This window comes from Polyodon spathula, chromosome 22 (genome assembly GCF_017654505.1).
Source record: "Polyodon spathula isolate WHYD16114869_AA chromosome 22, ASM1765450v1, whole genome shotgun sequence".
NCBI lineage: Eukaryota > Metazoa > Chordata > Actinopteri > Acipenseriformes > Polyodontidae > Polyodon > Polyodon spathula.
In genome coordinates this window covers 4,832,540-4,940,803 of record NC_054555.1, presented here as the reverse complement: position 1 = coordinate 4,940,803, position 108,264 = coordinate 4,832,540, and the positions used below count along the sequence as shown (strand labels likewise).

The following is a 108,264-nucleotide window of genomic DNA, read 5'->3' as shown; positions in this document are numbered from 1 at the left end:
GTTTGTATCTTTTCCAGCGGTTACAGAATGCGAAGTAAGACTGGCCTATAATGATCAATAAGGAAGCAATAGTAGAAGGCATACATTATACGACATTTAAACAGGTAAAAAGTGAATATAAGAAAAATGTACAGAGTATAATGATCCCATTAACTTTTTAAAAAACATCTTGATTAGCTTTGCTAAATGAAGCTGGTCACATTATTGATTGATTTATCAGCATAGTGGGGTATTTTGTAAAGATCTACGGTTTGTCTAATTGCATATGGACTACACATTTATCTTCATGGGCTGACAGCCCACATGTCAAGCACTACTTATAAAATGGGTTTTGTGAAGGCAGATGTAAAAACAGAAGGGCTCCATTACACAATGTTCAGTTTTTATTTGCAAAATACGATTATTGTGACGTGTCAGAAACCAAACTTTGTTGTTTGCCAATCTTATTTAGATTCCCTAAATTCAGGGTCAGGCTCCCACAGCAGCTACTGCATGCAGCTGCAGGCTACTCTTGTCAGGGAAGCAATACAAAAATGTCAATAAACGAAACCTCCTTTCGTTATACCCTACCAATTACTTGTACAGGAAATACCAATACATCTGACGTGTTCGCGGTGGGTTCATGAGAATCAAAGTGGTGAGCTAATATTCCGGATTATTCCAGCAACAGCCTGCAAAATCATTATTGTTCACGCGAAATGTGTTTTGAGGGTGTCATTGCCGTCCGTAGTAATACAGTAATATTGTTCGCAATAAATCTTTGTAATATTGGCTTGACTAAAAAGGCCACGGTTAATTTCCCTTCTTAAAATAAAGCCGGTAAATATTTAAACAGAGTATTTCTATAACTCCTGTTTCTTGCTCTGGGTCCAGGTTGGCACATTGTCTTGCTGATCATTGTTTCACGATCCTGTTCATGACCCCGATATGGAAGAGTTGCATTTGGGAGTTCCTTATTCCAATACCTAGTTTAGCTTGTTATGCTCACTTTTATATGTACTTTCTATAGTTAAGCTCTTGGAGCAGGGTAAGCAGTTAAACTGTTCATTCTAACCTGATTGTAATCACGAAATTACCCTTGGCATGCACACTCCATTATTCCTCGTTTATGTTTGAAGGGTTATGTATTTTTTTTTTTTTTGGTGAATTGTGTCGTTTATTAAATAAAGATTTTCAGTTCAATGCCCAGTCACTACACTCTGAATAAATACTCACTGAAAATGATACACCACAGGAAATAGGGAGCTATGGAACAAGAACGAGCGCTTACATTGCGTATGAAGGGCAAACCTTAAAGTGGTGTAATGTGAAAGCCACACCTTCACACAGAGCAAGGTGCGTTGCACGTTCTTGTTGTGCATGCATCATAATAAACCCCCCCAGGGCTCTCTCCTGTCAAGTCTTGTTCTTCTGTGTCCAGGCTGCAGCTTGGCTCATTTGTCTCTTTGCCAATCCCATGTCTGCGCTCTAGGGCCCATTCTTGAAACTTAATGTGCACAATTAACCCTGATTTAAAAGCCAGGGACTCAGAATGATACCCAGTCCTGCGTAGGTGTACATGAATGAAGCCTACTTCAGTCAAGTATTTATTTGCTGTTTATAAAGCATCATATTGTCATGGGATTTACTTTTGTTTTTAGTAGCATTTGAGGTTCTAGGTGTATATTGGACATTCCCCCCCTCCCCAATAGTCCTGTCACTTTATATATCATCATAACTCCGGGGGCCTGGGCCGAGCCCAGCTGCTGAATGAATGTGAATGCATTATTGTGTCTTTTCATGAAGGAGCCTGGCAACACCACGTGAGATACAGGAACGTGTTTAGTGCTACTCCTGATGTACAATATCATATTCAATATTCATCAGCGGTGCTTTTGTTTTTTAATGAGTACAATATTTATAAACAATTTCAGTTTCAGTAATGTCCACCTAAGCTCAGGTAATGTATTTTACATCTTCTGAAAACATTTACGGTTTTGAACAAACCCAAACAAATGTCCCCTTTAGCTCTGATTTAGTAGAGGGAATGCTGGGTACAGCCAGGAACACCCTGCCACTTTTCTAGGATTTGCATGTCCACGAGACAGTTCCCCCATAATTACCGTTTTATGAGGGTCTCAAGAGTAATTGCCTCTCGCATGAGAAAACAAAGCCAGCATTCAAAGAAAAGCCCAATGAGCAGAGACCAAATGTGAAGCCTCCTTTATAACACTCCACCAATGATTAAACGCCCAGCGACTGCATTTACTGGTTCAGTATCTCAGTTAGGATACTCCAGCACTATTGTTTTTCTTCTCTTTATGGACTTTTCTGTTGTGCTTTTTTTTAAACATTTATTTTGGATAGTTTGACCAAGGGTCTAATATAATTAACATGTCATTTCCATTTTTCTTTTAAATCTCCATGGTGCTCTGCTTATTGCTTTAATTTGTAATTTCCTCCAAATATTTCCCTCTCTACAAAGTTTATTGAATTGGGCCCTTAGTGCTTGTCTTTAGTCCCCAAGCATTTTTTTGTTCTGTTTGAAATAGTGGAGTTGAACAGATGGCCAGTGTATCTTGGGAGAGTTTATTGTGCACTTTCTCAGGCTCACTTTTACTGGTCAAACTGTATGAAGGTTCACTTATTCTCAATTGCATATATTTATTTATGATCTAAAACAACAGGTCATGAATACTCAATCTATTCACAAAGCTAATTCCACTGGTGTCTTGTTTAACTTGACCATGTTTTTTAAAGGAATCATGACTTGTTTAGTAAAATACACACACATACGCACATATGCTTAACTGTTAAGCAATCTGAACTCTAGGACTTTATTTATAGGTATACAAAAACAGTTACATCCGTATATTACAGAGATTCACAAACCCAGCATAACGAGGGTTCAGACAAATAGCAGCTGAATGATCAGAACACAGCTGAAGTGCATTTAGTAAGATGAATACAAATACACTTTCACAATGTTTCCAAAATCTGTTTCTTCTCTTTAAATATGCATGCAAATCTTCAAAAGAGGAAAGCAAGCAGGTCTGCCTGGCTTGGAAAAATCAAGTTTAATATATCCATATTACCAAAGAACCTTCTTACATGCACAGTATACAGTTATGTTTGTGCACAGAAGTATCTCAAGTGCTTTACAAGGCAAGTGTGACTGCAGCTGGCCAACTCGGTGGCAGTGGTGTGTTGTGTCAGATCCAGGCTGAACCCATAAACACTCAGTGAATATAGTTCTCTGGCAAGCCTCAAGATTGGACCCAGGTCTCAGAGGCTGTGACTGTAAAGGTCTACATACGTGCAACAGTGCTTGTCTTCTTCCTTTACTGTATGGTCCTTCAGAGAACATGTACTTCCACCAAACAAGAATGGTAATAGAAAATATGCACAACTCATAAGAACACAGCAGTTCAAAGCCACAAAAAAAAACTAAACCAACCATGCAACAGGTTTAAAAAAAATATATATATATCGTATATACAACATTGCATACTTTTTTTTTTTTTTTTTTTTTACAAAATACATACGCAACAGTAAACTAGGAAATAACAAAATGTCTGCTTTCTTATGCTCCCCATGTTGAGTTGGTCGTTTGTGTTTTGGATTTAGACGATAAACTGATGCATATGATTACAGAGCTTAAAAGCATTGGAATTAGTGAATATAATGATTACGATTCCATAATTTCATACCGCAGGATTAAACAGTTAATTATTCAGATCGTAGTTTATAAAAGTGATCTTCATTTTCTGCAGCACCACTTGGATAAACTGTGTTTTATTCCAAAACAGTGCAAGCTCATTTTAAGGTCATATATATATATATATATATATATATATATATATATATATATATATATATATATATATATACATACACACACACACACACATTGCACTTGCTCTGTGAGGTGGTAATTGAAACAAGTAAAAAAAAAAAAAAAAAAAAAAAAACACCACAAGATTAATGTGTGCTGATGTGTTTTGAGTTATGTAGAAAAACCCAATTTTGTATAAATAATTCCCACAGACATTATTGTGCAGAATATCTGAATGGATTGCTTGCATGCATGACAGCGCTTGCATTAAGCTGTGGTCCAAGGCATTACTGAACGAGACTTTCATGTGGTTTAAACAGTAAATGCACTTTTTTCGCAGTGTATGTATTTTGAAAACAGCATGCCCTTGTGCCATCTTTCCCAAACTTGGACGGTTTCCTCAAAGCTTTCGGGATCTGTGATCACTAGTAGACAAAAACATAAAAAGGGCCAACAAAACTAACCAATCAAACACTCATATTTCTACACCCAAAACCAAGCACCCAATGTTAGCTTTCTTATTCTATAAGAGGTAGAGCATGAACAAGTGAACCAGCTCAATATTATGTTGCAATGGCACCCACACAGGTTGCTCATTTAGGGGGGGATACTGTTCTGAAGACTCTCAAGCTGTTCTTCACTGACCCGAACCCTCTCGTCAAGGTCTCTCTGCTCAATTAATAAGGATGCCTTTACTTTGACAAAGTGCTTATAGTCCTGGAGCTGCTGCTGGTTCAGATACTTCAAGAGGATCTCCGAAACAACGCGCTCCCTTCGAAGCAGGTTTTCCTTCAAGTCCTTTGCGTCTTCATGCTGCCTGCACAGCAGCCTGTGCCTTTCAATCAGCGATTTCTAATAAACAAAAAGAAGAAACAAAAGGGATAAAAACACATTTATTAGATGAATACCAAAATTAGAATGCAACCATTTCTAGATGTATACCAAAAGTCCACTAGCAAATGATATGATTTTGTTTCAAAGGATGTCATTGGAAATTATGAAACGCACACCAACTATGTATTACATTTTTTTTTTTTTTTTTTTTAAGCAACAAAATAATCATTAAAAAAGTTACTTCGGCGCTATTGAAACACTCAAAATCACAATTTACATGACAGTTCTGCAGCGTTTGTTCGCAGTACCCAAGAAAACAAAATTTGTGCCAAACTACATTTAAGCAATTTAAACATGATCAGCTGTCATCGGGACCTGCTTTCTGGTAAAGGTCACAAATGGCAAAACTATAAGAGAGTATAGTGACTATACACCAAGTGTAAAATTGAACGTGAATACGGAATGCTGTGCCTTTATATATAAACACAGGCATTTGTTATTTGGAACCTTCAAAGTACCTCTGTCAGAGAAGCCTGGAGAAATTTGGGTGAGAAAGGATCCCCTAGGAAGATGCTGTCCTAGTTTTCTCCTCGCCAATTATACATTCTATTTTCAAAGTCACCATAAAGGCACCGCATTTAAAATAACAGTGCCTAAAAGGTTTGAAGTAGGGTACTTTCAAAGGGGCAAATAAATTGTGGACTACAATTTGTTTCTAAATCAGTACATACAAACGACTTTAGAGGGGAAAGGATTACTGTACGATATTCATGCGTGTGTGTTGTGTTCAATTAATTTAAGATATAGAGCAGCACATTTCCTTAATGCTATTCACAATATTATTTTTTTAATTTTTTTAATAAAGGAAAAAATAACAGCAAAACGTTTATCAGTGAACACAAACAAAATGTAATTTCTGCGTGATCTCCTCTGCTGTTATCAGGTGTAATTTAGAAGCCCTCTTGTGTTGAAACTAAGGGACTGCAAGTCACTGAATAGCTCTCTTGTTAATTTTCCTGTAAACTAACTAAACTGGACCTAGAGTGTGTATTCTAAATCTTTCCAACGGCCTTTGAAATACTTGCAGTGGTAAATGAATACAACTAGGTGTCTAGTATTGAAGTATTCAGAGCACTGGCCCACATGCACTAAACCGGCAATGAAAGCCCACCTTGTCGTCGGGGTCTGTGGCTTGGTTCACTTTGCTCAGAGCGTTCTCCACCCTGGCCAGCCGGGAGGAGAGACAGAGCAGCAGGCTGACCACCTTCTCCAGGTCCCCAATGAACAGCGTGTACCTCTCGTACTCATTGGGTTTGCAGCTGCTTCTGACCACTGTCTCCACAGAGACCCCCAGCACACTGTTCCTCTGGAGATCAGCCCCAAGCTCCTCTTTCTGCTCCTCCAGGCCCTGCAGCTTCCACTTGATATTCTCAATCAGCTCCTTCTGAGAAGAACAATGATTTTTAAAACATGAGATCGGCTACAGCATTAGGTTGCGTAGTACCAGACAAGCTTCTGAATGGTTTGCAAACAGAGATTTGTGGTAAAGTCATCATGTATTGCATATGAAAACATACGTTTCTTTTCCAATTGTTAGTTACACTCACTAAGTTACAGGAAGTCTCTGGTTCAGTTAATTTAACCCTTCCATAGGTCACACTTAAGGTAGTAGACATCTATTCTATAAACGTGTAATTAAAAGTTTGGAGGATTATTGACAAGGATTATCTGTTAATTGCATTTTAAATACACACAACTGTACACAAGTGTAAATCTCCATATCATATTACAAAAAGAGACAGCTACAATGGTGTTCTTGCTGCAACTCCTTCCATTTTTTATCCTAGCCAGGTGGCACTGCGATCTACACTAAATCTCATTATCAAAAAAAAAAAAAAAAAAAAGTACTACAATCAGTTTTTAGCCACCAGGTGGCACTTGGTCATAATATTGGATTTTCTATTATCTAATCCACGGGTTTCGAATCCTGGTCCTGGAGAGCCCATATCCAGAAATCTTTACATCATCAGTGGCTAAAGATCTGGAACACCTGTTAATCTGGACTAATTAAGCCAATAATTGGTTAAATTAAGTAACAGAGATTGGTTGAAACAAAAACCAGCAGCCACAGTAGCTCTCCAGGACCAGGGTTGGACAGCCCTGATCTAATCTGTCGTTCTCAACCAATAAATCACCATATACTGGTTTGTTCTTGCTTCTCTGTGTTACTAAAAGACTATTAATAAAGTCACCCCAGGGCAATGTAACTAGTCCCTTCTCTAAATCATGATGTTACACAGTATGTGATTTGCTGGCAAACGGGAGCTTTTACTTTACTTGACAACACTGAGGTTAATTTGAAGCTGGAGCTAACTTACTTTCTTCTCTATTACATCACTGGGATCTCCTTGGGTGTCCTGAGTTGTTTTCTGTTCTTCGCTTGTATTGACCAGTAGTTCTGTCCCAGGGGTGTCAAGGGAGATTGAATCACACTTCTCAGGGTTTTCATCACTTCAAGAAAAATATATAAATGTTACAGGACTGGACTGTATTTGAAGAATATCCACTATGGTTCCATCAGGAAAGGCAAGCAGATGATATGTACATACTGCAGAGATGAGCATTATGCTTCTTTAACATTCCTTGTATTTGTCAACTCTTCTCCACAACGAAGGAATTGCTTAAAATAGAGCTGGATATGACCAAACAAACTTTTCCATTTAAGTCACGATGAAACTGGCCTCGTACCCGGGTCACTTCAGTTAAATCAGATTCTGTTTGCTAGAGAGTAGCAATCTTTCTTTGAACTCTTAAAGTAAATAAATGAATTACCTTTCCTTCGACTGTCTCCTTGCTTCCTTCCTCTTGTAATATTCCTCCGTCAGCAGCGTGTTGTCTGACAAAAGCTGTTCCATCAGCTTCAAAGTTGTTTTCCTGTTGGATTCCGGGACCAGGACATCAGCCAGTGACAGATCCTTGGCGATTATTGCTGTAGCCAGCTCCTCCCATCTCTGCTCCACTGCCGATTTGGAGGAGGGTTTGGTGGGGGAGGGATTGAGTGGCCCTGTCTGATCTTCCATCTCATTTTCTGGTTTTGCTTTGTTTGTAATGCTGTTATCTTGAACAGGGGCCCCCGCTTGGGCTGTTGTGGGGACAACCGATGGCACGACCCCAGTCGGGGGCACTGGCAGTTGGGTGGTAGATTCCTTTGCATTGGTACTACTGTCTAATGGTGGCTTTTCTCCTTCGCTGTGACCCTCAGGTACTCTGCTCTCTGCATGCTTTGCAGGGGAGGATGTGCTCGATTCAGTCCTGACTCCACTGCCGCTGGCAGGAGAGAATGCCTCAGTGGATTCCCAATACAAACTGCCATGGTGGTGATCCCCCACACTGCCTGATTCCAAGCACTGCACTGGCTGAGTTGTCTTCATCCTAGAGAAGCAACAACAATAGCAGATATATTGATGAAAAAGAAAGTGCAATTAAGAAAGAACATTCTATTGCTTACCCTATATCAAGAGCAGTACCATCTGCCAACAATAAACAGATAGTTATGTGTTCAGCTTGTGCACAATGGGAATGAATGTGTTGTGATCTTTAACTTGAGATTTCATCATTTCTGTATGTACTGAGCTGATCATGAAACAGAATGGAAGTCTTTTTATAATCTTTTTTTTTTTTTAATTTTACCATTATGCCTTGAAGAGACGGATTTCCAAAGTTTTGGTGCAAGATTAGCTGTACTACTACATGCCTGGCACAGACTCTTCAGCTAAAATTCCAACATTCTTAATGGAATATAGGGGCTTACATAATTCTAATATATGTCAATGTCAATGCTTACTTTCCTGACAGCCCCCAATGAGATCCACAGCAGCGTCTCAATAGAACTTTGTATAATCCCCTAACACAGAAGGCAGTAGACTCCACTCCTATGCATGATCACAGTTACTGTACCTGCCCCTTGGTTTACTCTCATCGGGTCCCTTCTCAGACCTTGTGTTCAGTTCAGTCGATGATGGTCCTGTGTTCGCCAAGCCAGGTTCAATCTCAGGAAGCCCCATGCAATCAAGTGACTGTGGTGAGGGATGATCGTTGAAGAACAAGCCGTCTTCCATAGGGGTTTTGCATGAAGGACCAGAACGGGGTGATCCAGATACAGGAGGCCCCAAGGGAGAACTCCCCTGCGGCAGGGAGGGGGTCTTGCATGGTACATCCTGAAAGCTGAGGGTCTTCAAGACGTTTGGTTGTCTTTCAAAATCACTGGATGCTTTAACCGGGCCCGGCTCCTCTTTGCTCCTCGGTTCAACAAAGTCTTTTTTAAAAGGAGGCATTTCACTTTCGGATTTCCTGGTCATTTCCGTTACCTTTGCCCTGCTGCTTTGGTTACTCTGTTCCCATCCCCAACTCTTCCGAGGTTGTCTGGGCATCCCTCCGCTCCGTATTTGGTCAAGCTGTTCAGAGCTTTTGCTCAGTACTGCAGGCCCTGAGGTTCCGGAGATGCCAAGCTCTTCCATAGACTTTCCCCTTCTTTCCCTCACAGTTCGGACTTCTTCATGGCTGGTGTCCACAGGTTTTTTCACAATGTCGCCTCCGTTCTTCTGTTGGCAGCTGAAATGAATTACTGTATTTGTTAAACCCAACTCATTTCACAGATGCATTAGATAATATGTTGTATTGACTTACAAATTTTATCTCCACTTGCGGTTGTCAGAAACAGCTGGTTACCAATATGGGAAGATGACAGCTACAGAGGATTGTGACATCTGAAAAGCTTCAATTAATACACACGATCTTACGCACACTGATTGAAAAGAGCGAGTAAGCTTAATCAATCAGATCTGTGCCCAGTTTCACACCTTGTACTGAGGGTGTGGCTGGATAGAGAGACACTATGTAAATATCTATACAAATGGATATGTAGATAATCCAAAAAAGGTGTTTTTGCTTTCACGGTTCAAGAGTTTAAAGCAGGAAACCATATTTTCAAAGCCAGTTATTATTTTAATATATTTCTATTGGATCATTCCTGCTCAGGAAGACCAATGGGGGTTGCTCAAACACTTTTGTTTGTTTCTTTGTTTGAAAGCCTATGTAACAAGCTTTAAAATGACACAAAGATTACTTCTCAAAAGATGTTTGAGAACCTCTGGATTAGGTCACCCCTCACATGTACACAAAGGTGATCAGAATGGTCATTTCTCAGACCCCCTGGGCATGTGATAAGCAGCTCTTCCATTGCATGCACACAACAACTGCAGGACCCTGGAACCCCTTTTCTCCATCACATGTGGACTAAACGCCTCCCCAGAACTGAGTCCACAGTGGAACGACCCTATTACTTCAAAGCCTTTTGCTCCTGTGGATGTCTCTGAAGTAGAGACTCTCTGCTGGTTGACTTATTTGACTAACAAATGCTATTCCATTTTAACCTTGCACTGCACAGGGTATGCCATACTCACTTGTAGCTGGTTCTGTCCAGGAGAGATGAAGTATCAGGTGTGTTCTTGTCAATCTAGAAGTAAAGATATAAAGAATCTAATACAGTATTTTCCAGTACTACGTAGCAGTCTAGAATATGAATCTGGTCTATTTATTAAGTGTGTTTTAATTCTATCACCTAGTTAAGCAGTAATCTTGGACTACATTACTAGTAAGGTATCATTAGGTATTCCATTATTAGAGCTAATCTTGTCTCTGTCACTTATCACTTAGCTTATTCTTCTTATTAAAAGTATATTCATTTCAGTTGTACCCACAAACCTGAACTGGCGAAGACGAAGACTTTGACCGTGCCCTCCATCTGATTCGCTCCGGTTGGTCAAGCAGGCTTTCCGCGGAGGCTGACTTTCCAGGAGCTTGCATGGCAGACTGACTTCTATTGGGCTGTTTGTGGGATTCGATGGACTGGAAGCCTGGTGAGCGTGCATATCGAATGGAGCTCGAGGACGAATCCAGCACTCTTCCTGCAGAAAGAGGTCGAGGCCGCTTCTGTTTGTGGGTGCCGCTCACTGTAGAGGAAGTCACCCCACTGTCTGCGAGTCTCCCAGGTGTTGAGAGCCTCTGAGGGTTTTGAGAAGGCACTTGTTGGAGACCATTGGGTTTCTGCCCGCTCTTGCGTTCCATGTACTCAACAAGCGCATTATGCTGGATCTGCTTCAGCTCGTTCTTTGAGATGCTTGATACCGAAAGGGATTGTCCTCTTTCTTCAAACACCTTTCTCCTGGAAGCCAATGTGTCCTGCTCGTTAAAATCTTCCTGGGAAGGACTGTGCTCTGACTGGCCGAGTAAATCCTCCAGCTGATTGAGCCTCTCGGGTTCAGAGTAGCACAGTTTCTTTTGCTCCGGTTTAAGTCGCTTTCTCGCTCCAATACGCACTGGCTGGGGTTGTGAATCTTGGAACTTTTTTGTTTCCTTCTTACCCTTGGCTTCTGGTCCTGCGTGCTCTGGGTTGTCATTTCCAATGTCCAAGGCACTGGATAGAGAGCTTGCCCTACAGTTTATCACAGAGGGTCTCACTGATGGTTTTTGCTTGATCCTGTGGGGCCAACTAAGCTGAAGATCTTTCCTCTTGAAAGAGGTCTCCCGTAGGACCTTTGTCTGGGCATCTTTTATTTGTTCTTTGTAATATTTGTTGTAGGAGTCATCCACCGAGGAGCCTGAGCTACAGAGAGTGTCCCCCTGGTCTCGGTTTTCACCCTGTGCTCCTTCAGACAGACTGAAGGTCCTGGAAATGGGATGGGCTGGCTCAACCACTGATGCTTCTTTGTGCTTTGAGAAGGGGCCACTGCTCCACCTTGCCAATTTCCACTTTCCCAGTTCGTTTTCATTTCTGGTTTTGTAAGTGAAGGCACCACCACTCTCCCCGGTTAAATGGTAAAGCATAGGAGTTGTTTCTTTGTTGATTTTGTCATTGGCTACATCACCCAAAGGCTGCCGTTTCCCCCTGTCTCCATTGTTACTAATGAGCTCCACACACCGAACAGAGCACCCATCCTTGCTGGTTACGGGCTCCTTCTGTTTGGGAAGATCTGACAACTGGTCACCCTCCTCGGGTCCGCAGTAAAAAATATGATGACTGCTGCTGTGGTGCCGGCGAAACCCATAGCCGATCTCTCGACTCTGAGCCTTCAGGTTTGGCTCTGGGACTTCTGAGCTATGAGACCGAGGCACCTTTGATATTCTCGGGGGTGAAGTTTGTGATGAGATATGCGCACTTTCATTGCAATAGCCTTGATCTCTGTTCCAAGCCTGCGTACTCTGGCTTTCATTGTAAACCTTCAGGCCACGTACACCTGGGATCTCATAACTGCTCTGCCGTTTATGTCGCGATTGACTTGGAAGATCGTTCCTGAAATGAAATGACACCTCTTTGTTTTTCAAATGTCCATGATCCTCTTTTGAATGGCCCTTACTTGCCCTTTCATTAACACCTGAAAGACTACCCTTAAGACTGGGTTCTGAAGGTTTACATACACCAGTAACAAAATAATATTGCCCTTTGTGTTGGATGTTTCCATTAACCATGTTCTGGGTTGCTTGAGTCAAGTTCCTTGATTGCAAACTGATCTGTTCAAACTCATGGGCAGAGAGAGGACTCCGCTGTTGCTTCTCAGAACTGCTGGCCGCACTCCCACTGTAATTCTTTGAGCATTCCTGCAGGCTAAATGCCGGAGGTGATCTGCTTAAAACATTTGTGAACTTTTTCATTTCCAGTTTTTTGAAGGAGGCCTGATCTGAACCCTCGCAGAGGATATAGTCCTTGATAGGCAAGTTCTGGTTTGCTTGGGATACCCTCCGAGTAGAGCCAGAGTCAGGTTTACAATAGACAATATCAGGACTAGAAACGGTCTGAGTCCTCTGCTGCAGCTGTCCCTCAGGACCCTGACAGAGCTTGGTATTTTCCTGGTTTCTTATTGTTGTAAAACTATCAATGCGTGCTAGTGGTTGCGGAGGTTCCTTGTAACCCTGACTGGTGGCAGACTGGGTATTAAAGTCCTGATGACATCGCATGTTGCACGTTTCCATCGATTTGTAAAGATGATCCATGCCTTTGGGGTCAGAGTTTAAAACATTAGGGTTAAAGACTGCTCTCACGTACTTATGGTCAACATACTGCAAACTGTGAGAGTGCGTTTCCTCAGGCAGACATGGAGAGGAGTAGTCTGGAGCATTGGAGCCCCCTGAGAAAGAGCTGTAGGCGGAATCTCCTTTGCCATGATGGTGGGTAATCTGGTCAGTGCTGCTGGTGGACCTTGCAGGAGAAATCCTGCTACTAGTCTGGCACTTCAGGGGGTTCGGATCCAGATTGTTCATGCTTCCAAATGAAAAGTCATGATCGAAGGGATTCATTGATTTTCAGCGAAAGGAAAAGGTTGCTGTTTGTTCCAGAATGGATAGCAGTGGTGTCTTCTTGCAGAACTGAAGTCCCCTCTTCTCCTAGCATTGTCATGTTCTCCCCTTATGTTCACCACATAGCATCACACATTTTAAACACACACCTCTTCCTTTCTTCTGCCTGTATAAAAAAGACAGAAAAAATAATTGTTACTTTAGAAAAATCTCATTGTGGATGTCCTTTTATTCTGCATTAAGAATACCAAGGTTCGATTTCAGTGCCAAATTCCAAATAGCATCTCAGAGCAGGAACACCTGCTTTAAAAAGCCTTCAAGTTAAGGTTGAAGGCTTTCTAAAGAATTCTGGAATTCTGTGTTGGTCAGGGGAATCAATCTTTTTGGATTAGACAGATTAGAAGAGCTCAAGTTCCAGCAGGGGCTTATCAGTTCTGTGGCCGAAACTGGTTCAGGTTTGTGATCTTGGTGTCACCCTCCTCTCCCCCCCCCCCCCCCCCCCCCCCCCCCTAATGAACTGCTGGATATGTTAAAAAAAATGCATTCCTGGGTAATGAACAGTCATCAGTCAAGAAACATATATACAGTTTGATTAATGAGCTGTAGTCTAGTGCAAGGTAGCTGGATTTATAAATGTTTAAGCTCATCATAAGTAAAGTTCATAATGGTGTCTGAAAAAAACATGGTTTCCATTACACCCCCATCAATGTCATAAATGATGTTTATGCAAGAAAGAGTAGGTGGTTTTAGGAAGATTAAAAAAACAGCTCATATTCATTAGATTTGTATCTTCATGGTATCAACCTGATCACCCAGCATTTTCTGCCTAGATGTGCGTTTCACTGTGCCACACATTTGAACACATGTGCAAGGAGAAAGCAACCTCTCTCTGCTTGTCAGATACAAGGTGTATGCAGTGGAGTGGAAACTGCAACAGAAGAAATCTGCACAGCGCAGGTGACCCCAACACAGGAGGAAAGTTAATCTGCTGGCTGCTGACAGACACAGCTCAGAAGAGACTAAGCTTCCAATTTAAAAAAGAAAGAAATTACATTTGTGAATACTTAAGCTTTGCACAAATATCATTATGTCATTTTCCATGAACAAGAAACTAAATGTATAAAACCTATACTCTTCCACAACTTGGAAAAACATTTCTTCAAATGGTTTGAACTGTCAAAAAATTAAAGAATTTATGGTGGTGTCTGTGCAACTATCTACTTAATAAGAAAAATATTCACAGGTATCTACAAGTAGTCTACAAATGTTAAAAAGGATAAAGCACAAACAATTAGTTGACTTGGTTATGTAAAGACAAGCACAGCTGTTGTTTCTAAATCAGGGGGGAAAAACGTATTTTCTGATCCCTTCAAAGTTACAAAACTAACCAACTTTCAGGATGCACACTGGAGTAAAAACAAAGCTTTGACAAATAGGGTCCTTACAGATTTTAAAACTTTTCTTGCGCCCAATTTAATAAAATGAATCCACCCTTGGACACACTAAAAAAAGTTCTATTAAGATTTACTAAATTATATTAAAGCTGCTTTTACAGTACTGTTTTTTTTTATTTTTGATACAAAGAGTGAGAACTCACCGGCAAGCCTTGCGAGAGATAAGTGGAAACTACAATAGCAAGCCTGTGCCGTCCACCCTCGCATGTACAAAGAAAGCTGCACAAGGCATATTTCACTGCTGATGCTGTTTTCTGAACAAAAAAGTCCTGCATTCCTGACCTGCTTCAAAGAAAGACAGGCCTGGTCCTATTCATTGAAGGCCAGGGTATAGATGGAGACCAGCCAAGCAGCAGGGACACAAGCCCCAGCCTTGAGATTTACAAAGAGATGCAGTTAAAGACACAGGGGCCTCTTTCAGTCGCTGGGTCACTAATGGAAACACCACCACTGCCGTTTCCTCACGTAATGGCAAACATACCGTCTGAATTCCAGATCAGTCTAAAGAAAAAATACCAGTAAGAAATAGTTTAAAATCCTCGGTGGTTCTGCCCCTATCAGATAAATATTTCTGCTGTTTGGGAAAATGCTAATCCATTTGCACTTTGTATAAAACCATCTTGCCATCTGGCCCAAGCCCTGCTACACAGTATGTGAAACAGATGACCATGTTGACAATGAACTATAAATTGTAGTAAACTCTCATGAAGTTGTTTTCAGCTTGCAACAATTCAATAAATGTGGTCATCAAAAGTTTTACAGTAATACCCTGCCTTCATAATGTTTTTTGCAAAACTTTACAGTTTCTCTTGGCCCTTTTAGAAAACGCTAGATTGCAACTGTTTCAGTCTGGAGGTGTTCAAGTTCAAAAGAGGCCTGATCACCAGGCTCATCAGGAATTCAGGAATGTGTTTCAACATTTTACATTTACCCCGCACAGCCCTGATGTGTTTCAGAGCAGGAGAAAACTAGCCTGGGACTTTCTCTCAGTATATTCACAATGGAATGAAAATAAACAAATCCAATTCTGCATTCACCATCACATGATAATACAGGCCTGCCCTTGAAAACAGTACATGTTATTCCCACTATCCCAGGTGAAATTTAAAACCACATTATTCAATTTTAAGGGATCAAATGTATATAAAAATAGGATCACTCAAAGAGTTTTTCACCTGAGACTCACACATGTGAGAGATGTTGGCTTTCATAACCTTGGTACACGTGGTCATCCCATATAAGGATCGAAACAAAGGCTGTTAAACATCTTTAATGACAGTGGGAACATGTAGAGAATGCAGAGAATGTAGCTAATGCTATTAAGATCATGGTTTTAAAGCACTGGCTATAACTCATTGAATCGTTGATTAAGTAAATTGGGAAAATCTGTCTCTAGTCATACGGTTACAGTCTGGGATCACATTCCTGGGAATTTGAGTGCAGTAGAACTAATTTAAAACAGAGCTTCACTGTCACCTGGTTTGACTGTTTATTTTGGCATTGCTATTATCAATTAAAACTGCAATAGCCTGTGCTATGTGACCTTTGCCCAGGTTTGCACACCCTTAGACAATAATGAAAGGTGCCAATAATATTATTCACAAAATATAGAAACCTTTTCTTTTTAAAGCACTCTGCTGTATAGGATTCTTATGATTGTAACACAAACAGCAAGGCGGCTAAAGACCTGCTGCCACTGTTGGCCTTACAGTCTGTTAGGAATTTTAATTCTTCAAAAATGTGCTCTTTTTGTTACTGGAAAAATCAGCAACATTTGAGCCAAAAAAAGCTAAGGATACATGTTGGTTCACCTGACAGCCGATCCATGTAAAACGATGCCTTTGTACTCCTAAGCTGCTGGGTGTGTCAAGCAGCCATATGGAGGTCTTGGCTTTCTTACAGTACACAGCTCTGAGACAAGCCATGCATTCCAGCCAGGAAGGTGCTGTTGTCATTGCAATGGTTTTTGTTGTTTGAAAAGAAAAAAAAGACACATTTGAAATCAGGATAAAACAAAAAGAGATTTAGCATTACGTTCTTCCTTTAACTAAACGCATCAAAACAAGCTACTTGTATTTGTCCGATCCTTCCAAAAATGTTAAATCGCAGCAAGAAACAAATCAACTGAAGAATCATAAAAGCAGGAGATAAGTGTAATGAAGTCACAGGACATGTTTCTACTCACATAAACTTGCACTTCATGCAAGAAAATGATTACAAATTCTTATCTAGCATATAACTACACTGTAAAACAGCTTAGATTAAGCATTCAGTCACCCTGGCAAAGCAAGCCCAAGTAAAACATTAACAGAGCTAGCCAGAGCCCAAGTATCTGTCTATTTAGCACAAATCATATCAGCTTTCCAGCTTTTACAGGCTATTACTTTGAACATCTGGCACAGAGTTACCGGCACTGAATGGGCAGCTCAACTAAACACAGTGCCCTCCAGGACCCTTTGTGTGCATTACTGATGGTCTAGAATAAAAGGAGTTTCTCCACAGATCTATGACCAAAAAAACAGCTGGTGATTCACCAGAGGAATGCACCATAAACCCCTCTAGTTCTTGTACTTTGTAATACGGTTCAAGTTGGTGTTGTGCTGAAACAAGGGTCCTTGTTAACAAAGATTAGTCCTGTTTTTTGTCAGTTTTGTTTAAACCGTTTTAATATGTTAAGAGATTTTAATCCATTTAAGCTTTTCCAGGTTTCTTTTGTGACACTATTTTTTTTTTTTTTTTGACAGCTTGTTCACAAGCTTTTGGGACTACGCTTAATGAATGGAAATACTGTATGTAGTTCTGAAAACTTGTGCGCATTGTTCCAATGAAAATGTCTCTTATTTTGTGGATTTATTTGTTTATTTAACCAGGAAATGTACCCATTAAGACCAGGGCCTCGTTTACATGGGGGTCCTGGAAAACAATAAAAAGACAATTACCAGCAACACAATATAAACATGTGCGCTTCAAACTTCATCAACAGCACACATCAAAGAACACAATAAAAAGGACAGGTATCTGTTTGGTAACATGGATTGAAGGAGAAGCATTGGCAGGAGGTTCCAAGCAATACCCAAACATGATCTTTATAACCAGGGAAAGAAAAATGATCAATTTCCATCTTCATACTATGATGGAAACTATGTATTCAAAATATATATAAATAAATACATACATAAATAAATACAATGTTCTGGTTACCTTGCATACTGATGAGTGATGTGGTTTCTAAATCACCCTGTACATTACATACATTTTAATGTACAGTGTTTCAATCTGCCAGATCTACGGCATTCGTTTTAGTACTAATTACAAACTGCCCCCTCGGTAAACCTCAGACGTTAAAGCAACATTGCCAGTGGGAATGGAAATCTGGTTTGAATACAAAGGCAGTAAAAAAAGGTCGTTCAATGTCAACTGAGTGCAAGAAAAGCAAAGTTTTACAAAGTCCTCCTCCACTTCCTGCATTTCAAATAAAAAGAGGCTGCTCTCATGAAAATTAGCCTTTGGTATCGACTTGTATAAAAAGATACTGTAAAATGAACTTGCTGGCACTGTACTAAAAGGAGATTTTTTGTTATCAAGTGCTTTGTACAGTACTTTAGCCTTTTAATTTAATAGCATAAACTGCAAGTAGCAATTTGTTTAATACGTAATTAAAAAGTTTGGATTACTTTTTAATCCTGCCTAACACTAGGTAAAATTATTCCATGCAAAGCAAAGCATTTTGCAGCACATGGCCTCAGACAAAGTTAAAAACAAGATGTTTATATCTAGTATTTCTAACGAGGTCTCTGGTTAACCAGTCCCGGTTTTATTATGGCCCTATAGAATTATAAGACACTTAAACTAATAAGAAAAGTAGTTACAGTACGGTAGTCTTTTTGCAAAGTATATTGTATTAATACATTTTCAGCTACAAAACTGTCATTTGCATTTTGAATAAGTAAAAAACAAAAAAATCAACAAATGAATACTGATGTCAGGTATTGTCCCTTTCTCCCCCCACACACTTTAGCCCATACAATATATTTATTACACTTCTCACTAAAATAAAAGCCCAACACATCATGGTCTTGCTTATGTCCTGCATATCTTGTCCAGAAATCTCACGGCCCAGCATGATCACTGCCAGCAGTGAGCTTCATCCTCATAAACTAAGACAGCAGCAAAGGACTTGCTCGAAACTACAAGACATGCACTTCACGTGTTTCCAGCTGACAGAAAGCAAGGCAGTTTTCATAATACACTTACAAGAGGAGGAAAACTGCCTGACAGCCATCGAGGTGACACGCCCATCAGCTAATAAATGTGACGATTATTAAGACTCACAACCCCATCCCTGCACACATACCAAGACCTCAACTCACACAACGTTCAGTCACAGAAACCTTTGCCTTATTACTACACCTAACACTCACCCAGTGAAGCACACGCCCAATGAAACCCTGTGCCACGAATCAAAACCCGTAAACAGCCATTAGAACCTTAATCATTAGGCAAGATGTCAGTCTGGGGCTGATGTTCTGCCCTGGTGAAAAACTAAAGTGCTTCCTTTTACGTCATCAAACCCATGCTTTATTTGAATACAGGGATTGTAACTCACTGGCAACTACATCTACCCCATGCAACCGTTGAGTTGCAAGCAACAGCTGAGAGAGAGAGAGAGGCCAGTGTTTGTAAATGACACATACCACTCTCAAGTCAGTGCCACACTGGAAGTGCGTCTGCTAATAAACTATGCCAACCTCAATTTATATCGTGTAGCACCTGACAGAGAAATATTGCAATTAAGCAATAGAGATAACATGTAGAACCGCTTACACCAGCATGCTCTTAAGTGCACCAAAGTTTGCTCCAATCGTTCTAAACTTCTAACAGGTGTGTTAAGGGTAACACTCAGACCAATAATTCACTCAGTTCCAGTCTTTGACACAGCACTGAAAATTAGGACAAATTATGCTTCCTCCTTGCAAGGATATCACAGTAAATTTAAAGAATGAGTAGCTTATCCCTTGTTATTTTTTCAGTCTGGTGATAATCTAGGACCCTGCTTATTAAAGCTTCATGGGCATAATGCAGAGTGGAGAGGAATTTGTGAGCTTCTCACGTGAGTATCAGAAGCAGCACTTGACCTTTAAGTCTATAGTCTGCAGCAGCACCCAGATCACTAACTCAGCACTATTTTGCAAAAGTCAAAGTGCAGGCCATTATGCAGGAATGCTAAAGATTAGCCAATCTAAAGCAAACAATACCAGTACATACTATATGATGTCATGCACATGTGCAAGACAGGAGAGCTACTTATCAGAGTTTGGGGACCAAGCAAATATTTATCTGAATTCTAAACATTCCAGTTGAGCTCCACTGGACCTGGGTACAAGGACCTGGGTTTTCAAACTGAACAAACCACTCTACTTAGACTAAAAATGGTCAAGTACTGTAAATAAAGATTAGCACAGGAATGTGGTGTATGGTAAAAGCAGATTTAACATCAGTTTAACGTTTGGTATCATACGTAAACCTGTAACATGCTGCACTAGTTGGTATATTTCCATTGTTCCTATTCTTATTAAAAAAGAATGTTGTTGTTGTTATTTTTAATTACTTACAAAGAATGAGAGACAATGGGATGGACTGTTTTTGTTAAATGGAAATCAAACCAGCAACGTAACCAAACTGCTCATTTTAAGGATCCAAGTTCAGTTTTGTAGCATTACACGGACCAGTGTTGGACAGCCTAGAACTTAAGTGGTCTATCTATATACAGTACAGTGACTTACTGTATATGCCTTATCAGGCATTTGTTATACCTCTGAGAACTGCATTTGTCTAGCTGAGGTATTTTCACTGTAGATAATTACCTTCTGTTTGGATCGTGTACTAAAACTTTGTGGTGTTGTTGCACAAAATAAATAATCTGACTAAGCACAACACACACAGCTTTAAACTGAACCCACCAGTTTGTGTACACAGCAGTCTCGAGCCAACAAAGATGCACACTGCCCTGTATCCCAGTGAACTTTTTCATCTTTTCTCTCAGTTTTCTTTTTCTTTTTTAATCTGCAGTACATTACGATACATTGTAATCTGCATTACCTTAAGAACTGGGGGGGAAAAAAAACTCTTAACTGTTAATGAACAGCTCTAAAAGTTTTCCAGTATTCAAGTTTCAAGCTTTACATTAGCTGCATCACACGGTTACAAATCAATATCACCTACTTGGTATACTTACAGGAGCAATCTACACATTCTCAAATTTCATGTTACCTTTCATCAATACTCCCTCAATCAGACACTTCTGCCCAGCGTCTCTTAGCAAGCATGCAGCAGCCAACCCTGTGCTCAGCAGAAACTGCCATTCTTTCCTTGGTCATGTTAATAGATGACCAGGGAGATAATAAAATATTTGTTGCTGTTTGCTTTCAGCTTTCCACCAGAGGGTATTGTGAAGCCTGTGCTGCAGATAACAGATCAATGTTATCAGCCCGTAAGCACATCTTAACCCTTTTCACAGGGAATGTGCATTTGATTTTATGTTTTTAATAAATAAGATCGATATACATTTTCTACAGCATTACAGCACGATTTTGTTAATAGGATTTTTGTATTACAGTAGTACCTAGAGGATTTTGTCCTTCGCCAGACAGGCCAACAAAGTCTCTAAAAGTTTGACGACATCAATGTTGCTTTTTAGGCATTTACAGTCCCTGCATTTGTACCAACCTAATCCTATTGCATCTGAGTTTTCCAGTTCCACACCAAAGGACACATCACTCACATTTTCCATGTTCTATGTCCATTATTCTAGGCATTATGAAGTGGATTGGTCTACTGTTGCCAGCACAGATACTTTTGGTAACAGGAGGTCAACATTTTTGTCAGGAAACAGAGTTCATTCAGACACAGTGGATGTGCAGGTCTGTCTTAGTTTAGTAGTCATTTCTTCATTAAAAGAATCAGAACTTGTTTGGCAGCTGTATTGGTGGTATGTGACTCCATCTTACTGTACACAGTGCCAATGCCTCTATAACCCAACCTGATGAGAGCTCACACTTACTAGCAAAGCCACACTATGTCTACTGGTGAGCCTACAACTGGACTGTTCCTTTCATACCTTCCCTCCCTTGGCAATGGGAAAAGCGTTAACCCTGGAAACTTTTCCATTCCTCAGGCATGAGCTCATCTCTTAAATAAGGTTCTCCTCTGCCATTGAAACATTTCACTGTCAAACACTGCATATTTTCACAGCTAGGAGACCCGTTAAATAGCTGTGTCTCCATCCAAGCCAGAGCATCAGGGCTCCCCACCAAACGCTTGCTGATTCTTTTATTGGTTTAAACAAGTTGGAAGCACTCATCCCTAGATTCTGTAGACAAAGCTGTGGACATACAATGGCACAGCTGTGTAAGGCAGTGGACGGGATAGGAATCCGCTTTTAAAGCTTTTGCTCCAAAGATAATTTGACAGCCTTTATATTAACCCTAGACAGTGGACCACACTTACAGAACAAGGTTCTCCTAGTAAAACATGTACTGCACTGTGTTTACTTTTCTTTCTACACAGCTTATGTCCAATATATCTTAAAATAAGATAAGATTTCATTTAAACCTTTTTGTGTACATGCAAAAAAAAAAATATATATATATACACACACACACACACACACACACACACGCACGTGTGTATTTTCAAACATCTACTAAAAGCCAAGCTGAGAACACCAAAACTAAAATGGTGTAGTCCTGTTGTATAAATCTGAACCATTTAAATATAGAATGCTACTGTCCTAATGCTGTATAGAACATAGCATACTGGGCATTTGATCAGACAGTAATACTCAGCCTACTTCAAATGTAGGTACTGGTACACCCTGCACACTGTAGCCCTGTGTAAACTTGAAAGAGCTTAGAAACAGCTGTCCTCCTGCCTCACAGGATCTCAGAGTAAAGCAGTAGTGTTCTGCACACTGGAGCATGCCTGGAATTGCAAGCACAAGGTCCCCTGTGCTGCCTAAATTCAAAATCCAGAATTTCATCCAGTCTTCGTGAGCCTAACCCACACACTACCTGCTGTCTAGCACTTTAATGATCTGGTTTGTAATCTTCACTTAATTACCTGAACTGCAGGTAATTAACTGAACCTACACCTAGCATTTCAATCCCAATGCACTAAAACCACCTTGCACAATCTACTTCAGTGCTGTAGCTTATGTTGGCCCCTTAAACACAGCTAACGCAGAATGCTGCATTACAAAAAGTCTGCTTTAAATGCCAGCTACTGTATACATTTACAGAATGACAGGGAAGACATTCCAGGCTTGACCATGAGCTTAATCAGTAACATCTGTCTGATATGGCCACATTGACTATGTCCTGAATGGCTGTTTTAAATGTTTAAACTTATTTTTTTCTTGGGTATTTAGTCTCATTCTATAATTCCTATTTATTAGTTTAATTTTGATTATCTAAACAGCGGTGAAATCTCAATACCATCTCCAGGTTTGAGAGGTTCCCAGGGTTCGCCCTGAAGACGGATTTTAAATTACAATCGAAGGTTGTAACAAAGCCAGGTGTTTTGTGGTTGCATTCAGAGGACAATGCATAAGGTTTCAACCTTGGACAGCAAGCAAAGCGGAGGCACGGTAGTGTTTCTGCTCCTGTCGTGACGTAATCGAGAGTCGCTCCGCCGCAGGGCAGAGAGGCAGTGTTTGTGCTGCAGCTAGTGAGCGATACAGTTTCAGGGTCAGGACAAAAACTCAGTGTACGGTTTCCTCCGAGACTAGCCAGAACAATAGTGTCGCCTTTTTTTTTTTAACTACCACTTTAAATTAAACATACAAAAGTAATTAGTCTAAAAATGAATCTGAATTATTTAGCATGCTCTGCATTCTTTTATAATTGGTCTCTATACTCAGATCCATGTTTCCCAGGTAACATCTTTTGGATTCAAGATCTGTAGAATTCATATATGAAGTTAATTAAACATGCTTTGAGAGCCATCCCTATGACATAAAAAGACACGCTTCTTTGTGTATGTTTGTTACACTGGAGACAAGTCTGACTCGCATTAGAATTTAAGGATTGGGAATTCTAAATTCTTATTGTAGTTGATGCTGTTTTTAATGCTGTGAAAAAATGCATTCACAAGTACACTATTCATAGCCATAGAGGTTGTGGCAATTTATAATATTTTGAAACAGGCATTTTACAGTTAAGGGTTTGAGCTCAGAACTGATCATAGCAGCGATGATATCTTAACTTGGAAATAGCCCCCAATCAATACACATGCTGTCACTTTGTTTCAAATGTAACAGTTTTATTTATGTTTTTATATTGGTAAATGTACGGTACAAAGAAATAATTTGTCATTAGTTAAATCTTAATTTTATGAATATGTTGGTGCGTTCTTTGTGTATCGGTTGTGCTAATTCATAAAAGACAGTTAACTAATTTATAACAAAAAACATTCTCTGTATAACTGTGAATTGTATAAAAGCAAAATGTTACCATGAAAAAGCAATAGCAACCTACCCCTATACTAATATACAATAAGATAACCGTAGAAGTTCAACCAGCAGTGACAATTAATTTAACCCCGAAACACTCAGTTATGTCAAGAACAAACTAGCAACACAAAAACCCCTGACCAATAATTCCGTAAACATACCTGTGGTCTCTACAAACATGTTGCTCCGGTTCCTTATTCTGTTCACATAAAATCTCTAATAGGGTTTAATAAATCGTATTTATTATTAATTTAGCTTGCAGAAGATTCTTTAAAAACTACACAACGAAAAAAAAAAAAAAAACTTGCCTTTTACTTCTTGTTTCTCAGATCAGCTTTCACCACACCTCTCTCAGTACTGAAACTCACGAAGGTACGAGTTACGAAAAGGCCAATGAGCGTTGAGATGGGCGGGTATTGCTGCAGTCTGCGCGCTGGTGGTGTCTGCCAAAAAACTAATTCTTCCATTTCCTTTAATCCAGGTTTCCTTATGCAAAAATGTGAGCAGCACACCGCAACATGGAGAAAATATTCATTGGAACGGCAGGGAGAACCCGTTTGAAGATTTGAAACTACAACATTTAAAATGGTCAAAGGTTGAACTTTCTAGGGGATATATATATATATATATATATAATATATATATATATCTATATATATATATTATATATATATATATATATCTATATATTAACTATATCTGAGAGAGCATATGAATAGTGCATATACAGTAATTAATAATTCCCTGTCGGACTGCCCGTTGTCACCACGAAATTTTAAGTGGTAATTTAAACAACAGTTGTGGTTTCCTCGTGTTTTCATAACGGCTCTCTGTCGGGTGCGGTGCGGGTGTTCACAGTTTCAGCCTACCTTCAGTCTCCCACTCTCACTTTACCGCTAAACATTGCGGAACCGATTTCACGATAACAAAGCCAAAGGTATAAAAATAGCCATTCTTACAAATTCCTCAGAACGCCTTCAAGGCCTTTGAACTACAGAGAAGCAAATAAAAAACCTTGACTCAAAGTCTTATCCCCTATATAAAACCATTTCATGGATTACATTTTTGGGGGCTGACAGATAGGCCTGTCACAGAGGACTCTCTACCCAGCTCACCGTTCTGACACTGTCATACACAGCAGGAATGGAAATCTGGTTCCAGCTCACCAGAAACTGATCCAGAAGGGCTGCTGGGTTCAGGTAAGTCACTCAGTTTAAATGAATAATGAACTTCTATTTTAAACTGCTGACAGTTTCTGACTTGACGGATATCAATATCTTTGCAGCTGGAAATGGTGTTAAAAAAAGGGTGCCCTTATCAAATATAATTATCTCTAGCATAATGGGAGGGAAAAACGATGGGACAAGTATATCAAGGTCTTTACACCAAAATGCATTTTGCACACAATAGTCTTTCTAAAGAAACCCAGTTATAACATCCAGCTAGCAAGTGGCATATGTTCTAAGCAATAATTTAAGGAGCCACCATTACAAGAAAATGACATTATCATTGCAAGACTGAATATTGCACCTGATCTTTGTTTTATGCAGATACATCAACCAATACATCAAACAGTATACTAAATATTTAAATATATTCAGGTATTTGTTTTTCAGACAAAGAAAGATAAATGAAGCACTGTAGTGGTAGTTTCATGTAAATACTGATTACACACACACACACACACACTGAATGGCAAGGGGTGTCCAGTCAGGATTGAGCAATATGCAAACCTAGGTGTTCTGAATAATATTTATTACACACCCTTCTACCAGTAAGCCCATGTTAAATTATAATACCACAGCACAAACCTTGTATATATACGGTTTGAGGTCTTGTTGGGCAGAAAGTGAATGGAGCACTAGCTAAAGCTGGAGGATCTTTTATAAGGCAGGATTTTCTGGGGTTTCAGCTTTGGAAATGTCAAGTGTTAGCAAGGTAAAGTTCATCTCAGTCTTAGGTAGGCCATCTAGATAATGCAACTTTATTTCAGTCTACAGGCACTCTGCCAAAGCCTAAGTGCTATTGAGCTTTTAATTAACTTTGTTATGAGAGAAAATACTTTGGCTTGACATTTTCAAATTTAATTAACTTCTTTTTTATCATGGAGTGATCTTGAAGGATACTGGGATGGTACATAATTATAGGAATTTTTGCAGGAGTGGCAACAGTGTACAAAGGGGATATACATAGTACAGAGAGAAAGTAACTGAATTTCATAAAAGTATAATATTGCATCAATACACATCTACAAATATGGTACATTCACAGTGAATTAAAGTTACTTTTTGATGCAACTTAGTAAACATCCTTTATAAAGCCAGGTACCATAAACTTCGAAGGGGTGTTGTCACAGCTTATAACCTTTGTGTTTGTTTTATATACCAGCTAGGTAATTAGAAACAACATCTGCAAATTCTGTTATAATTCAGGATAGAAAACAGAGGTAAATGTTCACATTGTTGCATTGCTTCTTGAGATGAAAGAGAGCTTGGATATGTTGTTTATAGCCTTCAGCTGCTGCATGTAGTAACAGGTGCAGGGCTACTTAGCTCAAAGAGTAACTTACTGGCAGGCAGGTTTTAAGAGAGGACGAGCAGAGTGAAGGGAATGTAAACAACCCGAACTGTCAAAAGGGCCTGATAAAGTATTACCATTTTTCATCACATTTTGAGTTACAAACCAACTTTACCAAGGTCCTTTGGGTGATTTCACACTGCTGGAAAATCAGGCCTTGGAACCAAGAAAAAAAAAAGGGTAAAATAATCTGTTTCAGTTACACATTGAACCCCACACTCTCTAAGCCATCTTTGAAAAACATGAAAATAAACAATAAAAAATGTATATTATTTCTGTGCTGGAATAGAACAGAACAATCCCATTGCCACTGTTCCCTTGTGTGAGAACAGGCCTTCAAGTGAACATTCCACAGATATCTGAAAGTCAACAAAGGTACAGATATTAGGAGATAGGGTTCTGCATTTCTGGTTACAGTTTGAACTTTTTACAATAATAACTTTAAAGTCTGTTTCAAAGCTGTTTTTAAAATGTCTGCTCTAGTGCACGGTTAGTGTAAGGATTATTGTCAAGCAATTAACACAGCGATTACGATCCATAATGTGCTAGGGAACCGAAAAGCCAGAGCACTTGTTATGTTTTTTATTTATTTATTTATTTTATCGCTCTTCCTGCAGTGATTTAGAGGACACGTCTCAAACCCCAGGGTAGTACAGCGGCCCTTTTGAAAAGAGCTTTCAAACAAGTTGTTAACAATGAAAAGAAAAATGAGAGGTACGTTATTGAAACAGTTTTAGCAACACTTGGGTATGTGAAACGCTGTATGTGTCGGAACCCCGCTATTAACTCTTTAATACCTTAAAATGTTTCAATTGATGCTTCGGTCCCTTGAAGCTCTTGGATATTTACAACACAGTGTAAAATCATTACTAGTTTAAACAGAGTTAAGGTTTTCCTTTACCCCAGTAAGAAATTGGCTGCAGCCCAAAGAACGTCATTCTGTAGCGAAACTTGTGGTTTAAGGGAGATGCAACGTGTGCTGCTACGCTATTGGGGAAACAAAATACAAAAAGCTCGTCGTCGAATAATTTTAAACTTTTATGTGGAAGAAACCAGCAACTCAAAATTAATTCCAAAATAACTAAATACATTCCTGAAAACATACACTGCTTTGGAATTTCAAACTTCAAAAAATAAATAAATGTGACCCAGGACAGCGAAATCAGTCACTTGGTCAAAAATTTCAAAAACGGTTTTATTGTGGCAATGGATTGGACATACAATAAGCTTTAAAATAATACCAAACTTATTGATATATCTCAAACGGGGCCCGAGATATGACATTTTTAAATCAGCAAAGTCAGAAGACGCCATTTTGAGAAAATTAAGTTGAAATATGGGACACCTGCTTTCCAGCTATTCCCTTAGCAACCATTATGTTAGAATTCTGACACATACACCAACTGTTCACCAATAACTCCTCGTACCTTTCTACAAAATATGACAAAGAAATTATATGATACAAATATTTATTTTTCATTTATTGAAACATAGAAAAACTTTTTTTTTTTTTTTTTACAATTCATAGCTTTTTTTTTTAAACAAATGTAAATGCTTTTAAATTAAAAGTGCTGAACTATTTACATTTACTATTTACATTTCACTTGGTATTTGCATATTCTGAAATACATATCTTGGACTACCTTACCTCAGTTAACAAGTATATATTCGTCAGAAAATACCATAACACAGGGTTTCCCGTCATTCAGTTTGCAGCTGTAATTAGACGACTTATTTACACAGCTGTAATTACGTATTTTTTGCAACTTGGTTCTAGTACTGTTATCAATGACAATGTCAGCGACATGATTCTCCATCATGATGCGCTTGTGAGTGATTGATTGATTGATTGATTGATTGCCGGGGTTTAATATCACAAGTTCTCTGCGTTCACAACCACAGCAATGCCGCTGTCCCAGAAGTCAAAGCGCCTGGAGGCATTCAGCCAATCGGTTTATACTACAAGAAGCCAAATGACGTCACGCATAGCAACAAGCAGAACTGTTTACACTGCAACCTCTTCTTAAAACTGTTTTCATTGGCTAAATAAGATGTCAGTCTATTAATAACCTACATAGCGGGAAAGAGGGAAACTACAGCTTTCAAAAGATACCCGGTTGATGTGTATGCGTGGAAGGACGATGTTGCTGTGATACCGTGAATTGTACTTATTTTAAGTCTTTGTTTCAGCTAATTTTGACAATCTACAGGTCGCTGTTGTTATCAAACTGTGTATTTACAGTATAACAGAGACATTATTTCACAAAATAAACTTGATAAAACGATAGTTTGGACTGTTAAGTACACAAAAACGTGTAAAACTCAAAATCGATAATTCATGACTTCACTCGGTAATCTGGCAGCTGTGTAAAATCTACATATGCTACTTCCGACTGATTTTGCTGTCCCGGGTCACAAATAAGCAAATAAATAACTATAAAGGCGCACATGTGTAACACTGTGAAAGAACACTGTATTAGTATTCCTGTTTTCATCTTGCAACATAACATCACCGTGTGCGTGACGCATAAAACACTGATGCTTCCTTTACTTATGATTAGTTAAGCTCTGATTGATGACACCTGAAACTTTAAAGCGGCGCATGCACAGAGGCAAAGCCTCCTTAGGATAGGCTTAGATTTCTCTGTGAAGCTGCATTCACCGCTAACTTGCAATGGGGACTGTAATAAAAATGTGCTTTTGCTTGTGTTACTCTGCATGGCTCGTCTTACCTAATGTATGTGACAGTCTTTGTAGAGCAAAACGAAATTCCGCGGCAGGCCCTGATGACGGGCCACCGAATTTTGAAGACCGTCATCGTGGCACCATACTGCTGTCTTCTTTGCTAAAAGCACTCTCTGACAAAGACGGCTGGGAAGACCCTACCCCGCGGTTCAGACCCGATTCAAAGTATCTCCGGTACATGAAAAGATTATACAGAATGTCTGCCACTAACGAAGGAGTGCCAAAGCTGAATAAAAGTCTTCTGTATAACACAGTAAGATTGTTTACCCCGCAAGCCGAGTGCCTCCACAAAATCAAAGGTGAGGTGACGTTACATTACATAGGTCAGTTCGATTATATTGTGATGCTTGCTTTATTCCAGTTGCAATTTTGTTAGATTTGTTGTCTTTTAAATATAGTGCCCCAACGGTTTCAGATTGTTTATACATATTTATTTTTTTATTTTAGAAATGTAGGAATTTGCATTATGAAGCCATGGTGAAAGTTATAAATGGTGTAGGTTTTAGAAAATGGTGTGTGCTTCATTTGTTTAAATGCATTTCGTACTCCTTCGGCAGCATCTTTCTGCTGCACCATGCCTGTTTAACCCTGTATTATATTGTCAATTGACATTTAAACTTGCAAAGACATTTAAATTGCACGTTTATATATGTAAATGTTGTGTTATAGATATTCAATTGTAATCATGTTGGGATGGAAATGTGTCATATTGCATTTAACCCAGTGCCAGCTTGATTCGCCACAGTGTATGTCTTATTAAACCAGGAATGGATTATTCTGCTATGCAGTGGGAGCCTTATTGCCATCCCTGAAGAGCATGTCCTATAAAGCATGCACTACATCTTTTGATTAAAGTAGGATGCAACTAAAGCCATCACCATTATTTGTGTGGCCCACAATGTTCAGTTTAATACATAAATACACACGTGCTTGCCAGCATGTTAATGTTTTAATAATACATGTTCAAGCAAATAACATTTCGGCCTGAAAATAATGTTCTAAATATATATTCTAAATTTATTTTTCTGTTTCTTGCAGAGGTTTTCACACAAGATCTGTCTTACAGCTTGGATCGCGTGACTGCCCAGGAGCACCTTCTGAAGTCTGTTCTCCTCTACTCGTTTGAGAGAGCACCCATGGCTCCTGTTGCGTCTGTCTGCCGTGTGCATCTCAGTGAGCAAGTGGGTCCTGATGAGCAAGTCTGCTCGAGCACCCAGGACTCCTTCCGCTTCTACGTCCGAATGGAGAGGAGGACCAGGCGCAAATGGGTAGAGGTTGATGTCACATCTTTTCTAAAGCCTCTACTGGGCTCTTATAGAAAGAATATCCACATCCTTGTCAATTTCACCTGTGTGGAAGACAGAAGACAAAAGAGCAGTGCCCAGGAGCAAGATGATCAGCTGAACCACACCCTCAAGGCTCCTTCCCTTGTGCTGTACCTGAATGATACCAGTGAACAAGCCTATCGGAGGGGGGCACCACGAGTAAGGATGCTGAGCTTGGGAAATCCAAGACCAGCATCAGATCCTGCTCATTTCCAAAGTCCAGTGATGGTGGAGAAAACATCCTTGCGAAATAGAAGAAATGCAGCGGACAAAGAGCTAGATAAACAAATATCAACACCTGAGACTTTTAGTCTGGACGAACACTATAAACATTTTGAGTTCCCCACAGATGAATGTGAGCTACATGATTTCAGGGTGAGTTTCAGTCAGCTTAGGTGGGACCACTGGATAATTGCACCCCACAACTACAACCCTCGCTATTGCAAAGGGATTTGTCCAAGGGCTATTGGTTCTCGATATGGGTCTCCAGTTCACACCATGGTTCAGAATATCATCTATGAAAAGCTGGACTCCCCTGTGCCAAGGCCGTCATGTGTCCCATCCCAATATGATCCCCTAAGTGTTTTAACAATCGAAAATGATGGGTCCATTGTGTACAAGGAATATGAAGACATGATAGCTACTAAGTGTACCTGTCGCTGAACCATTGAGCAGAACGACACAGATGGAAAATGTGTACTAGTGGATGTGCCATTTTTCGATTGCATTATGAGGGACTTTTTGTAGAACTATCCAAATAGTTTTACTATATCTTGCATTAAGGTTCAAATGTATGATGGGACATCAAGATTTTGTAATTGGTAACATCTAGAACCAGACCATAAAATATAAAGCCATTATCACTGTTGATAATTACAAAAGTGAAAAAAAAGATAAATGCTTTTTTTTTTTTTTTTCTTTCTTTCAAAGTCTGTGCCTTTCCCATTAAGTAAATGTTGTTGGCATGTGAAAGGCTAAATTATGTTTTTTTTGTTTTTGTTTTTGTGCGTTTTTTTTGTTTTTTTTTTTTTAATTTGTTTCTTTTTGATAGGCTGGAGTTGACACATTTTTAAACAGGAGAATGTTCTGGACACCAAAGTGAAATTTTTAGTCCTCTTAACTATTACAAAATATTTTACTGTGTTTTTTATATCTGAGGATATAAGCAGTTGTCTCATGGACAACTGTTTTCTATTCATTATGTCCAGACAGAAAGTTGTCCTAAAATATGGACGACAAGATATGTCAATCTGCATTTAATATTCTCAGCTATGAAATTACTGTAAATATGGTTAAAGTATTTAATGGGGGTAAACGCAAAAGCATTTTTGTAAAGTGAATAATATATGTGTAATGTATGGCTTGTAACAACTGATTTTGGCTGACTTTGTTTTGGATTTTGAAAATGTTTCAAAGATGGTTCTATTCTGATCAAAAAATATATATATATATTGCAAGCAGCTTTCCCAGACCTTTTTTTTATACTTTTTTGTTCTTATAAACAAAAGCTAATTTGTGAAGCAAATTCAAATTTGTAATAGTCAATTCAACAGGCTTGGAGCAAATAGATCTTTGCTGTAAAATGGGTATAAAGTTTAAACTCCACTCCCAACTGTACCAGCAGCCAGGACATCAAAAATCACTGTGTCATATATATGGCCAATACCATTCAAGGTTTAAAAGGTGAACTTAGATCATTATTACTGTAACTACTTCAGGGGCTGGGTGGCAGTTTAATTGGTTTGATTAAACTATCTAGAACAGGGTTGGAATAAAAACCAGGACTGGAATATAAACTTTGGCCCCAATCCTATGTCTAGTAGAGGTTTATCAACTCGCACCCCAATGCATTCTGGTAAATGTAGTCCTGCTCTGAAAGATACCTGAGACAGGTGAAACATACCAGAATGCATTGCGATTTGAGTTGAAAAGCTGGAACTGTCCTTATGTACATTGAGTAATATGGTAACTCTAAATGACACACAATATCCAAATCAGATATTAAATCTGTTTTAGGAGACTAAACTTACTCTTATGAACTGTGTTATAACATGCAATACGTTGTGTGACGCTCTCTAAAAATAATTTGTATTTGATTTTGCAGTTATATTAATTATTCTTACAAATCATTTGACCACAGCTTCTTATCAGTTTCATTACAAACAGTTGTCCTAGTTTGCCTATTATCTGCTGAAATATATTTTTGTAAACACAAAAAGCGACCCGTGTGTCTTGCTAAATACGATTGTTAGTTCACCTTTTGCTCTTAATATGGGTTGTATACATAAACAGTTCGGTTACAAAGGGCAGCAACAACCGCACTAGTTAATCCTTTTCAGAGCAAGTTCGAGTGCAATTAACAACTCTGTTTGGTTAGTTAATGCGCTCAAACTCTCTCTCTCTCTCCCTATGTGTTTGTTTCAGGCGCACTAACACAACCACAGTTGGTGCTCATGGATTTCTGCGCAACTAATGATGTCATTGCTTATCAGATATTTGCGTGCAATAAACTTGGCTCTCTGTATACACACACACACACACACACACACACACACATCGCCCAAATGTTTCGATCTACCGTCACGCATAGGCGTAATTAACGCGGGGGACATGTCCCTCTCACTTTTTCAATGATGGGGAAATGTCCCCTTCACATTGCAGGAGTACTAAAACTTTTATTTAACGACAATCTATTGGTATAATCATTAGTCAGTATAGAAGTTAATGGGAAGAACAATGGGATTGGAGCGCTATGTTGCTGTATCCAAAACACAAATGGTTTAAATCTGTAATTGACCATAGCTCGTGTTATAATGTTATCACACTGAGGTTTCTGTCTACTTTCAATTTAAAATGAGAAGTTAAATTGTAACAGTAATAAAACAATAAAATCACCTCTGTGCCTTGTGCAAATAAACATATACATTAATAAAAACTAAATACATTACCAATAACCTTTTACACAATTGTGATACCAAACTTATCACGACGTGTTACTGACTCTAAAATATTGTGCGTGTTTAAATACATCGCACAGACTCTCGCATTTATCCATGTTCCAATAACTCACCCTTGGTCACATTAAAGTATACATTTTTAAACTAATAAATAAACAATTACCATTACGAACATTCTCGTATTCATCATAGTAAAGTTGAGTTCTTACCTGTAAAAAAAAAAATATATATATATATATATATATATATATATATATATATATATATATATATATATATATATATATATATATATATATATATATAAACCCGCAAGGACCTCGAACCTCAATGTTATATTGAATAGTAGCTAATAACTTATCATCGATTCACTGCGGTTTGAGATTCAAGCTACATCTGCATTTTAAGTGGATGGAAGCTGAAAATACTTTTTTTTTTTTTTTAAACACCCTCTTTCTGATACCAATCCAGTACGAGCACCATTTTAATAGCACAATTGTATTTATTGTATTTAATAAGTATTTCAATTGTGGGGGAAAAACGTTTATAGAAACACATGTCAAGGAAAATCCTCACCCCGTCGTTATATGGCTCCGTGTTTGAAACAGTTCAGGCTTTCCAATTCACAATCAAAGGCATTCTGGCAAGTTTTACCTGTCTCAGGTACTATAATTCTTAAGCAGGGCTAAGCTTGCCAGAATGCTGTCCCAGTGAATACGGAGCCCCTGTCAGCCACATTAAATATGCATTATGCCACACTCGGTGTTTGACTCTTTTCATTAGATGCAATGCTTTGTTATACTTGTTTGTAACATATTTTATTATTTAAGATATAATCTTCTTGCATGCCCCTTCTACAGATCGCCACCACTGTCTTGACGGTTGTCCTGACAACTGCAATGTGTGTGTAGCGAGCCTGTTAAGAGTCTTGCGTATGCGGGGATGCGACTTCACTTATCACTACAAATGTTTTTGTTTGTTTTGCCAGTGTAAAAAATGAAGGTAGTGAAAACAAAACCCGTTATATGAAAAAATACAAAGAGGAAATGTTACAAATAAAGTCAACCAATGATTTTTTTAAATTTTTTTATTTTCAAATGACCTTGATAGGATATGACGTTTAGACCCTTGTGCCGGCAGAGTTCCTGTTTGTGATGAAAGTGAGGCTGTGTCCATTCGTCCGCCATTTCACAGAGTCACTTATTCGCTGGTAAGTAGTGTTGTAGCTGCTTTGTGTGTTTTAATATCTGTCTTTGATTTCTGTAAAATATGTTGCCGTATAATTTGACGTGAATGATAACTTGTGGAAAACTATAAGCGTTATGTGAAACGTCAGCCATGTATCGTTGTAATAGTAAGATATTTTGCATGTCTATGGTGAAAGTCAAAGCATATTAGCCAAGGTCTTTTTGATATCGCTACTTCTTTCTTGCCACCTTTCAGATGTCTTTAGATTGATGCCTTTTATTTAAGATTGTTGTTTTTAAGTTACACTAGTTGTCATTTTGTTGAGTTAATTATTCAGCAGTAAAGTCTGGATATATTAGTCTGAAAATAATTGCAGGTGCTTTTCAGTGGTGTCGGTAAAAGCTTACATTTTCTTATTATTATTATTATTATTATTATTATTATTATTATTATTATTATATATATATATATATATGCATGCATGCATGCATGCCCCGTGCTGTGTGTTTGTTCTTGCAAGTTAGTTAAGGATTTATTGCAGTAAAATTTGATACCTAAGAGCTGTACAGCACCTAAAGCTGAGTTCCAAGCCACAAAGTATATTTGACTTCTCCACCAGATTCTTCTTTTGTATTTTGCTTAACATGGTAATACTGAACACTAAACAGATCATTGGATTGAAATTAAATATTATTGTAACCCTCCTGTTTTTTTAAATCTACAGCTCATTCCCCCCCAAAAAATGGGCCGTCACTTTGGAGACTTGGCCAGGATCAGGCACATCGTCACCTACAGCCTGTCCCCCTTTGAGCAGAAGGCGTTCGCAAACTACTTCTCGAAAGGCATCCCCAATGTGTGGAGACGGTTCAGTTCTCAAGTCTTTAAAGTGGCACCTCGTAAGTATCTCATGCTCTACAAGTCAATTTTCCATGGTGTGGACACTAATAACTAGGCAACATAAGTCTTTAGTAGTAGAATAACGTTGGATTATTAATAATCAGTATTCATCAAACTGTACAAAGGCCTGGAACAGTCCTCATTCACTCAGGAATATAACTTGAGGTGCCAGTTGCCCAGTAACTCAAATACAGTATTCCACAATATAGAACATTGGGATGGATCATTGTTGTGCAGAATTGTAACTGAGTTTTGAATTGCAATTGCAAATTTTGATTAAATATTTCTTGTTTTTAAAGCGTTTATTGTGACGTATGTAACCTACACCTGGGGAAACCATGTGCACCAGCAAGGCAAGAGGAAGGTTGCAGCAGATTATGAAAATGACGTGTAAAAACTATTGTCTTCACACACTTGAGCTTGATTGTACTGTTTGTTGTTTTTGAACTGTGCCTCATGCAAATAAAAGACAATATTTATTCACTATTTGACAAGTATTTTGCAGTTTTTGTCTGGCAAACTGTCACGTTAACTAATGGAATTCATCAATGAATCTGTTAAACGTAATAAAAGCTTGATCAAATTGTCCTGTGATTTTGTGGCGGTCTTTTCTTGAGTTAACATATCTAGATACAGTGGCACACATTGACACAATATTTATTGTACAAATTTACACAAGGCTTTCTTATCTTATGGGATGCACCAACGCTTTGTCCCCAGTTTGAAATCGGTCTAAAGCAGTTATTTCTTACTGCCATTAGAGGCCAGCCAAGTATCTGTTTAAAGAAGAAAAAGGATTTAACTGATAAGGGCTTAAGCCAGTGGAAACACCTGCAGATCTTAATTAGTAACACATAAAGGTTTTATTTAATAAATTCACATGTATTCAGTAAGTTGTAGTTTGTACAACATATTTAAGACATATGCATGTCTAATAATAATAATTAGGCTTTGTAAGACATATCATGGAGTTGTTTGTATTAAAAATGCATGTAAATGAAAAACGTCTGCAATCGCAGATTGATTAATCAGATATGTTCAGAAATAATAATGCACGTGCAAAACCCAATACTGGGTTTGGATATTATATTGAAAGTAGAATACACCCATAATTTCATAATGCTCAATCAGAAATAATATAAATCCTGTGTACGATGAAGGCACATGCTCAAATGTTTGTTGACTTGACTCACCCTATCAATGTGTTAAAAAATTACCACAGAAGTGCTCTTGTATGCATGTCTGTTTTTTTTTTATCAGAATTACATCTTTAGGCTTGTATTATTGTACAGCTTTACTGTCATGCCAACAGTACAGACTCAAACAGGATCCTAGCTGGCAGCGAGGAGTTATTTATATTGGCATGGATTTGTTTTTTAAACACAAGCTAAATATTTTATGGCATAGTCAGTAACTGGCTTCAAAGTGCTCTCGATTTGAGTATTAACAGTTACTTTATCTACAGATTGAAAATAACTTTTCCTTGTTTATAACAATTGTATAAGTATTTCTATTTATCAAATTTGCATAAGGGGTTCGCCGATGTCTGTAAACAGTGTAACTAGTATATTTTGCATCAAATGGAACACACAAGAATAAGGATAACCTAAGAATTATAAAGTTTATTAATACAGAAAATCTACTTCAGTTATTGAACTTACATGATGTTACAGTTCTGCATTATACAAAGCATTTTGTATGGCAATTATTATAAAGCTGGATTTTTTACATATACAATGTGATAACTTTTACCAAATACTTGTGCTATTTTATTTTTATTAAAAATACACAAACAAAAAAATGTGTGTGTGTGTGTGTGTGTGTGTGTGTGTGTGTGTGTGTGTGTATATATATATATATATATATATATATATATATATATATATATATATCTAATGTTACTACTATAATTTCAATACAAGAAAAATATAAAGAATATACAGGACAGACAATTATAATACTCATTTCACAATAAAACAACTTTTTTTAATTACAAATTTTCAATATAGATTTATTGAATATGAACCTTTGACAAATCCTATTGCATCTATGTTTTTATCTTTAAACAATCTAGTTTTAGAAAACTGATGCTTTTGGTGGCTCAAGATAATTGAGCTAACCATTATGAAAGAAGATTATAAAACTGTACCTTTGATGTTTGTATTTATTTATATCACAAATTTAACACGAGACCTGAAATCATGGTAGTTGGATATGAAATGTCCATCACATTTTGCCAACTTTTCTGATCACGTGCCGTTGTTTTTATCAAAGCATCCATTAAATGCAGTTTCAAACATGTAAATACAACTCAAAAATAAGAATTATATGCACTTTTCCACTTTCCTTCAATGCAGACATGGCAGAACAGGGATACAAGGTCAGAAAAAAAATAACTAGTTACAAAAGTTGTTAAATGCTGATGCATTTTGTACATGACTCAACAAAACTCATGGATTATAAAAAAGTATTTTGATTTACAATGTATTATTCTCAACAGATATGATGAGGTGAAAGTACTGAACATACATTTATAAAACTAATAAGTTAAACAGCCAAGGAAAGTTGGAAAAAATATGTTTACCCTGGCTTTTAAATTAGCACGTAAACAAAACTAAATCTGTGACAACTACTTTATAAATGTGCATGACACAATAAGGTCATCTAAAACTAATGCTTCATAAATAACAAAGGATGGAGTGATAAAAAATACTTTAATCAGCAGTCTAATCATAATTGTACCATAAAATAAAAAGGATCAAATGTTTAATAAACCATTTATACTCTGGGGGACTTCAAACTACACAATACAAACAAACTTGTAATTAAAAAATAAGGTACATGATAGAGCCAATGGATGCAATTTTTTGGAGAATTGTAAAATGCAAGCAAGTACTTCTTAACTGCAGCTGTTATGTAAATATTTAAGGATGTACATAAATACCCCACAAAATGTTGGATCAAATTTATACATTTGTTGTAAGAATTACAGTTTAGCCAATTATTAATACTTAACATTAAAAAGGATGCACAATTATACAATAATAAATCAGTAAGTTAAGATGTGCAATTAATGCTTGCCACCTGAAAGGTAGATGGCATAATGACTACTCTGGAGTCATACCAATCTAGGTTATACTGCAGATTAAATCAAAGAATAAAAATGTCAAGAATTGACTTGGGTGCATAATCGTTCAGCTTTAATTTCAATAGAAGTCTCAGACTAAAAAAATAATCAAAAGGCAAACTGCATAATGGAAAAACAAAGGCAAAAGTTTAGAAATGTCTTTAGTAAAATCTCTTTGACCACTCTCAGCATCTGACTGCAAAAAAGTAACAGATAAACATTGGGCAATTTACTTATTTAATTAGAAAAACTAGTTTTCTTGTTTTGATCGAAGCATTTCATGGGAATGCAATTTTGTATAGCATTACATACATATATCCCTAAAGACATTTCCAATACTGGTATAGGACAGTATACTATATTTGGAAGAAATATAAAAATCACATTATACGAAACTTTCTTGAAACCAAATTTTCATATGACTAAGGCAGTGTTGTTATACCAGTGCATGTGTTATACCAGGGAAAGTGGCAAAAAGGTGCATGTTTTGGAAGAAAGCAAGAATCTCCTTGATTCTGTCACACATTTGCTACCTTGCACTGTTGGCATATCCAAAATATTTTGGAATACTAAACCAGTACAGCAGTGTTAATTCTATGTAGAAAAATCCATTAAACCTGGGTAAAATCCAATTCTGGTGCTTGATAGTCAGATTAATTAAAGCAATATAAATGTAAAATAAATATGAATAAGGCCTGACCTGAGCTGGAATGGCACAGACTGCAACTGGAACTATGCTTCAGTTCATTATTATGATGTAATAAGAATACATACATAGTTAGACCTTTCAAAGAGTTCTGTTATGCTAGAATTTAATGGTCAGTAAAAGAGACATTTATCAATATTAGTTATTTTTGGGCAAGCTAAACCTTTTGACATTATTTTGTCTTTTTAAAACGAAGCAATAACATGTCTCATGCCAAGACTATACAAGCAAGAACACAGAAATTTGAAAAAGGATCTTCCAGGAAAAACAAAAGCAAATTAAAACTTAAATGCACAATGCCATCAACTCTGCAACAAACCGCATTTTATTATTTACTTAGGTGCCTTGCAAAAAATGTCTGTGGTGTTACAAAACTATACTTTGTTATTTGTTTTAATGCTAGTGAAAGAGGGAGGTACTATGACATGGCTACTAATTGGCACAGTGCATGTTGGGCTTCCACCAATCCACCTCAATCCTGACCTAAAAAGGTTCAAATGTAGAGCATTGGCCCATTGTACCAACAAGCAACCCCTTTTACTGCCTTTCAACAGCACAGGTTAAGGAAGTGAAACACATTGAATAATAACAAAGCCTATCCATGCATTTTTAGTTTTAATAAACAAAACAAAATCCCCTTTCCAAATTCAAATGTTAATATTCAAACAATTTTATGAATGTGTGTATTATGCTGGTTAGTTATATACACATGCTGTATAAATGCCAGATCAAAACAAAGCAAGACACTTTTACCTTACTGTATATTAAATACAAAGCACACAATTTAATATAAAAGCAAGGACAAATCTTTATTTAAAAGCACCTTTGGTTAACAAAAAATAGGTACTTGTTAAAATAAAATGAAAAGCAGCTCTTTAAAATCTTTAATGCATATGAATTAAGTGTAATTAACAAAAAAAAAAAAAAAAAAAAAAAGGACTTTGTTAAATCTATACTGTGCTCCACTGCTACAGTTCTTATAACTTTTTGCCTTTAAAAAAACAATATAAATAAAGTACCCTGTATGGTCATATAGTGTGAAGAAATATTAATTATTCTTTTTAAATTATAGTGCCTTTTTATTTTTGCACATACATGACTCATACCATTTCAAAACTTTAAACAGCACTTGCCAGTATTTTACTCTTACATAAGCTCTTCATTTCAAAGCCTGTATGTGCCCCTTTATGAAATATATTTCAGGTGTGTTTTTTTTTTTTTTTAATTATTATTTTTTTTTTTTGTGAATTGATAACCAAATTTTTGTAACATTAAATAAACCAAAAACACTTGTTCCACCCTGGTGTTCGAAAACTTTCAGGTGATTTGTGACTTGACATTACTATCTTAAATCCAACAAGATACATGGAAAATGACTACTTAAAATTAGAGACCACAAAACACAAAATAAATAATTGGGTCTATACAATAAAATCTCACAGGGTAAATACAATCTATATATATCTCATGTTAAACAAAGTAATGAGCTACCTAAAGACAGCCTGCCCTTTAATACAAATGGCTTTTAAAAGCAGCACAGAAAATGCATCTGCTCACACACAATTTGTGGAAGAAATGGCTTCAGGCCTCAATACAAACGTCTTTCCTAAACCACACATTTTGTAAAGTTAAGATTACCCCATTTCAATTCTTGGGGATTTTTTTGGCAAGATCTGATATAAAAATGAACACAGTGTTGAAGAGAAATCTGAGGCAGTTAAGATTATATTTAAAATATGAGTCTTGTTTCCAGCCTCTACGGTAACAACTTCGCGTCAAGTCGAAGCCAATGTAATCCCTGTCGCGTGTAGCGCACCAACTCCGTCATAGTGCTGGTATTGAAGATCAAAGGGGGCATAACTTTATCCAGCTCTGTGAAAAAATCTGAGAGAGGGGATAATTGTGTTAACAAAAATTATGACTTGATTACCTAAAAAAAAGTCAATTACAAATCTATTTAGTTTCATGTTTGAAGGATTGCAGGTGTAATCATCTTATAAAAAGCATACCTTTTTGTTCTTTAGATAGTTGTTCAGCTTGGTCCCATACTTCTGTGGCATAAAGGAAGTTGGAGGTAACCTGGACATAGCTGGCTGCCATTTGGTGGATTCTCTGTGGGATAGTGACTAAAGAACTGCCTCCTGGAGAGTTCGAACTCCCAGAAGAGTAGCTCCCAGCATTGCCTGGGGATAGCTTGGGCGATACTGGGGAAGGCATTCCTGCTTTGCTGTGAAACACAAGAAAAGATCTGATATACACTTGAGAGCTAAGGTAATAATAATAATAATAATAATATTGAAGTATTTGTACCTCATTCCAGGTGAAGGAGCTTGAGAATTACTGTAGGAATTCTAACAAACAAAAACATAATGAGTTAACATTTAAAAACACTAAGCTTGTTGAAATTATTACTGTTAACCAAAGCAGTGAACTCTATACTAAAAGCAGAATAACGTGAAATCAGAACATTGCAGAAAGCTGAGGAAATGCAGACAACAATACATGCCCAACTAAAACTTGCAGCTTGTACATTACCAGCTTACCTTCAAGTGTTCAGTTAGCGTTTTGGAATATTTCAGTGCGCTTTCTTTCCTCAGTTTAAACAGCCTCAGGTAGAGAAGTGACTGGCATCTGAGACTAGAGAAACAGAAAATAAGCACTGAATATTCAAAAATAAGCTGGCAGCAGTAACTTAGCAGTGTTGTCATATGTAAATGAGCAAATACTTTGAATACTTTACTCAAGCCAATAACTTGGCCTTTTTAATGTTTATTCCTTCACTAAACAAATTACCAGTAGTCACAACCTAAACAATGGGGAGGGAAAAGTCAAGCAAAATCACACACACACATACCATAGTATTGCAAGCCTCTTGTCAGCTGATGTAGCATCAGGAGCCATGTAGCTCTTTAACTTCATAGTGTATCTAAAAGGCAGATCAAAAGACATTAAGAGCACTATTGAATTATTTATTGTATGGCTAGCAATGATGCTAGGTTTGCAGGCATCCCTCAGATGATGGATGCATTTATTGGTCTTTAAATGAAAAAGCACATAAGAGATAAAATGTTAACAGCAGAGCTTCGGAAAACAAATAAGCCAGCATCATGCATGTCTCATCATTGCTGTAAATACAAAATGATCATGACCTCACCATATGCACATGTGATACTGATAAGTTTGTCAGGGCACCTCCATATACCACTACAATATATGACACTTTCAATAACTTGTAGAAAATAATGCCGTTAGTAAGTTACATCACAATTGGATGAGGTTCTAGATACAAAAGAAAACAAAATAAAAAGCACTTACTTGATCAGTTCCACAGTTTCTGCATACATAGGAAATGGAGACTTTGCTTCCTGAGCACTTTTCTCCAAAGCATTTCCACATTCAATGAAAGATACAACAGCATCCAGGTAATACACAGCCTTTTCAAACCTATCCATCTTTGGAGAAATTGAAATCATTGTTAAAACACCAGAATGAATAAGTACATGTATGCATATGCATGCACACAACTGAAATTTCAAAACATAATGCTAATAAAAGAGCCTTTGGTAAGTTCTCAAAAATAACATAAAAAGACTAGATAGGACTGTAGCAAAGTAGCAGTACATACACCAAAATAAAAATAAATAAATAAATAGATAAATAAAAGCAGCACAACATTGTACAGCATGCTTCAGCCTGCCTTACCAGTGCATCTGCATTGTGCTTCAGCTTCTTGGCATCTTGCAAATAATGATCCGCAGAATGTATTCTGCAAAAGATTTTCATATTTAGTGAAAGGCAACAAGGCAGTTGTTGAAATTCACAATGCTGTCTTCAAATTAAAAGATCTTATAGGATTTTGTCAATTGTCTCTTTGTATTTGTTCTTATTTGAAATCATTCTCATCCATTTATTATACTTACTGTGTGTTCTTACTGGACTTCACTCCTATTAGCAATTTGCTACAAGTTTTAGCTGCTCTTATAATTGACTATGCTTTATTTTGCTCTTACTTGAATTTGATCTTATTGTACTTTATCTGCTTTTTTCTGTATTATGACACTAATTTTATATTGGGATAACTTTTGCGATATTTTGTAACAATTTTAAAAGGTCGCCCTGGATAATCTAAGAAATAAATAATAAGATAGAATAAATACTAGATTTACAATTTTATCCGTCTAATGTAGTAAAACAAAGATGAGTCATATTTGATGCTTGTAAATGAGGCTCAGAACTTCTGAGCTATCTACACACTCCTATTAAATCAATCTAGTAATACCTAAAAGCCTAGATTTTGTACCAGGAAAACATGACCTGTTTATGCGCAGGAAATTATTCACTGTGATGTTCACATCTTATAATCCTTACCGGTCTTCAAATGTGAGTTTTGATTTTCTAGACTTAGAGTTTTCGAATGATGACGCAGGATGATGAGGATTGTTTTCACAGCTTTTCTGAGCTTTGTCCTATAAAAGGAATTCATTTTGTTAACTTCAAGAGATAAAATAAACTAACCAAAACCAATGTACAGAGACTGGACAAGCAACAAGCAACTGGCATCCCAGATGTGAATTCTGTTTCAGTCACAACAGGCAAGACAACAGATCTGACATGCATGTTGAACTGCTGTGTGGTTTGTGTCTTATTTTTTATTTAGTTAAATTTACTTTTAAACACTTGTTTGAAATCGTAAAAGAGCAACTACTAATTCAGTGTTCAGTACACAATTCAATCTTTGAATACTTAGTATTTAAGCAGGTCAGACTATACATTTTCATCCAGGAAAGTACCTTGTTCTCCTTGGCACTCCCTGCCTGTTTCTCTTCCATCTTCCTGTGCTTGGAGGATGAGGAGCTGCTCTTGCTGCTGCTCCTGCCACTCTCCTTGTTACTGCTGGTGCTGCTGGAGATGGAGGTGGATGACTGGCTGACTGTCCTCTTACGACTCTGGTGGTCTGCTTTTGCGGTTTTCAGTGGCATAGTCACAGGCGGAGAGGGAGCATGTCCTTTGTCCTTTTCAGAAACCCTTTTGGATGACCTGGGAAGGCAGAACTGATTAGTTGGAAAAGTTTCAAAACAAAAAGAATGAGGCCATATAAAATAGCTGACTTATTATTTTATGTTTTTAAGATAATCCTAAATCTCCAAAGAAAGGAGTTATAACAGATACATTTTTGTGAGCAAAAACAAATACATAGAGAATAATATCTGTGATAGACATAAAAAGGGGCATGTGATGGATATAGAGAAATTGAAGATTCTCTCAATCATTACTCTCAGCCAATTGTTCTTTTTATTGGGAACACACTCAGATGTGTTACTTTTAGCATTGTTTAAAAAAAAAAAAAATTAAAACAGTATTTATATGGAATGTCATTCTTACTCTTTAGTGCTAGATTTGTGGTTCAAAGTGTTTTTGTCTTCCAGTTTAGGTTTCTTGCTTTCACTTTTGATGCCATCATCCTCGGTCTACAAGAAATACAATACAAATATTTATTAAAACTAGCATTTATTAATTTATTTTTTTAATAAATTTGGCATATATTTCACTTCATGATAAAATGTTTTAAAAAGGTAAAAGTACATGTCACTCAAGTCATTAAACCACCAACAATTTATGATCAAAAATATGAATACGTAATTATAGGGACTGAATATTTTTACAAAAAAACAACCAAAAAAAACAAAACTTACCCTTACCTTGTGTTTTCTTTTACCTTTACTCTTCTCATTGGGTTGCTTCTGAAATTCTTTATTATTTTCCCTCTCTACCATGCTATCAATTTCTATCTTGGGCTGCTGAATTTCATTATAAGGTCTCCCAGGGATTCTGGTCAGCAGACTTAAGTCTATTTTAACAATCAAAGACTGTATAACAGGGTACCGGTCATCTGGATCGCTCAGGGGCGAAAGCAGTTCCTTCCCTTCCATAGGAGAGAAGATTCGCTGTCTAAAAAAGCTGTCTTCCTCCTCAATGCAAGGTTTACTAGCAGGAGTCCTGACGCTCTCAGAGTACTTCGGAGTCTGTGAGGAGGAAGGAATGCTCTCGTTCTCCTCTGAATCAGAAGATGAAGAGTCAGTTTCTATAAATTCCCTGGATTTCTGTGAAGGCTTGTTAGGAGTCTTGCTTTTCCGCTTTTCCATTGCGGGCCGGGGTGATGATGATTTGGCCTCTTTTTTAATGTTGGGCTTTCGCGAGCCTTTTGTTGGAGCTTTGGGCCGGTTTATTTCAGGAGGGGTTTCGCTTTCGACTTTCAGTCCTCCCTTGGGCTCCTCAACCACAGGCGTCTTCTCAGATTTTTTAGGCTGTTTCTTACCCACAGTCCGTCGTGGGGTGTTGCTGCTCTCGCTCTGAGCTGGGGATTTCTGCCGGCTGCGGCCACTTTCCGACCCTTTCTGGGAAGTCCGTGAGTCTCTGCTGGGAGCAGAAGAGCTAGAATCTTTGGATCCACCCTGGCCTGCATATCCCCTGCCTGAGCTCTGCTCCCGGTTCTCGTTCTTGTAATTCATTGGGACGTTACTATCCACAGAAGAGGCTGGCGAGACCTTATTTTGTTTCAGCCAGTTGTCAAGTTGCCACTTGTTTGTAGGTGGTGGTTCAGGCTAAGAAAAAAATAAAATAAAAATTACAACAGTTTTAGAAATGTAAACTCAAAACCAATCCAATACACTAATGTACTGTATGCAGGTCCCTAGCAGTATTAGCTATATCGGTTTCATTACCCAGACAATATTATTTATCCCCCTCCTCTCAGCATGCTAAAGATCTGAAGTGTTCATATATCTGTACTAAAGTGTCAAAGATCAGAAAAATTACCTATATGCAGAAGTACATTACAAAATATCCAACACGACAATCCTATTGCAAGTAAACTTCAAGTATTACAGCATTTTCCCAATGCAACACATACTCAATAGTACTTGGTCAATGTAATTACTTTCTTTGAGGGTAATTGAAAAAACTACCTTCTAATGTTATGTTAATACACATGATATAGTTCAAAGGTTTAAACTCTCTTAACTTTAAACCCCACCTCAGGGGATGGGATCCGTGCTGGCTCATTGGCTTCACTGTCACTGGAGCTACTCTCGCTTTCAGAATCGGACCCAGAGCTGCTCTCTGAGCCACTGTGGCTGCTCGAATCATCTCGCGAATGCTCTGCTCCTTCACTGTTGTGTTGTGAAGGCTCTGAAGTACTAAGTAACAAAATTAAAAGTAGTTAAACAGGTTATCGTTGCAAACAATTTGTATTAAACTGGTCTGAGCTTGATTGGAGATACTACCGCCTACCTTGCTGAAGGATTTCTAGGTGCAGTCTTTGCAGACTCCTAGAGACAAGAAGGGTGTGGATTACTGACAAATCAATACAACTACATATTTAAAAATGGATACCAATTCATTATAAAAATCAGTATCTTACCTGTTCCCCATCACTATCTTCACTGCTGCTGAGTTTAAGGTCATCTTCCAGCATACTTTAAATAAATTAGGAAAATAAGACGTAGACATTATTGCCCTGACTTTTTTTTTCACATACCTTCACGTAAAAGTAACATATTTTACAATGCTCCGTCACAAAAATGCACACTTAATAGAAATAGCCACTTCGGTTACCAAACACTTTACACTTCCCTATGCATGGTTATATAAATGTATTCATGTATGTTCAATTTGGTCCTAAAAATAAATTAAAACAAAAACTCATACTAAATATTAAAAACAGTTTGATTGAAGTAAAATAAAACTTCTTTTGCACAACTTACTTTGCTTGATCACCATCAGGTCTAAATAGAGCAAAAAAAAAAAAAAGTTATGTTTTGCAAATTTAGTGCTAATGGTCTAGTTTAAATTTCCCGAGAACCAGGAGATCAGATTGGCAAACATCACATTCTGCTGAAGGACACGTTATTACTGGGTGTTTCACCGAGTGTTGCTTTGGTATCAGTTTGACTAAAAATGTTCAGTTAAATTGATAAGTATTGTGAATCGAAAAACACTTAGGAATATCAAATAAGTAATTGGAAGAAAATGACAGTAAACATTTCTCATTTTTGTCTACCAGACAAAGACATTTCTTTTGTTTACTATGGAGTAGCAAATCTTGTCCAAAACCCACATGTCCCAGGTCATCTGACCCTGTGGGAGCCAAGTGCTTATGTATAGGTTAATTCTATAACTACAGCAAACAATCTCCTTAATTAGTTTTATTTTACAAGACAATAAGTATTTTGTAATATTCATATAAAAACACTTACACTTTTGACTGATGGCCACTTGAAGTTATTTTTGATGTGACATATCTCTCTGTAGATACAATTAAAGATGAATTAAATAAATACATACACATACATAATACACACACACACACACACACACACATATATATATATATATAAAAATGAAAATGAAAACACGTTACAATATACAAAACAAAACAGAATTGTCTCTGAATCTTGGATTCCAAAATAGCCACCCTTTGCCTTAACAACAGCCTCACAAACACAAAGCATTCGGTTAACAAGTTTCAGCAGGAAATCACCAGACATGTCTTCCCAGCTCTTCTGCAGCAATTCCCAGAAATGTAGGGCACTTGTGGGTAGCTTTGCTTTGACTCTTCTGTCCAGTTCATCCCATAGAAGTTCTATCGGATTGAGGTTTGGAGACTGGGCAGGCCAGGTCATTAAAATGAGTTGTCCTTCACTTTCCTCCTTCACCAGATAGTTCTTGCACAACTTTGAGGCGTGTTTCAGGTCATTATCTTGCTGAAGAACGAAGGACTGCCCAACTAGCCATAATCCTGATGGAATGGCATGCCTCTGAAGTATGCTATGATAGCCATGTTGGTTGAGCTTGCCATGGACTTGGTAAGGATCACCAACTCTCTCACCAGCAAAGCAACCCCAGACCATGACACTGCCTCCTCCATGCTTGACAGTGGTAACCACACATGAAGAGCTCATGCGCTCACCCTCTCTGTGTCTTACAAATACTCGTCGGTTGGACCCCAATATTTTAAATTTTGACTCATCGGTCCATAAGACCGACTTCCACTCTTGGCCCAGGCAAGTCTTTTCCTCTTATTCTGCACTCTTAACAATGGTTTATTTGCAGCAATTCTTCCAGTTAGGCCAGCTTCATGCAATCGCCTCTGAACAGTTGATGTTGAAACATCTGTACTTCTAGTAGCATTTAGCTGAGCTTGTATTTCAGGGGCAGTTAATCGCCGGTTTCGCAGACTTGTGACTGACCTGCCTGACCTTGTTCGGTCCTCATGAGTGCCAGTTTCTTCAAATCGTTTGATGGCCATGGCCACAGCGGTTACAGGCACTTGCAAAGTTCTTGCAATTTGTCTTAAAGATTGACCATCATTTCTTAACGTAATTAGACTTTTTTGCTTAACTGAGCGTATTTGGCCATTTTCTGCTCCCTTACATTCAGGAATGACAAACTTGTACCTATGCTACCTACATTCATAGTAATCATGGACCCTCACAATAATTGGTGACAAAAGGTTAATTAGGTAACATGCTAGTTAACTCAGAGACCATCTAGAGACCATCTAACAAAGACACTTTTATACTTAGGCCAGTGTTCTAACACCGTGTTATACACATTTCAGACTTTTAACTGACTTGGGCTTCAGAGTGAAATCCCCTTGCTTTTGGTGACCATTTCATTGAAATTGACAAGATTTATATTTTCATTTAAAAATTAAATTTTTGAATGCAATTCACTTATGATTATCAGCTTATATAAGTACACGAATCGTATAATGAAATATTACGTGTTTATAGACAAGTTTATACAGTTAAAAGCATAGATAATCATGAAAAACCTGGTTTCATGCAGGTGTACTCAAACTTGACTGGTACTGTAGATACACACACACATACATAATATATATATATATATATATATATATATATATATATATATATATATATATATATATATATATATATACACACACACACTATATATATGTGTGTGTGTGTATATATATATATATATATATATATATATATATATATATATATATATATATATATATATATACACACATACATACACACACACACACTTTATAATAAAAACAATGAAGCTCCAGTATCTTATGTTGATACTTACTCTGACCACCACTGCCAAAACTAGCTTGCTGATTATCCTGGAAGTTAAAAGATAAATGTGATTAAAAAGGGATAGTTTGAGAATGTTTTAAGCCAGATACTTAACATTCTTATTATGTTCAGAGATGTGGCTCATATTTGTGTAAACAATGAATCCAAGGAAATACCAAGCCTATATGGCAGAATGATAACTTTCTGTGTACAAGCCATACAAAGAAGGTTGCGGTTTACAAGTTCTACATAAGCTGCAAGAATGCTAAAACAAAATAGCGTTCGTGCAAGCAACCTATCTGCACTAGACAGACTCCCTGGACAATGTGTAACTGATTATGCGATGAGAGGGAGTTACAGTTTAAAATGTATCACAGACATGAATTGCATTTCTCAAATGTATGAATGTAGTCAACGTTTCACCTTGGTTGGGAATGGAAACTTTGAAGGCTCTGTTTTACATGGCGTATGAATTGCTGTCAAAGGAGGCGGCCATGACTGAGTCATTTCCTAAAGAAAGGAGAAAGACGGTAAAAAATAATCAATGTTCTGAAACACTGTATCAAAGACCGAATTACAGGTTATAATGGGAGTTTAGTTTTTGTGATTGAGTTCAAATGTAAGGCTCACATTCCTTTATGTTGTCATATCCCTTGAAGAATTTTTACCTTTAAAATTTCATCCACGCAGCTGGCATCGCCCGACATTGATGCCTGCAAGAGAGAATACTATTTATCAAAAAAAAAATAAATAGGAAAATATTTTTTTTTTGAGAAAATATAAGTCAATATCTTCAGATCTATGTAATAACATTCTTAGTAGAACACTCAAAAGAAAGCTTTTGACAGTACACAGTATGTGTTGTCTTTGATAGATTGCTGCTGACAATTCTTTCTTCTTGCCTTATTAACCCACTGGAGTAACAGTAATACTAGACAGCACAAAGCTAGTTGTTTGGAGGAAGGCCCTGTCTGTTGTCTACTGCTGAATAAAATTAAGTGGTCAAAGTCATCCCAGCTTACCTCCAATGGTCGGGAAGGGATCTTGAGTTTAGCAAGAGAAGCTTTGCTACTGGACTTCATCTCTCCCATACTGCTCCTGTGTGACTGGCTGCTGTAATGTTCTGATGATGTCTTGGGTTCAAGTGACTCCTGGCCATCCATTGGGCGGACATAGGCAGTAGGCTTTTGCAGCATGGAGCTGGGCTTGGACATCAGCGATGGAGGAAAAGCCTGGCTCGAGTGCTGCCCACTGGATGAAAATGTGTGAACACGAGAAGGAGAGTCGTGGTCACGTGGGGACTTGGACCTATGGCGCTCTTTACCGTGGTGGTCACTCCCGTGTGATCTGGAATGGCTAGAACTTAAAGATCCCTTGGCAGGGCTGGATGTACGAGATTTAGAGTGGTCTGATCCATGTTTGCTTTTCTTTTGGCTACTACCACTATAGTCCCGTTCGTGTCTTTGGCTACTGCTGCTGGTAGTCCGCTGGCCACTACTGTGGCTACTCTGTAAATTGGATCGTTTCTGTGACTGGGAAGATGAGGTGCTTGGTGCAGGTCCTACTGGAGTCCATTTGCTGCTCTGACTCGAGCGTTGTTCCCCAAAAGATTTCTCCTCTGGGTTAGAGGGTACAGTAGATTTGGGGATTCCAACAAGCTTTTGAAGAGATTTGTCTCCGATCAGGTCCTTCATTTCGTCGTAATTACCGAGCATACTCTGGATGCGGCTGGATAGTTTATCTTCTTTGCTAGACTAAAGAAACAACAATTATTATTATTATATTTTTTTAAGTTTTTTTTTTTTTTTTAAATGCTGACAGACAGGTCAGTTGTCTAATTTCAGAGTAACTTGAAATCAGCAACAAAAAGTAATGAGCCTAAAAGATAAAATGGGCTAATCTAAGACAAAAGAAAAACCTCTCTTTACTGGGCTTTCTCATCTAAAGCTTTTCAGGCGATTAACCCTTTGATTGGGGTTCTAAAAAGGTTAAGCGCTGATCCTAAAACAACTGTTAAAAACAAATGTAAAATAGGTAAACTGCATACAAACCATCGTCAGCTTTTTGGGGAATCAAAGTGTTAAATTATTAACTTAAAGAGTAGCGATCATCCGATAAGCACATAAGAAAAAGGTATACTAGTTAGGGGAACAAGAAACAGAATATGGTGACACCCAATTAAATATTTGATTGAATCTAGCTGATCTTCAGCATCTTCACAGTAATAATTTACTTTCCTTCCTACCAAAAAAAAAAAAAAGTTAAATACTAATTGTTTGCAAAATATCTTGACATACAATAAAAGAACACACCAACACTCTAGCGGTGCAAACAATACACACACAAATAACTGGGGGACCAATGCTACTGATAATAGCTTACCTACAACGCAGTAAACTGTACATCACTACTTCTCCCATCAGACCTACATATGTACTGTTTCTGCATCTCTCCCATCAGTACAGCCAAAAATGTTTTAACATAAACTATAAAGTATTTAAAGCTGCTTTACATTACAAAAGAGAAATGCAGCACACTTAAGTAATACGTGATTTCCTGCCTAGAAAAACAACACTTGTATTTTGTTTCTCACATTTTAAAAGGCAATGGTAACAAATAGTTTGGACTTGGTTAATAATTCTATATTAAATATGGTTATACCTTTCAGAGGGTAGTTACAATATGCCTCTGAAAACAAAACACACCATAAAAAACACCTACTTTAGATAAGAGCTACAGTATACTAATCATAATTAATCTTAGTAACAAAAAAAACAGACAAACAAAAAAAAAAAACACTAGATAAGGAACAGACTTTGTTTAAACCAAGCTGCAAAAGAATACAGTTCTATATGGAAAACACTAAAACTAAATCATAAACTATCTCACCAAAGCAAGAAGCCATAGCCTTCAATTACACCAAGACTTTTTGCTTATCTAAGTCTGCAGTTTACTGATAATAATTACTACAATGAAGGTCTAGTAACATGTTCAGTTAACTATTACTTGATATTAGTTCCTCAGACTTGATTACAAGCCAGAACTTTGAAAATGGCAAATAAAAGATGGTGTGACTGAAAAATCCAATCCATTTTGGGTGAACCGCAATAAGGATATATGGTAGTGTGAATAGGAAAGTAAGTTTTGCAGGACACTACATTTTTCTAAGTACACTAGCTCTCAATTTTGCCAAAGTAACATAACTTAGGGCTTCTGTATTTCGGTTTTTATTTCATTTTTTGGTGCTTATATTTACCCATTTGAGTTTTATTTAAATAGGTTTTTTGGGGGGTCTTTCACTTTTTACATATACCTACTGTGTGAAATTGTTTTCGGTTACTTTACAAAATGCTTGGGTGCTTTTTTCTACTCGACAGTACTTGCACACTTTAGGACGTACCTTCTTTCCTTTGCTGTCTTCCATAACAAAATCCTTATGGTCACATGCACATTCTTTTTGTGTGTCTAGGCATTGTTTTACATTGCCACAATTTAAATTCTCTAATATAGCAATAAATCCCACAAACAAGCCTTCCAATTGTAATCTTGTTTTAAATCTCGCAAGCGGAGTCTCCAATTGAAATGTAGGAATTTGTTGCCACTCAGTAGTTGGGGTGGGTTTAAAGTATTCACATTGAATCAATGCGAGATACAAGTCAAGGAGGAGGGACACTGCACAACTGCACTGAGAAAGGTAGTTTGTTTCTGTTTTTTTGTAGTAGGCTTTTTTTTTTTAATGGGAAAGGGATGATGTCAACGTGAACCGAGTAGCCATTTCCGGTGTTTATTGGCTATATACCGATTTCATTGCTTTTGTATTGGGAGTGTTAAAACTGAAAATCAGAAGCCCTACATATAACCTCTTGTAAAATATTTTGAAATGTTATGCTCCCACAACCCTTACCCAACAAAAAGTATATTTTACATACCACTGAGACAATACTTTTGCTATAAATAGTTTGCTATAAATATTCTGACAGTTCTTAGGAATATCAAAGAGCTCACAATTTCCCAGTGAATCCACTAGTGAATGGAGGGTGGCTCACCTTCTCCCTGGTGCCCAGTGCCTACCTGCCAATGCCCATTCTTGATCACCATGTGGTTGGCAGTGCAGGGCCCAATGTTTTTGTTTTTGCCTTGCTATCCCTGAAAGCACCACTCACCTCATCTTAGGCTCAGTTGGCAGCAGACTTTACACTGGGCCTGAAGGTCTCAGATTCAAATCCCTTTACTGCAGAACCAGTCTTGTCTGCTTCATGGAAGATCCAATGGCCTAGTCAAATAAGAGCAGGGGTACTGACCCCAATGCCCTGGACAAATTAAACATTAACTTTCCCAGCTGCACCGTGGAGTCAGGGCTTCACACAATGGGGACAGGCGCTCAAAAGGGCAAAGGCTCTTTAGAGACAGACATACATGCTAAAAGGACTATCCTGTTTGGATAGAACACTAAAGAAGGATTATCTACAATATGTTTATTCTAGTGTTAACCAATCCAGACTGTAATACTGTGGTTTTGAATCTCCCAAATGATTATATAAATAATGCTGGATTAATTTATGTAGCAAAATAAACTAAAACGAAAAAAAAACAAAACAAAAAAAAAAACTTACAACTTTATAAGGTTCAGCAAAGAGAGGGGAGTTAGCTGGATTGGCCTCTCCGCCCTGTTGGGTTTCTTGATTTCGCCTTTCCCTTTCTTTCAAACGGAGCACATTCCGGTCTTCACGGTTCATGTTGCTAACAACAAAGACACAGTCACTAAGCGTGGAGAAAAACTTTCAGCACTTTTTTTCTAGAATCATTAAAAACATGGATGTCTATCTGAAACAAAAGAAAACAAAACCGCTGCCCAATACTAGTCTGTACTTTGAAAACACTGACCATAAAAAAAAAAATTAAAAAAAATTAGGGAAGAAAATATTAAATAAATAAATTAAAACAAAAACACTAAGATGCATACTGCCAATATTCTACGGATATATTAATCTCAGAGTGCCAAATAATTAATAGCATAACATGAGCCATTTATTTTCATCTAAAAACATCTGGTACTATTATATGCACCAGTCAGATCCTGTACAACTACTTACTGTAGGGACCCGAATGTACAAATGGTAAATAGCGTAATCACTATTGCACCAAGAAACTAAACAAATACACAAAATCAGCTTTTTCTCCCTGGCTTTGCCTCTCTCCCCCAACCCCTGCCCTGTTAGCAGGGAACAATGCTTGATCATGTGATTGCTGAAGGACCATGCAAAAACACAGCAAAACTAGCAATGGTAAATCTAACAATATACTGTAGTTTGATACGGCGCAACAAACCTACAAGCTGTTTACGAAGGCAGCAGGAATGCATGCTATACAGTGCCTACTTTAGCAGAGGCAATGACGATATAGTGGGAAAGATGGTAAAAATGCCAAGTAAACCTGGACCCTAAACTGTAATAGGGGTTGCTACAGTATACTGTTGTACAAACTACATGGATTACCTTCTGAAGCTATAATTAAGCCCTTCTAAACGCATAAATTTGCTACACTTTCTTATAATTATAACCCCCTGTAGCTTTTATATGCCAGTTCAGCTACTTAACTGCTTTTGAAAAATACAATAAAAAAAAAAAAAAAACGTCAGCTTAAGAAAAATACAGATGATCCAAAAGGTTCCTGCCACACAACACAGGGCACTGTAGTCAGAACACTTCAGTTACTGAGGAGGGATGGACTGTAAGACCCCTGAAGAACAGGGGTTTACTTTACAGTAACCTGAATTTGTGCCTTAACGTAATTCCTGGGTTTTGATCAATGTTTAAATACTGTACATACTACCGATTTTTGATAACCCTTTTTATTTTTGTGTTTTTTTTTAATAATAATATTATATATATATATAAGAATATATATATATATATCTATAACTATATATATTATTAGAGTATATATATATATATATATATAATATATCGCAGTTTTCAATACATTATTCAAATCTACTGTGTGTATTTAAATACTTCACTTATAGTAGCTAACTAGTAGTAAATCAGAAATTAACAGCATTAATGTTGCACAACAATAAAAAGACTCAAGGTAGAGTAAGAATGAGCACAATAGGTATAGAACTACCCTACTACTACTTACATACTGCCAGAACATGGGAAATCGTTTGTCAGCAGACGTCTACACAACTTTAAGTCCCCCAGCTCCAAGTGGTACTGTAAACTATTTAACAAAGTCATACTGCAAAAGCATCCCTTCCAGAACTAGTACACAGAATAGTGCTCAATTTAGAAATACTAAAAGAAATGCTTCGACTGGTCTTTTTCAGTGTCTTCAAAATAGCTTTTCACTTCCAGAAAAGGTGCAATTGTAAAGAGGTACTAGCACTGTACTTGCCATTGAATGACACTAGGCAACAGCACTTGTGACCCACCATGAATCATTTTTTTAATTCGTATCACCAATTTCAAATCTACAATAGAAAGTGTATTAGGGGTTGCCCCAGTCTAGTCTTACTATAAATCCCCCTCCCCCAAAATTCATATACACACACACATATATATATATATATGGATCTACGGACTGACTTAATCTTTTGTGAAACATGCAGTACTGATTATAATCAGGATTAGAAACACAAAAACTACCCTGCACCCAGCCCTAATTTACAGAAAGAAAATGACTCTGCCTGGTATTGGGATGGAAAAACAATTAGCACAGTTTAAAAAAAAAAAAAAAAAATGATGACTATGATGAACTTCTGCACTAGACTGTAAAGAGCTTGCCAAAATTAAATCAGTCCCAGCCATGCTTTTAAAGTACAGGTACAGTAATCTACACTCACCAGGCGGTGTACTTGCAGCATACCTTTTGTAATTTAAACATAGCATGGTATGCTGCATTAAAGACTACTTACATCTGTATTTAAATGATAAGCTTTGCCAATAGACTGTGATCTACAGAAAATGTGGTTTGTCGAGTTTCCAAAGCTAACAAGTTCATTCCTCTAAACACAAAGCAAAACTAGAGTGGATACAACTAAATCTGACATGAACATGCAAGACAATGTTTCATTATAAATCTAGTGACGAAATAAAATTGATAGTATCATTAAAACCGATAAAAGGCATCTGCCGAAATGTATGCCCACTTGTCTCACAAAACAGGCTATTTATTAATTTGCTAATGCAACTAGCACAGAATGAAACCATGATAAAGTTATTTAAAAAAGGAAACTATTGTGCAGTCAATTGTAGGTTTCATTACTTTTAAATCGGTATGTTTCTTGAACAAACACATTCTTTAAAATTACAGTTTATAAAACCTTCATATTAAGAAACATCAGTGGCACAGGTTGCCAGTTAAACAGCTGAAATCATGTATTTACTAGAATTACTTATTGAGCAACTTGTATGTAGCCAATTTACCAAGCATCTTTAAAAAAAGTGTCACATCATAGCATAACTAAATCATTCAAACAAAGTACGTTCCATCACTTATAAAAAAAACTAAAAAGCCAAATCATCTCTGTTTTTACCCCTAATATGAGAAATTTAGACAAAGTATTTTATAATCACAGATATTTCAGAAATACACAGTATCATTTACATTTAGAAAGCCATAAACCAGTATTAAATGTCTTCAATGAGATTAATCAGGTTTATTAATCTTAACAGGCCAAAGGTCTTTAGGGCAATTTTTTAAACCAATTTATAATCTAAATAATTTTTTTGTCAATGTAAAAACATGCCATTGACGGGGATTACCTACTTTGTCACGGTACTAGTAGACCGTAGGCCTGGTGAATTTTGTAGAACATGTGTTCAAGCTATGAAGACTAACTTGGAATCCTCTTGACTGGTTTTAATTTCCCAATATGTGGGCATTTCTTCTGAGATTCCATTTCACAAGATGCAGATGTTGGTCATTCCGGTACATTACGGACACATACATTGTGTAAGTGCATTTACATTCTTGGAGGAGGATATGTATGAACACGTCTTGTTGAACTGACTGATCCATGGCATACTAAAAGGGCACATACTGCACCAAATCAACCATGTTAATCTGTATACAAGGCAAAAGGATTGAGATAATCCTGCTTTAAAGACATGGAGAAATTACATACAAGTATTGACTCTATACAACCTCCAAATACAATCCAGCAGTCATCTTCTGAAACACGGTCTGTTCAATTAACACTTATTTGGGCTACGGTAACTCCTGGAAATTTCAAAAAAGAGGCCAGGAAAGAGTTTCTTTAACAAAATATGTAGAATAATCTGAGCACAGATACAGTAACACTGAAGCCACTTGCATACTGATGAATTGCTTGTAAACAACAAAACACAAGATATGCTTTGAGGGCTTCTTTAGCGCTACTGATTTTCCGCTAGATTTACAGCGTCAATTGTGTAGCAATGAGTCAGTTGTTTCATTTTTTTTATCGCGGTTAAGACCAGTAAAAGGCTAAACTTGAACTGGAGTACTGTAAAGAGGATTTCTCTCACATGACATTGCTGGACTGTTACTAAACTTTAATATGTTTTATTGTTATAATAATGCCAGCAATAAGCTAAAAAAAGATATTTTTAAAACACCTTTATTTGTAGACTGAACTACAGTTTAAGTGTCTTCAGGTGCTTTACTTACTATTACAGCAAGAAGTCTGATTCAAAATCTTGGCTTTAATAAAAAAAAAAAATTGTGGAAATATTTATTAATGTACCTATTTTAAATATCAATATTATATTTGTTCAAATGCCAAGTTTAATTCTCAATAAATTGATAAAAAGTGGGGAAACAAAAAACAGAATTGGGCATTTCTGAAAAATGGAATTTGTTATTCCCCAGATGGAAAGTCAGTAGCCCTACTTCTTTAACCTGAATCCCACAGTAGAAAGCAAAGAAGCAGCCTTAGCACGCAACATTATTTTGTGTTTAAGTGGCAGCCAAAGCCAAACATTTGCAGAGATCTTTAAGATAAAATAAATATGGCCTCTCTGTTGAGTCTGCACCAGTTTTATACCTTTCATAAATGCGGCACAAGTGTGGCAGGTGCAGGCAGTAGACTACAAAAGTACATTTTGATTTTTTTCTGATCAGAATGAAAAGCCATTATTGGCTTGCCTCCACAGTGTTTAAACTTCAACATTTAAAGAAATGAAATATGAACAGCTGGTTCTCAGCCTTAAAGCTACAAAACACAGGGTGGGTTAATTCATTAGATCATTTATGTCTATGGTATAAGAAGAAGCATTCTTTAAAAGTAAAAACGTTCCACCCTCTAATAATTACAAAAAAAAAAAAAAAAATATTAAATGGTAACTCATGCAAACAAAATAAGCAAACAACAATTATTCCTCAGTTTCAAACATCTGAAACAGCTTGCTTGCTTACCCAGCCTGTGAGGCCATAACTCAAAACAGCGATTCATTGGAGAGATTCAAGAATGCTATGGTGCTTGGTTTCAGCAGCGTCAATTCACAGATTTCTCCACTGGCTTCTAACTTCTGAAAAGCACATTTCTACAGAATTTACATTAGCACCATTTGATCATTAACCTGTAAACATATTTGCTTTGAGATAATTCTAAACTATGGCTAGGGAGGTTTCAGCTTGTTCATGGGACAATCCAATTTAAAATTACTGACAGGGGTGGAAGTACAGGATGCCCAAGTAAAAGTAAACTACATTGAAACTTAAATGTGCATGTGTTTTGGGGTCCCTTTTCCAAATAGATTGCTGAATAAATCTTCTTTGTTACTTATTGTACACAATATTTTTTTATAAAAGCTAAGAGGGTCAAAATCTTTCTCATTTCTTGTTCAACAGCACCAACTGTGTTAGCAATCCTTTTTTTTTATTATCTAAAATTCTGTGACTTAAGGCAAAGTATTTCAAGATTAGTGCTACCTGGTGTCAGCTGTGAAACATTCATTTTATAACTTGCTGGATACTAAAATGTCCTCCTGTTTGATTAAATGTATCTGGACTCAGAACATGGGCCACTAACAGAGAAGGCAATTACCACCCCTTTAAAAAAATGGAAATGTCTGCTCTAGTCCATAAAAGGAGATGTTATTTTATCCCACTGAGCCTATCCTTCCTATGATGTCAGGGCTTTGGAGACATTCAAACCAATCCGAGCAAGTTAAATTTTTTTCCCCCCAGACTACTGTATAAAAACATACTAGCAAAGGATACTTAAAGCCACAGTTCTGGTTTTCAAAAGATTTTTCTTTTTTTTTTTGCTGGCAAGTGCAATTTACTGATGTTATTAGTCCAGAAGAAACCACACCATGCTGACACTTGTAGAAAAGTACTGAACAGTACAGTATTTCTAGGAAGGTCTTTATAAATATTCTTTTACATTGATATTTAAAAGACTTTAAATTGGGATTTCTATACCTTAAACAAATAAATCCAACTGCTTTAGAAAAACAAAAACCTTACTTAGGTGCAAGTGCTTTTTGGCTTGCCTGTGTACCAAAACCCAAACTGAGCAGTCTGTCAGATGTGAACAGGCTAAGGTTCTCCTTGAGACATCACCAGGGGTTCAATTGTTAATTGAAAGAAATAATTAAAAACAAAAACACAAGTTCATGTGCCACAATCTGTTGAGAAAAGAAAGCACTGAGACGGTGGCAGAAAGGGAGCTTGCTGTCAGCATTCTCTCAGCAGGGGCCACTGCTGTAGAATGCTTCCTCCATTCCATATAAATAAGAGGGGTATAAGAAATGATCAAAATCAAGCATACCACATCTTTCAGAGATGGACACCTGTGACAACCTGTAACTACCACGGAATCTTCTACAAGGAACTTCTCACTGATTCTGATGATCACACACTACCCAAGGTACAGCCAGAAGAAACCTCAAGATGATTCTGGACTGTTTCTCATTGAACGTGGAATAGTGTAACTCTTTAATCTTACATTGAATGCATTAGATTTTATTTATTTATTTTTTTTAAACTTTACTTCTCCAGCAGCATCCTGACAAGATGTGCTCTAGTAGAATCTACCCCAAACATTTTGTTGACTTACTTCCACCACTATATTAAGCAAAACTTGCATCACATGCCTTGTGACTGACAAAGAAAGACAACACAGGTATACATCATGCATGATGATGGGTGATGTAACTTTACGAAACTGATACAAGAGGTCCTGCTCACCCCCTGTGGGAAAATAGGCTACAGTTTAGTCAACTCAGAGCTGGATAATTACATTTAAAAAATAAATAAACAAATATTTTTCCTTCAACACAAAGCATAACAACGTCTATAGTAAATCAGATTATTCCAAAACGGGGAATGTAAATCTCCAGGCTAGTGTTATCCTGATGCCACTTTTAATCTGACCTAAATACATACTTTCACTGTAACCCCTTGAAATGTACAGTATCTTCACAACTTCATTCTATTACTGAAGATAATTTCAAATCCAATAGAAAACAGGTGCAATGTTTAAACGCAGGGCTTTACAAGCACCACACTAATACTATACCAAGTCAGTACAAAAAAAAAAAAACAAACAAACAAAAAAATCCTAATAGGATTAGCACAGCAGGGCAAAATATTTTAAATAAGTCTGCACCTCCTGTCTGTAAAGTCTATTAAGCCCGGATGATCAAGAATCATATTAAACACTACAAATATTGACAATCTATATTTTTTTGTTAAACAAGTTTAAAAGTTAGGGCGACAGACAATAAAGTCACAATTATTTCATGCCTAAATAAATGTCTGTTCACTGTTTATGGATTTTAAAACCTGTTGTCTTCAAGAAAGCACCGAGCCATGCACCAATGTGTTGTGTAATTATGCAGCAAGACTAATTCTTTGCTAACCACCCCCTCCCCCACTGTCTAACATTTAAAATGGCCTCCTCTCCTATTGCTAAGGTCAGCTACGCTGTTCAATGTTCCAGTGTTTAACAGGGCAATGTCAAAGAAGTTTAAAACAGGTACACAGCAGTACAGTGCTGTACGAAGATTACATTTTACTGCATTATTTACATTGCATTGAATCATCATTGCAGTTCACCTCTCAGTAACAGTGTCTGCAGTATGAAAATTAAATGCATCTGAATGAGATTATATATATATATATATATATTATATATATATATATCATATATATATATATATATATATACACACACACACACACACACACACACACACCTCTTGCTTTTATTTTAAAAAAATTCTAAATCGGCTGAAACTAAATACATAATTTAGATAATGACCAAAATGGTAAGCTACATCTTGCTTCACTGATTTCAACTGTACTGTAATGGACTTGTAACACACCCACCATGTATAATTCCCAAATGCTAATGTCCCTTGAATGTAAAATAAAAAATTAAGCATTCAAGCAGCACACTGTAACCAAAAAATAAAGTGTAAGGCAGAGAGCAGAAAGTATATATTTTCCAAAGCCAAACTTAGAAATACAAATGCAATACCGTATAACCCGGCATATATGTATAAAAAAAACCCCTCATATTTTGCTTAAAAAAAAGTCTTTTTGATTAAATAGTTTTTTTTTTTTTTTTTTTTTTTTTTTTTGGGGGGGGGGGGGGTTGTTTTTTAACATTTAACTTCTAAAGGCTACTACCATGTGGAATCCTGGATCACTGTGACAATCAGAGAGAAGATATTGGTATTAACTCAATGCAATTCTCAACTACAAGCATTGCAGGAGGACAAACTACTTGGAACCCAATGGATTTAACTTCAACTCCAAACCACAAATTGGTTTCTAGAACGCCTATTGTATTATTTGAATTAATATTGAGTATGTAGAAAACTGATAATACAATAATCATATGTATTGACGCTAGCCACAAAATACACACACACGTCTCGTACACCTCGCGCATACCTCCGCTCTCAAACCGCAGCCTTGACTGGAACAAAGCACTGACGTCACTATTAATATTTGCAAATTCAACACAAATTCGTCTTTGCGAATAAATTACACACAGTTTAATCTATCCAAGGATTTCAAAACTACTAAAGGAAAACGTGAATACTAAAATTCGTGTTTTTCGTTAACAATCAATGCTTGGACATCTTGATCTAAAAATTACAATATATAAAAAATAAAGAAAATGTGGGTTATATATTTTGTCAATATTGAATCGACCCGGTTCTACTTATGAGAACAATATATAATTTTCTTTTGCATGTATTTCTTCCACTTTAATCTGCAGTACAACAAGCACTAAAAACAGGAAAATAAACACAAAAAAACACAACGAACGGTTTACTGTACCTTGTCAGATGTCAACATGTTACTACAAGTTTTTATTTATGCAATAACTTACTGATTTTTGAACGTGACAGCAAAACATACACTTTGGTTTACTAAACTGTGCCTTAAACAAAACAAACAAACAAACAAACAAAAATACACTACATACTGTGTGTTATTTGTCGAGATTGTACTTGGTAGATACACCAAAGATTTATTTTACGAAATCAAATATTTTGTCATTTATTTTTATACATCTGCTTATAATGTTTGTAAAGCATCACAAGCGATGTACGACTTTGTCATCTTTTCTAAACTATATATTTAATAAATACTCAATGATTACATTTTTTTAAAAAAAGCGAGAAAAAGAAGTTAATCCGCTTACCTCTGCTATCTTCTAGGCCCAAACCATCCCTAATGGAAAGCCTTTTGTCTTTTTCACTTTCCAGTTTAAAAACAAAAGCGCTCCCAATTTACAATACTGGTTTGTTTTTCTACTCACTTTAAAGTCTACATATTTAGCGAAAAGAAAGGCTCGTCTTTCATTTTTTTCAGTCCTTTTTTTTTTTTTTTCAATAAAATACGTAGCAAAACACTTCACTGAACAAGGAAGCAGCTGCTATCATTCTAGGTAGAGCCAGATTCGGGTGCCAGGGCACGTCACGTGACCAAGACGCTCACTGCAGCCTCTGGGATTGAGCCAGGCAGTCCCGGGTCATGTGACTAGGTTGCAATTTCGGAACTTCTCGCTGTTGGCACAATCTTATTCTTATTATCTATTTCTTTAACCAGGAGTAACCATAAAGCCTCGTTTACAAATCAGGCAACACATACAGGGGCATTGCAGTATATAAGAATAAACATGATCATAAATCATCAGATAAAACCATGTTTAATCAAAGAACATGAAAAAATAGTAAATGTGTGTCAAACCACATCTGGTAGGCATACATGCCTTGCTTGTCTGTTTACACTTGCATTCTCTGGGTCCTTTTCAACTCTCCAGTTGAAATTACTCAGAAAGGACAAGACAATCTAAAAAGCATGCCTTGCAAACAATGTTCCTTAATCCACAGTAGTACTGTACCCGGTATCATGTTTTGAAATGAAAATACATGTTTGTCATAACATCTATCAAAACTGCACATTTGAAAACTTAAAATAAATAGATGTGCATGGCGGAGAACATTTATGGAACTATTTTCTTAGCTACTAATTACCTCCACTTTGAAGGTGTTGTCCCATATTCACCAAGCTAGCAACCCACTTGTCTGCACACATCCTGTTAATGTTTTATTAAAATGAATACCTGATGTGTAATCTGCAGGTTCACAAAGACAATAGATTTGGGCAGATTGATAATTGGTGCATATAACTATGGCTAAAAGTTTCACATCACCCTACAGATCAAACTATTTTTGCTTCATAAAGTCAAAAGAAACCTGCTGAATAATGTTAACATGTTGAATTGCATACTACTTTGTAGTTTTCCATATACTTAGGGGAAAACTAACAATCTGAAAAATTTAGCATTAAACACTGTACTACTATTAGGGCTTTAGGTAGACTTTCGCAATATCATTTTGTAGTTTGTTTGATTACATGATGTTACATAAACGATCTAAATTAGGTGCATAGTGTTATTTTTTTTAATTATGTCTCAATCCTAAAATTCTTGGTGATGCAAAACTTTTGGTCATAGCTGTAGTTAGATGCACAAAATAATTTTGTTATAGTGTCTCAAGCAGATTGAAGTAGACTTCATCTCCATAACTTCCCTAAAGAATACTGATTATGTATCCCTCCAGACCTAATCAAATGTGTTTTAGTTTCATTGCTTATAGCAGTGCCTTCCTCGCTGACCATTTCGTCTAACCTCTGTACATATAGTTACTATTCTTATTGTTCACTTTGACACACAGATAAGATTAAAAGGCTTACACACACTTAAAAACCCCTTTATTTAAAAAAAGAAACTGACAACTACAAAAATGTCTTAAGACAGATACTTCAAATTACCCTCTTATGTGCCAAACATTACAATGCTACTGTTAGAGAAACAAAACATTTAACAATACTAGGAAGGGTGCTGTAATTTTACAATTACATATCATGTATACGTCAAATTAAACTTGAACTATGTTAATTTGGGGATAAGTGTGACCTAGGTCAAGTGTGACAACAGTATAAACTAGTATTTAATAATTGAAGTAGAGTGAAAACACAAGTTTAAAAATAAGTTTAACACTTCTATTATATACAATAAAAACAAACAAAAAAATACAAATGCACACTCTGGAATTATGATAAAGTTGTCATTTACAAAAATATTATTTATTCATTGTTAATTTTGAAAAACCTTGAAAATGACCCCCGTGTAAAATAATTTGAATAACCAACTTGTAGTTCACAAACATGCAAATCTCTGGTCCCCTTATCTTGCATGTGATCAAATACACACAATGGAAACAGTCCAGAGAAAACAGCTGTAAACCATGGTTAACAAAGTTTTTTTTTTTTTTTTTAGGTCACCGTGTCAAATATGGAATATTGTTGTTGAAGAAATAACACACTAGTATAAACACTTTCTTACTCTTAAAAGATAACCCTTTTGGAAGAGCTCTTCGTCACACTAGTAAAGGTTTGTAAATGTACCTGGTCTATACCTCTTTTCAGGAAACCCTTACTGACAACTTCTGCCACTAGAAGTCCCAAGGTTTGTTTTAGGTTTTATTTACATGATAAACCTATAAAAATCAGTCTGAACAGAGCAGTAAAACAGGGCTGGAACTCTGATCTGGATCAAAACCATTCATCTTATTTCTTCTTCCTTTTCTTGGGAGGCTTGCTGTCGGAGCTGCTGGAGTCCGAGTCGCTGCTGGAGCTGGAGGAGGAGGAGGAGCTGGAGCTCTCATTGCTGTCACTGTCCGAGGAGGAAGAGTCACTGTCTGAGGAAGAGTCACTGGACGAACTACTGGAGCTGCTGCTGCTGGAGCTACTTGAATCCTTGGATCTGTGGGGGGGGGCAGGGATGACAAAAACTTCAGCGGTGTCGTGTAAATTGCAGGAATTCAAGAGACAGCTTGCTCATTCATAGGGAGGTGTGGACAGAAAAACGGGTTACAATGTTTCTCCCACCTTTTTATTTATTTTTTTAAACCTTACTGATCCACAAAACTTCTTGAAAAGATCAAGGCCTATCTTCTTTGTAGCCTCATCACAACAATAAAACAAGAAAGAAAATAAAAACAGACTCAAAATTACCTTTTCTTTTTTGTCTTGGTCTTCTTTTCACTTGCTCCTTCACTGCCTGGTCTAAAAAATTAAAGATAGGAATTACATATGCGTACATACAATGTAATAGACAACTGGATTACATACTTAACAGAAAATCATAATAAATGTTCATGCTCAATTAATGAAAAACACACCAGTGCTTCTCAATATAGTTTACATTGAAGCCTTTAATAGCTCAGGCATTCAGTACCATTACATACAATGTCCCCGTTACCGATACACACTATATGCATAATCATTTCTTGTAACAAATGTGAAAGCAATATTTCTTCACAATGACAATCTTTAAAAAAAAAAAAAAAAAAAGAAAACAGATAACAGGTCAGCCATTCACAGCTCAGTTGAAAAGTCACTACTTCTTGTAATAAATCACAAATGGATAGGCAGTTTTCCAATCACCGAATCAGTATCCTTTCCAAAGTAGCAGTGCAGACCTGAGATGAATGAGACCTCACTAATACATAAACTCATCCATTAATGTCAAACCAAAACAGCCCGTGCACGCGCACACACAAAATAATCTTACACTGGCATAGATGTCAAGTTGTTTTCACTCTCCTTTAATTTCTTCTTCAATTCTACGGTTCTGGAGTGTCTGTGTAGATATTTCCTCTTCCCAGTACATTCGTACGTCCAATGGCCAAATTCTAAACATTTCTGACATCGGACATACTGTTTGTTAGCCTCCCTAAAACAAAAGAAAAACATAAACAAATATATATATATATATATATATATATATATATATATATATATATATATATATATATATATATATATATATAAATACGTTAGTAAGTAACCAGGAGTGTGTGTGAACACCGGGTATAACCTCACAATGTGACAGCGGCTTAATGAAAATTTTTTGTCGACGTTAGTTTAAAAAAATTTTGCAATTATCATCATTAAAAATAACAAAATAATGTTTCGGATGTCATCAAAGCATACAAGCAAGTACTTTGTTTTTGGATCAAAAAACCTAGCCAACCATAACCGACCTAAACGGGTATATATATAAATATATATGTATACATAATACATATACATACATAATACATACATATATGTGTGTGTATACACACACATACATTCAACAAATGTATATAATATATAGATCTATATATATAATATATATATATATATATATATATATATATATATATATATATATATATATATATACATACACATACATATATATATACACAGAGAGAGAGAGAGAGAGAGAGAGAGAGAGAGAGAGAGAGAGAGAGAGTTCTGTAAGCAGTGGGACAATAGTATGTATTTTGATAGGCATTAATTACAACATATAATTAAATGTCAGAACAATTTTCTACTTACGCCTGCCTACGAGCAATTATTCTGTGCATGGGCGTCGCCATCTTGTAAGCCCTGATAAAGCAGTGCAACATGGGATACCAATGTCATCCACACACTCCCTCGTTCAACATCTCCAAGGAGCTGAGACAAAAGATGAACCCAATTCACAAAACTACTCGTTTTTTTAACATTTTTTTTTTTGTGTGTGAATAAAATTAAATATTCATGAAACTGTTATTGATCGGTAAATAAACTGACCGACTTCTAGAACAGAACTGCAAACTGTTTTATAAAAACAAGACCTACAGCAGTAGACCTAATTTGATATTTTCATAGATAATTGCTTATCCAATGTGAAAGTTAGTTAGGAAATTATTAAGCACAAGTTAGGGAGAGTGTCCGAATCTGTTGTAATTTATTGTATAAGTTAATTATTGCTCTATTTCAGCGGTGTCTGGTCCCGGAGAGCTGCTGGTTTTTCTGGTTTTCGCTTCACCCGAGCTCTCAGTTACTTAATTGAACCAATTATGGGCTTAATTAGTCAAGATTAACAGGTGTTCCAGATCTTTAGCCACTGATGACGTAAAGACTAGAAAACCTGCTGGCTAGGGGATCTCCAGGACCAGGGCTGGAGAACTCTGCTCTATTCTATCGTCTAAATTGGCCATTACCTGTCACTCGTATTTCATCAGTACAACATACACATAACAAAAAGAAGAAAAAAAAACTGCGAAAACACATACACACACCATATATATATGGAAGGTCTGATTTTTGTCTTATATAAAGACAAAAATCAGACCTTCCATATATATATATCTATATATATAGATATTATATATATATATATATATATATATATATATATATATATATATATATATATATATATATATATATATATATATATATATAATGGGTGGTATAATGATTATTAAAACGGCTTCAACACGCTTTTCAAATTCAGAGGGTTCAGAAACATCTAGACATATCTGGAAGAATTTAAAACTCGCGATATCCAGACAGCCGCGGTGAGACTTTGTTGTGAGAGAGACACACACCACACTCACTAGCCGGCTTTCAAAGAAGGTGCAGTGAATTCGCTGGCGGAGGCAATAGAAAACAACTTTTTTTTTTTTTTTTTTTAAATTTTTTTTGGGGGAGGTTAATTCCAGTCTAAACCGTTCTTAATTTTTATATTCACCAATTTATTTTAAACACCAGGAGGCGTTTTGGTGTTTTAAGATACCGTTATTGTTTATTGTTTCGTAGATTCTTGAAAGATGTCAGTGGTGGGGATTGATGTCGGCTTCCAGAGCTGCTATGTTGCGGTAGCCAGGGCCGGAGGGATTGAGACCGTAGCGAACGAGTACAGCGATCGTAGCACACCGTGAGTATATCCACAAAAACAGCTTTACTGTTGCAGAATACATCTAGGTTTTCAAACGGGACTCCGAACGGTTATATATTACAACCAGTGTATGAGGCCTTGTGTCGGAGATAAGGAAGGAAACAATTAAGGCTACACACGTGAATGCTGCGTTTTCTGTGTGTAATAATGCCGGCAGCTGCAGATATTTATAACATTAGGGTACAGGTAACAGTCTGTTAAACTCTAATGGTGTATTAAAAATGATCATTGTAAACCAAAATGCATCGTTTTCTTTGCTTAAGTTTAACAACCGGTAGATTTAGTAAAATAACATGCTACATTCAGAGGCCTTCTGCACCTTTGGTAATGTATAATTTGATGACTTGCGTGTTTTTAGTGTCCAGTCGGTAGCCTATTCACCGGGTGATCGGTGTAGAAAGACAGGCCAGCGACAGAATTGGATTACTGGTCTTGCCAATGGAAAGAATGTACAGGTTTGCGTTGGTCCGTCTTTCTACACCTATGCCGCTTTGGTGTCATCCAGCACTCTGACTAAACAAAGTGACAGACATTCAGAAAGAAAGTGGTGCTGGAACAGTTAGTACTGTGCTTCTGGAGTATGCATTTTTTTTTTTTTTTTTTTTATATAAATAGAATTAGGTTATGTATTGAAAGTTATAGCACCTTGTAGACAATACTATCATAGCATCAAAGGGCAATAATACTTTTCGATTAGCAAAAATATTGCTGAAAAATAATTGTAGACATCTAGTTTCTTGTAACTTTTTCCCCCTCATCCACAAAAGCAAAACCTTTTGCTTTTTTTTTTTTTTTTTTTTTTTTTTCAAAAGTTCATTTGTTTGAGAAATTTCTAGAAATTATACATTTCCATTGGGGTATGTAAACTTTCTGACTACAGCTCTCTCTAGGTCTGTTTTTATTTTTACATTGGCAGTGGTGTGTGCATCTGTTACTAACAGATTTGTTTCGGCTGGCGTGTTCCTTTTTTCACAATTGTTTTTATATATTGTTTTTATGGTTATATTCAAACAAGTATTGATCAATAGCTTTGTATGGAGATAAATTATTTTGGGCCCTGGAATCTTTCACGATTTAGTTTTTTGCTGTAATCCTTAACTACATTAATGGCCACAGCAGGGCATAGATAACTACTGTATAGGTTCACCTCTGCAAGGCATAAGACAACTACATTCAAATATGTTTTTTTTTTCTAGGTCTTTTGTGTCATTTGGGCCACGGAATCGTTCGATTGGAGCAGCTGCTAAAAGTCAGGTATGTCTTCATTGAATAAATATTTAAAAGACTTAAATGCTGACTGCAGATATTTCACCAAGTATAATTTGCTGGCAGAGCACAAACCTGATGCCTGATTTATTTCATATTAAAATTAATTGCGCTTCTGGCAGAACTAATTTTGTTTTAGTTGTAATTGCTATCATTCAGTGATTTGTTAGGTTCTGTGTGTGCATCATGGATTGATTTAGCAACTCAGTCAAATTTAAGCTAGTCTAAATTTAAAATATATAGAAAAACATCTGATTCCCCTGAATGGAGCAGAACATCCCTGTGGTTATGTACTGCTGGTGCTGTATGTGTCCATTACTCCTACTGTAGCTATGTAGGCACACAGCAGTAAAACATTGAGAAGTCTGAAGTGGTTAATTGTTCAGTCACAGAGATGGATATTTCATTTATTGTATTATTGCTTTGCATTAAAGTAGTTTTATAGACTAATTAGCTTTTTGCTGATTGTTTGTTTTCTTCCAGGTGGTCTCAAATTCTAAAAACACAGTTCATGGATTTAAACGGTTCCTTGGCCGGGCATACACTGACCCTTTTATTCAGTCAGAAAAAGCCAAACTTCCATATGAACTTGCCCAAATGCCAACAGGCACAACTGGCATCAAGGTAAAGCAATAGTGGGGAAGATATCTTTTTTTGGGGAGAGGGAGAAAAGTGGAGAAATTATTTTGTGAAATGTAGTAATAAACAGCTGAGCCTCCACAGTTTATTACACGTGACCTGATGGATCAGGTGGAATGCTTGAATCTTGTCTAGTGTCACAATTTGTACATGAGACAGTGGTTTTAGGCATTCCTTTTGAATACGTATTTTCAGGTCATGGGTCTTGCTGTCTTTTTTGTTTTTGTGCATAAAGCTGATGTACATGGAGGAGGAGAAAGTCTTTAGTGCTGAGCAAGTGGCAGGCATGCTAATGACCAAACTAAAGGAGACGGCAGAAAATGCAATGAAAAAACCTGTGGCAGATTGCGTCATATCAGTAAGTTGAACGTTTTCACCAGCTGATTTAAAATGTAAGCCCACCATGTGAATGTGTATTGAAATGTAGTCTTAACAGTCTTTTATGTTGTGAACATTTGTACTATCAAAACCTTTTTATTCATGCAGTTTCAGAGGTTTACATACAAGAGCATTAGAAAACTTCATTTACAGACTATCGCATCCAATTGAAATATAGTAGTCTATCTAGTCCACACTTGTTCGCAGTGCTTAACAAACATCAATTAGCTTGTTTTTTTAAATGTAACTTTTTATTTCACAGGTTCCCTGTTTCTACACAGATGCCGAGAGGAGGTCGATGATGGATGCTGCTCAGATTGCAGGGTTTAATTGTCTGAGGCTCATGAATGAAACCACAGCAGGTAACCTGAAAGCTGAAAAAAGATAGGTGCATGCTGAGCTTTGACTGGCTTTCTTAATAAATTCATACACTATTAACGATTAAATAGAAAGCTGTTTTAGTGTGTGTAGTAGATAGATGTAATATAGGTTGTTTTGTTTAACCAGATTGAAGAACCCATTGTTTACATCTGTTTTTAAAAGGTAGTTTACCCAGTTCTTTATGTGTATTCATTCTAGTTGCACTAGCGTATGGAATTTATAAACAAGATCTTCCTGCCCCAGAGGAAAAGCCAAGAAATGTTGTGTTTGTTGATTTGGGACATTCGGCTTACCAGGTTTCAGTCTGTGCCTTCAACAAAGGAAAACTGAAGGTAAATATTTTAATGCTATATGGCAAAGTGTTTGGAGCATGATTTCATATTTTGACTGGTTGCAATTTCATGTAAAAACAAAGTTTATTGTAACCTTAATGTAAAATAGATTATTCCTGTGAATTATTTATTTTAATTTATTTTCTAGGTTCTTGCTACGGCTTTTGATCCACATTTGGGTGGAAAAGATTTTGATGAAGTTTTAGTTGATCACTTCTGTGTAGAATTTGGTAAAAAGTACAAACTGGATGTTAAATCGAAGATCAAAGCACTTCTGCGGCTTTATCAGGAGTGTGAGAAACTGAAGAAGCTGATGAGCGCCAATTCTTCAGATCTACCCTTGAATATTGAATGTTTCATGAATGACATTGATGTTTCTGGAAAACTGAACAGGTACAATTATTAGGATAACCAAGACTACTACACTTTAAGTATAATTTAGTTAATATTTATCAAATCTTAAACACTTTTACAAGAGGCTATGGTGTTTTCAGAACAAACAAGAACTAATGGTTTGTGTTTTTTTTTTTTTTTTTTTTTTTAAGAGGGCAATTTGAGGAGATGTGTGCAGGACTGTTTGCTAAAGTAGAAGCTCCACTCCGCAGCATTTTGGAACAAGCGAGTAAGTTAATCTTGTAATAGAGTATTAAATCATTTAAGAAATGTGTAAGTATAAAAGTCAAGTGGCTCTTTGAAGCAATATTAAGTGATGTATTGTTTGTCCCTCCCAAATGTAAAGGGCTGAAGAAAGAAGATATTTATGCTGTTGAAATTGTGGGTGGTGCTACAAGAATCCCAGCAGTGAAAGAAAGAATTGGCAAATTCTTTGGCAAAGAAATCTGCACAACCTTAAACGCGGATGAGGCTGTTGCTCGAGGCTGTGCCCTTCAGGTAAGGCTGTATTACGGATCACTTCATTTGGTGGTCCTGTCCTTGTTCCTTGGGAGCCCATTTACAGTTTTGAACTAAGTGGGCTTCACATCATTTAACAGCATTAGTATATCTAAATCCCAAGTCAATTATTTAGTTTCACAAAGTTAATGTTTAGATTTATTTTGTTTGTATGTCATATAGTAATCCTGTAATTTATTTTTTCATTCAGTGTGCTATTCTGTCCCCTGCATTCAAAGTGAGAGAGTTTTCCATTACGGATCTGGTTCCTTATCCAATCTCCCTAAAGTGGAATTCTGCAGCAGAAGAAGGACTAAGGTGGGACCTCGTTCATCGTTGACCAAGTCTTTCAATGTTGTTTTCTCGTGAAAGTGTTGTCGCTTTAGCAGGTTTTGATGCCGCCTTCTATTTTTTTAGTGACTGTGAAGTATTCCAGAAGAATCATGCAGCACCATTCTCCAAAGTTCTAACTTTCTACAGAAAGGAAGCTTTTTCTTTGGAAGCGTATTACAACTGTCCTAAAGAACTGCCTTATCCAGATCCCTCTATAGGTGAGGTTTGAAGAGGATTCTATTTCCATCCTCCAATCTATATCATTTTCAGCCACTAATATGATAAAAATCCTGTTTTATTGTCAAACCCAGGCAAAGGGAAGAAAGGGTGTTGGGGTGACATGAAATGTAAAATAATGAACATGTCCCTTACATGTAAATGCATTTGAAACTTGTATCAGAAATGATAGCTCAAACTATTGGTATCTAATGGTGTTAGTGGATGCATCCTCGGTATATGTTAATGCCAGACGTAAACAGAAAAAATGTATTGTGGTAATTAACATTTCTTAATCATGTATTTTCTCTGTAGGTCAGTTTGTGATTCAGAAGGTGGTTCCTCAGGCTAATGGGGAGAGTTCCAAAATTAAAGTTAAAGTCCGAGTGAATGTACACGGCATTTTTAGTGTGTCAACTGCCTCTCTTGTGGAGGTACAAAAATTAGAGGAAGGTGAAGAACCAATGGAAACTGAGCAACAAACAAAGGAGGAGGAGGTAACTAATATATTGCTGGCAACAGACTGTCTTAAATGTTAAACAGTACTTCTGTGAGCTATGATACAGTAAATATAATACTGTCATATCCGATTTAATTGGCTTCAGGGGTCCATCGGATATGAAAAAATATCACCTTAGGGAGTAGTTGTACTAGCTGCTTTATTAACATCAGGACATTATAAATGAACAATGGCAGGTATATCAGTTTGTCTAAAACACCAAAGTATGGTACTGTATACTATGCAAAGAATATCTGTGAATTGCTAAAGAAAGCGCTAATACAGTTTTAAAAAATATCATTCCTACCTTGCTCTGTCTATGATAAAGTAATCGCACTGTTTTTTTTTTTTTGGGGGGGGGGGGGTTTGTATTGTTGTGTGTGTTAACCTGAAACAGAAACAACAACATGAAAGCACGCATACAAACTGGCTTTGGAGGTTGGCGAAAAAATTGTTTCAGGTTTTTAATGGTTCAGTAATTTTATATTAATCCCTTGGTTTTCTTTTACTTGGCAAGGTTAAACTGGGTAGTTATATGAAGTGACAGCATGTAAAAAGTGAAACCTGAATTCAAGTTTCTATTGTAAAACTAAAAGTTAAAGATAATTCTATAGTCTAGGCTGAAGGTAACAAATAGTAGCTGCTACAAACAAGGTCTGAGTTTACTAAAGATACATCCAGTGTTACACTTCAGGTTTTATTCTTGGGTTTGATTTTGAAAATCATGTCAGATTTTATAGCAATCCAGAAGACTATTATGTAGTGTTCTTATGGATTCCCGTAATATTGGGTTGCTGTTGCCTGTTACAGAATAAAATGCATGTAGATCAAGAGGATGAAAAATCTCAAGGTGATGCAAGCCCGCAAAAAGAAACTGCTGGAAAAAAGAATGAACCCGACGAAATGGAGGTAACTATGAAAAACAATGCATTGTCAGTCCTCTTTGCATGTGTTTCTGAACTGTTTAGTTCATACCAAGATTATATTTAAATTAGACTACAAGTTTGTAGGCGCAGATGGTTTTCAACATTTAGTCGTTGAACTGAAGAGTAAATACTAAATGTTTTATTTTTGTGTTCAGACTTCTACAGAAGAGACAAAACAGGAAAAGAAAAATGATCAACCCCCACAGGCGAAGAAACCCAAAGTAAAAACAAAGACTGTGGATCTTCCCATTGAACACAGCTTGCAGTGGCAACTGAGCAACGATACACTGAACTTGTTTGTTGAAAACGAGGTAATTTCTTCACAAACCATACTTGTATCAGAACTATTCAATTTGAGCCCACCTGGAGGGGTAGCCAACTTTTAAACAACCAAGATTAAATGGAAGATGTCAACTATTAATAAAGGCTTATTCTTTTGTAAACGTAAACAAGTCTCTGATACTTAGTAAAACAGGAGCTTCTTTTAACCATCACTATTTCTGCGCTACATACTTAATCAGTTTTTATCAATTACATGACTTGAAATTCTGGCTATAATGTGTTTCTAGACTTGATGGCTAATTTGTCAGCGCTTTCTGTTTTTATAACGGTTCATAAAATTATTTGTTTTTGTGGTTTGTTTACCCCAGGGTAAGATGATAATGCAGGACAAACTTGAAAAGGAACGAAATGATGCAAAGAATAATGTAGAGGAGTATGTGTATGAAATGAGAGACAAGCTGAGTGGTCTCCTGGAGAAGTTTGTTAGTGATGATGTAAGTACTGTATTTTCTTTTGTTTCTTCCACAAACTTGCATACTGCCATGCTGTACTATCCCAAAAGGAGTAGTGTAACTAAATGCAATGGGATTCAATTCATATGTATTTGTTTTTGAAAGAAATAAAAATTGTTTCTGTAAATTCAGGATAGGGACTTGCTGTCTTTGAAGCTGGAAGACACAGAAAATTGGCTGTATGAAGATGGGGAGGACCAGCCGAAGCAAGTTTACATTGACAAACTAGCTGAACTGAAGGTAATGTTGGTTCTGTCCAGAAGAATGCAAACTTTTTTAACCATTTAATTTTACTATCTTCTAAAAAGCTGAAGAATAATTTTTTTTTTTCTTCTGTCTCCCCCCCCCCCTCCAGAAACTAGGCCAGCCCATTCAGGAGAGATGTCAAGAGGCTGAAGAGAGACCAAAGGCTTTTGATGACCTTGGAAAAAGGGTCCAACACTATTTGAAAGTAGTTGGTGCCTACAAAAACCAGGTATGGTATGGTATAGTTGCTGCATAGAACAGACTAATGACAAGTATGTGAAAGCAGACTGAACACTTGCTAAGTCCAATTTTTTTTCAGCATGTGTAATAGGCCGTTTTCAAATCAAGCTTAAACACTAGTCACGTAACACGTTGAAATAAAGATTCCTCAGATCTGTTTGGTTTATTAAACTATTATATGTACTTTTTGAATTTTAGGATGAGCAGTATGAACACTTGGATGCAGTTGATATGGAGAAAGTGGAGAAGTTGGTAAATGAGGCTATGGCTTGGATGAACAATAAAATGAACCAGCAAAGCAAGCAGAGTCTTACTCTGGATCCTGTCATCAAAGTGAAGGAAATCCAAGCAAAAACAAAGGTAAAAACAAAACTGAAGCTCTGCCAGAATCTGTACATGTGTCCCATGTTAAATGTGGAAGGAGGGAGTAGACATACGTGTATACTGGCAATGGAGTTCAGTGTTCAAAAATAATAGCTGTATTAAGGAACATGTTTTCGAAATGTACTATGATTTTTTTCTCTGCAACGTCAGAAGAATTTTATTGTGCAGAAAGTATCTCGTTAAACTACTGTTTCTTGCATTACCAAATGTTTGATTTTTCATCATAAATAACTTAAGGAAATGAACTTGGATATTGTAAGATTAATTGTCAGTTGCAGTCTGGTAATATTAGATGTAATCCCAAATCTCTATACCAACACTGCATTTTATTTTTATTTTTTCTTACTTGCAGGAACTGGTTTCTGCCTGCAACCCAATAGTCTCAAAGCCCAAACCGAAGGTAGAGCCCCCAAAGGAGGAACAGAAGGAAGCTGAACAGAATGGCCCAGTAAATGGACAGGAAAACACAGAGACTCCACCAGCTTCCAATGAGAAAGCACCAGCGAGCAAAGGCCAGCCTGCTGCCCCTGAAACTACAGACAACAAGCTGCCCGAGATGGACATTGACTAACTACTGCAACCATCCAAATTGTACAAGCATCTGAAATAGCCTTTTGACCATCATTTGACATAACTTGGGCAGTTGACGTTTATAATAAATACTGTCATCTGCCATCATGGCATGATTTATTTATTAAATGCATATTTACTTACATTCAGTATATCACCTCATTGACTTGTTACGAGTTTGAGTTGAGGTAGTCCAACTAATTGCCTAAAAACTAGGGGTTGAGTTTTTCAGATATGCAAAAGTAATCTTCAGTGTTTGCTTTTTTAATTGTAGTTCAGGTGTGAGCAAGGCTTGGGCAAGCAGTTGTTAAATTAATAAAAAATATGTAAACTCTTATCTTTTTTTGAATTGGAACAATTTAAAAGTATGTTGAAATCCAGTTAATGGTTGTCAGAAACCATTAACATTTTACAGATCTATAAAATCATAATTACTGTAGTCTATACAGAAATGACACCTAAATACAGGGGATTTGTTATTTGTAACAATATTTAAAATAAGGAACTCTAGTTAAAACAAGACTGCTTAGAGTATTGACTGTTGTACTAGAAATATGGAACCAGTTACTTTTGCAATTAAAGGTTATAGAATTTGACTGCTGTATTCCTGTTGAGGTTTATGCATTTCAGACATGTTTTAGAGACACATTTTTCTGAACACAATGCAGCAGCAGAAAAACGTAAGACCCCAAAAACTATGTTTTTAGGAATAAAAACCGGTTATTTTGGGCACACAATGTTGAGCTCAGAAATGGAAGTATTAAGTGTCAAATTAAATCAAGCATCTGATTTTTCCTCCCCCCCCCCCCCCCCCCCCCCCCCCCCCCAAAAAAAGTTCAATCAATAGTGATTGTTATATAACATGTTACGGTAAAACAGTAATTACCAAGTAAAGGCTATATTTCTTTGTTGTGGCAAGCATATAGATTAACTGATGTTAAACCTTAGTGTGCTAAATATGAAACCTTGATTTTTCTGACTTATTTCTTGTTGGGTGACAGGGGTTGTAGGGTTATTTTCTGTAGAATTGAATGCTGTTTCCTCTTGCTTGCAGAGGAACACATTGGATTGATGGCAGCTGTGAAAGTGTCTTTTGATGTTTCACTGAGGCTTCTGGTTTGATGTTATCAGTGTATTTATGCTTTTGTATTTCACATAGGTGAAGTATAATAAAAACAAATCCTTCTAGAAATTGAAGTTAAAATCTTTCATTAAATCTACTGAACCAGCATAGATGTGCTATTGTTTACACTGTACCACTGACCATTCCCTGCAATTAAAAAGGCATCATTACAACAATTCAGAATGGCCATATTACCTGATTAATGCAGTAAAATGTGGTATTGCTTTTCCACAGAAAAGAATCACTTGAGCTAAAATGTTTTTGTTTCAGGGCTATGCTACCCTATTGATCGTTTTTTCTCATGGGGTCAACAGAGTTTAAAGTTCACAATTATAAAAGACCAGGATGAAGAAAGGAAAAAAAAAAATACACAGGCCTACAATACTTAACAATGAAAATGTAGTAATAATAATAACTAGAACTGCCAGGCAGTTTTACGGCTTCCAAGACCCAGTACCAGTACCAAACACTTAAGCAATTACTGAAAGAGGCGGGTTTAGTTAAAACAAAATGCATCAAACAGCCATTTTGGTTTCAGGTCAACACTATTTTTTAAAAAAGTCAGTTAAATTGTTACAGTGTCAAGGATGGTGCTTGTGAAGTTTGGAGTTAGTCAAGTAAATTGTTTGTCAATTGAGGCAGATTTAAATTTAAAATATAAACATATAAGTGGTGGCCAGTTTGTTTTATAAAACATCACCATTTTCACATATTTGTATCCCATCGTTGCTGGGACGATAACTACCAAGTTTGGAGTTTGTTGGTGAAACGGTTTTCAAACAGCAGCAGTTTGCTGTTAGGGGCGCCTTTCGAGGAGATTTGTGGCAGCCATTTTGACATTAAAATTTATCACAGCAACTTCTGCTTCGCAAACTTGATGCGGGTTTGGATTCTGATGATATATGCCAAGTGTCAGATCAATCGCTTCATTTGTTCCCAAGATGATGATTTCGAAAGGTTTTATCGAAAAATGCGTCACTGCGCCAACTGCAAGGACGCAGCAGCAAAAAATTTTCAGCATCTGACAGCCAATGTATCCAGCTTGACAGCTGCCAAGTCAGAACCTGATCAGTCACACGGCTTCGAAGCAGCATCAGTTTAAAGTTTTGGGAAGAAATAACTAAATAAATAATAAACTTTAACAATAAAAAGTTTAAATTGCATTTGTTCAATGCCTCAGGAAGAATGGCATATTGAATTGTGTGTTATTACAATGTAAGAAGAGATTGGGCAAGATGCAAAACTGCGTAAGCAGTGCATATTAGATTGATATACTAATAGAATCACATATTTTCCTTCTGTAAAAACATCTTGTATCGATTTTGTAGAATACACGTGATCAGCACCGTGCGTTGATTTATATTTGTCCCAAATGATGACGTCATTTGCTTGCTGTCATAGTATGATGACCTGTATTATGCTACGTCCCAAGGTCAAAGCTGTGGAAATGTATACTAATTTGAGAGGGAGATTATATGTAAGGGAAGAGGGCCAATATGGCAAATAATGATCAATCAAAAATACAACTTATTTTAAAAACAGCCACCTTTGTTGTCGAATACGTTTCCACTTAAGGCATTCAAATATTTTCCAGCTGACTTCCGAACAGCAGCCATATAAAGATAGCACACATATCTTAAAAAACTGAACATACACTACTAAGCGGAGATTGGTAGAGGTTGCTGACGAAAATGTAGCAGACACACAGAACAGCTCGGAACAAGGGCGGAGCTGAGCAGCAACACGCTTACATTACAGTAGAAATAGAATGGTGACTTGCACAGTCTAGTCCTGCAGAGGGAGTTGCAACTTTTTTGACCAATTTGCAGTTTGCAGGCTCCTCCACTTACTGCAGTGGGTTCATCACGTCTTGTCGGTGCGGAAGTTCAAGGTAAGTGTGGAAGAAAAAAACAAACAAACATCAGTTTTAAGAATATTTTCCGTAATATATCATATGTGCATTTAGTTCGGCATGTGGGTAAAACAAGAAACTGTTTTAAGTCCCCCCCCTTAATTAACATAATGTTATTCCTATCACAAAACAGGACCCATAAGCATTGTGATGTGCCTTTCAAAATCCAATCTAAACTAAATTAACATCTGGTAAAATATATTTTGATTAGTTTGATGGTGAAACGTCATACTTTTATGAACCTGTCATTGAAATGCACGTGTTGTCACGAAACACAAGAATAAAAATTAGTAATAATAATGAAATTAAATTGGATTTACTAACACAACACAGACCAGTAAATACCTGGCAAAAACTTTTGTTATACACTCCTATGAAAAAAACCACACTTTGCCCTAAACAGAAACGTCTCGCTGCTACAATAGCTAGGGAGGCGCATTGTAGACGGGAAGTAAGTAGTTCACAGGTGTAAAAAGCCGCTTCAAATTCCCAATAAAAAAAAGTCTCCGCTTTTAACACACGCAATGCTTTGTTTGCCTGTATTGTGTGGAGATCAACAAAATGGCTATACATTTAACCTGAGACAGGACACTAGCTGTCTGAAACCGAAAATGTATTCATGCCTCTAGATAGGTTTACAGTTTTAGTTCAGAACCCGTGTTCAGTTACAAGTTAAACATTTTGGAGGAAAAATACAAGCATGTTTAAATTTTTGTTTCAGTAATCTGCAGTCAGACAGTATGTGATGACATTGTTTCTAAACTAAATATAAGAAGTGATTGCAAGGCAATTTTGTATTGCGGAAGGAACATTAAAAAAACAAATCAGCAAAAGGGTTTGCTTAACAGTTCTGCGGTGTACAAGGGGATTACTATACAACTTCCAGTAGGGCGCCTCAGAATTGTTAAGGAAAACATGGAATCTAGTTGCTTTCTGGAATTGCCATGTTTCTGAAGCCTTACCTGGTGTTGTGTTGTCTTTAGGAATGTAACTGAGCTGGTGTTGTGGTGTCTTTAGGAATGTAAATGTCCTCGGAAGATCAAGAATCCCAAGAGGATGAGCTTCTGGCTCTAGCGAGTATCTACCATGGGGAGGAATTTAGGAGGGCTGAGTCTGCTCAAGGGGGGGAGATCTGGGTCTGTCTGCAGCTGCCTCAGGACTTTACCATATTCGTCAGCAGTAAGTTACTCGTGTACAATACTTACTTAGTCATTGTATGTATCTTTAGCGAGATGTACTTTTTTTATTTGTTTACCTGGGAATAATTATGGTCTCCCATTGCGTTGCACCACTTTGGGCCTTTCCTCTAAGTTACTTTGTTTGCTTTGTCTGAGTAAGCTCTGGAACGGCTCAAAATTTTAGGCAAAATTAAATGACACCCTGTTTATTTAACTTAGTTGGATACATGATCATTTTGTGAACTAACCTAAATATTAGGAGAGATGCACACCTATTCAGTCCATCAGAACCATCAACAGTCTCAGTGTTTGTTAGACCCTTGCATATTTGTAATCTCAGTCAAAGATGAATGCAAAACCTTACTTTTTTTTCTTTAACCTGATATTTTCAAGAGCAATTTGTACAACTTGAGCGTGCTTTATTCCTGACTGCCCGTTGTTAAGGTGGGGTGCTTTCTCAACTCTCCAGCCTACAGCTGTCTCTGAGCCCACTTATTCCTGCTTTATTGCAGGAGAAGACCAGCATGCGCTAGAGAAGGACAGGATAGAATACACTGTGTCATTTCTTCCTCCAGTTGTGTTGAACTTTGAGTTACCTTCAGATTATCCATCAACCTCTTCCCCCATCTTCACCTTGAGCTGCAAATGGCTTCCTAGAATTCAGGTTTGAATTTTTTAAAAAAAAATTTAAAACTGAGGAATAATTAAAACTGCTGATTTGTTTGTGTATATTTTCAGATCAGTTCAGTGCAGTGAGTGACTTCCTTTTGTCCTTTTAAATATAGCAGCAAAAGTGTTTATGGGTTAACAAATAAAACACGGGTGCCCAAGGATAGATGTAAAAAAGAAGGAGGAACACTATCAATGATGAAGGAGTAGAGACAAGATCTTATAATAGAAATGGAAATCAGGGATGACTGATTTATGGTGTTCCCTTTAGCTTAGTGCCGTTTGCAAGCGTTTGGATGATCTCTGGCAGGAGAGTGTTGGAAGTGTGGTCCTGTTCTCATGGATGCAGTTCCTGAAAGAAGACCTTCTCACTTTCCTGAATATTGAGTCCCCGCTAGAAATTAAAAATCCCTCCGAAGGTAGGCAGAAAAAGAACGAGCTTGACGACGTTCACAGCAGTGCCAAGGAAGAACCACTGGACCCAAGAGCAATCCAGGACTCGGATTCAAGGATCAGCATCCTCCCTCAGATCCTGGATTTCGATCAGGCTCAGCAGCAGAAGGCCTTCGACAATAAGGCGTATGCCTGTGGCATCTGCTTTTCAGAGAAGATGGGAGCCGAGTGCCTGGATTTTAAAGAGTGCAAGCATGTGTACTGCAAGGCCTGTCTCAAGGAGTATTTCCAGATCCAGATCAGAGACGGGAATGTCCAGTGCCTTAACTGTCCAGACCCTAAGTGCTCCTCAGTGGCCACACCTGCACAGGTAAGCTTATTCTTATTGTTGCTTTAAAAAAAAAAACAACATACAATTACATGGACCACAAAAGTGGATCAGTTGTGCACACTACTAGTATCAAATAGAAAATTCCTAGTAAAACTTGCAATGTTTTTTTTTTTTTTTTTCCTAAATGAAATTCTATTGGTTTACTTCGATAGTAATTGGTACCCTGTATAATAACCTTTCTCTTCAGGTGAAGGACCTCGTAGGAGAAGAGCTCTTCGCTCGCTACGACCGGCTGCTACTCCAGTCCAGCTTGGACATGATGGCAGATGTGGTGTACTGTCCTCGGAGGATCTGTGAGACGGCAGTGATGCTGGAGCCCGGCTGCACCATGGGCATCTGTTCTGGCTGCCAGTATGCATTCTGTACCCTCTGTAAAGTGGCCTACCACGGTGTGTCACCCTGCAGCACCACTGCAGGTAAGGGGAAGTCTCTCTATTGAATAACATTGAAATGTACTGGAGCATGACTTTCCTAACACAGTGTTAGTTTAGATTCTGATTTTGGCCTGTTTTCCGGGTAATCCCTGTGAGTTTCCTGTTGAATTTTAGAGCAGCTACGCGGCCTACGTGATGAGTACCTCGGGTCGACGGATGAGGGGAAGAAATTCCTTGAGCAACGCTTTGGGAAGAGGGTCATTCAGAAGGCAGTGGAGGAGTCCCACAGCCAGGACTGGCTTGAGAAGAACTCCAAGGTCTGTCCCCGCTGTGGCACCCACATACAGGTAAGGAAGGGTCCAACCCCGTCTGTGTACGAATCACTTTTACTGATTGTGTAGCAAACTAGTCGCATGGGGCAGTCCAGCTGCAATCCCAGATATATTACTGTCTGCTACTGTATGGGGGGGGGGGGGGGGGGGGGGGGGGGGGGTTAATTAAACAAGAATCTACAGTATAATACCTTATTTGTCTTCATTTTCATACATTAAAAAATGTGTAAGACAGATAATACAGTCCCATTTAGTGACACGGTCACCCATGTATGTGGTACCCACATACAGGTAAAACTGTGTTATCCAAACAATCACGAGGTCCACAGGTAGCACAGTCCCCCATACAGGTAAAGCAGTCAGTGGTGTGCTGTGCAGTTCGTTAATATTCACAGGTGCTTCTTGCTTTGTAGAAGGTGGACGGCTGCAACAAGATGACCTGCATCAACTGCCACCAGTACTTCTGCTGGCTTTGTATGTGTCAGCTGTCACGGGCTAACCCCTATGGGCATTTCAACAATAGCGCTATGCCCTGCTTTAACCAGTAAGTCATTATTGAATTTTATTTTAAATTTGTTTTAATGTCGGTCCTTATAATACAATATATTTTTTGGAAGAATAATTTATTTTTGCAATGGTCTGTTGTAGTTTTAGGTCTTCTTTTTTTTTTTTTTTTTTTTTTTTTTTAATACCGGTCACAAATGCAGCTTTATTTCTATACAGTAAATATTGTTTTGTTTTTTGTGTGGTTAGGGAGGTTGGAATTATGAGACGTATACTCCTATCAATGTAAACTTCAACAGAAGATGATTATCTGTGGAAAGTGAAGCTCACACACGTTTTATGTTTTGTCAGGTTGTTTCAAGGTGTCGATATTGAGGATGGTGCATTCTGGAGCGATGAAGATGATGACGACTAATGTGAAAGTTAAAGGGGATTGCAGTCCTAGAAATCTGCCCATTCTGTCCTGATTCGACATGTCTTTACTTGTCAAACACATGCTGTAAAAGTTAAACAATGAAACAATAGATTCCCTAGTCTAAGGGAAAAACACACTGAGCATCATCAAAGCTTATACTTTGGAGCTTCTTAAATGTAACAAGGAAAGCTTGAACAACTTGCGTTTTGTACTGTTTTAAGTAAAACATTGTTACAAAATGTAGAAACTGCTGGTGGTGGAATTTTAACTTCTTTTTCCAAAATGTGGTACTTTGAAGGTCTGTTTTTTTTTTTTTGTTTGTTTTTTTTAGGTATTTGCAAATTAAAAACTACTGTTCTGACACTATGTTCAAGGGGCCTAAAAGAGGCTTGAAACATAATTTTCTTGTCTATGGTGCACACAGCTTAGCTTTCTGCCTTGGCCCATTTTGTAAGATTTTTTTTTTTTTGTGAGTAAAACGGGTTTAAAAGGCACTGCATGGCAAAGGACATCAGTACTGTATCTCCAGCCAAGCCCCATGCCTTGTTTGCTGTATTTTTCACATACCTCTTTATAGACGTGCATACTGATGAATCCTCTCCTGATCACTCGTTTTATCACCAAACTCCTCAATAATGCGATCCAAATCATTATTTTATTACTATAACATCTCAAAAAGCTCCTCAAATGTCTGTGATATTCTTTGAGCGCTGGATACAGAAGCAGCTATCTCCTTTCTTTGTGTCCGTGTTATCTCGGTGGTGCAGGGGGATACTGTAGTGCTCAGATACGCCCCCTTTTTTTCCAGGTTCATTCGGATCCTATCGGTCTCACTCGGCCATTGAAAAGTTTTCTCGGCTTTTTCCCGGAGAAAAAATAACTAGAGACCTGCGCTTTACTGACTAGAAAGGGACAATTATAGTGTCGGACCTGGTCTGACATAGTACCGCAAAGGGTTAAGTAACTCTCATATACAGTAGCAGACAGTGATATCACCTTGGGTTGTGTTCGTTCTTTAAATGCAGTCGCTCCTATTTAAAAAAAAAATATATATATATATATATACTTTTTTTTTTTTTAATGGACATTTACATTATATATTTGTAACTTCTTCGAAAATGAAAAACATTTCAAATGAGATGGTCACCATAAGTCCTGTTTTTTTTTTGTATTGCAGTCTGGTGATGTGCACTGGAACACAATGCGTATTTAAAATAAATGTTTATTTCCTGGATGAAAATCAATAGTCACAGCTGTTGGGTACTTTCAGCATGACTGCAGTCAAAAGAGTAAAAAATCTGGGTGTTTTCTGTGCATTTTTGAAGTTAGAAATCACTTGTTACCTGATTGAGATACAGTAGTCTGACCCTGTAAACATAGTTTTTTTGTAATTTTAGAATGGCAGAATATACATGGTCAGCATATATTAATTCTATATTAAAAATAACTAAATGGCAATACTGATTGGTACACACTCTCAGGTTCTTCTCAAGGAGATTTATAATAAATCCTTTCTTTAAATATACATTTTAAATAGTGACTGACAGTTCAGTAACCTAACTGCCTTGTGTGTGGTTGTGCTAGCATTACCTCTGTTTAACACATGTAAATAATGCATTTCTTTAAGACACACAAGAAATGTTCATTATTGCTGCTTATCACTTTGCTCCTTCACATGTTTTAGAGTAGTTTTTTTCTAACATGTATAGCAATGGGCTAGCAGACAGCCTTTGTCCTTATTTGAATATATATATATATATATATATATATATATATATTATATATATATATATATATACACCATATATATAATATATTAAACTAAAATAAATGGTTTATTTCAAGACTAGCACCTTCTTGTAGACAAAAGAACTTGACTCAGTAAAGGAATAATTATTATGCACTCCGTTTTTAGCAGTATCTTGAGAAGGAACTCGACCAGTTCCTATGTAATTATAAAACGGTTCCTTCTTCCTAAGACCATTAGAATCTGGAATCTACAATCATAGTGACCTACTAATGTATCATTGCCTGTTATTGGTGGGAAAATAAAGGGTACATCATCAAAACTGCTTACTCAAACGTCATGAATATTTGAATAGGCGTTAAACACAGGAGGTTAGAAGTCACACTACATCACAGGGATTTTTTTTCACAATCCAGCCATTCGATTGGAGGAACCTTAAAACTACACCATGGGGAAAGGTCTAATTAAATAAGTATCTTATGATGAAAGGCCTACCTCGATCCACAAAAAATATAGTCAAAAGTTTGGTATTAAGCTTCCAGGATCCAGCCTAGATGGTCATATTTTAACAAACACACACGAAACTACTGGAAAATCATTAATAAAGTAATGTTTTTCTGACTGCATATAGAGTAAAACGTGGATGACGTTACGTTTTTTTTGGTCATTCTAAAAAATAAAATAAAAATTCGAATACCGATGGAGGTCAAAGGCGAAAAAAACACGATGCTCAATACTCTATGCAATAGCTCTATATAATTTTGTAAAAGTGTAATACATTTAATGTGGTAACGCTGCTGTAGGTTGCAGGCAACACAATAAACAAGAAGTACATTAACGCTGTGATTACAATATATTCAGAGAACATTAAAAAAAAATAAACGTAAAGTATGGCATACGTAACTTGTGGCTCAAACTTCATTGTAAAAACAAACATGTATTCCGTATTTTGCACGTGATCATAAATGGCCTTGGAACAAGTCTTTAACACTTCCTGGCTATGGCAGACTCTGGAACTTCTTGCTGAATCAGCCCGTTTGGCCGCTGATGTGACGATCGCAAGTCATATGACTACCTGCATGAACTTTGCTGCTGAGAAGTTGTTCTGGTTGTTGGGAGATTTCAGAAGGAATCAAAGAAGCGAATGAAAAGGCCCTCTTCACTGCTGGTAAGATTGATTTGCATATTGTATAATGCTTATATATATATATATATATATATATATATATATATATATATATATATATATATATATATATATATATATATATATATATATAACGTTATCGAGAACCCATGCCAATTTGATGGTATTCGTGGAGGGTTTTTTTTGGAGGGTTTTTATTAAGTATATATATATATATATATATATATATATATATATATATATATATATATATATATATGTTAGCTAAAAAGGGGACAAAGCAACTCAAATAAATAGAAGTGCGTTACTGGGGATGTTGCACTTAAATTTGAAGTGAAGTTTTATATATTTGCTCGTGGCTGTGTAGTTACTGGTAGCTGTAAACTGTTTATGGTTTCCAGTAGGTAGGACTAAAGGTCGGCTTTTTAGGTGGGGCTGCGCTAATAAAGTTTAAAGTCTTTGTTTTGCCTTTACTGTAGCTAATACATACCGTTTATTTTTAATGTTTTCTTTTTAGATTTTTTGTTACAATGAAGCTTATCATTCTTGATGACTACAAGCAGGCAAGTGAATGGGCTGCCAAATACATCAGAAATAGAATCCTTCAGTTCAACCCGGGCCCAGACAGGTACTTCACCTTGGGACTCCCCACAGGTAGGTTTTGTGAGGTAAACCAGCCTCTTTTTTAAAGGACATAGCTGCTAATGTCATTCTGTGATTTTTTTTTTTTTTACCCTGCCTTTTTGTAGCTCACAGTCTCCATATGGAAGATGTGCACTTTGTGGTAGAAGTATATTCATGAATGTGAATTTTCTATGTACCTCTTTAAATTGCCTGCAGGAATCTGCTTGTGTTTTTTTATGGTTAAAATTGCTTGCTCCTTTTGTCTTGCTCAGGTAGTACCCCTCTGGGCTGCTATAAGATGCTGATAGAGCACTTCAAGAAGGGAGAACTCTCTTTCAAATATGTTAAGACCTTTAACATGGATGAATATGTGGGTGAGTCTGCTTTAATTTAATCCTAGGAAACCCCGGAGAATGTCTTTATTTTGAAGTGTGAAAGTTCCTGTATGCTACAGTATATTTACTCTCAAATCCCACAATGTTATTTTTATATCATATTTGTTATTATGGGAAAAAACAGTGTGACTCTGTTTTTCATTTACAAAGGAATTCGAGCCAGACAACGCAGTAGTTGAAGTGGAAGTAGTGCCACCTAAAATAATAACTTTATCTGTTTATTTTTAAATTCACAGGGCTTCCAAGAGATCACCCTGAGAGCTACCATTCCTTCATGTGGAACAATTTCTTCAAGCACGTTGACATCCAGGCTGAGAACACCCACATCCTGGATGGGAATGCACCTGACCTGCAGGCAGAGTGTGAGGCCTATGAGGAGCAGATCAGAGCTGCCGGAGGGATAGATCTCTTTATGGGAGGTATCCTTGCTCCATACTCAACGCATGCTTTTCTCATTTTAAATAGGCGACAGCTGTAACCTCTGAAATACTGTATTTCAGCTTGAATGCCAGGCTAGTGGTTAAAAAGCGTCGTCTTGTTTAGGGATTGGACCCGATGGACACATTGCCTTCAATGAGCCTGGCTCCAGCCTGGTGTCCCGGACACGGGTCAAAACATTGGCCCTCGATACCATCCTAGCCAATGCTAGGTTCTTTGAAGGGGACCTCACCAAAGTTCCCACCATGGCACTGACGGTTGGGGTTGGTACAGTCATGGATGCCAGGGAGGTAGGCGGACACGCCAAACAGGAGCAAGTGTGTTCTAGAGCGCGGGCCATGAGATGGGATCAGGTGGCGCCGTAGCATATGCAAAAATGTTGTGTCCTAAATTAACCTAACAAAGCAATCTCCCCGCAGATAGAGAGAGTAATTAATTTGGACGAACTAGAAATGACACTGAAAGCAGAAGTACTTCTACTTGTTGTAATGTTCAAATCCACCACTGTTCAGATCAAGTGAATAGACCCCGAAGCTGGTACAAAGTTGTTTTCCATGTTTTCTAAGTACCGTAAAAGATATTGTCCAGTTAAAAATAACTGTTTCACTGCCATGTTGGTTTAACCACTGGTCAAATCAATGATACAGTTCTTTTTTTCACATATCCATTTTACTTAATATTTACAAACTGTTCCATCATAGGTGCCTTTACCCTTAGTACGTGCAAAATCAACATAAACTGATTTGGATAACCCGCACAGATTGAAAGTGCTTCTAAACTGCTGTGTCTTCCCATTGCAGGTGATGATCCTCATCACTGGGGCGCATAAATCACTCGCACTTTACAAGGCGATTGAGGAAGGTGTTAACCACATGTGGACCGTGTCTGCCTTCCAGCAGCATCCTCAGACAGTGTTTGTGTGTGACGAGGATGCCACACTTGAGCTGAAAGTTAAAACAGTCAAGTATTTCAAAGGTAAGTAAGAGGACTCCTCCTACCACCCTATTCAGAATTCTGCAGTATTATCTCCCCCACCTCATTGGAACATGTCAAACACAATTTTCAAATGTAACTATTGAAACTTCAAAAGTTACCATAGAAATAACACTTGAGGTTGGCACGTGGCTATCTAAAATGTGAGATGCTTTTAGAAGTGACCACTAGGGGTGAACAACTGCAATTTTCACCCCCTCTGCAGCTGCGGAAACTGAGAAAATGTAAAATCTCTGTACAAAATCACAGTTTCAGAGGGGACTGAAATTAGAGCTGCACACCCATAGTGGTAATTTTCCACCTCACTTTCAGTTTTTTTCTTTTTAGAAGTGTCTTCAGAAACAGGAGGAGGAGACAAGCCTGTAGGCCTAGTAAATAATGGTCTAAAACAATGGCAATAGAGACAGATAGAGAACACACATAACATGATACTAAACATGTAAGAAATAAAATAAGATGATGGAGACAGTATCGCTTCAGTTTTATCTGATATCTGTTACCATTATCACAGTGGTCGATTATTCAGATTTAAGTCCTTTCTGTTGTTTTCAGGTATGATGCAGGTTCACAACAAACTTGTTGAGCCTTTGTACAGCACTGAAGGGAAGAGTACAGACGTCAAGCCGTCGCCAGGGAAACCCTACAGCGACTGAAGCCCTTGGAAGAGCTCAGTTGATTAAACACACGGTGTACAATTATATATACACACTGCTGTGCAAAAGTCTAGACATGTTGCATTTTTCTACTCTGATGCATTATGTTCATCAACAATTTACTCAAAGCCTCCACTAGTGTTTTCTACGATTATAACAACCTTGCATAAACAATGAAAAACATTGAGTGAAGTAGCTTGCGTCACTTGATTTTCAAGTTGTGGTATCTGAAGCATAATCGACAAGTACAGAGAAACATCATCTGTGATTGACAAACCCAGGACTGGAACACCCAAAAAGCTGTCTAACAAGGATGAGCAATACTTGAAGATAATATCCTTAAGGAATAGAAAGAAGACAAGTGTCATCAAATCAACAGTACAACACCTTGAAAATCAAATGGCGCGAGCTATTTCACTCAGTGTTTTTCCTTCTTTGTGCAAGTCAAGGTTGTTGAAATAGTAGAAAACACTAGTAGAGAATTTGAGTAAATTGTTGATGCTCATAATACATCAGAGTACAAAAATGCAACATGTCTAAGGCTTTTGTACAGCGGTGTGTGTGTGTGTGTGTATGAGAAGAGATGGCTTTTGAGGATTTCACTTTAAATAGGTTTTTTAGATATGAAAAGTATCTAAAAACTACCAGTGTTCCCAGCTTCCCAATTGCATTAATGTTTGGTGGGGGGAAAAAAAAAGAAAAAGTTTTGTATTTCTCTGACCATTGTAATTAGATACTAATATTTTTTGAGCATTTAATAAAATTAATTTTTTTCTAACGCATTGTGGTGGTGATTTATCCTTTACATTCAAATCCATCCATTCATTCTTTCCCAAAACCTAGATTTGTATCATCTAGGTTTTGGTTCTAGGTTCAAGAGACTGGACAATGAGCTGCATTCTCTGCTTTGGAGGTAAAAACGCTATAGTGGTGGTGTTAATGAAACTGTGTGCTCCTTTCAGATTAGGAGGGGTATTTACCTTATACAAACCAAAAAAAAAAGCCAAGACTTAGTAGAGTAATGATGCACAAAGTTTGGAACGTGGACATAAATAATGTTTAATGAGCACTGACGATATTAGGGGTGGGTTAGTGTGTGTGTAGAGACTGAAAAGAACAATACTGTACTAAAGAAAACAGACAGTTCAATTGTTGTAAGAGATTTAAAAGCAATACATGCAGTTTAATCCCTTTGGTTAGAGTTGCTGACTCTGGACAACCCTTTAAAATGGTCCCTTTCCTGCCTCGTGCTTTAGGAACACCACTTTGTCTTTCTCCTGTACATTCGCAAAAGTACACCGTTTCACAGGAAGGTTTCACTGTTCAGTCTTGCTGACAACGCAGCCAGATATACAGGCTTGCTGCAGCTGGAAAAGGTGAGTGTGTGCCTGTGCATTTGTCGGTTTAATTCTTCTAAAACTAAAAAACAGCAGACAATAAAATAACGGATCAATGCTGCTAAAGCTGTGCTTATTATTCAGTGATGTGTTCTACCAAATAATGTTTAATAACCAACACTGTTGCCTAATCATGTGATCGTTGGTATAAACTTGTGGTTTCTGCTGTATAAGTGCCTAGTTGACTAAAAGTGGCAAGCAAATCACAGTGACAAAGTGGACTGGAATTTTTTCATGACACATGCTTGACACATTATAAAGTGCGTACACTAAGTGATGCAATTTTAAGTGTGTGTGCAAGCCTGTTCAATATATATATATATATATATATATATATATATATATATATATGTGTGTGTGTGTGTGTGTGTTTTTTTACCACGGTAGGTGTCCTAAAACTTCTCTTTAGAATAATATTTTTGAGAAAGGGCATTCAGTTTTCAATTCGTAGGCTTTAAGTTGTAATATATTTATAAACACTGTGTCTGAAAACAGCTAAAACTGAAATTGGAGGTGTCCAGCTTTCATTCTGACAAAGTGCACTAAAAGCTACTCTATACAACAATGTAGTAACACCCAGGAGTTCATGGGGCACTCACAAATGGGCCATATTCAAAGCCTTGTACTCCAGACTAAAACTGTTCAAACTACAAAGCTAGAAATAAACCCAACAGGTATTCATTTAAGACAGTTTAAGTTGTTTAGTTCTTTTTTTGTAAATTAAAAGTTTTTTTTTTTTTTTAAAGGGTCATTTAAACTTTGGGGTAAAAAGGCTTTGTCATATTCCCAGTTGGAAAGAGAAAAAAGAAAAAAAAAACACCTGTTAGTTAGTGCTACAAAACTGTCAATGAAAAACTATTAGAGCCTTGACATTAAGTGACAGTTGTTTCTTGCAAGCTTGGTAAGTTCAATGGGGTTTTTTCTCTGTTCAGAATGAAACTTGTATTAGGCTTGTGTATAAGTGACATAATTTAGATATTTTATGTAATATCTTGTAATCAAAAAAAAAAAAAAAAAAACACAAAATGTGTATATGGAGAATTGCAAAGCACTATGTAATTTGATATGTTAACTTAACAGTGTTGAGCAAAGTTAGTTCATTCTATAGGGTGATTTAAAATGTTTGGCCGTAACTGTAAACATAAACAAATACATTTTGTAACAGATAGCATGTTATGGTGCAGTTTTACATGCAAATGAAATTGAAACCCACCTTTATGGTGTAGATACCCTGCAGCACCAGGCATAAGGCCCATCATGACTGAAAAGGATCTGTATTTATCAGTGATGGCACAGCAGCTGTGGGACAATGACATGAGCCGCCTGCAGCCTGGCCTGGACTACAAGATCTCACTGCAGGTGGGCCTGGAAGCTTGGGAATGTCAAGTAGTCATTTTTCATTATCCCCAGAAAACCTTTAACCCCAGTTTTATTTACCTAAGCACATACACATATATTTATATGTACTCTGTAAGGCTGTGTGGCACATTGTTGTGATGTACAAGTCTTTCACATTTAAAGGCCTAAGTTTGAAGCTGGCACAGTTTCTAAGCACAACATAAGAATAGCACCCAGGTTTCAGGGTTACTTACACTAATGATTAGGAAAGTAGACCAAAATGCATATCAGATCCAACTGGGCAGTCAAGCTAATTAATAATTACTGTTTTATTATTAGAATTTGTATTTGTTGTACAGTGTTTAAGGAATCGGTTCATTTTGCTGTCTGGATAGTTGGTCATGATTTGATGATATTTCGTGTATCCAAAACAAACTGGATGTTCTCCATCTCCCAGCTGAGATTTGTGTTTGCCTGTCAAACCCCATCTTGTTTGTTCTAGGGTAAGGCAGGATTGACGCAGTCCTGCAATGATGGAAACAATGGAGCTGCATTGCCATTGTTCACATTTGTTAATGAGAACATTTTTAAAAAGGAAACATTCTCTGGTAAGATATAAGAAAATGCACTCTGTCTGAACACAGTAAATATATCTGCTTTGGGAAAACCTCTATGTGGCTATTGCCTTGTGTTAGGGCTTCTTGTGGAATATAGTCAAAGAAAACAAAAAGATGTGCAATATTGTATAACTTACACTGGAACCTAAATTACCACCTGCTTTGTTCAGTGCAGACTGGTCTCTGACTGGATTCAGACAGCCTCTTTCCTCTCCACAATTCCATTTGATTGATGGCTGCCCAGTGGCTAACACTTTTAATTGCACCTCACGCTGCAGCCTTCATCTCCCTTCTCGATAACTATGAGAGTAATGCTGGGGAACCTGAGGTCGTGACCCTGGAAGAGGAAGCTGAAAACCACAGGTTCCTGGAATCGATCATAAACACCCCACCAATGAAGGTAGCTACTCATTGTCAATAATCAATGAAAGTAGCCGCTCATTGTCAATAATTAATGAAGGTAGCCACTCATCGTCAACAATGAGTTACATGCATTGGCTTTGAACACAGAAACAACATACCATATTAAATGAACACTGCACTACTATTTCTTAATTTCCGACTGGCATCTGATGTCAAAACAAGGCAGGATCATTACCAGACTATAGGGTCTATTTAGTGGATCTAAACAGTGGCAGACCGAGGTGCCAATTCTGTTCTGTAAACCAACATCTCTAACCGTATGTTTCCAGGTGATTTTCTTGAATGTATTTTGGTTATACACCAAAGGAGAGCATTATTTAAACGGTTTAAAAGGTGTTGTTTTTTTGAGCAATACAATAGAGCCCACCTTTTTAAAAGGAACTGTGTTAGTTAATGGTTGCTCCCTTGCTACTTGTAGGCAATTGAAATTCTTAATCTGCGTTTAATTAACTTTTCAAATAAGTAAAAATTGCAATACCTATGTTAAATTCTGTAGTCAGCTCAACATTTAAATCACTTACATTTCAATGTGTGACCCCAGCACTCCTGACTGCTCTGAATGCAGTAAGTGCAGTCTGTTTGATCTATGACGTTTGAGACGAATGTGCTGCATTCCATCATCTCTAAGCAGTAAAAACCTAAGCACTGTATTCAGGAAGACATGACTTCTGAAGCAGGGACCTGGTTTAGTGCTGATTTTCAGTCACCAATTGAGTTTGAATGTGTTTGGATATAGTTATACAGCCCCCCCACCCCTTGTTGTTTCAAGACTGAAACTGAAAAATTATCATTGTTTTTTTTTTCCCATTTGACCTGGCTCCGTTTAAAAGTAGTTGAATGTGAACTTCCATTCATAGTCCTTCTTGTTGATGTGTTTCCTGCAGATTGCTCACAGGTACCTAGTGGAGAAGCAGCTCTCACCGGAGAACACAGGGGAGTTCAAACAACAGCTCTATCGCATCTGGTTTGAGCTGTACGCCAGGAGAGGGTCCAGCAGGTAGACCACTGCGGCATATCATTTTCATCACCACCCTTCAGTCACATTGAAAAACATAGTTTATACTGACACAGATATGCAGAAGATATGCACCTATATTCTGTCTCCTAGCAACTCACAATCGTACACAGCCTCAGTCATTCTGTCATGCATTCTAAGGTACAAATGTAAAACTGTGGACCTTATTTTCATTTAAAATGGATTTGTTGTGATTTCTGCCGTGGAAAGCAGAGTGAAATGTATTGTTTGTGTGGGGGTTTGGTGTGGGTCTGGGAATGATTGTTCTGTAATTGATGTTTTTGTTTTGGCTGGTTTTCAGAGAGAGCATGCAAGGGCTTGTGTGGGCGTAGAAAGGTTTCCATCAGCAGCAAATTCTTTAAATTGTTTGCCTCTTTTTTAGCTTTCATAGTTTAGGCCTACAGTTAGTCAGTACCACAAACCAGTGGTGTAGTTGAGCTGGAATGCACCGAACGGCAGCAGAGGTGAAAGATGGAGAAAGATACTTTGTGCAAATGCTTGTAGAAATTAGATAAATGCATTTCCTTTTATATGTGTTTTCAGAAGTTCAATATAGAAATCAAATGTGAATTTGTATAATAATTCTTGTTTAAGAAAATCTATATTTTAATGGTGTTCAGGTACCATCAGATTTAAGACTACCGCACTGCCACAAACATACATATTTTCACAAAATGTTGCATATCATACTTCAGATATTACTGTTTTTAGTGATTCTTTCTCTTGTGTTGTAGACCGGACTCTTCAGGCTTTGAACACGTGTTTGTTGGGGAGACCAGAGGAGGCCGAACAGTCATTGGTTTCCATAACTGGATCCAGTTATACCTGCAAGAGAAGCTTGGGCATATTGACTACAAGGGGTACAGTGTGAATGCTAACTCCCCAGAAGTAAGCAGGAATGGATTCCAAAGGGGATACATAGCTTCAAGTAACATTTTCCAGTTATCTTTTTATGATATTTTACAGTGGTTACAATAGCAAGGATATTTCCTGGGACTTGTTGTCCACCAAATGTTTCCTGAATGATTAAATAATGTGGTTTCTAGGTTTATTGAAGTACTTTGAGGGAGTGAAGCCTGGCATCCCCTTCTCTCAGTACCACCACATGCATTGTATCCGTAATTGTTGAAACTTTTCTAAATGTTTTTAATGTTAGATTTCAGGTTTATTCCCTCAAAAACTTTTAGCACTAGTTTACAAATCAAACAAAAACCTGTGATATAGATAATTAAAGCCAACACTGCACGTGGCCATTCCATGATGCTGTAAATGCTTGTTGATTATGACTTTATTATGGCATTATCAATGTTACACTAACTAGATCAAACAACGCCTAAGTCATTTCCATAAAACAGATATCAGGAATTTAACAGACTCCAGCTTATTTTGACTGTGTATATAATAATGTTTGTAGCTAAGAAAATAATTGGAAAGATCTTACCTATTGTACATTTCCATTCACGATATTAGTCTCAGATATGCAGTTTGGAAATAACATGTGATATCGCAGAAACATGTAGTTTCATTTTATAATACGATATCTGGTACTACACTGGGTAAAATAGTTCTCAGTGTGCACACCTTGCATTCCAAGAAACTTGCACTTCCTCAATCATTTCACCTCAGCCATGTCTGCAGCTCAGAGATGTGCCTTCATTTCATTGGTAGTCAGGAGCTTGAGATACTCAATTTGTATAATCTGGATTCAGGATCTGGTTTTGCATAATCAATGATGGCTCTATAAAGGGGATTTCTATGGTGAATCTGTACCGGCTTTTATAAGAGGCCTTTTAAAAGATGCAGATGGTAATACTATAGCAAACAGTAAGGTATGTTTAAAAAAAAAAAAACAATATGGTAAATCTACACAGCAGTAAGAATGGGAAAATCATGCTGATTAAACGTGTATGGGAGTGCTCATTATACACAGGGCGTACTTTACAATAGGTTTGATTGGCTGAATATCTTGTTCTCTTCTTCCTTTGGCAGCCTGATGACAAAAAACACATCCTGGCCCTTCAGTTCAGCTGGAAGAATGGGATCAAACCAAAAGGGAGCATTTTCATTGGTGTCAGTCCAGAGTTTGAGTTTGCCCTCTACACACTCTGTTTCCTGACCTCCCCCAATGAACGCGTGAAAGTGTCATTCAGCCTGTATGAGGTGGAGATTGTCTGCCATCATTACAACCAGAAACATATAGGCACCACCTACCCCATTCTCACAAAGTACCTATAACCCCTCACACTATCAATACTATCCAGAGCCCATGTCAAAACTACTGTTTTTGTCTTTTTATTCCCAAATAAAAACATAATATATTAAGCGTGTTTCAGACGGCTATGACTTTCTTTCAAAACATGCAGTTTGACAAAGTTTGTCGAACAAAAAAGCTGTTCAAATTGGCTGTTAATGGAAGCTGACATTAATACTTACAAACAAGGTTGCAATATGTGATTTCCTGTTGATTCCTGCTTAACCATTTCAACAGCTTGAATGAACAAAACAGCAGCTCAGGTGACTTTCTAATGAAACATTTCAGTAAGAGGAATGCAATCAGAATATACAGTGCCTACAAATCTCAATTTCAATGTGTGTGTGTTGTTTATATATATATATATATATATATATATATATATATATATATATATATATATATATATAAAATTTATTGCAAACACAACATCTACCATCTCTAGCCAGGTCTTTTGGGGAAACCCCTTAAATTAATAATTACATTTTGTTACAATGAACTGAACATATTGTGATTGGACTAACGGGTCATCCATATATTTTAAAAGACAGGGTAAACATACACTTGATACAGTATGGAATGGAAAGCTGACAGTTGAGTGAAAATGACAATTGACTGAAAATATAGCTTAGTAATTGGGTTTAAAAAAATCTTTGCTGTAAGAAATTTAACATTTTTGCTTGTAGTTGCTTATGGTTTGGGGTGGCGGTATTCGACCTTGTTTTGTATACAGGCTGACAGTGCCATTACAGCAATTGTAACACGAAGGGCTGTTGAAACCAAACGTCGAGAGCACAGTCGTAGCCTCTAAGACGCGCTTATTTCACTTTATACTACGTTTAAAAGAGCAAATATATATCGATTTTTTTCATTTCATAGCGAGAAGTAAAGGGTCTTTGCTGGGAAGCACAATGGCTGAACAAAATAGCGGATATCAGCAGGTGAGCGGAAGTGTGTTGAACTTGCGTGTTTAACTAGGCAGAGGGAGCCGGCGACTGGTTCGAGGGAGAACCGGCTGGGTAGAATGGAAACAACGGGGATAAGATATTGTTGACGGGCCTTCTTATTTTCCAACATTAGCTGAAGCCAAAAGCGTCTAAAGACCATGTTTTTTCAGTATGTACAGCTACATTTTATTAAATAGGTTTGACGTGTTTGGCTTTTTGTGTGTGTGTGTTTTAAAAATATATATGTTAAGATTGTTTTAACTGACAATTCTTATAAATTAATCCCGAGTTGATAACAGATAGAGGATGTGGTGTAGTATAAATGCCGACGTACACGAGGAGTTTGTATTTTGCCCTTTAAACAAACAAACAAACAAACAAACAAACAAAAAAACAAATAAAAAAAGAAAGAAAAAATAGAAAAATTATTATTATTATTATTATTATTATTATTATTATTATTTTGACAGAAGCTTGATTAAAAGGGACATACAATATTTGAGGCCTGTTGATTGTTAAATGACTGATATGTGATGAAAAACAGGAATCAGATGAACAGCGACGTATAAAAAGGAGTACGATTAGCTGTCAGATTGATCTAATTTGAGGGAAATCTAGTTTTATTTTTGCCTGGTTTCTGAAAAATATTAAAAAGAAATGCATTAAAATCAACTTCTGTGATGACCCATCTAAAGGAGTTGTCAGGCATAAATAATACGAAGCATATTTAGCAGTGTGGTTTCCAAAATCCAGTAAAATGGGAGGTTGATGGTGTAACAATAGGGATGGCATTTCTTTTTTCAAAAGCTTACAATTTTTTAGATTTATCTGAGAAAATGTATTGAGCTTCGGGGAAACAACTAAAGAGCATTTATTTAATCCAAGAAACGGGAGTTTTTTTTTTTTTTCCATGACTGTTGCAAACGGAGCTACTGTCCCCAGGCAACAGTGGTTCTGCCGACGCGTCAGCAAAACAGTCGCTAGTATAGTACAGTAAGGTAGGGAATACGTTTTACACCAACATATTATTATTATTATTATTATTATTATTATTATTATTATTACATTTTCTTTTTTGTCATAAAAAATATAAAAAAATGAACAGACGTGTTAAGATTTAAAGGGTAGGGTTTACAGTATTTGTTTCTACATGTTTAAATACTCAGGCAGTATTTTAGAAATACCGCTAGACATTTACAGTTAGCTTACTGAAATAAAAAAAGGTGTGGCACCACATGAGACATAATGTATTAAATTATTCCTATATAAAATTGGCCTACATGGTTTTGTTCCAGGCAGCACTAAAACAGCAATTTCACTGTTTAAAATATGACCAATTTTAGCACTTTGAGGCTGTGACTATTATGTGCTCAGGAAAACTCATTTCCCTGCATTAAATTACATACCAATACATGTGACCAGCCGCACAGATCACAAGCTCACACACTTACTTCTGTAATGGTTGAAAGCCATTGACTAACCTTTGTGAAATCTCTTGAATCTATTGTGTGCAGCAATAATCTAACTTAACATGTTTTGCGAAAAGAACATCATTCGGTTTATTGTCTGTTCAGTGTTGGGCAGTATTCAGTTGTCTTAGATAATGCTGAGTATTTTCCTGTGCCAATCACAATTTCAGTTTGGTCAGCAGTTTGTGTGTCATTGGAGACAACAGTTTCTGATTAGTACAGGTTTTGTCTTGAACATATCAGGTAAAGGTAATAAAATACTATTTAGGTTTTGCTACTTTTATTCAAAATGTCATCAAACATCCGATTGCTGTGGGGTGGAGTGAGAGGTACTGTAAAGCAATATTTGTAGTTTTCCCACACTTATACTACTGTCAGTTATGTTAATCACAGTATACTCTGTAATTTCATAAACTGCCTTTTAAAGACTCAAACATTTAAAAAAAAGATATACCCACCCCCCCCCCCCTCTTTAGTTGGTTACTGTATGTGGGTGTTTTTCGTGGCAGTAAAATGTTAGAATATCAAATTTTGTCTGACTTTATTTAAAAGCCTGCTGGACAGATTTGACCCTGTCAAGGATCCCAGCTGTTGCTACAGGCTCAGCATGGGCCTGAGGAGTCAAAGTAAAGTGAAACCTGTGGGTCACAGTGCAGTTCATAGAACACGATACGCTAACCCAACCATTGTCGCTTATAGAATCTTTGAAAGGGTAAGCTGTGATAGCATGTGTGTGTGTGTTTGAATTGTACCTTGCAGTATTTGCTGATTCCACTTTTAAAAAGGAATAGAAATATCCAAAAGATAATTGCAACTTGGGCAAAACACAAAATGTGCACAGATTGCATTTATTAACATTGACATTTATTGGCACCTAGCTGCAAAATGAGGAGGAACTAGGAGAAAGCACACAGGTTGTCCCAGATGCTCCTCCATCCTACAGCAGCCTTGCAGCAGACAACGCAGGTAAGGGAACAACAACAAAGCACCAAGGAAGCACAATAATACTACATACTGTCATTTAATTGTCATTGTGCCATTTGGTGCAGGAATTCTTTTCTTGTCTTTTCAGTTTTTAATTAAACCATGCTTGCTGGTTGCTCTTTCTGTGACTCAGGCCAAATGTTTTTCATGGTGACCTAAAGTAGAAGTCCACAAAAGACAAAGCTTTCTACTAAACATCAGGATGTTCTTTGTGTCTGCTTCCATAATGTTCAGGTTTTACACCACGAATGCAGTATATGGAATCTGAGCAACTAGTGTGCTTTTGTAAAAAATGTTTGAAATAAGTAAAACAGAAATGGCTGATGGTATTCACCAATCAAGCCTATGTGTTATCTTCATTCCAATGTGTTAATGTGTTAAGTTAATTCCAATTTGTAATTTTTTCCCCCTAATTCAGCTTACTTTGATTATAAAGATGAGTCTGGTTTTCCAAACCCCCCTTCGTATAACGTTGCCACAACGCTCCCATCTTACGATGAAGCTGAAAGAACTAAGGCAGAAGCAACTATTCCTCTTGTTTCTGGAAGGGTGAGTGTTCTTTTTAATTTATACATTTTAGAAACAGTTTCATATTTCAGATGTTCATGTATTTGTGCACTGTGAATGTAATGTATTTAATCGTAGTAGTTTAAAGCATTTAGAAAACTGTTCCAAAAGTTACAGAAGGTTGTTAATCTTTTTCATAGGTTTATGGTAGTAGATGAAAAAAGGAGAGGACAAAATACTACCTTGGGAGAAAAACAGGGAACATATGAAACGCGTCGGAATGCCTTTTAATTGAAGGGAAATTGTTTCAGCTTATTTTAACGTGCGGGATAAGATATGAAAGAGATTGTGAAGACCACATAAAATATTTCAGCCAAAATAGAACAGGTCTGACAATGTAGTCTGCTAAGTTCCAGATCTGAATAGGGCCATCCGGCTGAAACAGTCACGGATGACCTACAGTTTCTGTAGACATTATTATCCAAAATACATGGTTATAAATACTTCCTCTACAATGCCAAGTACCCTTTTGTAAGCAACTGAAAAAATGCATTTCCATCTCTGACCATTGCCCTTCACTTTATCATTCTTGGCACATGGAGATTTCCCTGCATAAAATTAGGTTAAAAAAAAAAAAAGAAAAAAAAAAGATAAGATAATCTTTATTTCTGGGTACAATCCTAAGTGACACCCGAAGCCAGTGATGCTGGTGCTGCTTGGTGTGTGGTTTAAAGAAAATTATGTTGTTTGTTACTTAAATCCACATTCCAGGATTTCTTTTGCATTTAGTACACCTTTTAAATGATACAGTACCTCTCTGTTGCGAACAGTCTTTGTGCAAGAGAAAGGATTGAATTACATTCTTTCTCAATAGCAGTTATTTTAACCCTTGAGGAATAAAAACATTGAATTATAGTTATATGTTAAATGGCAAAAGGACTGAAGTCTGTCTTACTTGTTGTTTGATTTTTTCCATCCCCCTTGTATTGGTTTGTGTCTTTGCCATGTACTGCATACGTACAGCACAGGGAACGACTGGACACATTGGATGATGTGACTCAAAGTTCTCTGGAGGTACAGTAATAGACAAAGTGTGGGTGTGAAGCAGATACTGATTGAAATATTTGGGGGAATAATGATGTTGCTTTCTAAGCAAAAGTCCTTTTTGTTCCCCCTGCAGGCAAACAAACCTACAAACAGCCATGCAATTCCTTCTTCAACAGGTGTTTAGACAGGAAATACATGATTAATTAAGTAGCTTATGTTTGCTTAAGAAATAGAGGTATTTTAATTTTGAATGCCTTTAGGAATTATAACATATTTTACTATTGCTAATGTATGATTTATGTCCAATATGGATAAATGCTCACTCATGCACAAATTATGTGCATTAAAGAGAAATATCAAAATTCTAATACAATTATAAAAAAAAAATTACAAACGAAAAACACTAGTTGGAACAGCATGTGGAAGATCTCTTTTTAAAAAAAAAAAAAAAAAAAAAAAAAAAAAAAGTTTTATATGGCTTGACTCTTACTGACCTCTGTTCAAATCTTCCCCTGATTCTGGGAGACTTTTAGCAAAGTTGCATTCACTGTTGGAGAAGGGCAGCATTGCAGTTTATATTGTTTTTCATTAAACCTTGTTTTCAGTAGTCTTAAATGTGATGGTGAATTATGAATGTTTCCATTCTAGCAAGAATTTGAATCCAGTCTTCCTTGCTGGGTTATGATATAGTACTCCTGAGAGTTCACCATTTTTAAAGGTAATTACAGTTTTGCCTTTTCTCTAGGAGGAGGATTTTGTGGCCCGGGACGACTTTGATGATGCTGACCAGTTAAGGATAGGAAATGATGGCATTTTCATGCTGACTTTCTTCAGTAAGTCATGCTTGTTTTGGCTAGGTTTCAGTTCACGTTGAAAAGACTGCAATTTACTGTAAAAATGATGCCACCATGTTTATTATTTTTTAAATTTCCAGTGGCATTCCTCTTCAATTGGATTGGGTTCTTCTTGTCCTTCTGCCTGACCACCTCGGCTGCGGGTCGATACGGGGCTATCTCTGGGTTTGGTCTCTCGCTCATCAAGTGGATCCTTATTGTCCGGGTAAGCAACACTGCAGCCTATAGCATTAGAGACGAAAGCAATGTGTGTATATGTGAAAGAGGTGCTGTACATTGAACCTTGAAATTGACATCTAATCTGTTTTAACTTCGTAGTTTTCCACCTATTTTCCTGGATACTTTGATGGTCAGTACTGGCTGTGGTGGGTGTTCCTTGTACTGGGTAAGTGGCCTGTTTTATTTCCGACTGACACTGTTGTAGGTATTCTGGCATGATGTAAGCACAGCATGACTGGATACTGATGAACAAAAAGTTAATTGTCAAAAAATAAAACACAAAGAGGCTGATTTTCAAAGCCTTTTACCCCAAAAAGTAAATTAAGCTGTTCAAAAAGAGAGAAACTCCTGTTGGTTCCAAACAAAACAAAAAGCACAGCAGGCAGTTGAAGTAAGTTAGGTGACAGTGCAGATGTGAACAATGTTGGAAAGACTATTGCATCCACTTGGGATAAAGTTGTAGTGCAGGTCAGGTTAGCACATTTGAATTCTTCTGGAGTAGTTTACAGTAATAGTAGAGCAGTTGAATAAATCACGATGTGCTCATGTTTTGTTTTTGCAGGGTTCCTTTTGTTCCTCAGGGGCTTCATCAACTACGCCAAGGTTCGAAAAATGTCCGACTCTTTTTCCACTCTTCCCAGAACCAGAGTCCTCTTCATTTACTAAAGGTATATATTACAATAATAAAATACAAAAAAAAAGTGACTGATTGCAAGGCTCTGCTGAGGCGTTAACTCTTTCTCTGGGTGCGTAGGCTTGATATACTTTTCACAGGTCTGTTTATTCTTAACATTTCCATACAGGCCTGTCAACTTTGCACTGGAGCAAAAGCCTACAGTAATTGAGGTGGTATTTAGTAGATACAGCGCTTATTTTGTGTTTGCTTGTCATGTCTGGCCACTGCATTTTTACGTAATAGCAATTTTACCTGCTTCCATTTCCTAGAATTCATATACTTTGGTCTCATTGTACTGCTAGGAGACACGAGTGTGGATAAAATAACAATTCTGACAGCATGGTTTGACTTCATATCATGAAAGGAATTTATAACGTAATGCAGGTGATTTATTTTGTACATTATGTTCTGCATAGAAGGCAATGCCCCTGCACAGGGAACCAGACCCAATGAAAAGAACTTAGCAATAGCTATGTGGCCCACTGCTTGAAAAGTACATATTTTACAAATCTGGGTCACATGATCATAAAGGACTTGCACAGGTTTTGTACTTGAAGGTATCCTGCATTATTTACTGTAGGAGCCTCATCCATCTTCTGACAGTAGAATTACATTGAGTTATAGTTTCAGTGTCCTTCTTCCACAGTTGTGTTCTTAAAAAAAATGCCTTCCTGCACTTCTGGTTCTGGAAGAAAAATCTCCTTCACAAATCAGCTGCCCCCTGCAGGAAGGTAACCAGGCCTCGATCACTGAAGACTTAAGACAAAAATAAATCACTGTTTTAAATACTTCAATACTGTTTAAGAATGCGGCATTTCTTTCTATATGTTTCTAGATGTACAATTTTACTAGTGGATGCTGAAAATTCTGTAACCAATCATTAGTGGCTAATGTTTAAGTTTAAGTGCTATTGCAATGAAGTCTTTGATGTACGAATAATGCCTTATATATCTGTTTGTAGTTAAGTGGCATGCACTGTGTCCTTTTAGCCAGTAGAGGGCATTCTTGCTCTATCTTTTCTCTGTTGATTTGGAAACAACATTTAGTGTTAAGATGCTGGTCATAATTTACAGTAATGGGGGCTTTCAATAGTTCAGATGGTGGTTTTCAATATCTTGAAACATTTTAATGCAGTGTTTATTCGATAATGTTTTTAAATTAAATTTGCAATACCTAGAAAATTGTAAAAAAAAAAAAAAAAATAGGTATAGTGCTTTTAATCTTATTTCACACATGTATAACTTTAAATATATGTAGTTAATGGAAATGGCAGAAACACACCATACAGTTTATATGATTCCTTCTCTGAATGTAGCTGAGTTTGCAAAAAGAAAATAAGTCAATAAATAACTAAAAGAACCAAGGCAGTACTACTGGCTTTCAGTTTTCATTGTCATTTTAATGCTCTGGCTACTACCCTGCCAATTTCTTACTGTTTTGTTAAAAATACTTATTTAAACAGAAGTACGGATATGAAGTGGGAAGTAGTTGTTGGGTCCATTCATTTGAACTTAATTCTAAAGGCATCCTTCACACTTTACATGTACTCTTGGTTTATTTGTATGTCAAATCATCCTGTTTTTTTTTAATAACCTGCATGGTATAGTCACCTATTAGGTCTCTGATCAAAATAATTATTTTCCAGGGTGCAGTTGGACCCACCGGTCAAAAGTTTTGTCCAATTGAAAATTTAGGTGGACACAGCTTGCCTTTTTGACTAATTTTAAGGAAAAAAAAAAAAAAAGCAGGGTTATTTGAAATCATCAGACACTGAAATCATCACAGTATCTTGGAGAGCACGACCTAGATCTCAAGGTATGGCTAGGTGGCTTTTTAGACATTGGATTCAAATTTAGTCTACAATAATGATGTGGCCACATTAGTTTTAACCATGTCTTAAAAAGCATTTGAAATGCAGAGTTTATTTTTGTACAATTATATACACCCCTCAGGCTAGCCGTGACATTTACCTTGACCTCTCTTGTTTGATGATTTGACCATAAAGACCCTGTGGATTGGATATAATGAAATTCGGCAGATTATGCCAATTAAATACAAAGAATGATCTGCAATTGGAACAAAAATGCAGCTCGTCTTGGAGAAGACTACATAGACAACACTTCTTCCTTTACCATAATCTTTATGTGTGCATCAGCTGACCATATGAGTCTTTTTATTCATTCAATATGAGGCAGAAATCAATGCCAGGCAATATAAATATTTCCTCCCTTTTGCAAAACAGTTCTGTAAATCATAATGTGGTTTAAAAATGAGCTGACTTCAGAACTTTTGAGATGATCCCTGAGATTCATGTACAATTTGCTTTTAATTAATGTGATGTAATATTGTGTGTAAGCAGAACCGTTCTGCATTGTAAGAATGGACTGATTTATTATTTGTGTGCTTTCTGCCGAGTAGTACTGCACCTTGTTTTTTTATTTATTATTATTATTATTATTATTATTATTATTATTATTGTTAAAACAACATGTAAGACTGTAAATAGAGCAAAACATCTAATAAATGTCACTTATATAGCACTGGTGCTGGAGTTTGTTTTTTTAACATCTGTAGCCTGTACGTTAGTAATCCAAGGCCTTGGAACCCAGTGTTCCTGATCAGGACTGTGGTGTGGCCTTCAAACCACTTAAACATGGCAGTTTTGAGGTTGTGTAGCTTTAGCAGCCTTTTTTTCTCTGTAAAGTCTTGAAAACATATTTATTAGTCATTGTGCCCATGCTAAACTTGTTCCCCCTTGTTAATAAAACAACATGCATCATTCAATACTGTTCAGCCTAGGACTCTAGTTACATAACTATGTATGGCCGTGCATTTTTCATTAATGACATGCAACTCTAATCTTCATTTTACTTCTAGTGTCCTTTCTATGCTTTTTCAGCATGTGACACTTTGAACAATTGTCGCCTAGACGGGACTGTACTCAACTGCAGTTAAAAAGAATCAAACACAACAGTGGCAATAAATGTCAGACAGATTTATTTGCAAAGTTTGAACCACTAAAAAGCACAAACTATGCTACAAATGTATTTATCTTCAAGACTTTTAAGAAGTCGCACACTTTTTCTTAACTGGATACTTGCAAAACATTTTACAATTTTCCCACATCAGCTATCTTTTTGTCCTATATAAAATATTGAAAACGGTGTATTAGTAAAGAGCACTTAATATATAGTACATGTACAATTTACTGTCGAGAATGTGCTACTGGTGATTAATTAATATCAACGTCAGCTTTCCAAAAGCATTCACTTCTATTTCTGATAAATGTACAGAGGTGTTGTGTTGAGTTTAATTTACAACATAAGTACAACAAACAGAAAACGTATAAAAGCAAGTATTAGTAAAATAAACGTATTTTCTTGGCAGGGGTCGCAAACATACAACTGTCTGAGCTGATTGAACACATGAAGAAAATGGGATCTTAAAATAACAACTCAAAGGGTTGAGTCTTAAATGCTATAGGCAGGATCAGTTGCTGAAAGGACTACAACACTGGCATTATGTTTTAGCAACCTCTTGTCGAGCAATATTTTGCATCAACATCTCCCATTCGACAGCTAGTTTACCTAGTTATGTGTATTAACTACGTGTATTGTCTACATGTCTGTGGTTGACCTAAAGGACAAAGAAATTATTTTAAAAGACTAGGAGGCTGAAAGCAACCACAAGAACATTTTACTTCATATGTACAAACAACGGAATGTCAAATATTGGCACCCACGGAGCCAGGAATGCCCCCCTATGATTCAATGCCACTTTTACTGGGTGTGCAGACCACACACACAAAATATGATCGCAGTTTTGATTCACAATGCATTTTTTTTTTGCAGTTCTCTACCATTTGCAGTTTGTCATTTCTGGATTCATTAGAGAATTAAAGTTTTCTACTTTAATTATATTTTTCTATCATGTATCAAATATATTTTATTCAAGCGTCTTGTATCCACATACATTTTGTGTTTTGACAAAAAATTCTAGAAGACAGCTTCTGGTTTGAAGTTAATGGTGAGCTGAACTTTGGAGACACCACTTTTGTAGTAGAGTATCAGAATTTGGGGTTATATAGCGCTGTATGTCAAACTTCACTTTTTCCATGTGTGGTGGATGTAGGTCATGGTGATTTACTTTTTAATGATGCTGATTTTGTATTTACTACCTTTGTGGGGGAATAAATGTTACTGAATTTTATTACCGCAAAATGTACACAGTTGAATCAAAGC

At 37.0% G+C, this 108,264-nt stretch overlaps 10 protein-coding genes across 19 annotated transcripts; 7 read left to right on the top strand and 3 right to left on the bottom strand.

The window, feature by feature from the left end:
- Positions 1 to 3,914: 3,914 nt before the first annotated feature.
- Positions 3,915 to 24,302, bottom strand: LOC121297594 (protein Shroom1-like). Of its 2 annotated transcripts, none has more exons than XM_041224008.1 (8): positions 24,124 to 24,302; positions 10,412 to 13,166; positions 10,111 to 10,163; positions 8,606 to 9,259; positions 7,481 to 8,080; positions 7,027 to 7,159; positions 5,820 to 6,092; positions 3,915 to 4,666 (listed from the first exon to the last, which is right to left on the bottom strand). In XM_041224008.1, exons 2-8 carry the CDS (start codon positions 12,998 to 13,000, stop codon positions 4,412 to 4,414), a joined length of 4,557 nt encoding a protein of 1,518 aa, XP_041079942.1. In that variant the 5' UTR covers positions 13,001 to 13,166; positions 24,124 to 24,302; the 3' UTR covers positions 3,915 to 4,411. The 2 variants fall into 2 exon arrangements, with proteins under 2 accessions (XP_041079942.1, XP_041079943.1); XM_041224009.1 differs by having other exon boundaries at positions 5,820 to 6,089.
- A 4,479-nt stretch (positions 24,303 to 28,781) lies between these two features.
- On the top strand, positions 28,782 to 31,566 carry LOC121296823 (growth/differentiation factor 9-like). The gene is made up of 2 exons (XM_041222652.1): positions 28,782 to 29,583; positions 30,323 to 31,566. Exons 1-2 carry the CDS (start codon positions 29,214 to 29,216, stop codon positions 31,270 to 31,272), a joined length of 1,320 nt encoding a protein of 439 aa, XP_041078586.1. The 5' UTR covers positions 28,782 to 29,213; the 3' UTR covers positions 31,273 to 31,566.
- A 3,102-nt stretch (positions 31,567 to 34,668) lies between these two features.
- LOC121296822 (cytochrome b-c1 complex subunit 8-like) lies at positions 34,669 to 36,238 on the top strand. The gene is made up of 3 exons (XM_041222651.1): positions 34,669 to 34,776; positions 35,479 to 35,650; positions 35,951 to 36,238. The coding sequence occupies exons 2-3, from the start codon at positions 35,497 to 35,499 to the stop codon at positions 36,043 to 36,045; spliced, it is 249 nt and encodes an 82-aa protein (XP_041078585.1). The 5' UTR covers positions 34,669 to 34,776; positions 35,479 to 35,496; the 3' UTR covers positions 36,046 to 36,238.
- A 4,567-nt stretch (positions 36,239 to 40,805) lies between these two features.
- LOC121297087 (AF4/FMR2 family member 4-like) lies at positions 40,806 to 63,523 on the bottom strand. 7 transcript variants are annotated; one of them, XM_041223113.1, is made up of 22 exons: positions 63,254 to 63,523; positions 54,216 to 54,342; positions 50,625 to 51,356; positions 50,271 to 50,315; positions 50,026 to 50,112; positions 49,613 to 49,649; positions 47,740 to 47,788; positions 47,248 to 47,268; positions 46,905 to 46,959; positions 46,775 to 46,812; positions 46,506 to 46,680; positions 45,178 to 46,086; positions 44,867 to 44,952; positions 44,275 to 44,521; positions 43,853 to 43,950; positions 43,187 to 43,250; positions 42,800 to 42,936; positions 42,339 to 42,410; positions 42,028 to 42,121; positions 41,795 to 41,835; positions 41,494 to 41,711; positions 40,806 to 41,368 (listed from the first exon to the last, which is right to left on the bottom strand). In XM_041223113.1, the coding sequence occupies exons 2-22, from the start codon at positions 54,336 to 54,338 to the stop codon at positions 41,241 to 41,243; spliced, it is 3,456 nt and encodes a 1,151-aa protein (XP_041079047.1). In that variant the 5' UTR covers positions 54,339 to 54,342; positions 63,254 to 63,523; the 3' UTR covers positions 40,806 to 41,240. The 7 variants fall into 7 exon arrangements, with proteins under 7 accessions (XP_041079047.1, XP_041079043.1, XP_041079045.1 ...); XM_041223109.1 differs by lacking the exon at positions 63,254 to 63,523 and adding an exon at positions 59,002 to 59,133; XM_041223111.1 differs by lacking the exon at positions 63,254 to 63,523 and adding an exon at positions 59,002 to 59,132 and having other exon boundaries at positions 46,518 to 46,680.
- Positions 63,524 to 64,810: 1,287 nt separating this feature from the next.
- On the bottom strand, positions 64,811 to 67,689 carry LOC121297370 (zinc finger CCHC domain-containing protein 10-like). Its single transcript, XM_041223658.1, has 4 exons — positions 67,507 to 67,689; positions 66,692 to 66,853; positions 66,133 to 66,183; positions 64,811 to 65,881 (listed from the first exon to the last, which is right to left on the bottom strand). Exons 1-4 carry the CDS (start codon positions 67,575 to 67,577, stop codon positions 65,686 to 65,688), a joined length of 480 nt encoding a protein of 159 aa, XP_041079592.1. The 5' UTR covers positions 67,578 to 67,689; the 3' UTR covers positions 64,811 to 65,685.
- Positions 67,690 to 68,550: 861 nt separating this feature from the next.
- Positions 68,551 to 77,801, top strand: LOC121297193 (heat shock 70 kDa protein 4-like). Its single transcript, XM_041223319.1, has 19 exons — positions 68,551 to 68,875; positions 70,093 to 70,150; positions 70,646 to 70,786; positions 71,037 to 71,159; positions 71,442 to 71,541; positions 71,759 to 71,892; positions 72,041 to 72,285; positions 72,438 to 72,514; positions 72,632 to 72,783; positions 72,995 to 73,101; positions 73,201 to 73,334; positions 73,648 to 73,829; positions 74,642 to 74,740; positions 74,913 to 75,068; positions 75,408 to 75,533; positions 75,684 to 75,791; positions 75,907 to 76,026; positions 76,236 to 76,397; positions 76,774 to 77,801. The coding sequence occupies exons 1-19, from the start codon at positions 68,769 to 68,771 to the stop codon at positions 76,990 to 76,992; spliced, it is 2,550 nt and encodes an 849-aa protein (XP_041079253.1). The 5' UTR covers positions 68,551 to 68,768; the 3' UTR covers positions 76,993 to 77,801.
- A 2,068-nt stretch (positions 77,802 to 79,869) lies between these two features.
- LOC121297600 (E3 ubiquitin-protein ligase RNF14-like) lies at positions 79,870 to 84,806 on the top strand. Of its 3 annotated transcripts, none has more exons than XM_041224036.1 (8): positions 79,870 to 80,005; positions 81,044 to 81,205; positions 81,674 to 81,868; positions 82,145 to 82,636; positions 82,845 to 83,073; positions 83,206 to 83,378; positions 83,777 to 83,907; positions 84,219 to 84,806. In XM_041224036.1, the coding sequence occupies exons 2-8, from the start codon at positions 81,113 to 81,115 to the stop codon at positions 84,280 to 84,282; spliced, it is 1,377 nt and encodes a 458-aa protein (XP_041079970.1). In that variant the 5' UTR covers positions 79,870 to 80,005; positions 81,044 to 81,112; the 3' UTR covers positions 84,283 to 84,806. The 3 variants fall into 3 exon arrangements, with proteins under 3 accessions (XP_041079970.1, XP_041079969.1, XP_041079968.1); XM_041224035.1 differs by having other exon boundaries at positions 79,873 to 80,005; positions 81,010 to 81,205; positions 81,717 to 81,868; XM_041224034.1 differs by having other exon boundaries at positions 79,874 to 80,005; positions 81,717 to 81,868.
- A 2,213-nt stretch (positions 84,807 to 87,019) lies between these two features.
- On the top strand, positions 87,020 to 90,393 carry LOC121296812 (glucosamine-6-phosphate isomerase 1). The gene is made up of 7 exons (XM_041222634.1): positions 87,020 to 87,197; positions 87,694 to 87,830; positions 88,073 to 88,174; positions 88,432 to 88,614; positions 88,739 to 88,923; positions 89,434 to 89,608; positions 90,179 to 90,393. Exons 2-7 carry the CDS (start codon positions 87,707 to 87,709, stop codon positions 90,277 to 90,279), a joined length of 870 nt encoding a protein of 289 aa, XP_041078568.1. The 5' UTR covers positions 87,020 to 87,197; positions 87,694 to 87,706; the 3' UTR covers positions 90,280 to 90,393.
- A 757-nt stretch (positions 90,394 to 91,150) lies between these two features.
- endou2 (endonuclease, polyU-specific 2) lies at positions 91,151 to 97,387 on the top strand. The gene is made up of 9 exons (XM_041223911.1): positions 91,151 to 91,192; positions 91,536 to 91,655; positions 92,423 to 92,577; positions 92,903 to 93,035; positions 93,517 to 93,622; positions 93,910 to 94,031; positions 94,939 to 95,051; positions 95,804 to 95,957; positions 97,059 to 97,387. The coding sequence occupies exons 4-9, from the start codon at positions 92,934 to 92,936 to the stop codon at positions 97,302 to 97,304; spliced, it is 843 nt and encodes a 280-aa protein (XP_041079845.1). The 5' UTR covers positions 91,151 to 91,192; positions 91,536 to 91,655; positions 92,423 to 92,577; positions 92,903 to 92,933; the 3' UTR covers positions 97,305 to 97,387.
- Positions 97,388 to 98,056: 669 nt separating this feature from the next.
- On the top strand, positions 98,057 to 106,563 carry LOC121297135 (NEDD4 family-interacting protein 1). The gene is made up of 8 exons (XM_041223203.1): positions 98,057 to 98,261; positions 100,615 to 100,702; positions 101,139 to 101,269; positions 103,020 to 103,107; positions 103,209 to 103,333; positions 103,447 to 103,513; positions 103,910 to 104,015; positions 104,670 to 106,563. The coding sequence occupies exons 1-7, from the start codon at positions 98,232 to 98,234 to the stop codon at positions 104,011 to 104,013; spliced, it is 633 nt and encodes a 210-aa protein (XP_041079137.1). The 5' UTR covers positions 98,057 to 98,231; the 3' UTR covers positions 104,014 to 104,015; positions 104,670 to 106,563.
- The last annotated feature ends 1,701 nt before the right edge of the window (positions 106,564 to 108,264 follow it).

What these genes read in the sequence shown, in the direction of transcription:
- LOC121297594 (XM_041224008.1), bottom strand. Translation starts at nt 13,000, where the DNA reads ATGAATCCCTTCGATCATGACTTTTCATTTGGAAGCATGAACAATCTG. An exon ending in CTTCGTCTTCGCCAGTTCAG is followed by an intron (nt 10,164 to 10,411) that starts GTTTGTGGGTAC and finishes CTTTACTTCTAG; the next exon opens with ATTGACAAGAACACACCTGA. An exon ending in CCACAGACCCCGACGACAAG is followed by an intron (nt 4,667 to 5,819) that starts GTGGGCTTTCAT and finishes TTTGTTTATTAG; the next exon opens with AAATCGCTGATTGAAAGGCA.
- LOC121296823 (XM_041222652.1), top strand. Translation starts at nt 29,214, where the DNA reads ATGGGGACTGTAATAAAAATGTGCTTTTGCTTGTGTTACTCTGCATGG. An exon ending in GTGCCTCCACAAAATCAAAG is followed by an intron (nt 29,584 to 30,322) that starts GTGAGGTGACGT and finishes TGTTTCTTGCAG; the next exon opens with AGGTTTTCACACAAGATCTG.
- LOC121296822 (XM_041222651.1), top strand. Translation starts at nt 35,497, where the DNA reads ATGGGCCGTCACTTTGGAGACTTGGCCAGGATCAGGCACATCGTCACC. An exon ending in AGTCTTTAAAGTGGCACCTC is followed by an intron (nt 35,651 to 35,950) that starts GTAAGTATCTCA and finishes TTGTTTTTAAAG; the next exon opens with CGTTTATTGTGACGTATGTA.
- LOC121297087 (XM_041223109.1), bottom strand. An exon ending in TTGCTGAACCTTATAAAGTT is followed by an intron (nt 51,357 to 54,215) that starts GTAAGTTTTTTT and finishes TTGTTTCTTTAG; the next exon opens with TCTAGCAAAGAAGATAAACT. An exon ending in GGAGTGCCAAGGAGAACAAG is followed by an intron (nt 43,951 to 44,274) that starts GTACTTTCCTGG and finishes TTCCTTTTATAG; the next exon opens with GACAAAGCTCAGAAAAGCTG.
- LOC121297370 (XM_041223658.1), bottom strand. Translation starts at nt 67,577, where the DNA reads ATGTTGCACTGCTTTATCAGGGCTTACAAGATGGCGACGCCCATGCAC. An exon ending in ATAATTGCTCGTAGGCAGGC is followed by an intron (nt 66,854 to 67,506) that starts GTAAGTAGAAAA and finishes CTTTTGTTTTAG; the next exon opens with GGAGGCTAACAAACAGTATG. An exon ending in ACCAAGACAAAAAAGAAAAG is followed by an intron (nt 65,882 to 66,132) that starts GTAATTTTGAGT and finishes CCCCCCCCACAG; the next exon opens with ATCCAAGGATTCAAGTAGCT.
- LOC121297193 (XM_041223319.1), top strand. Translation starts at nt 68,769, where the DNA reads ATGTCAGTGGTGGGGATTGATGTCGGCTTCCAGAGCTGCTATGTTGCG. An exon ending in CTCGAGGCTGTGCCCTTCAG is followed by an intron (nt 72,784 to 72,994) that starts GTAAGGCTGTAT and finishes TTTTTCATTCAG; the next exon opens with TGTGCTATTCTGTCCCCTGC. An exon ending in GCAGCAGAAGAAGGACTAAG is followed by an intron (nt 73,102 to 73,200) that starts GTGGGACCTCGT and finishes CTATTTTTTTAG; the next exon opens with TGACTGTGAAGTATTCCAGA.
- LOC121297600 (XM_041224035.1), top strand. Translation starts at nt 81,052, where the DNA reads ATGTCCTCGGAAGATCAAGAATCCCAAGAGGATGAGCTTCTGGCTCTA. An exon ending in CTTTACCATATTCGTCAGCA is followed by an intron (nt 81,206 to 81,716) that starts GTAAGTTACTCG and finishes GCTTTATTGCAG; the next exon opens with GAGAAGACCAGCATGCGCTA. An exon ending in GCTGTGGCACCCACATACAG is followed by an intron (nt 83,379 to 83,776) that starts GTAAGGAAGGGT and finishes CTTGCTTTGTAG; the next exon opens with AAGGTGGACGGCTGCAACAA.
- LOC121296812 (XM_041222634.1), top strand. Translation starts at nt 87,707, where the DNA reads ATGAAGCTTATCATTCTTGATGACTACAAGCAGGCAAGTGAATGGGCT. An exon ending in CACCTTGGGACTCCCCACAG is followed by an intron (nt 87,831 to 88,072) that starts GTAGGTTTTGTG and finishes TGTCTTGCTCAG; the next exon opens with GTAGTACCCCTCTGGGCTGC. An exon ending in AACAGTCAAGTATTTCAAAG is followed by an intron (nt 89,609 to 90,178) that starts GTAAGTAAGAGG and finishes TGTTGTTTTCAG; the next exon opens with GTATGATGCAGGTTCACAAC.
- endou2 (XM_041223911.1), top strand. Translation starts at nt 92,934, where the DNA reads ATGACTGAAAAGGATCTGTATTTATCAGTGATGGCACAGCAGCTGTGG. An exon ending in TAAAAAGGAAACATTCTCTG is followed by an intron (nt 93,623 to 93,909) that starts GTAAGATATAAG and finishes CTCACGCTGCAG; the next exon opens with CCTTCATCTCCCTTCTCGAT. An exon ending in TAAACACCCCACCAATGAAG is followed by an intron (nt 94,032 to 94,938) that starts GTAGCTACTCAT and finishes TGTTTCCTGCAG; the next exon opens with ATTGCTCACAGGTACCTAGT.
- LOC121297135 (XM_041223203.1), top strand. Translation starts at nt 98,232, where the DNA reads ATGGCTGAACAAAATAGCGGATATCAGCAG. An exon ending in TTCCTCTTGTTTCTGGAAGG is followed by an intron (nt 101,270 to 103,019) that starts GTGAGTGTTCTT and finishes CCTTTTCTCTAG; the next exon opens with GAGGAGGATTTTGTGGCCCG. An exon ending in TTTCATGCTGACTTTCTTCA is followed by an intron (nt 103,108 to 103,208) that starts GTAAGTCATGCT and finishes TTAAATTTCCAG; the next exon opens with TGGCATTCCTCTTCAATTGG.